The sequence below is a fragment of the Delphinapterus leucas genome, chromosome 11 (assembly GCF_059928025.1).
Source record: "Delphinapterus leucas isolate spDelLeu-1000000601 "Yukka" chromosome 11, BTC_Dleu_Yukka2, whole genome shotgun sequence".
Classification (NCBI taxonomy): Eukaryota; Metazoa; Chordata; class Mammalia; order Artiodactyla; family Monodontidae; genus Delphinapterus; species Delphinapterus leucas.
In genome coordinates this window covers 88,209,654-88,331,549 of record NC_143139.1, presented here as the reverse complement: position 1 = coordinate 88,331,549, position 121,896 = coordinate 88,209,654, and the positions used below count along the sequence as shown (strand labels likewise).

At 47.2% G+C, this 121,896-nt stretch overlaps 1 protein-coding gene across 1 annotated transcript; it reads right to left on the bottom strand.

Annotated features, from left to right (window-relative positions):
• Positions 1–1,546: 1,546 nt before the first annotated feature.
• On the bottom strand, positions 1,547–55,853 carry TIMP3 (TIMP metallopeptidase inhibitor 3). The gene is made up of 5 exons (XM_022599878.3): positions 55,363–55,853; positions 11,923–12,005; positions 4,875–4,986; positions 4,052–4,173; positions 1,547–2,943 (listed from the first exon to the last, which is right to left on the bottom strand). Exons 1-5 carry the CDS (start codon positions 55,481–55,483, stop codon positions 2,746–2,748), a joined length of 636 nt encoding a protein of 211 aa, XP_022455586.1. The 5' UTR covers positions 55,484–55,853; the 3' UTR covers positions 1,547–2,745.
• Between the last annotated feature and the right edge of the window lie 66,043 nt (positions 55,854–121,896).

Genomic DNA, 121,896 nt, shown 5'->3' with positions numbered 1-121,896 from the left:
TCCAGAAAGCCACTAGGATGCCGATAGGGAGGAGTCTGGAGGAGTCTCTAGTGCTAGTTCCTTCTAGTTTCCCCAATTCGCCAGTCTAGCTGCCTGCGCAGTAGAAGTATTTACCCTCCGTTCCACTGTAGAATTTGATTCAGGAAAATGGCGGCGTGTGGGTTTTGTTTTTTTTTCTTTTTCCTCTTAAACACAATGTACACATATTACAGCCTACACATGACATAAGATTTAGCAAAATAAAACGTTCACGATATGAATGAAATACAGAAGTGTCTCAGCTACATAAATGACTTTAAATTATACAGTAAGTGAACAGGTGAAATAAACAAAGCTATAGCTTATAGAAAGCTCAAAAACCGCCCTCTGACATCACTCTGCAAAGGACCCTTCTTTGCTCAGGACCTGCTGTTTTCCTTGCCAGGGCCTGGCAGATGGGACTGTGGTTCCACCAACTTTTCAGAGGGAAACTTCAGGTGACTCATGCTGAGGCCTCACCTCAAGCCCCTCCTTGTGTGAGTGGAGATGACCCCACCAGGGACCAAGAATAGCCAGATGCCTCATGGAGGTCACACTAATGCCCAGTTGTGGGAGGGCACTTGTGCAGGTTGGGTTAGGGGTTCCACCTTATAGGACTTTGAGGTCCAAATAAAGAAAATCTTAAAACACCAAGTCTGGGGCTCACCCCTTAAAAACCACTGGCCTGCTGACCTCAGCTTCTCCTGCTCACGTTGCCCCATTGAGAGAGCAAAGCACCCCCCCCCGCCTGCCCCCCCCACCCCCATTTCCTGTATGCCAGATGTCACAACCACAAGGTGAAAGATAGGTAATGAAATCAATCCCAAGGAAACCGGATGCCTGTACTGCCTTCCTGCACTGGGGTCCTGCCAAACACCTTGCCTGGGCATTTGCATTTGTGTGCGAGACATTACAATGTATTGTCTGCTTCTTTTTTTTTTTTTCTCCTGTTTCAGTTGGCAGCTCTGTTTCCTAAAGTGGAATGAACTGAAGATACAAATACTAATACAGGATAAATACCCATAATCTGAAAAAAGAGAGCAATCATGTTAAATGTAACCATCCTACCATCCCCAATTCTGTAAAATATACATTATCACCTACTCTTGGCATCTCACTTTCAACACTAAAACTTAAAATAATTTTATTTAATCAGAGAATTTATATTATAGTTTTACTTCAAAAAACACAACAAAAACCCTACAGCTGATTGCAGAGTAAGGCTTTCCCAATGACCACCAATTTTAACTTTATGAGCTGAGGACCTCAGGAGGTGGCATTCACCCACCAGTAAGCTGGAGGAAGAGGAGCAAGTTGTCCCCAAACCCAGGAAAGGTGGCCATCTAGCCAAGGCAGGGCACTGCAGCTTTCCTTCCTGTGCCCAGGCCCCTGACCCACATTCACTCTCATCTCCCATCTGAGCCAAGCCAGTAAGGCAGTTAAACGAAGGCCCCAAACATGAAGCAGGAGAAAAGGAGAGGGACAGAGGTCAGATGACCCCAATTAGAGGGATGCTAAGGGTGCTCAGAATTTCAAATTTTAATTAAAATGAAAAAAAAAAAAAAAAGGTCAACTTGGAATGTCCTGATTTTCTTTAAACAAGCAACAACAACAAAATAGAAGAGATTAAACTATTGGTGTATTTAACAGCATTGAACAGAATTCTGTGTCCTGTAAAAAATTAGCTTATGTCCCCATGTGGGTATATGCAAATGTGTATGCAGACACATCCCCCTAGGTGAGATAAATGCTACTTTGGAAATAGTATTCTCTACCCATATCTACTGGTCCTATATCTGTGGATAGTGTACTGTGTTTGTATCTCTCCAATTTACATAAAGGCAAGCTCCTGGCCAAATCTACTAAAGAGTTTTCCAGGAGGAAATCTTGTGGGAGGCGGGGAGAGGAAAGACATTCATCTCAGTCTTTCACCTGAGCTTTTGTCCAAGGCAGGCAAATTGCCTCCTGACCTCAGGCAGATGTTTAAGTCTTCACCAACTAAGAAAGTTCTGTTATTCTGGCCTGGCTGCTTGCTCCAGACTCAGAAACATCTGGTCAACCCAAGCATCGTTGGGCTGGGGAATTGTGTGTGTGCTGCATCATCCAGACCCTCTTGCAGTTTCTTCCTCCCCTCCCTCACTCTCACGTGCAGACACAGACAGACATAGTCTGGTGGGGACATGCAGTAGCATCTCCTTGGTGTATAAGATCTTCTGCGTACCTTGAGTCTATCTGCTTGCTGCCCTTGACTGATTTGAAACAGTTGGCTTTTCAGCAGCTTCCTTGTCTGTGTCCTTTATGTACTGGGGAAGGGGGAAGAGAAGGGCAAAGGGAGGAGGGTCTGGGAGATGGTGAGATGGGGAAGAAGAAAGAGGGGTAGGTATTACAATGCCCAAATTGGGTAGTTTTTCAATTTTTGTTTTCCTAAAAAAATATAGATTATATCATCACAAAGAAGAATATACATTCCTCATTCTTTCCGGCATGGCACCAAAAATTTCCAGGTGGAAATGGGTGATGTCAAAACCAAAAAGAAAGGGAAGGGTGGGCCAGGAGGATGGTTCCAAATAAACTCCATATGACAGCATAGATTTTCCTTTAAGTGTTCGAAGTGCTAAATTTGCAAGAAAACAGGCACTAATTTCATTGTCATCATCTGGGAAGAGTTAGTGTCCAAGGGAAGCTCAGTGGGAAGGGAGGGAAGTGAGGTGGGGCAGGGTCTGGCACTCAGGGGTCTGTGGCATTGATGATGCTTTTGTCCGGGGGGGCCCATCCTCGGTACCAGCTGCAGTAGCCACCCTTCTGCCGGATGCAGGCATAGTGTTTGGACTGGTAGCCAGGGTAGCCAAAATTGGAGAGCATGTCGGTCCAGAGACACTCGTTCTTGGAGGTCACAAAGCAAGGCAGGTAGTAGCAGGATTTGATCTGCAGTGAGATAACAACCAAAGGTTGGTGGAGCCTGCTGTGGTGGACCTAGGCCTGATGCTTGCCTGAGACTGGATTCAGAACTTGGGACCACTGCAGGTGGAGCCCAGCCACATCACTCCCTTAGTGAAAATAATATAAATAACACTCACCAATACTTATTGAGCACCTACTGTGTACCAGACATTCTGCTAAGTGCTTCTATAATATTCTCTTTAATTCTCATAACAGATTTATCTCCCTTTTACAAAGAATAGAGCCTCAGAGAGGTTAAGTAACTTGCCCCAGGTCACACAGCCAGAAAGTGGTAGAATTAGACATTTGGGAGTGTTTTCCCTCTCAAATGGTAACAGGCAAAGGCGGGAGCTCTCAGCTGTCGTTAGGGAATTGAGAAATTAGAAAGATTAAAGCATACACTGTAGAGTCCAGCTGCCCTAGGCTAGAAATCAGACGTAGTGAGCTGTGTGACTTAGGGCTAGCTACTTAAGCTCTCTAGGCCTCTGTTTCCTCCTCTGCAAAATGGGGACAATTAAAACTGTACTAGTCATAATCACTATTGTCCCATTTTGCAGAGTTGTTGTGAGAATTAACTGAGAGAATGGCCTAACTGCCTCCCTCAGCAGCAAGGCTGTGTGCCCTGACCCTGTGCTTGGGTCAAGGAGTTGGGCCAGGTTGAAGAGTGACCCTCTGCAGCAAGTGGTATCAGCAGTCCTGCGCCAGCTTGCCCACCTGGGGCGGGGGCCACCAGCGAGTCAGCTGCCTAGGTGAACCCACTTGGGGCTGCTGGGCAGGACCTGCCAACGTAAGGATCCTGTACCTGCCACAACCTTGAGCCACGAGAGGGGCCAAGGATGCTGAAGAGCCCTCATGCCCCGGCAGCTGCCAAGTGGGCAGCACATATTACAGCAGAAAGGCATTCTTTCCTCGCCTTCCTCACTGCTCAGCCTGGTGCAACATTCCTCACCACTCCTTCTTGGACCTGCCCCTCTGCTCAGGCCTGATATGCACACCCTTCCCAGCCTCACAGCCCAGTGCCCAGTACTGTAGGAGCTGATGTTTCTGGGGCTGCGAGCCAGCACCTCCCCTGCCTGCTCTCCCTGGGGCTTACCTTGCAATTACAACCCAGATGATATCGATAGTTCAACCCCTTGCGCTGGGAAAGGGTGAGCTGGTCCCACCTCTCCACGAAGTTACACAGTCCTGTGTACATCTTGCCATCATAGACACGGCCTAGAGGAGGAGAGGGACAACAAGCGGGGGTTATTTTGTCCAGAACCCAGCCAGAAGAGGAAGAATTCATACCTACTGAGTAACCCCCTTAGGCCAGGAACTGTGCTACGTACTCTTCAGTCCCATGGTTTTATTTCGTCCTCCCCAGCACCTTTTAGGATGAGTTGTATTCCCATTTTCCAAATGCAGAAAATTAAGTTCAGAGAGGTTAAGCGATTTGCAGAAGGTCCCAAACCCAGTAAGCACTGGAGCTGGGGCCAGAGACCAACTATTCTCTTCCCGTGTCAATGGCTTTTTGATCTTGCTTTTGTTTTTTCCTTTCTACGTTGACTGCCTAAAGGTGGATAAGTTTCAAAGACAGACCTAATAGGTTGTCCTAAGATGTGGAGAGCAATAGGTACTAGCAATTTCTTTTTATTTACAGTAAAGCTGAGAAATTGCAAAACCAGGCAAAACTAGGTTTCCTCCCCAGAGTCAGTGGTAGAGCGGAGACTAAAATCCAGCCTCACTGTAGGAACTTCAAGCCCCCACCACTGGTCAAGCAAGATGGACTCAACACTAGATATTCCTTATAAGTCAGTGGGCTCATCGCCAACGTCCTGAGAACACTGCTGGGTCTGCCATTCCTTCTCCATCATCTAAAGTGAAGGAACAGTGGACCTTGGCCAAACCCTCGCCTAGATGCTGCATTTGGCCGTTACCTGTCAGCAGGTACTGGTACTTGTTGACCTCTAGCTTAAGGCCACAGAGACTTTCGGAAGCTTCTGTGTGGATGTACTGCACGTGGGGCATCTTGGTGAAGCCTCGGTACATCTGTGGGCAGAAGGAATATCATGAGAGGGGGACCAGGGCTCAGAACACATGCTGTCATTTGGGCTGTGGGATCGGATTCCCCTAATAGGCCACTGTGCAGCCGGTCACTGACCTACCTACCCCAGGGTCTTCACTTCAGAGACGAGGCCACCTGCTCCTCACTTGTCTGAGCCATGGGTGGTGCCTTCCCCGAGAAACCTTCCCATCCACCCAGTCACACCTCCCATTCCATTTTACAGATGAGGAGCCTGAGGCCTAGGCAGATTAAGTGGCTTGTCTAAGGCCACACGGTTGGCGAATAGCAGAGGTAGGCATCCAAGCAGGGGAATCTGCTCTTAACCATTATCCTATGCTGTCTCCCAATGCAGCCTCACAAGTTCATGGCTAAGGGCCTCTGATGCAGGCAGATGCCATTTATAGCTATTGTGCCTCCTTTGTCAGCATGCGCTCAGAGCCACTGGTGTGAATGTAACAAAGGCTGAACCCACTTGGTTATTCCAGGTCAAGTCGACGAGCGTTATGCGGGCCCGGATCTGTTGAGACAACTGCTAACCATGTGAGCTGGTGGAGGTGGGAGGGGGCACCGAGGTGTTGCCCAATCCCATTATCCCCCAGTTCTCAGAGTACACAGGCCCTGGTTGGCTGGTGGTCTCTAGGCTTATCCCAAGGGTTTCCAATAAGACAACGTCTCTATTTTAGTTCCTGGCATGCATAAGTAATTTACTAATGGTAATAAAAAGCCAGACGTCACCTCATTGGTGTCTCATCTAAGTGCCTCCCATTCAGTCTAATGGGCTGTTTTTCTTTCTCGCCATCTTCTTTTAAGTGGCGACTGGCTGGCGGGGGTAGGTGGTCCATGAAGCCCTCTGCCATCACAAAGGGTCTCTTGGACCGACAGGGTTTGGGAGCCTCTGCCTTTTTAAGGGGAGTGCTGTTCTAATTGTGTGCAACCATCGGTGCAGGTGCTTTTAATTTACCTGGCCTCCCTTCTTAACCCTCTTTTCCTGGGAGGCTCTCCAGATGAACGAGGAAATGCAGCCAAGAGCAGCGAGAAGTGCTGTCCTCTCAGTTTTGAGCTGTGCTCTCGGGGAGCACGGGCGTGTCACATCCTACCCCCAACTTCCTCAGTGATGGATGGTGCCTCTCTGGATTTAACAGGAACCATGCTTAAGCATGCTGCTGTGTGCATGCCATCAAGTGTGGCCTCGGGAGAACGTCCCCTGCACTCATTCCCAGGCCCGACAACTTCTCACTTTGGTGTGGATGACCTTTGACTTTTTGGCAAGTGTTCCAACTCAGTACTCTCTCTAGGTCTTTCAGGCCAGCCTGTTGGAGCCTCAGTTTATTCCATGTTGGTCTGTCCCCTGTATCTCTTTTCTGCTTTATGGGTAAGAATCAAGCCCCTGCCCAGTAAGAACTCAACTTGTTGAAATCAGCTTGGCATCTCTGCTACTTTTGAACTGAAGAACCCTTTATTTTAACATGGTTTCTAGCACTTGCATGTGGAGCCAAAATCTTAACACATTATAAATGACTGAGTCTGACAAATACAGAGCTGCCTTTCAGGGTCAATTCTGAAAATAACAATATGGTAAATGTATGGTAAAGGCAGGTTTTACTCATTTTGTTGTCTTTTCTTTATGATAATCCAGCTTGATCTAAATATTGATCCTAAAGTATTATTAGGTTTGTAGTCATAGAGACCGAGAATTGGTTTGACAAACTTAGGAGGGTTATAACAGGTTTATAATGTCCTGAAATCAGAGAATCTGAGAATCTCAGAATTGGAAAGGCTGTTAATCTAATCCAGCTGATGCAATGGAAGATTAATGGTAAACTCGGGTTCTGTGGACAGACAGCCAGAGTCTGCATCTTGTCTCTGCCACTTATTTGCCTCTTGGAAAGTTACGTACCATCTTTGGGCCTCACTTTCTTCATCTGTAAATTGGGGCAAAGCAATTACTTCATATAGTGTTTTTGAGAATTAAATGCCTTAGAATAGCACTTGGCATACCTTTAGTAAAAATTAGTTTAAAGCCAGTTATACTAAAGTTCGTAATAAGCAGAGGGAAGGATTTGGTCCTCTTCTTCCTACATGTCTTGCCCAGCCTCATCACTTAAGTGCAAGTAGTTAAAGCAGGTTTCAGACGTAGACAGGTTGCTCTTTTTTCCCCCAGCTTTACTGAGGTATGACTGACAGATAAAAAGTCTATCAGTGTAAGGGGAGGTTTTGATATATGTATACATTGTGATTACCACAATGAAGCTAGTTAACACATCCATCACCTCATATAGTTACCTTTTTATGTGTGAGAACACAACATCTACTCTCTTAACAACTTTCTAGTATGTAGTACAGTGTTGGTAACCATAGTCCCCATGCTGTCCACTAGCTCCCCAGAACTTAACGCATCCTGCAGTACTGAAAATGTGTACCCTTTCACCAACACCTCCGCATTTCCCCCACCTCCTAGACCCTGGTAACCACCATTCTACTCTCTGCTTCTAAGAATTCGACTTTTTTAGATTCCACAAATATGTGAGATCATGCATTATTTTTCTTTCTGTGTCTGGCTTATACTTAGCATAATGTCCTCCAGGTTCATCTTTGTTGTCATAAATGACAGGATTTCCTTTTTTAAGGCTGAATAATATTCCATTATAATATTTAATTGCAGTATTGTATATACACCACATTGGCCCCTACAAGCCTCTGGGCGTGGCTTCGCTTTGTGATAGTATCTACACGAAGTTCTAAGAAGTTAACTTCCCTTGGGGTGAAGGGACAAATAACGTGGGAAAGAAATTTCTGAGTTTGGGGAGTTTTCCCTATTTCTTATGGAATGTCTGGTCTTTATACTTGCAGCATGAACTGTCACCACTATGTCAGATATTTCTGGCGTGCCTACAGCACTGTGCTGGATACTGCTTTATATCATAAACTCATTTAAACTTACAACTGATTCTTATAAGCAGCCGAGTTTCAGAGACATTAGGTAACCTGACTGAGGTACCAAGTGCATGGATCTCTCTCACAGAATGGGCTGTCTAGCTGGGGTGGCAGAGCGCATGAGAACAGAGTCACAGGCATTTGGGGGAGGAGAACTGTTCCCCATAGGCTGGGGCAGTCAGAGAGGCTTCCAGCTGGAGCTTCAAAGGCGAGACCCTGCTATTAATCATTTGATTAGACAAAGCCTTGAAGGAAGGAAGTCACTGGGGGCCAAGCATTCCGATTGTCCAGCAGATCTGTCCTGCCCAGAGTCAGGACATGCACAGCACATGACCAGCGGGCCTCCCCATGGGCCTTTCCCAAGACCAGCTGGGACATAATGTCCCCCACGTGCTGTCCCCTGCAGCCAGCCTGAGAGCATGTCTCCATGGCATAAACTATAGCTACAGGCAAAGCAGATGCTTTCTCATGGTCCTGATAAGAGATAAGATCCCCAAAGATTAGAACATCCAATTCTGGAAACTTCCACCTTTGTACCACAGCCCAGCGCCTCAGCCCCAGCGAATCTCCATGTTTGGGTTTGCAATAAGCTCCCTCAACATTCTAACACCCTTCCCCTGCCCCCAAACACACCTGTGGGTCACTGCACACTCAAGAGATGCCTGAGAGGAGGACCAGAGGCCCTGGAATTAGCATATGGGAGAGGGTCTGCCTGCCTTTCATCTGGTGAGAAGTTTTGGGGCGAGGGGGTGGGAACTCTGAGAGAGAAGAGAGTTCAGACAGAGCAGCTCAAATTCTCACGTTTTCCCCGTTCCTTTAGTCCTGCTCTAAGGGAGTCCTTGCTTTCCCCAGCTGACTCTCTGGGGTAGACTCTAATCCGCTAGAACAAAGCGCCCAGGGACCAGTGCCAAAACTCCTGCAGGCTCCCCTCTCTGGCCTCTTCCCCTTCCCTCCTACAAAGATATTTTTCCATACACCCTTTGCAAGTCAAGAGCTACACTGCTGGATGACAAATCCACAAACCCAAGTTAACCTCCTTTTGTTCCCTAGGGGAACTAGATACAAATGGGGTGGGGGGAGCCCCCAAAGTGGGTGGGAATGATGAATCAGCCTGCTGCTCCACTGCTCTGTAATCTCCCTGTAGGCAAAAACGCTAATTTCGCTCTAGTTTGCTACTTTCTGACTATACAATCTTGACGGTTGTTTAGCCTTTCCAAATATCACCTGTAAAATAAAGGATAATGTGTATCTATTTTACAGGGTTGTTGTGAGAATTGTTCCCCCATCATTATAACAATTATCTTTGGGGCTTCCCTGGTGGTGCAGTGGTTGAGAGTCCGCCTGCTGATGCAGGGGACACCGGTTCGTGCCCCAGTCTGGGAGGATCCCACATGCTAAGGAGCGGCTGCGCCCGTGAGCCATGGCCACTGAGCCTGTGCGTCCGGAGCCTGTGCTCCGCAGCAGGGGAGGCCACAATAGTGAGAGGCCCGTGTACCGCAAAAAAAAAAAAAATTATCTTTGCATCCTCAGATCAAAAAATCACAGTGCAAAGCACAGAAGCACCGAGAGCGTGGGGAGGAGGGAGAGAAGAAGGGACATGAGGGAGGGAGGGAGGGTGACTGAATGGCCTACTCCTACTCCTATGTCTCGCACCTTCTTGGATTAGCAGACTGGTACCTGGAAACCAGCAGAATCCAGGGGCCTGTCTGGATAGAAGGGCAATGACCAGTTCTATATGTTATCTAATATTGGGCTGGTAGCAGGGCAGAGTTAATAAAACGTACTAGATAGTGGTTGATGATCAAAGAAAGATGGCAGGGAGATTTTGGGAGTCACTGTAAAGAGCACACAGGATTGGGAAGGAACCCTGACACCTCAGCTTGGGAACCAGATCTAGCTTTAATTAAATGTGTGATTCTGGACAACTCATTTCCCTTTGAGCCTCTGTCACAAGTAAATCAAGGGATTTTATTTTCTAATGTCCAGCACTCTGATCCATGGACCTGGGTGAAAGATGGTGAATGGACAACAAAAGACCAGCATCTTGGGAGTGGGTGTGTGTCCTCTGAAGTGGATGGGTGAGCAAATGTTATTTGGCCTCTAAACACTGCTCAGAGGCTGTTCCCAGTGAGGGGGAATGGGACATTCTGCCCACAGCAAGGGCCTCTGGTCACCCTGGCATCCAGGCCTTGAAGGAAGGAGAGAAGCTAGGCAAACTTAGGAACCACTGCTCCCAGCCTCTTCCCCTCCCAGCTCTCTGCTGACCATAGTGCATCTCACAATGTGAAGGATTATTCCAGAGCAGGCAGGGAATGCATCTCCTGAACCTCTGCTTTTGTCTAACCTGCTTTTGCATTTGCTTGCCAGCTGCCAGGGGTTGCACAGTGGGTTTTTTGGGTTGTTATTGCTCTTGTTGGTCCCCTCTCCACCCACTCTTCCCTCCCCATGGCCATCTGAAGACATAAGCTGGTCCCATGACCAAGCTTGGGCAGCCAAGGGCAGCTGGCCAGGGCTGACTCTGGACATTACATAACCAGAATGCTGTGGATGTTTCCAGAATTGAATCCAAAGCAACAGGTTCCACAAACTCGGTACATCTAACCTCAGGCCTCAGGATGCAGGAATTATGAGGCCTGGAGGTCTGCCTCTGAGATGGTTGGTTACAACCCAGGGGCTGTGTCACTCCCCCTCTCAATTCTACCCATAAATTGTCTCCTCGGGAGTTTCAGGCCAGTGCGTCTCACACTCATCCCCTCATTAGATGGACAAGCATTTACCAAGTCCCTGTTGCCTGCCGGTCCCACCCTAATTGCTGGGAACTCAAATGTGGGCACTGAGTACAAGGGCTAGCAGTCCCCTGGGACCTGGGCACACCCCATCTCAGACTCCTGATTAGTCCTGCACGTGTGTCTTCTCTCCCACCTGACTATAGTTCCTAAACATAGGAACCGCATCTTCCTTGTGGCCTCCACAGCTCCTGGCACAGAGTGCTGCATGTAGGGAGGTGCTTACAAAGGTGGAGTGATGGACCAGCTGCCAAGTTGTTCAGGGTCGAGCCCCAGTCCTCTGTGCTGAGGCACCCAAACCAGCTCCTGCTTAGAAGTAACACAGCCTGTGTCCCAGGGCACTTAGAACCCTGAAATGCCTGAGCCAGGAGGGCTCTTAGGGGTACCCAGCCCAACCTCACACTGTTGACATATGGCAAAACTGAGCCCAGGAAAAGGGACAATTCTAAGGCAAGTGAGCCAAGTGAAGGAATGGAGATGAGACTAGGAGGCAGGCTCCCTAGGTTTTGAATCTGATGTGCTTTTTCTTAGGGCATACTTCCTGAATGTGCTTCATAATGTTAACATCCTCACAAATATGCTCAGTTATATGAACATGCTTTGTAAACGATGCTAACTACTGGGATGCAAGAAGACAATTAAAGCCGGGAAAATAGGGAGAGAGGGTGACGTTCCTACTTTGGCTTGAGGTTCCTGTGATCAGCACAAGTTTAATGTAAAGTTTTGAGAGGTTAAACCTAAGTTGTAACCTCAGTGACTGCATAAAACCAGTAGGCATTATTGAATCCTAAAACGTCAGACCTCGGAAGAGCCTGTAGAGACGATCTAGTCAACATCCCTCCCCCCATTTTACAGATGGGAAGACTGAGGTCCAGAGAGGGGCAGTGACTTGGCCAGTGTCTCATAGTTACTAGGTAACAGGGCTTTCTGCTGTCTGGTTCCAGAGCGCAGCTTCTTAACAGCTGCCTCTGAGGGACTCCACTGGCCCTGGCTCTGGGATGAAGCAGCCAGCACCACCACCACCACCTGTCCCTTTCTGCTGCCTCATCTATGCCCTCTCCAGCCAGGTGGAGGGGCTAGGGCTGGGGCTCAGACACTGAGCAAACCCTAAGTCCAACCCCACTTGCCTCCATTGGCCAAGACTCTGACAAAAACCCCCCAAACCCTCCTGAACCCTGGGATCAGGCTGCTGTCACTCACCTTCATCTGCTTGATGGTATAGACCAGTGTGCCAAAGGGCCCCTCCTTCACCAGCTTCTTCCCCACCACCTTGGCCCGGATCACTGTAGAAGAAGGCAAGACAGAGACAGGGAAGTTAGGGAGGCCTGAACCACTTTAGGGACCACATCTCAGGGTGGGCATCCAGCTCCCAGTATGTCTGGAATTGTTTTCTTTGTAACTCTGAAGCAACTAGAATAGATGATTGTGTTTATAAGAGCAAGCATTCAGGTAAGAGACACTGGGATGGGGGTGGGCAGGGAGGAGTGGAAGAGAAAGAGAAGACAGACATCTTTGGAGTTAATTTCCCTAAACACTCATAGTTGCAGTCTGGAAATTTCTAAGGCTGTACTCACCCCTGGAGGAGTGACTCTGTGGTTTCACCATAATCCAAAATCTACTTCTCCTGTTAGAGCCTCCCGCCCTCATTCCATTGCACCTCTGACAATCCCATGGTCTCCCAGACCTATTCTCTTTCTACCAGGACCGCTTTCTGAGATCTACCTCATTTGGGACTCTTCCTTTGCATGCATCCTGATACACCCACAGGGTTGTGATGTACCCCAGTTTGACCTCCATGCCCCAGTTGGCACTCTGATGGGGCCCTTGGTCCCCAGCACTTAGATGGCAAGGGATGCAGTAGAGAGCAGCTCAATAAGGATGTGGTAGAGGAAGAAGCAGTTGGGAGCAGAGGCTTAGGAGCCAACCAGACTCTTCCAATCCTAGCCCTGTTCTTTGCGGCTGTTATGACTGTGGGCAAGTAACTTTGTTTCTGGCCTCCAATTTCCTCTTCTACAGAACAGGATAATAATGTTACCAGTTACCTGAATTGAAGGGATTGGGCAAGATAATGCGTGTGGAAAACTCTCAGCACTATGTCTTGGACAGAGTGTATATTAATGTTATTAATATCATCATTATTATCATCATTATTGATAAAGATGGGACGGGCTGACCCATGGAAGGATTGTTACTGGAAAAAATAGCTCCCATTTATCGCACACCTACTATATGCAAGAGTACATTTTACTTATTTACTCCTCACAACTGCCTTATAAGGTCAGTATTAGCATCCACATTACACAGATGAGGAAACTGACAGAGAAGTGAAACCATTTCCTCATTTTGAGCCTCAATTTTCTTATCTGTAAAGAGGATGTACTACCTATGTCAGGGAATTGGAATGAGGATTAAGCAAAAAACCTTATGAAATTTCTTACTACAACATCTGGTAGAAGGGAGTTGCTCAGTAAATATTAGTCGACTATGTATACAAAAATAATTAGACCCAGTGTGACAAAGGCTGGAAGAAAGGCATTTACTACATGCAGTAAGAACACAGAGAAGAGAGGGATTGACTTGGAGATTATAAGAGGCTTCTTTTTCTATTGTATGTGAAGAAGCTATCTTCAAATATTTGTCAAACCAGCAAGTGGACAGATCTTGAAGACAGAACTCAGAAACTGCAAAGAAGCTGCGTTCATTGGCTCAGCCAAAGAACAAGTCATCTAATAACAAGAACTAGCAACAAAGTCAGGGGGATTGAGGCGGTGCTGTCATGGGGGCAGAGAGCCTCTCCATCAAAGGGGGCTGGATGCTCTCATGCTAGGACTTTGACCAGAATGGAGTGGATTTTGCATTTATAGCAGCCGTGTTTGAATCACAAATTGAACTCTTCCAGCTCTAGGATCTTATCACTCTTTCTTACCTCACGTTGCACTTAGCCCAAAAAAGAGCAGGTGCTCAATAAATGTTTGTTAAACAGATTACCCTTTACACACACACACACACACACACACACCCCTACACACACACCCACACACACCCCTACACACACACACCCACACACACACACACCCCTACCTGCCTATTCTGGTAGCTTCATTATCCTTCCCCGTTTTGGTTGTCCTACCATGTTTCTCAATTCCTTGTCTCTAATCTCTTAAAAATTTCCTTACTAGGAACCAACTCCCCTACCCCAGCTGAATCCTATCCTGTTTCTTCCCAGATGAGCTTGGAGCCTATTCTCCCAGTCAGACTTGAAGTCAGGATCCAGATGAATCAATGGCCCCTCCAAACCTTACTTGCCAGGGATGGCAAAACACGGAGCCCAGTGGCAAAGTTAGCAATTCAGCAGAGGCAGCTCAATTTGGGAAGAGGCAAGTGGCTGTTTCCAAGTCTGCTGTAAAAACGAGAGCTTGGCAAGATCCCAGGCCAAGTTCCCTAAAGATTCTGCCCCCACCTCTGTGTCTGACTTTGAAACAGCATCCTTGGCAGGGAGCCATCCTCCCAGAGGCCCCAGGGACTATTTCCTCTACATTAACTCCCACAGGCAGGTTGTAACAGCTTAACTGTTGGGCAGAAGGCATGTCTGCCAGGACTTTCCTATTGATTCTTCCTGAATTGATTTGGCTCCATCTTCTGCTTCTTTATTAATACAGAAGGTAAAAGAAGGAGTGAGTCTTTGCCTTGGGAGGAAAAAAAGCAAAAGGGATTCCTTTAAATAGCAACGTCTACCCTTTCCTGGCTCAAAAATGGCTTGACTTCATTTAGACATAACATGTCATAAGCAGACCTGTCCTATAAAGCTGGGTACTTCTGGAAGCTTCTGCATGCACAGTGAGTCAATTCCTTCCTTACCCCGAAATGGTCTGAGCTTGGAACCTTTTCATCTGAGAATAGTTCAGGGAAAAGAGAGTAAGTTTTTGTAATCAGGAAGCCACATTTGAGTTTGAGTTCCACCATTACCATGCAGCCTCAGGCAAACCCCTGTGTCCCCAGAGCTCCTTCCTCCTAAATATCTCTGATTGTCTTGGCCCAGTGCCCATCACGTGGCTTATAAGTGATATACTTATTACTAGTAGAGCAGCAACATGACCTAGCATTGAAGAGCCAGGTCCCTGGAGCCTGACTGCCTGGGTTTGAATCCCAGCGCTGATGCTGTGTGACCTTAGGAAAGTTACTAAGCCCCTCTGTGCCTTTGTTTCCTAATCTATGACAGTATCTCATAAAGTTGCTGTGAGGGTTAAGTAGCACAAACACTGAGGACAGTGTGTGGCCCATCCCAAACCCTATGTGTTTGCTGTCACTGTTATTAGCATTACCACCACTACCATGACTTCTGTTATGTGTCCATCCAGAGTACCTTTAGGCTTCTAACATGCACTATAAGCTAAACCTGGGGGTTCTGCTTAGGATGAGGAGAAAGGTAAGCTGATCAAAATACTTTGGTCTTGTAAAATTTCAGGGAGAGGTGGGGGAGCACACATTAACTTGTCAAAACAAACTTACAAGGTGTTATTTAGGCCTGGAGCACCCACGCCATCATAGGTACCTGTCCCATCTCATCATCCATAGTAGCCCAAGAGTGACTTGCCAGTACCAAACAAAATCCCATGGTCATGGTCCAGAAAGATTGAAGCAGAGATGACCCAGTGTAGAGGCCACACCAGTGTTCTCCTTATAAAAACAAAACTGCATTAAACTGAACTAAAATTAAATAACATTCTGCTCTCCCACATAGATTCGCAAAGTCCTTCCAAAGTAAAATCGCTGGCCAACCCCAAATCCGCCTATTTGGTCTGTGAATTAATATGTCTTTATTTGCTTCAGTTTTTCCTCTGCAATTCAAATGTGTGCTATTTTTTACATTCCTGTTTGGCAATCAGGGTGCCCCCAAGGCGTTAGCTGGCCCAGGGACCAGAGTGAACAGGGGAGGTGCAGGGAGGTCACGGTTCAGCAACAACAGAAAACGGTTCCAAACTTGGAGCTGGCAGCACGTCTGGCCGTTCCCACCATCTTGATGTGGCTGGAAGCCCACTTTACAGACGGGCTTAGCTGGACACAGGTTTTCTTTATTCTCCTCCATGCTGTGGAGCGGCGCCCACGCTGTCTCCCTAGTGTCCTCCAGCAGGTAAACCTACGTGGGCGTGAACTGGGTTGGCGTCTGGGAAAATGGGTTGGGTACTGCTAGAGGTGACGACAAGACATAGAAGTCCCATTTCCCACCTCGTACAGTCTAGCGGGAAGGCAAAGTTTAAAAGTTCATGGCTAGCACCAGTCAGAGAAGTGGGGGTGAGGTGTAGCCTGAATCTCAGTCTTGGAGCCTTTTATGCTCCTGGGCTTCTGAGTGTGGAGGTCAAAAGAAATATTTTAATTTAAAAGCATGTAAGAAGAAACTGACGAGGCTATGTATACTTATATTATTGGCACATAGATATATAAATGTATGTGGGGCCCTCTTAAATACATCATACACCTTAGGATCCAGGTACAAATGTATAGATCTATAGAATTATCTTTCCTTCCTTTCAATAATTTTTTTTTTATTGGGGGAGGAATAATAAGAGCTTGCAAAAACAAGGCACATCCCTTCCAGAAATAATTGTGTGCTGCCTGCCCCCACCCATCCATGGTAATGTAGACCACAAGCAGCATAAGTTTTGAACAAAAACCAGTTTTGATGGCAACAGGATTCTGCTTCCGGTGCAGCTTACTGGTCTGTCCAGAAATTGCACATCTGCTGTTCATCGGAATATTCAAAGAGGGATAAAACACCCATGAGCTGGCCCCTGCCGCTCACTCTCTCCTTCCACCTCCCATCCAACTAGCTTCAATCAAATCCAGACCTTTCTACTCCAAACTGATTGTTGGACTTTCCTACCAGTGGGCTGGAAGGCTGAGTTTGGCTAGGTTTGGGAGCAAGGATCCCTTAACTGGATTAATGTACACCAACTGAAGACTCCAGATTCTGCCTATCTTAGCATCCTGTCAAGAGCAGTACAGATCCTCTCCATGATGTAGGAGTTGATTCAGCCATCTAGTGGGTGAGATACTACCTCTCCCCCAACCACACACACACATTGCCCCATACCTGTCTCTCAAAGGCCCTGTAGAATGATTTTGCTGGCTTAAGGTATGTCTTTAGAAGAACAGGGAGGATAACTAAGGTACACCTGGCCAGTAGACAGAATGAATTTCTCCAAAAGCAGAAATCAGTGTTAGTGTCAACCCCAGAGAAGGTACTGTTCTGACGGCAGCAGGCAGAACCTAGGTAGGCACAAAAGCCTAGACCCTGGGCTCACCTGTTTTTCAGGCCTGGACTTAAGGAAGAGAGGGGTCTGGGAGTGTTAAAATGATGCCCATTCCCATGGAAGCACTCGAGAAATCAGGAAGGAGGGATGTCTGCAATCCAGCTTGTCTAATGGTCACCTGATGTTTATTTCCCAGTTGTCATCCTCAAAGGATGGCAAAGGAAAGTTCCTTTCTGAGGCCAGCGTACTCACAATAAAGGAGATCCCCCAGCCCACCTGGCTCAGCCACTAAGCAATTCTCACTTCCTGTGCATCGTGGACAGCCTGCATTTTAGCCTCTGCAAGGAGGGCAGAGCCAGGCTCTCTTGCTTCTCCAGCTGCTCACCCACTAATTCACCCTCAGCTCCTTGCCTTTCATTGCATCACATCAGTAAGTCTAGGGAAGAGGGGAGGAACTAGAACGCATTGGTAACAACTACCATGCATTGAACCCCTCTGATGTGCCAAGCAATGTGTACACGTTATCTCACTCTGTCCTCATGGCAACCCTATGAGGTGGCTGTTATTGTCCCCATTTTCTGCCTATGGAACAGAAGATCAGATACCCTGAGGGCAGTTTTGCATCCCAGAGGGAAAAAGAAAATTGGTGCCCCCCAAGAAAGCAGACTGCCTTAAAACCTTTCCATGAGATTTGCACTGATTGCAAGAGTTCATAATCTTTCTGCACCTCCCCACCCCCACTGTCAGTGCTACTAAGCATCAGAGAGGAGGACTGTCCCTAGGAGGCAGGGCCCCCTTATAATCCCCCACTGACCTCCACATCTCCTTGACTACCCACTTTCCTTTCCAATCACTCACACACGTCCTCTGATTAGTAGTAGGAATCCACAAGTAATCACTATTAGCAGTGTAACAGAGTATCATCTGTTTAGCATCCTGTGCTCCCCAGCAAGGTTTTTGTGGAAGGAAAACAACTTAGAAACCACAAAACCTGATGATCCATGAGGTTTCTCACAACACTATGAGTCTGAGGTTAATCAGAATGATTAATTAGATGAGACAGTGCACATGTAAAAAGGCACTTTGTAACCCTGAAGCTAAACAGATAATATACTGCCGTGTTGCTGATGGTGAGTACTTGTAGATTCTCAAATGCACTAGTCAGAGGAAGACCACCAGGGACCCAAAAGATTCTTGCGATTCAGCATTTCCTCATTTGCTGAGATCTTTAGTATCCACCTCCAGGGCCTTTTCGAGCTCCTTCTCAGTTATCTGCTGCCTCTCTGGGCACTTTGATGACACTTTGATGATGTCCATGTTTGAGGAAGGGGCCTTAGGAATTAAGGGTGGGGGGCAGAGGCCTGAGGGGCCTGCCCTAACTGAATCTTTCTGGTTGCCAGCCCATTTTGTTATCACCACCCCAAACCCCAAAAGCCCCTCTAGAAAAACTCAGAAGCTCAAAGGTCAGATCAAGAAAACCCCTATGGAAGTGGCCATGATACACTGAAATGAACATGCATGCAGCACATGGGACCTGAATGAAGTCACTGCTCTGTCACTATGTGACCTTGGGCAAGTCACTTCCCATCCCAGCTTATAAATTGGTGTGATGATTACCAAGCTCAAAAGGTTCTTATGATGACCTAATGCCCTTCCTCCACTCTACCAAAGCAGCTCTCGTCAAGGTCACCCATGACCTCCATGGTGCTCAGTCCAGTCAGCAGTGGGTTCTTTGTCCTCCTCTTATTCATATCCAGCATGTGACGTTCATACCATCTGTACAACTGACAGCTCCCACATTTTTGCAACCTCCAACCTAGAACTCCCATGACCTTTGACTCATATATCCAACAGTCTACATTTAGTCTACATCTATACCTAGAAGTCTAATAAGAGATCTCAGATTCAACCCATCTAAAACCAAGCTCCTAATAATGGCCCTCATCCACACCTAGGCCTCCCATCGGCCCCATCTCAGGAAATGGCAACTCATTCCACACCAGCACCCCATCTCCTTCCTACTTTTTCTTCACCCCAAACAACCCATCCTCTCTGGGCCTTTGCCTTTGCAACTGCTCCTGCTGGAACACTCTTTCTTCAGTAGCCACAGGGCTCCCTCCCTCACCTGGTTTCAAATATCACCTGGTCAGGGTGCCTCCCCTGATCCCCCAACATCCCTCCCCCAAGCACTCCCTATATCTGCTGGCCAGCCTTACTGTGCTCAAAGCTCAAAGCACCAGCCACCATCTGCCATATTATACAGACCTTGTTTGTTCATGGATTATCTCCCCCCACTAGAATGTAAGCCTCATGAGCGGGCAGGGTCTTTGTTCCATAACTGCTGTAGCCCAAGCAACCAGAAGAGACAGGCTCCCAATATGTATTTGATGAATACGTGAAGCTAAAATTGCCACCCACATGGAGGGCAATTTTTAAAAAATAGATAAATAAGTCCTCTGAGCAAGTTCTGGCAAATGACCATGTCTTTCTGAGCCTTATTCCATCAGAAAGGGGATAATGGCAGGTCCCAGTTCTTAGGGTCAGATAAGCATCTGTCCAATGATCGTTTACTGAGTATTGTACTAGACTCACAGGAACCTGGAGATAAATGAGGCCCTGAAGGAACTCGGGGCCAGAGTTACAAAAGACAGGAAAGGAAACAGGTGAATGGCATTCGAGTCTGGCAAACACAGCTGGTATGCCACAAAGAGGGGTGAAGCCTGTCTCAGGGAAGGGTGTCAGGGGCTCCCTGGAGATGGCAGTTGATTTGGGTCTTAGCCCATTCTGGAGAAGAGACTCAGTATGCTTTATCTGAATCCAGAGGAAGCAGAAACCTGGACCAGACTTGGTGGGGAGAGCCTAAGGAAAACAGCTGGGAGTGAGCAGAATCCCACCTTTCCAGGAAGATGGCCCTAGAAAACTTGAGGGGTGTGGGCGGGTGGGGGGGGCAGCCTGTGTGAGGAAGAATGCTCCTCAGAGAAGTCTCAGAAGTAGGCTCTTCCTGCATCCTCCTCTGGTCCCCTGAGGGCACTTCTGTCAGTTTCAAAGGCCCTTTTTGTTGATGTCAAACCCACAGTCAGACCCTTAAGATGCACTCCCAATCAAGATAGGGAGTCTCCAGTTCAAAGCCTGTCCTGACTAACTCTTTCCATTAAGTAAAAATATTAATTTTGGTTTTATTTAAGCAGGTTTTTTGGCGAGAAATGAACCCCTGCAGCTAAAAATAAACCCAAGTACACACACAGAAAAATCTGGAGAGCTGCAAATTATTTCAACCCAAGTTTCCATCTCAGAGAAAGCTATTAAAACCCAGAGGATATTAAAACTTCTTTCTGCACAGAGACTCTTGTTTCTCAGTCCCTGCCTGTGTGCTGGGGTCCCCCAGGCAAGACTGTCCTAGGGATGCCCTGTCCTGGGGCTCCTGGCAAAGGGGAGGAGGGGCCTGGCAGCGTCCTAGCTCTCCTCACCTTGTAGGCACTGGATTTCTGCTTGAGCAGGCCAGGAAACACACAAGGGCCCCCTCTGACATCTGTTGTATGTAAAACGAAGGGGCCAGAGAAGGGAGGAAAGGGAACACAGGCCCAGAAAGGTCAAGTTGCCTGGGACTTTGAAATGATTTAAAAGGGAACACAAACAAAATCTACATCTCACTCCTGCATTCATGTTTTAAGTGGTGACCTCAATTTTAAACTTTTAAAAGACAAAATTTAAGAGTCACTACCTGGGCACATGCCTAGACTTGGGATTAATACATTTCGTTTCTAACTCGACTACTTGTAAAGTCAGCTACTCTCAATTTCTTCCAGTGGGCACAGCCAATTTGGGGGAAGGATAAGGATCATTTGGCCTAGGACAGGGCAAAGTCCCAGGGCTGACTGGTTCTTGGATTCAGGTCTGACTCACCTGGGGCCGATGACCAACTTTGAAGAGATATGGTGTTTGTGTGCTCTGGGTTTCTAGGAGGCCAGTAAGGCAACTGCCCCAAAGTATTCACCAAGCATGGTTAGAGTCACAGAGGCTTTTGCTCTGCAAACTATGGTCAGCAGGGGAGTGTCAATATCCCAGAGTACAGAAAGTGGGAAAGGTGGACCTTCTCCCATAACCCCCCACATTCTCCCAAGAACAGATAGGAGCAACAATCCACATACATCCCCACCTAAGCCTCCCTGGTTTCCCAACATCAAAAGGATTATTCTGAAGAGCTCAGCGACATATATCCTGCTGTCCTGAGCTGGGACCCCACCTCAAGTCCTACCCTCCACAGCCTCCATCACCCCCACTGCATCCCCCCACTACACTGACCTTCCTGTGATGGCCCTCGTCTCTGTGAGGATGACTTTCTCCTCGTGCCTCTGTTGACACATCTGTCTTCCTGCAAGACCCACCCAGCTGAAATGCCACCTCCTCCTGGAAGCTTTCTGTCCATCCCAGGCCATACTAATTTCTTAATGATCAGTTCCTTGGTGCTCACTAGCCTGAGATACTAGACAGTAGGGGCTGCATCTGGGACTCCAGCACCTAGTGCAGTGCCTAGAATGTGGCAGGGGTCCCCCAAGAATGTTTGTTGAATGAAGGAATGATTAAAGGAATTAATGATGCTGCAGGAGAGAATCAAAGGTAATAAAATAAAGGGAGACAGGGATGGTTTCATGTTTAGGCTCTTGGAGTGGGAGTCAGGAGCCCTAACTCCTAAGGGTCACCCAGAAAAGAAGAGGGAGGCAGGGAAAAGCATGAGAAGCCGAAATGGGACCCTGATCCCCAAATACTGAAGATTCATATCCAAAGAGGTGAGTCACGGGGTCCTATTACAGGAGACCCCAGTTAACATGTCTCTGCAGAGGGTCAGTACCCAAACTCCGCCCACAGATGAGAAACCCAAGGCTCAGCATCCTAAAGGAGGTCAGTGGTACCCACCCCTTCTCCTTCCTCCTCCTTCTCTCCCTCCTCCTTCTCCTCCTCCTCCTCTATCATGAGTACTTGGAATTAATTCATTCACTAGTGCTATTCATTCAGAAGTGTTTGAGGGACTACATGCCTCAGGTCCTGTGCTATGCCTTGGGGTTCAGCAGCCAGCAGGTAGAGGGAGTCCCTACCTCAAGGAAGCTTATTTCTATCTTGTGAGATGAGAAGCCAGGTGGTCCTAGTCAGAGAGCCACAGGGGCATGCAGCAGACACACCCTGCCAAGCTAGGCACACTCTGTGTTTGGGGCGCTGACACTCCCCTCCTGACCACGCTTTGCAGAGCAAAAGCGATTCTGATTATGCTCGGTGAACACTGTGGGGCCGTCACCTTAGGGGCCTCCTAGAAACCCAGATCACACAAACACCATCCCTCTTCAAAGATGGTGCTCACTCCCCAGGTGAGTCAGCCTTGAATCCAGCCCTGGTGGTACTGTGGACATGTCTGGGGGAGACGTCCTGCCTGAGCTGGGATCTGAGAAATCACCATAAGTTAGCCAAGAAAAAGAGAAGCAAAAGGCCTTCAGGTAGAAGAGGGACCAGAGGCAAAGGCCTGGAGGTGGGAGAGCCTAACCCGTCGTTACAGTGACAGAAAGCAGAGTGTGCGACAAGGGGCAGGGGACGGTGGAAGCCAAAAGGTAGGCAGGGATGCTTGGCTTCTGTGTGTGGGGGTCTTGCTCCAACGTGTGACAATGTTATTTCTCAGGGGGGTTTCCACTCTTTGAGGGCAGTGATGAAGACTTATCACTTTGTCCCTGCCAGCAGCCCTGAGGATAACATGTGCCCAAATGGGTAGGTGCCCAGGGCCTCAAGAAACCCTTAGAAACAAGACCAGGCCTTGTTTGCCCCACTTGGCATCAGACTCACCAGTGAACCCATTCCAGTTCACATCCCATTTATGATCTTCAAAGTTAGGATTTAATGAATCAGTCTCCCCCACACCCTCCTCTCAAGCCCATTAACCTCTTCCAGCAGTTTTCCTTGGGTGTTTTGTCTGGCTCAGCTCCAGTGTGTCCCAGAATCCAGAGTGCATGCCAGCCTCTGGAAGGTTCCACCCCACTCAGTTCAAGAGGTCCACTGTCATGCAGGCATATGGGTGAGGGGTGCCCAGAACACCTCCCTCTGAGAGTTCCAGCCCTCCCCGGGGGCCCATGGGAAACTTTATCCCACACAAGAGGCCACCAGAATAGCATCCTGGTCTTCAACCACGGCCCCTTTGAAGCAGTGCCCAGAAAAATACCACGCCGACGAATGGTTCTCAGAACTTGGAGCTTTCAGGTCAGGTCATTTTGTGAGACCAGAACAGCTGGCAACATCTCAGGAGTCGTCTATAGCATTTATTTTACTTTTCTGCTAATTGGGATTTGTTTGCTAGGAGAGCTGAGGGCCTCCAGGATAGGTCCAGGAACACAAAGCCAAGGGACCATTAAGCCAAGGGACTTCCCTTGTTTGCACACCAGACCTGCAGATGGGTCTTTGCAGACAGACAGTGAATCTGTTCCCAAAATGCAGCAAGGACGGGTGGGAGACTTTGTTGTGTTTTGAACAAGCAGCAGTGTCTGCTCTCTGCTCCGTCTCTGGGGATTATACAGTACAGATACCAAGAAGACCCTGGTACATTTATAACTTACCCTTTGGGTAGCCTGTAAAACAGTCAAGGCTTCTCCCTCCTCTCTTTAACTTCAGCCAGAAAGACTGTGGACACCAAATGGACGTAGCTTGGAGGGTCCCATTGAAAGCAGGTGCTTTCCCATCACAGCTTACTCAGAACCTCCCCGCCAGCTCACAACCACGGTACCCAGGTAGTGGGCACTCAGACCAAGACAGGTATGAAAAAAAACAGGGCCAGACTACAGGTTTTCAAGCTCTAAGCCAGTTGTCAGGGATAGCTAGCCCTGAGGGTGTGGAGGAATGGCTGGAGATAAGATCTAAGTGCCTTTTAAGGAGGCCAATCTCCGTTTTCAAGAAAATAAGTAAGTAAAGAATGCTAACTGCTGCCCTCTTTGATCAAAGTGAGTAATGGCAGAATTTTATAAAGTCAGTCCTTGGTATTTTTGAACCTACCCTGGCCTAACAGCGTGATTGGGTGATGGTGTCAGTAGTAAAGACCACCTACCCCTTGAACACCTTCTGAATACAATCCATAGTGCCTGAGCCTCTTGTTCATTCAGTAAGTAACTCTTGAGTGACTACCACGTGCCAGGCACTGTGTCAGGTGGTGGAAACACGTAGGAAACAAAACCTTACAAATGTTATATCTAATCCTTAAAACTAACTTGCAAGATATGTAGCATGATTTCCATTGGGTCAATAAAGAAAACATGACTCAGGAGAGAGAAGAAACATGTCAGAGGTTATACGGCTAGGAATTAAATCCACATACACCTGACAGCAAAGCTCACTCATCTTCCTACAACTTGACATTGCACAAACCTGGACATTCAGCCAGGAAGTCGAATGCATCAGAAATTCAGAGAAAAGGAAAATTCTTAAGGCTGAATTATCAGAGAAGGACTCATATAAACCAAGATGCTGAGAACTTCAAGGTGGGGTTAACTTCCCAAAACAGAGAAGTCCAGTAATCAGCCTAAAGCTTCGTGGTTTGGGGAGGGGAGCACCAGCCTGAGGACCGCGGAGAACCGGGGGGGGGGGGGGGAGGGGGGGTGAGGAACAAGCAAACTTTTCTGGACAACTTATCCGCAGCCCTGGTCTAATCCTGCTCAGCTGCAAGGCCTCGGGGGCCTTTGTACATGTCATTCCCTCCGCATAAAACCTTCTGCTTCCCTTTACCTAGGACTCCTATCCATCTTTTATATTTCAACTCAAAGGACACTTCCTTGGAGGAAGCTTTCCTTGACCCCTCCCCCGACATCAGACTAGAACAGGACTCCTGTTATACCCTATCATAGTCCCTGGTTTGTGAGTATATGTTTGTGCATTCATTTGAATAATGTATCATTCCCCTCCTCCCACACACACACACACACACACACACACACACTAAACTGTGCTGGGATCATGCCTTGTTTTCCTCACCATTCTATCCCCAACATCTCACACAGTACCTGGAACATAGTAGGTGCTCAGTAAATAGTTGCTGGGTGAATAGGCACTTGCATCTATTCCCGGCTCCCTGACAGTCTCCCATTAACCTTCCTCTACTGTGCAGCCATTCCACCTGTGTAACTAGCTGTAACTTTCCAAAGCCAATTCCTCTGCCAGGAGCTGACCAAGCATACGTTGGTTTTGATCATGGAAAAAGAAGAAGGAGGGTGTTCCAGGCAGGGGGAACAGCATGGGCAAGGGCACAGAGGTGAAACTGAGCCTGGAGTGTCAGAGTCACATGGCTCAGGGACCATGAAGACCCTGGAGAGGCTTTAGAGAAGCCTGGAGGGAAGGCTGAAGAGAAGCAGAGGAGGCCCGTTAGCTCATTCCAGCCCAAGCAAATGTCAGGTTCTCTGGGTGACAGGAGCTTGAATGCGGGCCTTCTCAGGACTGCCCACAAACTGGGTCTATAGACAATGAAGTTGCTTCTCTGGGCCCAGGTCCTCAGCCCCCTGACCACCCCCGCCCCCCAGTCCTGTCTTCATACCCTTGCACTTGCCACACGCAGGCTTAAGGGTATCCTGGAGAAGGGACTTCTGAACCCTGCCCACTGGCTCTTCCCAGCTGGGCAAGAGATGTAACTCTTCAAGCCTTGCTTTCCTCATTCTGAAGAAAGGTGAATAGCATATTTGTGAGGGTGGAAAATAATAAAGACAGAAGCCACCTGGCAAACGTTTTCCAGAATAAACCCAAATCCCCCTCTTCCTACCCTCCCCCACCCCCATCACTTCCCAACATGCAGGCTCATTCCCTCCCAGCAGAGTTGCCTATGGACCAAATGGTATCAGTGAGTGTTAGGAACATGGATAACTCCACAAGCATTTTCCAGATCTTGTGCAGGTCCCTATCCAGCCGCCGGAATGGCACCCTGCACCGGACCAGACGCAGTCATGTTTTCTGGTTCTGTGGACCACCCAGAGTGCACCTCTCCTGACAGATCATCTGTCTGGCTGCATTCTCTGAAGGAGGGCTGGCCCGATAAGCAGTGCATGTGCTAGGTCACAGCTAGCACTGTTGCTGGATGCTGGGTGGCCACGGAGCACCCCCGGTACAAGTGACCTCCCACCACCTCTACTGCACATCTGGCAGTGCTTTGCAGTCATGACATGACGCCCAGAGCTGCTTACTCTGTCTGTCCGTGGGCAGCTCATACTAAAAGGTTGGCTGAGATAGTCTCTAAAGCACATCTCCAACAAATGTCCATAGATGTTGCTGACTAGAATGACACAGAGCAAATAGGGACACGTTTTCCTTGATATGCCAGCGCTTTTGGAGAATAAGTAATGGGAGTATCAGAGATGAAGACGTTTGGCCAGACACTGCCATAAAAAGCAGAAGAATAGTCAACTTTCCCTATTGATAAGAATCCTGCTGTCATCCATTATAACACTAATTATAGTACCATCTTAATTATAATAGGTGCCATCATCCATCAAGCACTTACTGTACACATTCCGTGCTCAATGCTTGGATTATCCCATTTGAGCTTCATTAAGACCCTGTAAAGTAAGTGCTGTCATTAGCCCTATCTTGTAGAAACTGAGGCTTGTAGTGAGTAAGTGACTTTCCCAAGGTCATCTGAATAGGAAGCGGTGGACCCAGCATGCCAGTCCAGGCAGCCTGACTCTGGAGCCGCTGCTCTCCACCACTGGGTCATACCTCCCTTCCAAAAGCACATGTGTGACCACAGTGTAGGGGGACAGGCACATTTCTCAGGCCACAAACTCTAGGTTGGGTGGAACCTTCACAGTCACTCAATGGAACCTCCTTCGAATTTCTTCTACAGTCCTATCATCCCAGGGTTAGTCTGGTAACTATGTAACATCTCTGACCTAGGTCATCCTGTTCCATGTTGAGCCATTTCTTGACTGTTCTAAAATTCTTCTTTATACTGCCTCCCTGTGGCTTCCTCCAACTAGCTGACATCTTAGGCTTACAAAAAACAAGATATATGAAGAACATGGTCATGTGCCCAACATCGTCTCCAAGATAAGGATTTTCATAGATTTTGATGGCCTTTCTCCACATGATTCCAAGTCTCCTTCTCTGTCTCACTTAGGGCCTTTAGCTCCCTACTTGTGTTGGTGGAGGGTGGATGCAGATTTCCCAAGGGCTGCTGATCAGTGTACAAAGTTGAGAGAGACTTCACCCTCCCCACTCTGGATGCTTTTACTGCTGGTAATGAAGTCTAAAACTTCACCACCATCCGTTAAAAACTCCTAGTGTTTTCAAAATAGATTCTGTCTCCGAACTTTGACATGATTTAATAAGTAACTCTACCTATTCCACTAAATAACTGTACTTTTTTGGTTGTGGAAGTAAAGAAATTTGGGGTGGAGGGAGTCTTATTACATAGAAAGTATTGAGTAGTAGAAAGAGCCCTGGGCCAAGAGTTGGGAGCCAGATTCTCTTTCTGGTTCTTCCACTAATTTGCTATGCGAGTTTGACAAATCACTTTCTTCTCAGAGCCCTACTAGTTTTCTATTCTGCAAAATAAAGGGGTTGGACTGGATGTATTCTAGGGTTCCTCACAGCCTAAGGGGCTAAGGTTATTTTACCATCACCTTAATATCTCTAATTTATACATTTCCCCTGGGTCCTACTCTCTCCATTGGTAATGAGCCAGGACATCACATATTCTCCCTATTTACTGGGTCTAGAATCACATTTCTGAAGAGTTGATCAAACTTGAGTAAGTAATTAGGATGCTTCAGGTGACTCTTCTGGCCTTGTCTGAAAAGTCCTTCTTGGCCTGTTATCTGTCTGGATGATCTGAAGTTGCCAAAACTGGGGATAGCAGCATGGACAGAACTGGCTCCTAAGTCACCCACTTGGCCCATCAACTGCACAATTTGAGTCACCCTCACCAATCTGTTTTCTTTATGAGCCATTGTCTTATTTTTTGTAGTAACATACTATTTTCCAGGCTGACAGTCCAGCAAAGAGTTTATTTCCAAGAATGTAAACAAACCTGGGATAACTTCAGCGGTTAAAGTCATTATGGGAGCACTGTGCATTAATGCCAGGTAGGGCCTCCTGCTCTGAATGTGCCCATGTCTTTCCTGCAGAGGATTCTAAAAAATGCTGAGAAGAAGTCTTCTGCCTTTAATCTCCCAATTGTATATTAACATACAAGGTAATGAAAATGTCTCCAGGATGGCATCTCCATGGGGAATATGCTCTAATGACCTCACGTGTACTAACTGAGGATAATGCCACATCCATGAAGATAAAATCCAGCCACCCTTGCCCTGCTGATTTAGTTTGACAAGAGCTAAGACAGTGATCTAATAGACATGCAGATTCTCCAGCCCACTCCAATGTTCTAAGTAACTTTAACTCCCCTCTCCTATAGAGTAGGATGGGGCACTATCCACCCCCATCCTCCCTGGATAGCTTATTTCAGATCCTCCTTGAGCTGTTCAGAAAAGCTGTTCTTCAAATAAGAGGGAGCCTCTCTTCTACCCAACCTGGGACCCCCACCCCTCCCTGAAGGGCGTATTTTGAGGCATAAAGCCCAAACTGCCACCTTGATCTCAACTTCAACCTCAGTCCAACCTGAACCCAGCCAAGCTGCATCCCAGTCCCAGAGGTTTTCTACTTTTGAAACAGAAGGAATATTCAGTATTTTTCACTCTGTCAATATTTTTACCTTCATCTCCATCCTCCTCCCTTCTGCTCTCATGCCCCTGGTTGAGGCAGGGGACAAGGAGGGTTTTTTTTTTTTTTAAGACCAAACAAAAACAAAGCCCGGCCCAGGCTGAGGCCAACAGATCATGATGTTCTGGGTGGATTTTGCGTGCCAGCAAAGACCGTCAGCAAGATCTACAGGAAACACCTTGCAGAATCCACTCGGAGAAGCAGAGGCCACCAAGAAGTGCAAGGCAGATACACTCCGCTCCATGTCACTGGCACTTGAGGCTGGGGTACAGGAAATGGCTGTGGGATTCCAGGCCCTCTGGAGGGCAAACACACAACTGGCGGGAGGCGGGGGGGGGGGGGGGGGCGGGCTTGCAGATCCCTCTGGTATTTTCCATTGGGAGTTTCTTCAATTTGTATATCTGTTCCAAACTGCGAACTGCCTGTGCGTGATCGCTGCAGAGGGGACCCAATAAGAAAGGTCAAAGGCAGCTTCCCAAGGGTCTGTTCCAGGGTTTAGCAGAAGCTACATTTTCTGTGAAAGAAGGACACGTCATGCAGTGGTCAAGAATGTGAGGACTTGGGCACCAAAGAACCTAAGGTTGAATCTCAGCTCCAACTTCTACAAGCTGCAGACTCTTGGGCAAATCATTTAACCCTTCTCAGCCTTGTCCGGTTGTCAGGATGAAGTGAGACACTGAACGTAAGGAACTTTGCACAGTGCTTGGCAAGCAGCAACCTCAATAAACAGTGGTGGTGATTATTATTTCATGAGAGGCCCCCTTTCCCAAGGTGGTGAAGAGGCTGGAGGACGGTAGGAGAAAGAATGAAACAGTTGCAAGAAGAGAGAAAAAAATGCAGAATACTAGCTGGGACCCATATGGGGCGTTGCAATCCCACAGCCTAGCTGCCAACCTTTCCCTTGTGAAACGTCGGCTGCCCCACTTACTCTTGTTTGGGGCATTGTGATTTCAGGTCAGGTTGAAGCAAGGGACATTAACTGGTATCAGTCCAAGTGGAATGAACAGCCCAGAGCAGTGCAGAGAGGCCCAGCAGGAGGCAGGGAGAGGAAGCATCACTCGAAATGCTAATGAGTAATTAAGTCCTTCAGGGTCACATCCTAGTCCCTTTCTACCCGAGGGCTGGAGGAGTTTGGATGGGCCCAAAGTGGTCTGTTAGAGTGTGTGGGTAGCCCCCAAACCTTCCTTCCACAGAAACTGTGCGTGTGGGAAGCCAGCCTTGCTGTGCAAAGTGAGGACTGAGAGCCATGAAATTGGCAGGCCTGCTTAGGCCAAGGTCAGCGGCCAGAGCCCAGCATTGTTCTGGCCGGACGAGGGACCGGCCAGCAGCCAGCATTCTGTGGGGAGGCCATGGTAGAGGAAAGGCCAGATGCAGTCCAATTAGGGTCTGATGGAAACCAGACCCATTTTTCACGAAACAGGAGGTGGGTGGCCCTGCTGTGGAGGGGACACTGGCTAGATGGAGCATCTAGCACCCATCAATCCCCAGGTCAAGCGGCATGCCTGGATGTGGGTACAAGAAATGCGAAGGGTGCCCCTGACCCCTGTCTCTGCTGTAATGAAGTGCCAGTTGGGAGCCAGCTGGGCAAAGGGAACATGTCTCCACACTCCATCCGCTGTTTGGTAACAATTACTGGTATTCTTTCAGCACCACCAGGAATAGTATGCTGGGGGCAGTTCTTTGAACCACCAGGCATGATCAAGAAAGGAAGGTCCAGATCGAAGAGGGCACCAGTTTTAATGTTCAGCACAAGTCCTGCGTCTCTGGCTTGGGACTGGAGTTAGCAGTGGTGGGCACGGGGCCTGCTGAGGAGTGCTGAGCTGAATTTCACGGTTCCTTTTTTATCCCTGCCCCTACTGAGCAGTACGCTCTGGCAGGTGGAAATGGTGCCAGTTTCAGCTGGTCCCTTGTGCCAAGTTCAAGTCTACTATAGAGAGCAAGCCAGTGGTCTCTACTTACCCCCCAAGGCTACCTCTGGGGTAGTGGGGAGGTAAGGAATGATTGGTCCCCCAAGACCCTTGTTTTTGTCCTGCTCTCCCCCTTCATGGGAATCCTAATAAGATAGGAAGAGTGTGCATTTCCTCATGTGACTATCTCCCACAGCTTGGCCAGTCGACTCTTTGGCCCTCATACCACTCCCCTCTGCTGGCCCCAGCAGTGAATCTGGAAAGGCTCAATGCAGCATGCTAGTGAGCCAAACACATGGAAGCAATGCGTGTGGGAGGGTGATGCAGTGTGTCTCCCAGGACCAGGCTGGTGAGTCTGTGGTGGGTAGACAAGAAGTCCCAGCTGAGCTGCGAAACCACGATGCCAGCCACCTGGACCACTAACCACAGAGTAGCCACGGGCAAGTCAATCCCATCCCTGGGCCTGTTTCCCCAACTGGGAAGCAAAGATATTGCATAATGGCCCTTAAAAATCTGTGAGTCCATACGGCCCTGCCTGTGGTCTGGAAAGTTCATCTAAACAGACAGGAGAGCCTTCTTTAAACTCTGGTCCTTCCTTCCTGGGTGCACACCAGTCGGCAAGTGACTGGATTGCTGACCTTCTTCTGAGGCTCTAACGCAGCAGCCAACAGATGGCAGAATCTCCCAGAGGCTTATATCTCTGAAAGATTTGCTGCCTCACATCAACATAAAAGAATGTTGTCCTGAGAGGCTGTCTGTTCCTAAGTGGCCCCGTAAGAACTCTCTTTTGAGTTTCACCCACTCTAGGCTGGAGCACAGGAGTTAAGTTGGAGTCCGGCCTTGCCCCTTGCTAGCTGTGTAAACTGGGGCAAGACTCTTCACTGGTCTGAGCCTCAACTTCCTTGTCTATCAAAAGGCCATTCATTCCTGCATTTAACAAATATCAGGGTTGCAAGTATGTTCCCAGCAGTGAACTGGACAAATGAGGTCTCTGCTGTCTTGGTGCTTAAATAAGTGTAGGAGACAGACAGAACAATAAACAAATACCCAGTAAGATGTCAGGTGCTAGGAGAAAGGGAGATAGAGAATAGGGATGGTGGGTATTATAAGATAAGGCAGGCAGGCAAGGCCTCTCTGGGAAGGTGACATCCACGTTGACACCTTCATGATGAGAAGAAGCCAGCCAGTGAAAATCTGTGGACACTGTATTCCAGGAAGAGGGGACAGCAAGTTCAAAGGCCATGAGACAGGGACAAATTTGGAGCCCAGAGCATTCAGGGAACAGCCAGAAGACCAACATAGCCACAGCAAGGCAAGGGGAGATAGAGGCCAGATCCCATAGAGCCTTCTAGAACTCATTAAGGAGTTGGGAAGCCAATGGAAGCCTTTAAGCAGGGCATTAACAAGATCTGAATGACATTTTAAAAAGGTCACTCTGGCTGCTTTATGGAGAATGGAGTGGAGAGAGGGCTGGAGTGAAAGCAAGGGAATTAATTGTAATCGTCACTGACCCTTCCCTGCCCACCTCTCAGGGTCACTTTAGGCTCCCATGAGATTCATGCTGACACCTAGAGAAGTCCAGAAGCATGAGAGGAGGCATGTATCTGCACGTGTTTTAAAGTCCATTTTTTACAAGTGGGAGCTTGCAGGGCCTGGCACCAGCTACTTGGAACTGTGTCCCTGTATGGATTTCAAGGAAATAGGGCAGGGCGGTAGATTCTGCCCTGCCTGAGCTGTGCAGCTGTCCAGCCCCAGATGAATTCACGTGTTTAAACCCGGAGCTTTGCTCTCAGCCATGCCTTACTCTGCTTTCACTGCTGGTGCCGGACGGGGGTAAGCTAACACCTAGCAATGTGGAGAAGCTGGCACTCCATGCAAACTCACTTGCTGAATTCCTGGCAAAAGCTCATCTCTCCTGGCCTCACTTTCAGGACTGGGAAGGAAAGAGCAGGAAATCTGGAGGTTTATTCACTTAGGGATTTTTAATTTCAGAGTGGGCCCTTGTAAGGATCCTTGCAAGGGTCATGATCAGCAAAGCCCCTGCATCCCGAGAGAATGTCCCAATGCTTAGAGGAGGAGAGCTTGGAAGCATCCTGGGTTCCAGCCCTCTACCTTCTGCTGGGGTTGGGAACACTGCCTTGGTAGCCAGAGCTCTGCATTCAAATCCCATCTCCACCTCTAGGTTTCCTCAAGTTGAGTAAGAGGGGCCTTCATAGGGACGAGTTGGAGAGCAGACGTGAAGAGACTGGGCTCCGTGCCTGCCTTCATTCACTCACTCATTCACGGGCCTTCTGGGTGACAAGCTTGGGGCTGAATGGTGGACACCCTGGTGCTTAGTACATGTTTGGGGAATCTGAAGATGCACAGTAAATTGTATTCCAGCTAAAATGTACTATCTAAAATGCCAGGGAGTTCAGAGAAGAGAGTAATTAATAAGATGATGTGTACTGAGTATACAGTTTAAAAAAAATTACATGTAAACATCTCAGGACCTCAATTGCCTGTCATCTGTACAGTAGGGACACTGAAATTGCCGAAGACCTCATAGCTGGAATTTGACAAAATGAGATCAAGGTATCTGTTTTTCCTCTGTAGCTCCTGGTCTACACACTACCTGCAAGTTTTCTGGGGCTTTCTCCATGCTTTTTATTTTCTTGTATTATTTCTTTCTTACATAAGTAATACAACTTTACTGAAGAAAATTTGGGGAAAAAATGAGGTAAACAGAAAGAAAACTATAAGATAATTTTTAAAATAACCTGAACTCCCACTACCCAGTTATAACTATGCTTCATACTTAGATGTTACCTTCAGGCTTTTTCCTCATATAAGCCTGTGGATAGAGGTTTCCTCCCCCCCCCCCCCGCCCCGCCAATGATACAATCATATAGAACACACTTGCTGGTCATCTGGGGTTTTTTTCAGTCCTGATATATCAGTCCATCTGGCTCTGTCTTATCCCTTTGAAGAGCTGTATTGTTTTCAGTTTTGTAGATACAGCACTTTTATAAACAATCCTGTGATAAACATCCTTGTGTGTTTACATTTGTGTATATATACACATATATACATATAAATGTTTATATACATATATAAACACATATTCATATACATACACACATCTAGCATACTTACCTGATTATTTCCTCTGGATCTAGATGTTCTCACCACTTTTTAAACCCATCTTAATATTAATTGAATCCAAGTCAGCAGACCCTTCCTACTCATAAGCTGGGTACTCTACAGACACTTAAGCCTCACACTGAGCATAACTAAGGAGCATCGGGCACAGTTTCTCAGGTCCTACAACTCAGTCCTACCTCCCCCCATCCTCCCACCCACAGCCCCTGTCCCTACCCGACCTAAGCCAGCCAGTAATCAAGTCTGAAAGATATCATACTGCCTGAGTCCCCTGCCTCTTCTGCCTTGTTGGACCCAGCCTGCTATTTCAAAGTTTTTACAAGGTTTGAGTAAACATCCCAGGACAGGCAAGGCCAAGAGGAACCCAGTCTTTTCTGTTACAAAGTCAGTGGTTAAGGCCACCACCCCAAACAAGGTTCCTTCCTGCCCCTGCCTTCCCCTTTCTACTTATAAAAGCTCTCTGCTTGCTATGGGCAGTTTTAGTATGCTGCACAGGTTGGCAGCATCCCTTTGGGTCAGAGTGAATGCAGACTGCCTTCCCCATCTCTTTGCTCAGTGTCAAAGGCATTTGCCTGAAACACTGGTCTTAAAGCAAAAGAATGACATCGAAAGGAGAGGAAACAGACCAGAAGGTTTCTTGTGAAGAGGGCCATAATAATAACCTATTCAACTACTAAAAGTAACCTCCTTCTATAATATGTGTACAGGGAACTTGCACTATACACATACACCTCTAAGCAAGCTGAACTTGGTGATGATTCTGTTTGGCATAAACCGATGTATATTTTACTACAAATATATATATTTTTCCTCAATTTTAAAAGGTCTGGCCAGTTTCTCCCACCTCTGATTCCCAAGTAAGCTTCAGCCAGGGATCTGCTGTCTCAGTCCCTGTATGACTATGGGGTTCAAAGATATGGCATGTGACTGTCTTAGGTTGTGCCCTCCCCTCCTCTCCAAAGACAACCCAGCTGCTCCACCTGGGGCTGCCCAATGAAGAAACGGTGATCTGTCCCAGTGCTAAAGGAAGACCTGGCTAAGATGGAGTTATTGAGAGATGGCATTTAAGGGCTCTCTGACTTTCTAAATGTGATTTTTTGCTTTTCTGTATGCTGAATTCCTAAGATGCCAGTCCATTACCTTTATATCCATAGTTGTCATACACTCTTACCCTACAATCATCATGTGGCAAGGGATTGTAGGAACACCCAGTTTCATAGGTTTGAAGATGTGGGCTCTGAGGTCATCTGACTTGCCTAAGACAGCATGGATGACTGAGGATTCCACTCAGGTCTTTTCACTCTGGATGCAGAGGTTCTTCCCCGCCCCCATGAGAGGCCACCAAGTCTCTTCTGGCCTCAGCCAATCACTGGGCGGTGTCCAGAGCCCAGCATTCAGGGCCCAAGTTTCTCTTGGCAACACTTTTCCTTCCCTTCAATTGCTATTCCCACTGGTGTTGACTAACCCAGTTCCAGACCGTATCCCTCCAAGCCTGGCCAGCTCTATGCCGATCCACAGCACCCTAGTTATTTCTGGGCTGGGACAGGGTCCACTGCATCCTGGTTTCTCAGAGGTTACTCTTTTTGGCAACCCCCCAGGTGCAAATCTGTCTCATCTATTTAGAAGAGAAGCAGAGGAAACCCACCCTACCCACAGCCCATAATGAGAACACCCCCTCCTACATCCCCTGTGGCAAGTCAGCAGGTCCCACCCAGAGTAGGTCCCCCAGAGACATAGGAAATCCAGCTCAGGTCCTCAGGAGCAGGACAGATGGGCAATAGGGGCTCCCAGGGAGCCCACCACAGGACACAAGAGTTCCCCTGCTTGACCAGGAGCCAAAGATGAGCCAAAGAAGGCAGTCTACTGCTGCCTTCCCACAATGCTGCACACCCAAATCCAGGGGATCCTCTGAGTCCTTACTTTCCCACCATTGTTCTGTTATCTGATTGTAAAACTAATGTGTCACCATTGTGAAATTTCATTTTCCAGAATATACTGGTCAAAATTAAAATCACCTAAAGTCTCACAAACCAGAGATGTTTTGGTATATAGGTATTAAAACTGTCCTCTAAGCATCCATATAAATATTCATATCATTTTTTTTTAAAACAAACTGGTTTCTGCTACTCAGAAGTGCATCATGGGAACCTCTCCATATCATTAAATAGAGGCTACCTCAAGCCATTATATGGCCACTCAGTAGTTCACTGTATGAATACACCATAAATTTAAGCAATCTATTCATGATAGACATTTAGATTGATCCTCTTTGTGTGTGTAATTATAAACAATGCAGCCGTGGACCCCATTGCTTAAGTATTTCTTTGGACTAGATTTCTAGAAGTAAGATTGCTGGTTATGGTGTATTTTGAGGGTCTTGGTTCTTGGTGCCAGACTGTGCTCCAAAGAGGCCACACCAGTCGCCTTTCCCATCAGCAGACCATGAAGGTGAGAGACCAAACTCCATGAGGATGGGAATGCAAGTGCAAGGATTCTCTGCACGGCTCCGCCCAGACCAGGGACATTATCTGGAAATCCCCAAAGGCATCAGCACAGGAAACAAACTAGTTGCTGGCAGCGGGGAAAGGACAGATGGGAGGGCTCCAGCTTCTCTCAGAGAAATCAGAAGCAGGCAGCATGGGGTAGTGAGTGCCAGGGTGACTTTTGTCTTTCCAAAGTGTCCCCCCCACTGAGGGGGCATAGGGTGACAAAACACAGGGCAATGATAAATACCTGGCCCAGAAGTGCAGTCACTGGACACTGCCTCTCCTATTCCCCAACGAGCTGGGTGACCCTGGGAAAGGGCTTCCCCTCTCTTGACCTCTGTTTTTCCATCTGATCTGATATTCATCATTCTTTGATCCCAGAACCAGCCTTAAGACCAGAGTAGACAGATCTCCAGCCATCCTTCCTCCATTCAAAGTCATTTACCTTTCTTTGGTCTCTCCAATATATTCATTTTTATATAAACTCTACTTCCATGAAGAGCCATACCAACGTTTTCTTGGCTTCTGTTTTTATTATCATAGCACTGATGACATCTTAGTTGTTAGCAAGAGACAGAGAGAGAGCAGATCTTCATTGGAAAGTAAAAGACTTTGGTTCATTGGTTTTCAATCCAGCTTCAGTTCAACATTCGTTGAGAGCCCCTAGCATATCTCACCCATCTTCCCATCAGCCCTGCATTACAAATGAGATCTTTCCCATCTGCAGGTGGGGAAACAGGCTCAGAATTTACAACATTTTAGTCAGACTTACCCCATGAGTAAAAGACAGAGCTGAGATTCAACCTCAAGTCTGTTTTACTCTGAGCTCCATCTCTTTCTAACACCCTCCACTGTCTCTCCAATCAGACCTAGAGAAGGATTCTTCAGGCCCAGAAATATTCTCTAGTGCAGGTCTGAGAGATGGAAAAGCGTGAAGTCACCTGGATTTCTCAGATTGGTCATGTTTGGCTCAGGGGCCTCGAAGCTGATTAACACATCTCTCCCTAACTTTTAGCATCTATAAAATAAGCAGTGAGAGAACTAATTGGCAATATCTGGCAAAACCTGCTCAGCCTCTTTATCATTCACACAGTACTTCTTGTCCAGTAAGTCTCCTTTCTTCCTTCCAAGAACCAACATCTATAGACTTGGATTACAAATAGATATGAGTGAGCTTCTGTGATTCTCTACCCCAGAATGTATCCCAGATCCCCAACCCCTCCCCGCCTCCCTATGGTGCTTCCTGGCATCTGGAAGTAACCAGGTCCTGGTGATGCCAGGACTTGAATTCTCCAGGGTCTGTGCCCATCTCTGCAAGCATGTTGCAGAATCAAGATGTTCCATTGAAACATGAGTCAGGAAAAATATCAGTCTGACTCTGAAAACTGCCCCTCACCCTAAATGAGGTTTAAAAAAATGCCAATGAGATGGGTGCCTATTCGTTCCTGATTCCAGGCCTTGTCCCCAGGCTTAGCTTTTCCAGGTCCCCAGGTGGTGCCAGGAGCTGCAGTAGAATGGGTAGAAGGCAGAGCAGGGACAACACACACACACACACACACACACACACACACACACAGACACACACACACACCCCATGGTAGAAAAAGAAGGGAATGCTGGGAATGACCCATGGTCATGTCCAGAAGGAATGAGGATGGTCTTGGATACAGAGCTAGCCTCAGAGAGGGCCTGGCCAAGCAAGAGGTCTGACTCACTGCCATTGCCAAACCAGGAGTGATACCTATATTGGCCTTCATGTGAATCAGAAAAAGGCACCCCCTCTAGATGTTGACAGCCTAAGCCACACATCACACAGAAAAAGGTCCCAATGCTCTTGGGCTCCAGAAAAAAATGAAAAATGGGTTTCCAAGGAAGCCATGTGGTAGGATGGGTACTACAGAAAACCATCACATCATGATTGTAAGAACTTCTGTGGGCCCGTGGGCAGAAGAGGAAGTCAGGCAATGAATGGGCTGCAAGGAATTTAATACACTGGCCACTTCAGGATCCCCCTATTCTGTTTTCTGAACCTTTGAAAACAAAAGATGAGGTGTGAAAGGGGGCCCTTGAGTGTGCTTCCTGTATGTATTCATCTGTCCAAGCTGGAATTATGGAGGAGGGAGGGCAGAGCCACAGCCAAAAGAGGGCCAGGCTGAGCCGTGGCCTTGAGGGTAGGGGCCATGGCCAGTGGCCTCAGCACCTTGTCCGGTGCCTGGAACACAGACGCTCAATAAATCTTTGCTCAAGGAATGAATGTGTCCATAGCAGACATACTTGTGGGACCTTTACAGTCGTGGAAGCCATGTACTCAGCTGGGCCGAGGCAGCCAGATTGGGAGGTGATGGTGATTGAGACCCATGTCTGATGGTCTTAATGAATGACATGGCTGGCAGTCAAAGAAGAAGGAGATTGACACACAGCCTTTTGCCTGTGCAGCCTCCCACACGGAACCAGGCGGGGCTTGGGAAGGAAGCCACAGGTCCTGCCGACATGGCGCCCACCCTCTGAGTATTCTGAGATGCCTTCTCTCTAGGCCTCTCAGCCCCATGGCCCTGGGATCTGCAGGCAGCAGAGCGGCAGCTCCTTGCAGGCATAAAACCCAGCACTGTCCCAAGGGAGGCCAAGCCTCCTCAAGCCAGCACAGATTATTTCCTCTTTCACTGCCTCACTTCCTAGTGGAAAAAACAAGGAAACAAAATTCTCCTGAGCAACCTGAAACCCTGTGACCCCCTGGGCAAGTGCAGGACGCAGCTCCACCTTTGTGCCCTCCACTTTCCTCCAGCCCACCTATGCTTAAACCCAGAGGCCAGCCTCAGAGGTTATTTATAACATGTCAGAGGAGAAGGGGGCAGGAAATAGGAAATTATGAAGGAGGGGGCAAGGAGGAGTGGCAGGGGCCAAGTGACCCCACTGGCTGGGAATCCACTGCCTGCCTGGCCTGTGGCATCAGAGCCCCAGGACAGGGAATTCCTCCCCAGCCCACATTCCTCCTGGCCCCAGAGCCCTATCTGCTGCTCTCTTGCCAGCCCTGTCCCCTTCCCCAGGCCCAGGTGGAAACTGAGTCATCCTCGGGCTTTTCCTCAGTCTGGCCACAGTCATGTGGGCTTTGTGACAGGAGCTAATGGTGCAAGAGCTGGGGGCCCAGCCCTGGGGACGGGGTGAGCAAACACCCAGTCTTTTACCTCTGCTAGCCCCATCCTGCTCTTTCCTCTCCCATTTAAATACTTGGAAAGCTGGGGTCGGAATGCTCAATGCTTAGGGCCCAAGACTTCTTCTCATTAACTTTATCAAGGGCGCCCAAAGGGGAGGTGACTCACCTAGAATCACACAGCCAGAGGGAAGAGAGTCAGGCCTGGGGCCCTATCATTTGGGGGCACTGGCCCATTTTTCTACACCCCATGCTGCCCCCAGGACCTTGGCTAGTTAAGACTCTTTGGGTACCAGTGTGAACATACTGGATTCACTGTAAAGGCTGGAAGAGTCCGTCCTTGCTTTGCCCAGAGCCACAAACCATGAAATGGAATCCCTAGTTGACCACCTCAAATCCTGTGTGGACTGAGGCAAAATATCCAATCCATTCATTCACCAAAACATTCTAAGCAACCACTGAATGTACAGAGCCACTAACTTTCAGACAATTTCACATTGTTAGGTTATTCTTTTTGTTGTTTTAACACACCATCACCAACTCAGTGATTCTCTAGACAAGTGTTCTGAATTGGGCGAATGGAGGGATGATTATAGATGGTCTTCAGCAAGGTCTCTTCTGAACCTCTAGAAATGTGTATGTATAGCTTTAATCAGAATGTCAAAGAGGCTGCTGTCTGTAAAATGGTTAGATGCTCATCTAAGAGAAGTATAGATCAGAGAGGTGAGAGCTCAGGCTAAGACCACCTGGGGACCAGGCGTGGGGACACACAGGTATGTCTCCCCTGCTGCTCATGACCTCTCCACAGTACTTGTGCCCCAGACCTTCAAGTCATAAATATCTCACGTGGCCACGTTTTCCTTCCATCAAGCCCCTAATGGTAAAGCAAGATACTAGGGTTTACAAATCTGATGCATGTCCAGAACTGGGCCAACTAAAGTTATAAAACAAGTCAGGGGCAGAGGATGAACATTAAATCTGGCCAGTGTTTGGCCTTGAGGGTCACTCCTCCTTTCTCTTCCAGCCCCTATAAGGTGCCCACTCACACTGATGCAGCCATTTCTGTTTGGCAAGCCTAGATGAGCAACTTCCCTATGCAACGTAGATGATATTTCTTACTATCTCCTTCCCTACTCCGCAATCACAGGGCAGGCAAGTGGGCGAAAGTGGTTTTCAGAATCCTCAGCTGGGCAGTGTCTCGCCAATGGGGTTCATAGGTGCTTCTTGGGAAAAATTGGTTCCTGGATTAGATATGTTTAGGAAACACTGGATTAAGCAGAGCTAAACAGGTTACCATGCAGCAGGACTTCTCAGAACCTTTACCCTGCTTATGGTCACTGTGCATCTCCAAGGGAGAATACAGTAAACAGCTTTCCTAAACGTGCTGGCTGAAAGAACATTTCTTATGACGGTGTGTGGAGAACCACGCCCTGGGAAACACTGCTTTAGGCTTTCCCAGCATCCAAGGAAATCTTCCCTGCCCCTATCCTCACAGCTCACCTGATAAATTATAAGAGGTGGTAGTGATGAATTTCTGCCAGGAAGGCAGCCTCAATTCTTTGGAGCCAGACAATGAGGGAACCTTCAGTAAGGACCCAGGAGTTCCGTGTTAAAGGATAGATCCAGGTCTGATGGCAAATTTGGAGGTTCCCACCTTGAGGCTCCAAGGGACTGGAATCTGCAAAGTACTCTAGGGAAAAATCTTGATAATAGGACAAAAGGAAGTAATGCCCATCTTTCCAGCCTGGTGGGATAGCAGGCAACAAGCCAGAAATAAGGGGAAAACTTGTCTTTCCTTGGCATTCTAACCACCTGCTGTTTTCCTGGCCAAAATGACATTGGCCCCAAGACTACAAAAGTAGACAAGTAAAGGTAACAGAGGTCTCCAGACTGCAGGAAGACTCAACCTCAGTCTAAATTTCTTTTTATACAGAGCACAGAGTCTTACTGGCTAAGGGCTCTCCCAATGACCCATTTTCAGTATTTGTTTATTCCTGTAGTTCACCGCATTTATTGAGCACCTACTAAGTGGGATGGCCTGTGGTCAGGAATACCCATCAATTTCCAGGCAGCAAAGTTATTCTTAGTTTCCTGATGTCTATTTAAAGAGTGTTAATCCTCTCATTCTCCTCCCTGCAGTTAGGCACATACCACTTTCCAACCTGGTACACTGACCTCGCCCAACTGGGAAGGCAGAAAGGACAAGTGTTGTTCCCACCCTCCTCCACTGGGCCAGGAATTTGGCCTTCGTGGGCTAGAGCAGCCTGGGATCAGCCAAGCCAGAGGAGATGTGCATATTTTGCCTGGACCCTTCAATCAGTGCTGGAGTCCAGAGCCTTCCTGTTCTGGTCATTACGGGCAGCAGAGCGAGGCAGAAAGTGCTAGGAATCAACAGGGTTGCGATCCAGGCAGTACAGTGGGATGGTAAAGAAAGACCATGAACCAGGGAACAGACATCCCAACTCAAATACTAGCTGTGCCATTGCGTGGCTGGGTGACCTTGGGCATAAGTTGTGATTAAGAGCTCAGACTCTGGAGTCAGGCAGGCTGGGCTCAAATCTTGACCCCACCATACTAGCGGCATTTTAGGCAAGTTACGTAGCCTCTCTCAGCCTCAGTTTTCCCATCTGTAAAGTGGAATGATGGTGATCATGATAATAATAATAATTCCTAATATGAAAGTTTATATTAAATAGTAGAATTAATATAATATGTATATAAAGTTCTTAGAACAGCTGTCAATAAATATTAGCCACTTTAATATTTAATTCCTCTAAACCGAGATCGTTTCATCTGCAAAACGGAAATAACACTGCCTTCTCATTGGGTGGTTATGAGAGTTTAAGGAGATAATGCATGAAAAGGTCTTAGAATATAAAAATGATTTAATAAATGTTAGATATCATCAAATAGTACTGTTTTTTCTATTTCCAGCTCTATCTCTTAGGCCAACCTCCTCTACCTTTCTGGATCTCAGTTCCCCATTTGTCAAGTGAGAGTAGGAGTCAGATGGCTTCTACAGTATCACAACACAGGGACCTGTGGCCTGAAAGTCACTTGTAGCAAAGCTGAGTCAGTAGCCCCAGTGTACCTCCAGTTTCCCCATATCTCTGTGCACAGCTCATAAAAAAAGGAGAGAAAAAAGATGGCTTGCATTCACATATCCTGTCTTGACTTGCACTGTCCTATTAATCAGGTGGCCATTAACCACAGGTGGATATTAAGCACTTGAAATGTGACTAGTCCAATCTGAGATGTGCTATGAGTGTAAAATACATATTGGACTTCAAAAACTTAAAAAATTGAAACCCCATTAATAATGTTTTAAATTGATGACATGTTGGAAAGATAATGTTTTGGAATATCGGATTAAGAACAGTATTAAAATTAACGTCATGGGTTTTTTTTTCCCTTTTTTCAAAAGCGGCTACAAGAAAATTTAAAATTACATACATGGCCCACGTTTGAGGCACGCAGTATTATTTCTCCCAGAAGGTGCGGGTCTAGCCTTACCCTTTCCACATCCCTGCTTGTGCGTTGCCCAGTAAGAAACTCTTCTCTCAGGAATACCAAAGGAATTTGAACTATTTGGAGTTAACTTTTTTAAACAAAATAAAACACAGATGTTAACTATCCAGGTGGGGCATTAAATTTTAAGAGCCTCTAGGAATCTCCTCTGGCTTAAAGGGGCCCTGAATAAATAAAATCCGTCAAGCTGCCAGAGCTCCCATGATGTAAGCACCCAAGGTTCAACATCTGCACTTTGGTTCCCCAGACGTCTCATCCCTTCTCTGTTTGGAAAAGGATGGGCAATAGCTTCGGTTGTATTTCCCAAGACAGCCGCCGCTGCTCAGCACACTAGCTGCTATCTTAGCAGCTTAGAGCAGCATTTTTTCATTGAGCTAGTCGTGCCCAGCATGTCAAAATTGGTTTTCCTTTTGTCTCTCTCTCTCTTTGACACACACGCAAGCTAAGTGCACCATTGCCTGGAAAGGCTGGAAGGCTCTCTTCCTCGAATGCCCTCATTTATTCAAGATACTTTTTTTTTTTAATTTATTTTTTTGACTGCTTTGGGTCTTTATTGCTGTGCACGGGCATTCTCTAGTTGTGGCGAGAGGGGGCTGCTCTTCGTTGCGGTGCGCGGGCTTCTCATTGTGGTGGCCTCTCTTGTTGCGGGGCATGGGTCTAGGCGCGCGGGCTTCAGTAGTTGTGGCACACAGGCTTCAGTAGTTGTGGCGCACAGGCTCAGTAGTTGTGGCTCGTGGGCGCTAGAGCGCAGGCTCAGTAGTTGTGGTGCACGGGCTTAGTTGCTCCACGGCATGTGGGATCTTCCCGGACCAGGGCTCAAACCCGTGTCCCCTGCATTGGCAGGTGGATTCTTAACCACTGAGCTACCAGGGAAGCCCATCATTCAAGATACTTTTATTGCATGCCTACTATGCACTGGGCAATGGATGGAGAGTAGTGTGTGACTCCCTGTACTCCAGCTGGCTCACCATCTAGGGGGAGGCACCAAGTGGTAATAATATGGTGGCTAATGTTTATCAAGCTCTCACTACATGCCAGGCAGTGGGCCAAGCCGGTGACTCCCATCATCTCAATGAACTCTCCTACCACCCTAGGAGCCTAAGAGTCCTATTATGGCATCCTCCATTTTACAGATAAGCAAAAGGAGCCTGAGAAGGATTGACTTGTCCAGGATCATAAAGCTATCAATTAATGGAGCCAAGGTTTGAACCAGGCAGTCTAACTCTAGGACCTGTGCTCTTAACCACCTTAGAAAGCACAGAAAGTGTGATAACAAGTGCATGAGCAGTGTTCTCTGGGGACACAGAGGACAGGTACATCATTTTGCCTGAGAAAGCAGTTGGTCTTATTCACTCAGAGATCCTACAACCCAAAGGAAATTCAAGAGATTATCTGGACTCAAGGTCACAAAGTTGGTGATCCATAGGGCTGCAGCTGGCCCAGGGACATGTTTTGTTTGGCTCACGCGTTTGTACGTGTGTGTGTTTCTTTTTAATTGTGCCAGCATTTAAAAATCAGATTTCACGTTAAAATCTTGGATTTCTAGCTTGTCCTACGAGACTGGAAATCTGGCAGCACTGGACTCACATTCTGATAGATTGGAGCTGGACAGCAGCTGTGCCCTTCTGAAGGGACATGAACTATTCAGTTCTCCATAGTCGTCACCATTCTCTATCGCTCCCCCCAATTCCAAAGCCAAAGATAATTCACTAATTTCATCATATTTGCCCACTGTTTTGTTGTTTGTCTTATAATAAAGAAATAATTTTTAGTACCCATTCATTACTCCAAAGTGGGAAAAAAAGAGAGTGGGGAAACATATGTTTTTTGGTAGACGTGAGTAATAATTCAATATGTTTAACATGCAGACATGCAGCTTCCAATGACTGGCCTCTGTAGGCATTTGGTTTATGATCTGACCTAGATGAGAGCTGAGGAAACCCACGCCAAACGAGAAGCAATCAGGAAGGAACTGGAATCCACACCCATACCCATTTGTTCAGAACTGCATCCCAGAGAACAACCTGGATGTTGTTAGGGTTCTCTCACATCTCTCAGTCCTTCTGCTGGGTATTTCTATCAGGAAGCCACAGTCGCAAGATCTTTGGGGGTCCCGGTCCTATTGTTGGAGAAGGGAGTGCACTGCAGTTGCTCAATAGGGTACATGTTTGATCTGGGTCTTCCAAACCCCCTCCTCATCCATTTAAACAAAGGTTCCATCAGATGACACACATCTTAATCACAGGTCTTTATATGAGCCAGTCTTCCATGAGGGGAGTTTTCTCAGATAGGGATGTTTGAGCCAAGCTGTGAATCAAATTTTCTGGAGCAAGGGGCTGCTCCGGTAGACCATGGATCAGGAAGGCCTTGTTCCCATGAGCACTGAGTCTCAATCCCACCTCTTCTCTGTCAGCTTCAGTAGTGGTGTTAATGGGGTTCAAAAGAATTTTTACCAAGCCCTCCAGTGATGAATGACAGACACTGAAGTGACCTTGATTTTTAATTCTAGCCATCAGTTCGGTCTGCAAGTTTGCTATGTGTTTGGCACATCAGCTCTGCTTCAACAGGAAGTCTGGTGGTCAAATATGTCATCTGATAAAGTACATCAGCTCATTAGTGGTTTTGTTCAGACGAAGCCCTCATCTGCTTTCATAACCACAGAGATCCTAGCTCTTGTCTTTATAGACCACATTTCTAAAGAACTTACCTCCTATAAGGTGTTGTTGATGGATTTAGGTGCTCGATTATTCAGATAGAGAGCCCCTTCCAAAGAAACTTAGAGCCAGAAATACTTGACGCATAGTAGGCATTCAGGAAAATATCAGTCACCATAAATACAGGTGGGGAGCAAGTGCACACACGCCACATAGGCTAGTCCTGCTGTGTCACAGATGGGAGCCTTAAATCCAGGGAGGCTGACATCACCAAGGTGATCCTAGAATCAGGAGGAGACCTAGAGCTAGACCCCAGGTGTCCTGACTCCCAGCCAGTGCTCGCTCCTGGACACTGCACATCTCCCAACCCTGGGTTAGATGGGGAGGGGGCTATGGACTTGATATTCAAGTTCAATGTCACCATTTCCCAGGCCCTCCCATTGACTACCCCAGCATCTTCCCCCTGTGACTACCAGAGGCAAACGTGCTGAAGCAGTCTGAAGAGGGATGGGAGGCACCTGACCGTGGAAAAGAGTGAAGGACTTGGCCTTGAAAGAAGTTGGTTCCAATCCCAATTCCATGTATCAGCTGTGTGGCCGAGCTCCTGAACCACATTAATTCTCACTGTCCACCCCTGTTAAATGGGAACGATGACCCCTCACTGTCCTGGTTTCCTCAGTGGGAATGTTGTGATAATCAAATAAGATCAAGTAGACTTAAGACTCTAAAATGTGGAGAATCGTGAAAATATAGAGCGGGAACTTCACTTTTCTGTCCTGTGGGAGGCAGTGGGACAAAGTGGAAAAGCATTAGACTTGGGTGGGAGGGAGTCTCAAGCTGTGATTTTGAAACGCAGCTCTCTGTATGTGACCCTGGAAAACATCCTGTCTCCTCTCAGAGCCCCATTTTCCTCACCAGTAATAAAGTGAGAATGCCGCCTTTGCCACATAATATAACAACACTACTACTAAAAGCTAACATCTGCTGAGCTTTTGGTATGTGGCAGATTCTGTACTAAACATTTTCCCTGAATTTTTTCACTTAATCACCAACCCAGTGTGGTACATACTATTATTCCCCCTATTTTGCCGATGAGGAAACTGAGGCCAGAGAACTTAACCAGACTAGGTGAGCAGCAGAGCTCACAACAGGTACTGTGTTTCCAAATCTCAAAGGCTATGAGTCCATTCATGATGATCAGGTCTAAATCAAAAGGAGATCCATCCTAATTCATGAACTGCAAGCACCTTAGCCAAACACCATGAGCCTTCGTGTCACGAAACCACATCCTCATGAAGCCTGACCCAGGTTACAAGGCTCACCTTCCCCACGCTCTAACCTGGGGATTGCAAGAGCTCTGAGATTTCTGAATGAACAGTGCTTCTCTGCAGGCAACTGAGCTACCTGGTGCCCGGCGCCCTTATTCTGAGAGGGATCAAAGATGGCCTGGGGGGGGGTAATAAATAACTGCCAACTAATATTCAAAGTCTCTGGTTCTGGAATGGAAACTGGTCTGCTCTGGATTTCCCCTCTCCCCGCCCTCCCCACCCTCTGTCATCCAAGGACTCTATTTTTCCACCCGCTAAACTTTCCCTTGGGCTCTCTGAAGCCAACCTTTCCGCTTTCCTTCCCCTCCCCACCCCCACAAAAAGCAGGTGGCTGCAGGCCTGGGAATACTTAAGGTCTCTACTCCCTGCACCGTGGATGCCACCATTAGGTGACAGGCTTTACGTGAACATAAATCATAACTGGGTGTTGGGCAGCATGGACCGTCACTTCTGTGGCAGCTGGACCACTCCAGCCTCGCAGATGGCTTCTAAAGGCATCAGGAAAAGTTGTCCTGGCCCCCTCCCCTCCTCTAGACACTAGTTTTCTAGCAACCAAGTAAAAAGGCCTCTTAGTTCCACTGCGGCTGGGATAGACACCTTGTGACCTCCTGTCAAATGCTATTTAGTGCGTTCCTTTAGCTAGAGTCAGTACTCATCGGCTCCAGCCTGTCAGGGATTAACACAGAAAAACAGATAAACAGGAGGAGCCCATGTCACCCCCTCTGAATGGCTAGGCAACTCAAGCAGGACACATCGGCTACCCCCACCTCCACCAGCCCTGTTCTCAGCGCTGTGGGCAACCTAGAAATCGGCAAGGGTGGGAGATGTGTGGACCTGCCCACAGGAGGAGAGGTGGCAAACTGGTGTGAAAGAAAAGAGCCATTCCCAGAGGGTGAAGAACAGCAGTCTACAAGGGGTCCGTGAGCTCTTTTCAGCACCTCAGTGAACCAGCCCAAATCATACGCTGCCATCATCCAGTAACCCATGAGAATGCTTCCCAGGCTTAGGCAAACACCAGGTTTCTTTGCTTTGGGCTGCAGTTAACTGTATTAGCTGATTATATCAGAATAATGACTGGCTATGGTCAGCAGTGACACACATAGTTTAACTGGTTTTTGTAGTGGAAAAATAATCAACACCCAAGACATGAAGTTGTGATTTTCCAAACATGAAATCCATTGAAGGAAAATTAATAAAAATAGTCCGTGGTGTTGAAAAGGCTGTGAACTGCTGATTAAGTGGAAAGAGTACTTGGTTAGGAATTCGACATAGGGTGCGAGGCTTGGTTTTGTTAGGGCTGTACTGTAATAAACCCGGGGGTGGCAGGGGAGGGAGGGGCTGCAGAGGCTGGCTATGGAAGAAAATCAAAGAGAAGCATATGGAGGAGAACCCCAACAGCAGGGAATCAGAAAACCAATGTGGGGAAGTTACAAAAGGAGTAGCATCTTCTCAAATCCAAAGAGTCCTAGCTCTTAGTCTGTCTGATTTGGACACAGATTTGGAGGTAGACTAAGCAAATGTAGGTTCTGGTTCATCTGTTTCTTAGTGGTGTGATCTTGGGCGAGTGATTTCACCTCTCTGGCCTCACCAGGCAGCTGGGGTGGGCAGTCTCCACCTGGTAGGATTACTGGTAGGATATGCCAAAAAGGAGATTTTTCTTTGGGAGGGTGGTGGCGTATTATGTCCAGAAGGTGGGGCTGGACTTATCAAGTAATGCAGAGAACATAGCAGATGCCTCCTCTCTTAGGAGGGTTAGATGCATCCCTCTGGGTAGTACACAGCCCTTAGGTCAACCCAAGAATAACCCCCTCTGGGAATTTCCCAAGCAGGTCTGAAGAATTGTGTTTGCCTAAAGGTGGTGTTTCTCAACATGTTTAAAATTTGGTCAAGGTGTGATTATTCTGCACCAGTGCCAGGAAGTGGGCAGGGAAAAGGGACCAAGTGAGATGTGGAGAATAAGAAGTTAACAAGGGGTATTCAAAATTGAGGGGAGGGCATGGGCCAAGACCCAGAGAGAGAATGGGAACAGCTGGAGCTAGAAGGGCCAGTGATGATGACAAAGGTAGGCAGGGGCCAGACTGGCCATTGTTGGAGCCATTTTATGACACTTTATCCCAAGAGTCCACTGAAAGATTTTAATCACAACAGTGACATTCTCTCTTAAACTGGCCCTTCTAGCTCCCATCAAGATGAGACTCCAGCATCTTTTCTTGGCCAGGACCCACCCTGCCCTCTCCACTGTCCATCTCCATCCTATGGCCATCCCACCACTCTCATCCAAGCGCCATCCAAATTGAATGACAAGGGGAGAAGGGGGACAAAGGGATGAGTCCCCTTGCTGCCACCATGAGCCTGGCCAGGCCTATTCAACTAGGGGACATCTTTGAGCCAGCAAATAAGACCCTGTGCACGGCACAGATGTCTTCAAAACACGAACCTGGGTTCATGTCAAATCCTGAAGTCAAGCAGCTTAGTGTAATGAAAGGCCCATTGCTTCGTATTAGAGCAAAATAAAAATAAAACCATCTGCAACTGAATTAATACAAAACTGCAACAAGTCAAAGGCCATGGCTTTCCTGGCACGTAAGTAAGCCCCATTCTCCCTACAAAAATACTCCCATCAACTTGGTCTAAGTAGCCTTAATATTGCTCCCTGTCAAAGGGAAAAAGGGACAAGCAAAAAGGGAAAAAAAACTCAGAACGTCAATAAAATTCATAAATTGTTTTCCCATTTGAAAGAAGCATGAAAGTATCTCCAGCACAGGGCTGTAGTAGTTCCTCCATCTCTGCATGTTGCATATCTGAAAAGAACTGTGTTACACAGCCATTCTGGACGGCAAATTGTCAGGAACTGTTCACACATACTTTATGTCCAATAATTCCAAATTGTATGTTTGCCATAGAGAAATATCCATGCATACGAACAAGAGGATTGTACGATGACTACTTGTTGTAGTGCTCTTTGTGAGGATGAAAAGCTGTTAGAAACCTAAATATCTATCAGTAGGGGAATGGCTAAATAAATATATACCTATACCTATAGGGCTATTATATTATTATAGTAATAAAATAGTATATAACAATATATAATATGATACATAATGTAATGTAATATATAGTATAGTAGTTGATTATATTTTAGAGCCAGGCTGCAGGGGTTTAAATACAGCCTCTGCAGCAACCTTGAACAAGTTACCTAATTTTTCTAAGCCTCAATTTCCTCATCTGTAAAATGGAGACAACAGTAGCATACCTGCCTCATATGACTTTTGAGAGAATTAAATGAGTTAATTCATGTTAATTATTTAGAATGGTGCCTGGCACGTAGTAATCACTCCATAATTAGTTTTTAAAATGTATAACCCTATGGAATTCTATACATTAAAAAAAATGTAGTAGATCTATATGTATATTAACTGAGAACAACCTAACACATTGTTCATTGAAAAACAATAGAATGCTATATCGGTATTCCACTATTTATAGTGTTCTACCACTCATGTTTCCAAGGGAAAAAACTACTATAAATTTTCTATGAGGGGCTTCCCTGGTGGCGCAGTGGTTGAGAGTCCGCCTGCCGCTGCAGGGGACATGGGTTCGTGCCTCAGTCCAGGAGGATCCCACATGCCGCAGAGCAGCTGGGCCCGTGAGCCATGGCCGGAGCCTGCGCGTCCGGAGCCTGTGCTCCGCAACGGGAGAGGCCACAACAGTGAGAGGCCCGTGTACCGCAAAAAAAAAAAAAAAATTTCTATGAGTACCTATGTATGTAAATGCATAGGGAAGTGACTAGAATTAGAGGAAGTGATCAAAAAGGACTTCATTCACCCTTATCTGATTTTAGATAGATGATAGATAGATAGATAGATAGATATGGATGGATGGATGATGGGTGGATGGATAGATGGATGGATATCGATGTACACACAGATACATACACACATAGTCATAGAATGTATCCATACTATCCTTGTAATTTTTAAAATGTGGATAAAAATTAAAGGTCTGAGGACGTACAGATTATTATTCCCCTTTTATAAATGAAGAGACTAAAGCTTAAAAATGCCCAGTAACATGCTTAAGTGCATACAGCCAACAAGCCCCAGAGGAAGGATTTAAGCCCAGCTCTGCCCATGCCACAGCCTTTCTACCACCGCACACTGCCTCTCCAGGCCACCCAGGAGTTGACTATGACAAAGGCTAGAAGAAAGGGCCTCCTTGTCCATACTGGCTGGAATGGTAAAAGCTAAATGCAATGGAGAATTGTGTTGTTGTTTTTGTTTTTAATTAATGAACCTTTTGGAATGTGCCATTCAGCAGTGGAGCTGAATGGTCCCTGCTGTTCCTGCAAAACAAACAAAAGTCCCTCCACCCAAGCCACTTTTGTGGCCACTTTTCTAGCCTTATCTATCCAGGGACTGTGAAAGGGACACAACTGTGGGAGGGGCACCTTCTCCAGCCAGCCCAGCACCCAGTCTCCTGACTGTCTCTGGTTTTCCTCCCATCATACTAGGAGTCTGCATAGACTGGGCACCTCACCCTGGGAGGCCCCCATTCATCCCCACCCGGAAGGGTAAGAGTATTGAAGGCCAAGATCTCTTGTCCCCATTAGCTTTGCTTTTTCCTGGGCCTCAGTGAGACAAATCAAGTCTTTTTTTTACTTTGTCTTGGTGGTTTTGAGGGTCTCTTCCAGTTCTAATAGCCAAAGAACATTAGAAATTTTCCTTTAATTTTCTGTATTTATACCCTAATATGATGAGGACGATGGTAATTAGTTCTCAGTCCCATAAGATGATGTTTAACTAAAACCTCTGGCCATTTTGGCTGTCTTCGTATTTCTAAGGAAAACTCCCAAATAGATAAGTAAGGCATTCTTCAAATGTTAACTGTCCATTTCATCCTGGTCCTAGGAAGCGTCGTCTGCCTTAGAATATCAAGGGTAATTGAAAGTTGAAAAGTTTTGGAAGAATGGCGTAACTAAGAATGGCTTTAGCCTTACCATACAGTAACTGGGTGACCTTGAGCAAGCACAGTCTCTCTCAGACTCAGTGTTTTCCTTTGAAAAAAATAGGTGTAATACCTACTCTTGAAGATGCTGGGTGGATGAAAGACATGGGATCTGAGAAGTGCTTGAACCTAGTGGGAGTCTGCGAGATGTCCCTTCCCTCCTTCTACAAACAGCAGCTCTCCTCTTTCCAGAGTTACTAAGATGTCGACAGCCTGGGTCCGCTCCCCAAGTGACTGGCTCCTCTCTGAAGTCTGATCCTTTTTATTTTCCTTAAGTCACAAAGCCCAGTGTAAAGTGTAATTGCGTGTTTGTGAGTGAGAGAGAATAGATCAGGCTTCTTTGAAAATGGCTTCTTTGCTAAAACCACAACCTCAGATCTGATACCAAAAGAATCTGCTGGCACTGGTCCCTGTCAAAACAATTCAGAGACATCCAGAGACCATCCTCCAGAGCTGGCAGTGGGCCCCCAAGCTGAGCCTCACTCTCGAATTCCCAACAGGCTCAGGCTCAGGGGGCAGGCCCCCAGCACTCTATCGCACAGCCCCATGCTTCTGTGCAAAGGAGAGCTTGGCATTCTGAAGCAAAGTTCTCTCTCTCTACTGCTCCCGCCCCCTGCAGAAACCACACAGACACAAAGACACACGCACGCACGCAGGCACGGGCACACACACCCCAATTTTCAGAAGGCTCTTGGCACTGCCCACCCCTTCCTTAGCTGGACAGAGCTGTGGAGCAGAAAGCAGGCCAAGGCTGCCTTCTTCATTCCTAGTCCCCCCCACCTCCCTCCTCCAGAGTCAAGGTTTTGTCAAGAGTTTCAGGGGCAACGACTGGTGGGGAGGGGGCTGCAGACATCGTAGCTGCTGCCAAGTCCTTTTCTTTCTGTCACAGTATGTTTTATAAGCCCGCATGTAGTTTATTCTTCTAAACACTTCGCTAGGGTGCAGGGCCTGGAGTTGCCATAGCAACACCTTTTAACTCCTCCTCATCCAGAAGGCAATGCCAATCCCCAGGGCTTTGGGGGAGAAAGGCAAAAAGAGACACCTGTGGATGAGGAGAAAGAAGAGGGAAGGCCATAGGGGATTCCTTAGAGAGGGCCTTCACCCAGCAACATGGCACCCGGCCACGAAGAGAAAAGAGCCAGGAAGGTCCTGGAAGAGGAAGCTGGTGGGCTGGCGTAAGCATTTTTCATGGACTACAGTATTGATTGGTGGGGTCATAGGGGTCAAGGGGAATGGAAACGTCTACACATTTCCTTCAGGGAGAGAACAGGCCGGCATCAACCCAGACAGACTGGAAACCAGAAGGGCTGTGAGCTAGGAGTACTGGGAGCCACCTACTGGACGCCAGCAGGGGACTGTAAGGCAGCAGAGGTCAACAAGCCGGCAGCCCACATCCACACCTCCCATTTTTAAAAGCATTATCTCATCCCTGCCACTAGTGCAGTGCACCGAACTGAGGCAGAACAGTTTTGGATTGGTGCCAGCAGTATCGAAGTTTTTTTGTTTCTTTTTTATTTTTGCTACCATAATGTTCTTGTCTTTGGGTACTTCCTGGTAACTTTGCTTTTCTCTGGGCAGTCTACTGAGGAGGGGGATGTGGGAGAATTTCTTAAATAAATCCAGAGAAATTACAAGAAACTTTCCGTATTAGCCCAGACACACAGCAGGAAACCTAAGCAGTGAACGGAGTCAGGCAGTGGCCCCCCTGGAAGCGGTCCCCTTGCTCCTGTTTCCTCTCTTCCCTGGTGAACTTCCAGGGTGGAAACCCAAAAGCCAAGAGCAAGGGGGAGGCATGAGGTCTCCCTCTCCCCACACACCAAAATCCAAGGGAACACACCCAAGCCATTGTCAAGCGGGGATGACGCCCTGACCCCAGCTGGCTCGGGGCCCCAACTATGTGCTCTTCCCTGAGCAAGACCAGAGCCCGCTGCCACCACCAGCAGTTCCCAGCGTTACTCAGGCGGGAGTGACACCCACGGGGTGAGGGCTGTCAGAGGAGGAGAAAGAAAAGCTTCCAGGCCTCAGGCAGCCCCAGAGAATCCTTCCAGGCAATCCACAAACCCAGGGGCCAGTCAGGTTCCCCAGGGAGAGGGAAAGGTGCACAACACAGGCCCCAGGAAACCGCTAACACGAGTGACCCCAGGCCACACAAACGCCCATGCCTGCCGACTGGATTGACCTGCTCAGCACAGCTACCTCCCTTGCTTCTCCTAGGCCCGCCAGGCCCACCAGCGGTGCCTCTCCCCGCCAGGCCCCTGCCTCCCCGCCCTCCTCCCCTGCAAGCACATTTGTGGAGGCCCACACCAGGACCCAGTGGAAAATTTCTTTCCCCTTTATGACTGTCCTTAAAACACACACGCTCCATTCTTCACCTCTGAATCTGCACAGGCAGAGGGTGGCTAGACTGTGTCTTACCGCATCCCCCAGCCCATGTACACACACACACACACACACACACAGAGCAAGGGCCACTGGACTTGCATGCCTTATGAGCTGGAAAGGAGACGAGAGATGTTTTCCAGCTGCTACTCCACCTCTAGCCAACCATGCACAAGTGTCCCGAACACTCCCAAACAAGTTCTCCCAAGGGCACACTCTCAAGGCCGTTGATATGGTTCTACTTCTTACTGAGTCTCTAATCAAGACACTAAGTCCGATTTGGAATAGTCACCATGATGTGACCCTTGGCATCTTTTTTCTTTTGGTGACAAATCTGTTTTCCACTGCTCAGTCTCCCCCTCCCCACACACATTCAAGGAAAAGAAACAGCCTTCCTGTGAATTCTCACAGCTATGTGATAAGTGATCCCTCACACACGCCACCTCCTGCTTGCTATCAACACTCTCAAATACAGTTCCTCCGGGGAGGGTCAACCCCACCGCTTTCTTCTCATTTTTCCCCTTAAATCCACCCAAACTTGGCAGTCCAAGAAGCTCAGTTAGCACTTGCTTAGGGAGTGTGAGGCGGGGTTAGGTCTCAGTGAAAAGAATGAACTTAGTGGGGAGATGGTGAAAACTCAGAAAACTTCAAGTTTCTCTCTCCTGCAACTTTCCCTGCACATGGCTGGCAACTTTCTTTCTTTCTTTTTTTAACTATTCATCATCCCAGCACTTTAGTTGGCATTCCAAGTTTTAGAAACACTCTCCCCACCTTTCTCCCTCAGCCTGTCCTGTGATAGTGAAAAGGGAAAATTTCCAGATGTCAAAAGGACCGGTAAGGACCTCACGCCCTAAAAGAGCATGGCTGCAAGGGGTTCACGCAGCCTCTGTGGGTTTCTCTGCAGGGCATCTCCCCCCTCGGTCATGCCGGAACCCCTGCCCCAGGAACCTGAGTATCCCCACCTCGTCCCAAGCCCAGGCAGAGAAAAGGAGCGGGGCTCGCTATGCCACCCGGAGCAGCGCCCAAGTCCGGGCTGCAGCGCGCGAGCTGGCACCGCGGGGGCTCTGGAGGGGACACCGGGAGCGCTTACCGATGTCAGAGTTGCAGAAGGCGTCCTGGGGGTGGCTGGGCGAGCATGTGCACGCCTCGGCGCCCCAGTCCCCCAGACTCCAGCTGCCCAGGAGCACGACGAGCCCGAGCCAGGGAGTCATTGCCGCTGCCGCTGCTGGCCTCTCCAAAGTTGCCTTGCGCGCCGCCGGCGGGGTCGCCGCAGCCTGAGCTCACCCGCCCTCCCTTGCGGGCAACTTTGGCTTCGGACGCGCCGCCCTCCGAGTGCCCAGCGGGACGGGATAGGGTGCGGCGAGGCTGCCTCGGCGCTGGCGCACGACTGGGCGGGTGGGCAATCCCTCCGGGCGAAGCAGCGGGAGCTGGAGCAGGAGCCGGAGGAGCAGGAGGAGGAGAAGCTGTCCGAGCGTCCGCCCGCTGCCTGCTCTACGCGGTAGCCCGGCGGCAGAGTGATATAGCGCGGGTCCCCCGGGCACCCCCTCTCGGGCGCGCGAGGCCCGCCGTCTCGGACCAATGGCAGAGCCGCATTACCTCATCGGCCCTCCAAAAAAGGGGCGGGGCCGGGGGCGCGGGGCGACGGGGCGGGGCCGCCCGTACCGTTCAGATCCTTATAGGGAATAATGCAGCTGTGGGCACGCGAGTGGGTGGGCTGGACGCGCCTCCGAGACGCACTGGCAGAGGGGCCCTCCGAGCGGCGCCCCCGTGCCCTTCCCGCCTGCACCCTAGCCACACGCCCACCCCGCCCTCTGGACGCCTCTGACCCAAACCGGAATCAACTACCACCAACCCCTTGGCAGGTCAGAGGTGGCCCTGTCCCGGAGGCCTCGATTGTGCCTGGTGGAAAGGATAGGCAAAGACTAACTCTCTACCTTCTCTGGAGAGAGCAGGGTCAGAAGGGAAAGAAGCAGGTTGATGACCATCCCCCATACACTCCCACCCCTTGTCGCCTCCCCTGACATTCCTGTCCACGAGGAAGCCATCTGCCTTTTGGAGCTGGCTGTAATAAAAAGTTGTTTCCTGGGCTCAGGCAGAGTAAATTGTGAAGTCATTCAACAAACACTGTTCTGGATGCTGGGATGAGCAAAACAAACTCTTTGCTCCCTTGGAACTTGAAGGCAATACATCAGTAAATACACGAGTACATAGGGTGATTTTCTAAGGTAATAGTGCCATGAAGAAAACAAAACAGAGTAATGGGTTAGAAATGACTGGGGAGGGTGCTGCTGTCTATGGGATAGTAAGGAAAAGTCTGTCTGAGGAGGTGACATCCTGGCTGAGATGTGAACAAGAAGCCTCAGCCATGTGTCAGCCTGGAAGGAGAGAACAGCAAGTGCTAAGTCCCTGAGCCTATTTGAAAAACAATAAGTAGAAAGGGTGGGCAGAAATGGTAACTCCACCTAGGGCAGACAGGTCTCCATCCTTCAGCAAGGAACTTGAGGGTGAACTGATCCAAAACTGGGATAAAACCAGATCCTGGAGAACTATCCAGGATCTGAGACTATGAGCTATAATAGATAACTGCTAATAACTAATACTGTGACTATTCTTATTATTCAGTAACATCTTGATTCTGCCTTATATTTTCCGTATCTCACCTCATTACATCTCACAGTAATCCTTTTAGATAGGAAAAACACCAAGTATTACACACACTTTCCAGATGAGGAAACTGGCACAGAAAAGTGACATTACTTGGCAACCAGCCAGGAACTCAGTTCACTCACTCCCACCTTAAGAGAGGCTTTTATTTTCTTGGACTTTAGCAGCAGTTTGCTTTAACTGTGCAAATGCCCTTTTGCAGCTGGAGCCTTCTATCGTTCTATTCTTGGGTCGCTCTCACTTTCGCTCCCAACCCATCCCATTTGGAAAGAGACTTAAATGATTTGGCAATAGAAATGCTAGAAGTTTGGAACAAAATAAGGACTAGGAAGTACTGCTCAGAAATGCAAGTTCAACCTCTTTCTCAGAAACTCCTCTGTTTACACCTCAGAGAAGTGACATTGGAATGGGAGAATCAGAAAATTTCACTGGAAATGGTATTTCCAAGAACATTTTTTAAGCTCCTTTTTTCCTCTTAAAAATTTTAGTTATAAGGAAGGGAATCTAGTTTCCACATTTTTCTGTCTTGTCCCCTTCCCAACTTATAAGACCCATCCCACCTTAACTAACTATAGCTCGACCTAGAGGGAGCTTTCCTTCTCTCGGTGTTTACTTTAGAACTTTGCTCCTTGTTTCGTGGGATCTAGTTGTACTATTTCCCCAACCACACTAGAAAGACTTGGGGGCCTGAGATATTTGGCCACACTGCTTTTTAGCCCTCAGAGTGCAAAATTGGGTCCCTGGAGACATGGATATGGGTGTGGCCAGCAACCCATTGAGTCTTGAGCAGTGGATGCTCTGTATGCCACTCCAAGGATCCAGGTTGAATGAGGGCATACTTGGTCGGATTTTAGAGTTTCGTTTATCCCTGCACGGTGCCAGTCATGTGGAAGGTTTTATAAGCCTTTCCAGACCAAATCCACTTTGGATAAGCATCTTACGTGTAGAGGTCCCCTCTTCTCTCTTTTCTTCTCACTTTAATGTTTTGTCCAAATTACCAGTAGTTTTTCCAAGGGAAGGCTTGCCGAGAATATGAGTATCAGAAATAACTTTTGCTGAACTTCAAGCAGCAGGTTCTGTATAGAAAACATCTGAAGCTTTTGATTATGGCAGCTCCTTAATTACGTAAGTGTGAGAGCAAACAGATTGTTTTCCAAGCTGAAAGGTAATAAAATTGCCTTTTGGTTTATTTCCTCTCTCTCCCTATCCTAAGCTGGGCCAGTGTCTTTGGAGTTCAGCTTCCCTTTCGGTTGGGAAATTCTCCCTAATGTCTAACCTGAGGGGACTTCCTTTGCCCATCCATGTGAGGTCAGCTCAGTCCTCACGTTGAGGAAAAGAGAAAGCAAGTTTCGTGAATCCTTGTAGAGGGGAGCCTTACTGCTGGGGTCAGGCCCTCCAGCAAGCAGACCTCACAGCCATCAATCTGGATGTCATGGTGTCCATGGACCTATAATATGTAAGAATTGATTTTTCAAGGCCACTTCAGAAGCTAGATGGAGTGGGCCTGGGGCTAATGGTAAGAATGAAGATATCGGCTCCCCACTTTCTCTTGACAGCTAAGGACAATGATAGATTTATAAACCCCAGAAGAACTGAAGAAATTTCTAAATCTGTCTTGTCCACCCCCCTTCCTTTCGAGTTCCAGGATGCTAGAATCTATGGAAGTCTCTTATATTAGAGGTCCTGAAAAATGACCTCAAAGACTACCCATCCTCATTTTATAGTTGGGGAAAATAAGGTTCAGCCAGGGGAAGGAATTTGCCCAGAGTCTCACGGTTAGCTCGTGGCAGAGCCAAGATTTTGCTGCGGCTGCCTGATTCCTTACCTGGGCTCTCTCCCACCCACTCATGGGCCTCAGTTCCCCCCAGCTGCAGCACGTGACCTAACGTTTATACTCTTCTGCAGCCACTCGCAGTCCTGAATCTGCATTTCAGATCTATAGATGAGTTTCGGAGTCCCTTTGCACAGTGCCCAAGAAGTAGAGAATTCTGCCTGCACTGACTAAATCGTTCTCTGTTATGATAATAATCACCTCTGAGCCAATCATAATGAATACAGCTCTGTACTCCTCAGAGGTTTATCTCTTTTGTGTTTACTTTTCCCTTTCTAAATTATCTAATACCTTGTGAAAACATTTCAAACATATTGCTGCAAAGAGACACATGAAAATTTTCTTTCTGGGGGACAAAAAGAGACTGGGGTGAAAAAAAAAAAAAAGCAGAAGACCTGAGATTTGTTCCAAAGGTTGCTGCAGAGCAGTTGTGTGTGTGGGCAAGTCACCTCACCTGTCTGGACTCAGTTTTCCTGTTTGTTGGATGAAAGATGTAACTCAGTGATCTCCAAGATCCCCCCTGGCTGGAAAGTCTCAGAATCCATGGAAAAGTCTCAAGCGCAAGGTGAATGTCTCTGAAGGGAAGATAGATCTTGCCATTTAAACAGGTTTGAGACAAATCAAACCTGACCAAGACTGAAGCATGTCCATCAATCTGTCAATCAACAATGAATTTCTATTCTGCTTTCTGCTCTCTCCTCCAAGACTCAGGCTGAAAACAAAGATTGTGATGGCAAAGGCATAGGAGAGATTGAGGGTGTTGTCCCTGATAGAGCCCCACTGTAATTACTTGTTTATCTGTCTTTTTGCCTCTTGGGTCATAAGCACTAAAAGGTCAGGAAATATGCCTTTTGTTATCTCCATACCTTATTTCCAAAATTCATTGAACTTCTCTACTGCCTTAAGACCACAGCTTAAATGTCACCTCCTCCAGAAAGCCTTCTACGATTCCCATCCCCAGTCTTTGTCAACCCCCTTCCATGTTATCCTGTGCTTCTTTCTTTCACACCACTTGTCTGATTATAAAGTGATTGTTTACCTTCCTGGATTGTAAGACCTTTGAAGACAGTGTTAGTAATAAAGATCGAGTGTTGGTAACAAAGAAGTCAATAAGTATCGGTTGAATGAATGGAATTGATTCGGCCCCACTGGCCCCTTTCCAGTATTCAGATAGGCAGGTGGTAGCTCCTTGGAGAGCTCACAGAGCCCTATCCCTCTGGCCAGTGCTAGGGGGCACTGTAAGCCAGAGAACACCCATTCCCTCAGCCTGCATCCTCAGCCAGTCTCACTGAGAAGGTGGGAGAAGCACAATTCCATGCTAGTCAGTGGGGTGTGGGTGCCTTTGAGTGGGTGAAGCTAACCTCTCCCATCTGCAGTGGCCACAAAGCTCTCAGTCAGCATCCCGTCTGGGTCCTCAGCTGCCCAGCTTCTCCACCCCCAGGCTGGCCACATGTCAACCCAAGGGGAGCTGTGCTCTCAGGAAGCTACATACTTGTGAATCATGGGTTTGTGGGGATTGGGGAGATCTGGGAACACAACAGAGGATGCCACGGTCCTACCCTTCCAGGGCAGAGCTGGCCTCTGGAAATTAAACCTGGTGAAGGTACTGACAAGATGTGAGACATTTCTGCTGCTGTGTAGGGAAACACCTCTTTTCTTTCCCGCCCCTTCTCTTCCAGACCCCAGCCTCAGTGGCTTTCCCCAAACCCACAGTCCATCTGAAAGTCATTACATTCAAAATAGCCTTTTCCAAGCAACAGACAGCCCTGGTCCACACATCACCATGAGCCCTGGCCAGACCCTCAGCAGGGTTGCTGCCCAGCACTGGGGAATTATGGACCTAAGGTGGTAGGTACTTCAGGTTCTCTCTGTGTCTGGCACCAGCAGGGAGTAAACACCTTTCCTCACTTCCATCTGGAGCCAATTTCATGGCAGTAAAATTGCAGGGCGTCTCTTGCCCCAGCTCTCCCCCAGCCCTGCCAGGGAGTGAAGACCCCTTAGTGTGAGTCTCTGGCTGAATTCACCTGAATCCTGGGGTTTTCGCATTTCTTTCCACAGAGAACTACTCCCAGAGATTTTAAGCCAGAAAACACATGTGCACAGTGGAGACATTTTGTGCCCCGCTTTCTGGGGTGGTGGGAGATGGGAAACAGAGCTAATATTCCAGCACTTGCTCTTTTTTTTTTTAAAGTGACTGTGTGCTCAGTTGGTCGATTATTTCTGTGAAGGGTAATATGCAGTAGAGGCAGAACTTCTCCTCCTCGACCCTGTCTTAATGTCTTCCTTATGCCCATGGAGTTCGTGTTTTTTTTCCTTTAAAAATGAGTAGCTCCTTTGTGGTTTCTTTGAAGGTTGCATGCTCAGCTTTGCACAGAAGACACACATGAGCGTCTCTGCCTGGTGCTGTGTGGCTTTGGAGGGAATGGGGTGGACAGACAGACATAGGGTTGCTCTGCTATCAGACTGGGCTGCAAATCCTGCTTCCTGCCAAGGTGCTTGAGCTCTCTTCGCTTGAACCTGCTGGAATTGAAATTGACTTATCCTGTGCAATGGGGATGTCCAGAGAGCAGGTGATGCTGTCGATCACATCCTTCTCTAAACTCGGCTGCTGAGACTCCAGTCTCTCTGGGTTTTTGCTTTCTGCCTCCAACGGTACCTTCTCAGTCTTCTTGGCAGGCTCTTTAGGCTCTTCCTGCCACTAAAATGTAGGTGTTTCCAAATTTTCGGTCCTTGGCTCCCTTCTCATCCCTTCCTTTCCTTTCCTTTTCCTTCCTTCCCCTTCCCTTCCCTCCTAGCCTCCACACTCTCCCTGGCTAATCCCACCCTCTCCCCTGGATCCACCTACCACTCTGTTCTGTGCCCTAGAATGGACACTGTGAGCAGCAGTACCCCTCTGAGCTCTTGTCTAGATCCAGCTTCCCCCCGGACAGTTTCACCTGGAGGGCCCATGGCCTCCTCAGTCCCTAAGGGTCCAAACTCATTGTCTTTTCCTCTCAGCTCTTTCTGGTGTTACCCATCCCCGCCACTGGCACCATCATTCACCAAGTCCAGTAGAATCTCACTCCACACACCTCTTCTAACCATCCCTTTCTCCCTGTTTCCACCATGTCTGCCTTGGATCAGGCCCGGGTAGTCTTTCCCGACTATTTCAATAGGCACATAATTGCTCACTCTGTCCAGAGTCTTTCTGTATCAAATTCAACTTTTGCACTGCTGCTGGTGTAAAGTTTTTCAAATATAAGTCTGAAATCATGCTGTCCTTTGCTTAAAAATGATTCATTTGTTCTCCATGGCTTTCTGAACAGTCTTAAACTCCAAAGCAAAGCATACAAGGCTCTCTGTGATCTGGCTCTTCTCAGGGCCCCACAGAGGGGGGCCATTCGAGCAGAATACAGTGGGATTGCTACCGCTCTAGTCACACAACAGCATGTCCTGTCCTTGCTTATCTCTTCCAACCTATGCCCTCGTTCCCATCTTCCAACCTTTTAGGTTCTGGCTATCAGTTTCCTGCCTCTGAGGCTTGTTCACACTGCACTTTTTGCCTGGAATCCACCTTCCATCTTTATGTCCCTGATCCTCATCTGTCAGGATCTTTATCTTTCCGGATTCAACTTGAATCAGCTCATGGATGTTTTCCTGACCCTCTCTCTGCCTCAGCGGAGCTGACGACTCCCCCGAGGTCTCTCCTTCTTCACTCCCTTCCCACCCACACAGTATCCCCCAGATTTCCACGGTGCCTCCCACACTCTGTTGCCCCTAGTGGTTAATACGTCTTTCTCTCCCTTAGACAGCAAGCAAATACAGGGGCGTTTTCAGTCTCTAGCTCAGCGTCTGCACATCGTAGGCACTTACCAAATACTGAGAGAATAAACTAACCAATGAATGGCAGAGAAAATAGGGGGAGGGACAGCCAGTGTATAAGCTTCACAAATTCACCATAATAGAGTTTCTGGAATCCAGCTTCTTGGGTCCAGAAAGTCAACTAGATTCAGCTCCCAGAATTAATCAGTCCCAGGGACACTAAGATTCAAAAGAGACCAGCAAATTCCATTTTCTTTGGTTCCAATGAGAGATTTAATTGTCATGTCATGTCATGTCAACACGACCCTCATAGTTTTCCTGATAATCATAGGGAGCTTCGTATGAAGCTAGTTTCTCATCAGAAAGTTGCTTTGGTGTGTATGGAGTCTGAACACAGGGAATGAGGTCACAAGTTTATTTCAGCTGAGATACTGTGGAATTCTCCTTCTTGCTGAGGGGAGTCCTTGGCCAAGGGCATGACAATGCCCACACCTGCTGGCAAGAGTCCCTCTCCCTGGTCAGTGACAAGACCAGACACATATTGCTGACTTTAACCCCTTTGGTCTTTCTGTTTTTCTGCTCCAAACTTGCCACTCCTCCCTTCTTTTGCCCAGACTTTTTCTGCACCAGGAATATCATGATCCATTTGGTTTCTATATTTTAGATTACAGTCACCTTCCAATAATGACCCTCAGGTCAACAAGTTTGGGTTTTGAACTCTCCCCTTACCGTGTCTTGATTTACTACCACAGATGGCTAAGCGCATGCATGGTGTGTGAATTTATAGCTTCAGTGTTCAGAAGACAGAAAGCCTTCTTTCCATTGCTCCACTGACAGTCTCTATTTGCATCACAACTTGCATGTCACACTGTGTTCATCAGCTCTGGAGAGAAAGTACAGGGTTCCCTCCTTCCTGCCTTCCTTCCGTCCAGTTTCCTTAGACATTGACTGGTTGTCCACTGGTACACAATAAGCACTGAGGGTCTAACAGTGAACAAGGCACAGACCTACCCTCAAGGAGTTCCCAGTCTAGTGGGAGAGAAAGATGTGAAAACAATAGTGGGTGGTGTGAACTATAACAGGAGGGTCAAGTGTGCCATGAGATGTTGGGCCACCCTACCAGGAAATGGGGAGGTATTTGGAAACCCATATTATGGTGAAATAGAGAGCCAGAGGTGGGAGAGAACTGTGGGTCATCAAATCCAACCCCCTCATTTTACCGATATAGGAAAAGGTCCAGAGATGTGGGCTTCTTTATGGTCACACAGGATTACTGGCAAAGGCGAGACAAGAAATTAGACCCCTTAGTATCTCATCATCTTCCCATCACTCCAGACTCCTCTAATTCAGTGCTGGGCCCGTGAGAATTAGATTAGTATTAGATTAGAATTAGATGAGATTAATTCATAAATAATTATTTTCCTGTCCTGTAACATTCATCAACCTTGGGATGATAAGCTGAAAAGATTTCTAAGACAAGAGAAAGGAAAGGGAACTTGCATTAGTGGAGTACCTGCTATGTACAGGCACTTTCAATACAGTGTTTGCTCCAATCCTCACAACCCTAAAAAGGAGATATTATTTTATGCCCATTTTACAGCCAAGAAAACAGAGGCTCAAAAATTAAATTTCTTACAAGGAAGGAGTGGCAGAGCTGTGATTCATACCTAGAGGTCTCTTTCCAAACCAGCAGTCCTTCTGGAGACCGCAAAGTCACTGTACCCATAGGTTCATGAAGTGCTGGTGACTTCCTCTTCATCTTTTGGGTTCCCATTGAGTACTCAGAGCTCTTGATCACTGTATGATGCAACCAAGCAGAAGGAGACATGGCACCTCCACAAGGAGGGCCAGGGAGGGAGCTTTTATTAGCAGGCAAGTGAAATGCATCATCTCTTGTTTGACCTGATGTGCAGTGGAGAAAAGGCAGGAGAAATCATAGGGCAGGCAATATTTGGGGGTAAGGTTAGGTCCTTCATTACTCTGAATGTGAACAGATGCCACCAGAAAATTACATTTGTATGACCAGAAAAGGGCCCAGAATCTAGAGGCAAACTGATGGAATAGTGATCAGTATTTTTTAACAGCTTTTGAATATGGCTTCATTTCCTCCTGAAATTTTAAGCATACGATTGAGGAAATATACCAAGTTTTTGTCTCAGTTCTGCCACACACAATAGCTGAGTGACCATGAGTAAATCAATAAACCCCCTTTCTTTAAATGTAAAACCAGGGGTTTAGATTTTATGATCTCTCAAAACTTCCCAATGGAATATTCTGGAAGGCAGACTGACAAGGGGGTTAGGGACCAAGGCTTGTGATGTCAATAAACCTGAGTTTTGATCCTTCTTCGCTTTTTCACTGTGACATTGAACAAGTTCCTTAACCTCTCTGAGCCTCAGATATCTAATGGAAGAGAAATTCATAGGATCTTCATGAGGATCAAACAAGGTATAGTGAATAAGGCACTGGTACAGTCCTGACACATAGTAAATTCTCACTGAGAACCTGTATGGACCAGAGTGTGGCCCTACAGCTACAGAGAAGAATGAGACCCCTGCCATCAAGTAGCCTATTGTCTATCAATCTGTGTTTATGAAGGAAGAGCATATTCCCATATCCTGTCCCCTTTGACCATGTACATAATATCCAAAGAAGGGATGGGGGGAAGGAGGCAGCAAAGGAAACCAAAACTTGATAGTAATAGCTAATTCTTACAGAGTGCCTACTGAGTGCAGGGTGTTCTTCTAGGCAGTTTGTGTATGTTAATTCATACTAATCTTTATAATGAAAGCTGTGAGGTAGACGAGATTATCCTCACCATCCCTTTTTCTTCAGGTATAGAAACAAAGGTACAGAGAGATTATGTAACTTGCTCAGGATTACATGGGCAGGATGCTGCAGTGCTGGGATTTAAATCCAGAGCAGTCTGGCCCAAGAGTCCATGCTCTTAACCACCCTTCCAGCCTGCCTCTTCAGGGTGAAGGTGAACATGCAGAAAATAGCAAGGATACAAGGGGCCAATGCCCAATGTCTGTCGCTGGGTGGGTCTTCCTTCCCAGAATGCCTTGCACCCATCAATCAAGGTGTGTAGGAACATGAATCAGCTATGGTCTCTATCAGAAGGACACTTAGTAGGGCAGAGAGTACATCAGCAGGCCCTACTGAAGAATAATATTCATGGGGTCAAGGTGATTTCTGCCTTGGGATGAGCACAGAAGCTAGAATCAGAACACGTATTCAAGTCCCATCTCCTCCATCTACTGAGTTTCTCTCTAAACTTATATTTACTCTCCATAAAGTGAGGACAAACATTTAATTAACAGAGGTAGTTTTAAGGATCAAATAATAAATAACATTGACTGAGGATTTATTATGTACCAGGTCCTGTTTTTGTACTTTACAGGTACAAATGTATTTAATTCTCAAAACTCTTAAGATGTAGGGGCTGTTATTATCATACCCATTTTATAGAAAAGAAAGTTGAGGCATAGAGAGGTTCAGTAATTTGGTCGAGATCACACAGTTAATAAGTCGTGGAACCAGAATTGGAAGTTCAGCGTCCAGTTCTGTGCTCCTTACCACCTCTCTGCACTCCAGTGATGGGTTGAAAACATGTTGCAAACACTAAATGTCATTGTTGTTTATTCTCTTACTTCCATGTCTTAAGTCTTTGTTCATGCTGTTCCCTTGGCCTGTAGTGCCTTTCCTCCTCTTACCTGACTACCTCTTACTTGTCTAGAGGGGTGAAAAGTGAGGTTCTGGAGCCCCCAGTGGTGTGTTGGAGCTGCCTCACCCTGGCTTATGAGAACTGATGGTTAAATTTTCTGGAATTTTCCCAGTCAGCTGTTAAACACGGCTATTATTAAATATGTAATTATATAAACTTACAATCAAATTATATTAAAAACACAGGTAATGAACACTTAAAACTCATCACTTCATTATTTTATTATGTTATACTCTAATCTATGCTCTTGAGGTTATTTCCAGCTATTAAATCTGTATGGCAGAAATAGTCTTCCCAACTCTGCATTCTGTGACATCACACTGGTAACTTAAAATTGGCCATGATGGGAGTATTTATACCATAGTAATTGGCAGGTGCTACAAACCAAGCTTTTTGTCCTGGAGAGCTATTTGTTAAGTATTTACCAGCACACCACTGCCATTTATTAACTGTGTGATCTTGGACAAGTAACCTTTCTGTACCTCAGTTTTCTCATCTGTAAAATAGGGACAGCATTAGTGCCTACTTCACAGAGTTGTGAGGAATAAACATCATGCACTGGAAGGACTTAGCAGAACTCCTGGTACAGAGTCAGCCATCAGTGAGTGGCCACTGTCAATATTATTATTAAGGCAATCGTATTATTATCATTAGTCATCATCTCATACAAGCAGCCTCTCCTTCCACCCAAGCTGGGTTCCACCATCAGAGATTATCTGTGACTTGATATTCATCACAGTGCACTGGGATTGTCATTTTCTGTGTCATTTTCCCTCTTTAGGAGGCGAGCTAGTTGACAAAATCTAATTGAGTTTTCTGAGCACTTAGCCCAATGCCTGACACACAGTAGGTCCTCAACAAACTGTTAGATTAGATTGTTAGTGAGGAAAGTGTTTCGAAGCTACTGAAAAACCAGAATTAGGGAACTTGGAGATTTCTCTAATCACATTACAAACTTTTAAGAAATTCTTCTCCACATCCAAGCACTGCTGGAATACTGTGTTTAGGGTTCATGCCTTGGGAGTACCTTATAATGTGGTCATTTTGGAATTTCAGGAACTAAAAGCCCCCTGACTTGGTGCCCAGACAGACCCACCACACACTGAACTCTTTTATAACAAAGTTCTCAGCGTGTATAATATGGAGCCCCTGTGATAGTCTTAGCATGTCAAGAATATGACCAGTAACTTTCCAAACCGCTTGAAGGTAGCTGGAACTGCCTCTGCCTCAAGTATTTAGAGAAAAAAGATTTTGATGTCATGTCAACAAACTCTTAAAGAGACTGCACATACCTGGAGTGCTTTTCAAGGCCTAGGAGCCAGTGATTGGAGGCTGATTTCAGGGAGAAAGGAGGGGAGAGGCCAAAGGCATGTTGAAAAATCATTTTTTGTCTGTTGTTCCTTTGTATGAACTGGTTGCTGGCTTCTGCAACACCCAGTAATTAAAATGGCTGGAATGCTTTGCATTTTTACAGCACTGTGAAGGCGGCTCAGAGGCCTAGAGCTGGAGCCAGCTGGAGGCCCAGGGATCCTACCCCTTGGCCTGGCAGAGGCGGCTGGCATCTGCCTTAGGTGGTGGTGGCGGGGAGAGTTGGCGGCAGGAGGGAGGGAGGAAGTCAAAGGTCAGCAATAGTTCCCACTGCTCTTCTCCTTCCTTAGTCAGGTGCATCCAGGTGCACCACCTCTAGAAGGAAGGTCCACATGGGCCACCCACCTTCTGGAAGTCTGTAGTGATTAGTGGTGCTGCCTAGGAATGGTAAACAATGATATAGCTCTCCTTTATTAACTATCTACCCTGTGCCAGGTCCTGTACCAATAACGTTATGTATGTTATCTTTTTTCAAGAAAAAATCTCAGACCGTATCACTCCCCTGCTCAAAACTCTCTCTGGATCCCTCATGCGTTTAAAATGAATTCTAAATGCCTCCCGCTTCCATCCCCCACATGATATAGTCCCCGCCAGCACTGTCCTTCCCCCACTCTCCCTTCAGCTCACCATGTTCCCCACCATGCTGGCCTCCTTTCCATGTTTCACCAAGCCCAGTCTGGTTCCTGCTCCAGGACTGCCCCATCTCCTCCCTTGACCGTCCCAGGTCCAGCCATGTCCGGTTCCTTCTTGTGATTCAGCTTCCAGCTCAGATGTCACCTTCTCAGAGACATCTGCCCTGGCTGAAGTAAGACAACCATCCCCAGTCACTTGTGCCTCCCATTGCCCTGTGTTTCAAGTTTATTTCCTTTTCAGTACTTATTGCTGTCTGGAAAAAAAAACTTACTTGTTTATTTTTTATTCATTGTCTTTTCTATCTAAAATAGAAGCTCCTTGAGGTCAGGGTCCTTGTCTATCTTTTCTCTGGTGTATCCACAGCACCTAGATCAATAGTCAATAAATATGTCGAGATAATGAATCTTCACAACAACCCAACAATCTGGACATCCTTGTTCTGATCTGCCAGGTGAGGAAGGGCGGTTAAATAGCTTGCCCAAGGTCACCCCATAGGAAGCGATGTTCCCAGGTCTGTCTGACTACTAAGCCCATGCTTTGGGATGAGTATGCATAACTTTCCCCCATGCACAGCTACTTTAGAAAATAATGGAAAGATGGTGTCTGCACTTCAAGGGAAGGAGTCAGGACTCAAGGCTAACTATGAGTGCTTTAGTAATGTAACGGTGGTGGTACCAAGAAAGAAGAATGTAAACATATGATGGGAACCCACCACCCTGGTGGTCTAATCCAAGTTCTGCCACGTGTGCTACCTTGGATGAGTTAATTACCCTCTCTGGGCATTTTTTTTAAATGTGCAGAGGCTGTCTGCTTCCACCTCCCCAGGGACAATTATGTGACAGTGTGTGAAGCCCCAGCATTCTAATGACCCTCTCCTGTCCTGAGATGGAGAGGCTGGAATGTTGCATGGATCACTAGGGTGGGAACCACACCATAGGGAAACAATGCTCTCCTGACTATGTGGGTATCTATGGCAATAAGCAGCTAGATTTAGAAGTTGGCTTATAAAGCCTTTTGGGAGGGCAGACTTAATTAACTTAGTTAAATGAACATCATCACTGCTCCTTTCCGTGCCTATGCATTGCCTCCCTGGTAGAGCCTGGCTGCTCAGCCTGACCTTCTGGCCCCAGAGTCTGTCCCAGCCTCTCACCCCCATCTCTAGGCTTCATCCTAGCCAAGCAGGATCTGTGCCCTTCCTCACCATGACGCGAGCTGTATCTTCTCCCCACCACTGGCTTTTTAAAAAGTGTTTTATTTTGATGTAATTCCTATTTATAGAAAAGTTGAAAGAATAGTTCACAGAATTACCAGATACTTTTTGCCCTAAAGGTTAAAAAGGTTAACATATTACTACATTTTCTCTCTTCCCTCCTTTTCTCTCTCTCTCTCTCTCTCTCTCTCTCACACACACACACACACACACACACACACACACACACACATACACACACACAACTGAACTGTTTAGGAGTCAGCTGCAGACATGATGCCTCTTTACCCCTAAATATTTCCATGTTTATTTCCCAAACACAGGCCACCATCAGCTTCTGCAGTGTGAAGCAGCTCAGGCCCTGGGGTTTGCATTCTAAACCCCAGCTCTACCTCTTAACTAACCGTGTGCTTTTATGCAGAAGGTTTCCTCTGGACCTTAGCTTCCTCATCTATAAATTGGGGGCACTAAGAACACCTACCTCATAGGGCCAGCGTGAGAATTAAATGAGATACTCCATGCTGAGGGCTTGGCACTGTGCCTGGGATATGAAAAGTGCATAAGTAAATGGGAGTGTTTTGCTAGAATGCTGTGGTTTTTTCTTCTTTGAAATGGTTTGATTTCTTGGATTTCCCCTTATTCTTCTTTAGGCCAATTCTCGTAGGAAAAAAACAAGACAGGTTCTTTCATTCATTCCCTCCTTATTTATTGAGCACTGATGCCAGGTCTGACCCTTTTCTGAGTACTGAGATAGAGCAGCAAACAAGATAGACATAGTCCCTGTCCTTAGAGTTTATGTTGCATGGTGGAGACAGACAGTAGACATGGAAGCAAATAGATGGGCCATTTCAGTGGGTCATAAGTGCAATGAAGAAGAGGAAACCAAGGGACTCTGGAGCCAGGGAGTGTGCAGGGGCCTCCTTTGATTAGGGTAACCAGACAAGACTTCTCAGATGAGATCAAAGTTCTACTAGATTCTTTCAGTCTTAGAAAATGCCTTCTGGGAACATGTCAGGCACAATTTGATTGCTCAATAAATGTTTTTCTCATGATTGTGTGCACAGTGGGATGCATGAGAGTTTAAATCCTCCCAAAAGAACGTAATCACGGGAGCAAGCACTTCTCTACCACTTGCTTGGAGCCATGCACTTTACATATATTATCCTGTCAGCCTTCCTGGACTCCCTGTGAAGTAGATATCATTCTCCTCATTTTATAGATGAGGAGACTGAGGTTCAGAGAAGCAGCTTCATTTGCCCAAGAACAAAGAGAAAGTCAAAGATTCTCTGACTGCATCTGGCACCAAAAATCCACCTGGAATTACAGTGTCAGCCTCTTACTACTCACAAGGACAAAACGGCAGGTTTTCATTTGAAGAAAGGGCGTTGTGCTAGATGTCAGAGGTGCTTTTCTAACCCCGGCTCTGCTGCTTATGAGCCGTGAGTCTCAGTATGACCCTCCTTGACACTGGATGGTCCCTTGCATCCCCTCCAGCTGAAACAGGTGAGTTCACCTGTATTTTTTTTAACTTCCTCTGCCTCCTCTTTGATGGAGAAAAGTAATGCAAAGCGGGAAGAGAATTAGGAGGACAGATGAGCTGTGGGTATCACCTGCACCAAGTGATCACACCACGAGCCAAAGAGTGGGTCTGCCTGGGAGGGGCAAGAAGGGGAGAAATGCCTCCCCTGCCTCACAGCATCCAGCCTAGTGCCCTGTGCACAGTAGGAGCTCAAGCCTGCTCTCATATGGACAAGTGCAGCTATTCTCTTATGCCAATTAGAAAAGCAATGACATTGCTTATGGCCACACCACATGCATTGTGCCAATATTGCCAGCTGTGATATGCTATTCTATTCCAGGACTCCTGTTTGAAGCAGGCCACTGACATTAGAGCGTTTTCAAAGTAGGGTGAATGGGGGAGAGTTACCATTGTGGTTAATTGACTATATTAGTTATCTATTCCTACATTACAATATTACCATACACTTAGTGGCTTAAAACAACACACATTTATTATCTCATGGTTTCTATGGGTCAGGAGTCCAGGCCTGGCTTAGCTGGGTCCTCTGCAAGGCCACAATCAAGATGTTGACTAGGGCTGCGGCTTCATCTTCCTTGCTCACGTGATTGTGGCAATGTTCTGTTTCCTGTGGACTCAGTTTCTCACTCGCTGTGGGCTGGGGTTCACCCTCAGCTCCTTGCCATGTGACTCTCTCCATAGGCAGCTCACTATATGGCAACTTGCTTCTCCAGAGTCAGCAGGGAAGAGCATCTTCTCCCCAGATGGGCATCGTAGTCCTATGTAATGCGATCACATACACATAATCATATACATCCCACTGCTTTTGCTGTATTCTACTGGTGGAAAGTATGTCATAGGTCCTGCCCACACTCAGGAAAGGAATTATACAAGGATGTAAATACCAAGAGGAGCGGATAAAAGGGACCACATTGGCTTACCTTCTAAACAGAGTGAACAGAGCGATCAGAATGTTGAAAGCCCCAGAAAGCATGGAGTATGGAGAACAGTTGAAAGCACTTGAAAAATTTAACCTGGGTAAGAGGAAAATGATAATAATAAACACTTATATTGCTTTAACTGAGGACTTTTCATATCTTAGGTCACTTAACTGTCATACAGCCCTGTAAGGTAGATACTATTATCGTCCTCGTTTTCCAGATAAGGAAACTGGATCACAGATAGCTCAAGTAATATGCCAAGGTGACACAGCTATTGAGCAGTACTGCTGGGAGTTGAACCCAGGCAGTCTGCCTCCAGGGTTCATGTCTGGCAAAGACCGTCAGTCATTAGAAGACAAGGTTGAGTTTCCCCTAAAAGATACAAGGACCAAAGGGTAAAAGCTACCAGGCGGTAGATGTGAGGCTTACCAGAAGCTCTGAGTCTACATTGCCAGGGCATAATTAGCAAGTGCTGAGGAGCAGCTGTCCAGGTGAGACTGGGAAGTGTGCTCCTGCACACCGCCGTCTCCACAACTCCCTGTTGTCTCTTCGACTGAGGCCATAGGTAGGTTATTTCCCACACTGCTCTTGCAAGGCCCCAGACTGCACCATGAACTCCTGGGCCAGGCATTCAGGCAGTATAAACCTGTGGTCACGGGAGGAAGCAGAGGAGGAGCTGGGCCTTAGTGACCACGTGAGAGGCTCAGCAATTGTAGCAAGGGAGTTATAGACAAGGATGCAAGTATCAAGTAGGTCAGCCTCCACTATGAATTGAGACCAAGGCCCTCGCGTCCCTGGGTCTTTAGCTCCCTTGGCTGTATAATGGCAATGACAGATTCTGGTTCCCCTGGTCCTTGGGAGGATCCAATGAGATCCTGGAGAATGAACTAACTACTTTGAGGCCCAGATCCATAGTCTAAGCAAGGCCAGATTCCTTGTATTAGAACTACAAGACATGAAAACCCATTTGTTTTCCTTCTTACTGTGGAATTTTTGTTCAGAAATAGTTTTGAAGGGGGAAAAAAATCCCAGCCCTTTGAGAAAATAGGATGGGGAGGACTCATGGAGGGAAAGCTTCATTGTGAGGTAAGGAGTTCTTTGTGGATACTTTTTTGTTCTATTTTTTAAAAGAAAGCTATTCTTCAAGATAATGAAAAGAAAAAGTAAGGAGAAAGGCATATTCGTCTGTGGATGTGCTTTGCCTAAGAATCCCAAAGCAGCCCCTGGAGAAAGGAAAATACATCAAAACATGATCTGGGAAACCCTTAAACAGCAATTGTGCCTTGGCCCTGCCTCAGCCAATCATCATCAACAATAATAATAGTTAACACTTAAGTAGCATTTTCTATGCACCAGGCACTGGTATAAGTACTTTATTATTAATTCCTTTAAACCTCAGCTCAGCCCTGTGGGGCGAACACATTATCATAATCCCATTTAATAGGTGGGAGCTGAACCCCAGAGAGGTTAAGTGACTTAGCCAAGGTCACACAGCCCATCAGAGGCAGAACCAGGATTCAAACCCTTCTAGTCTTAAGGGTACTCTTGGTACCCTTGACCACTACCTACTCAGACCCTCAAGGATTGATTGAACAGGTACATGGATAAGGCACCATTCTGGGTACCAGTGGGGTGAGAGGGAGGAGGTGGGAGGCATAAGGAAAGAGCAAGACCCTAAAAGTTGAATCTCCCCAGGCTAGGCTAAGTCCACTTTCTGGCCGTGGGACCTCGGGCAGGATTGTGAGCAACTGGGTCTTTCAGGTCTTGGTAGTTCTGGTGCCTTATACAATTAAGAAGCAGTTGACAGAAAGAGGGAGAAAAGGAGAGACAGAGGGACAGAGAGAGACAGTGAGGAAGGAAGAAAAGAAATAGAAGCAATAATAACTAATTTTAATAGCAGCTAGCTCTTAACAAGTGTTTATCTTGCCAGGTACTGCTAAGTGCTTTACCCACATTATATTATTTAATCCTCATAGTAACGACCCTATGACATGGTTAATATTACTACTTCCATTTGAAGGATAAAGAAACTGAGGCATGAGAAGGTCATTAGCTTGTTCAAGGTCACATAGCTGGTGAGTTGGGGAGCCAGGATTCCGACCAGGCAGTGCTATTTTAGTACCCAGACCCTTAGTAACAAAAACAGTAAATGTTTGAGGTCAAGGTGTAATCCCTCCCATATGCAGAGTACTTGGCAGATTACAAAACTCTTTGTGGTGAGGTTTCCAAGGGTGGAGATGGGGACAGAAATTTCCGGGGTTCTCAGCCAGTGATTCTCAGCTAACACTTAGGTGAAAAATGCCAAGGCAAGCGGAGATGTGAAACAGAAACCAGGGCAGCCGCCGATGGTGCACTGCTCAGAGGCCCTTTGGTGGCCTGGTCCACTCAGGCGCGGCTCAATCTTGAGCAGCTATACCCTGGTCATCTGTAATTTTACTCCCCAGGACACACTCCTGAGATCCCCATCTCATTTACTTCCTCGTCCCCCCAGGGCCAGCTGCAGGCATGAAATCCCAACGCAGTTCAGCAAAACACAAACCAGATGCAGTGTCCCACACCCATGAGCTGGAAGCTGTTTAATTTGTGTCCAGGCAGGTAGGCAAAGGAACACAGAAATCAAGGCAGCGAGCATCAGGGGGCTCAGTCAGGGCACAGGGTTCCTTCATGGACTTGGAGGCAGAACACAGCAGCTCAGCCTTACCAAAAGAGCGAGCTCTTTGTTCTAGCTACCTCTGCCACGTTTTGCTTTTCTGCCCTGGTTATCCCATTGCAGAATGCAGCCACCAGTACCTGCCCAACCTATATCGTAGCTGGTACTGAGGATTAAAGGAGTTGATAGAGATTGCATCACAGTTGTAATCTGCAAAGTGCGTACAGCTGCTAATCACGTTTTTCCTATTAATGCATTTCCTGGGGAGACAGTATGTCTTGAGGGGAAAAGCAGTGTGAGAATCACACAGACCTGGGTTTGATTCCCAGCTCTGCCACTAGCCAGCTGTGTGCACTTGGGTAAGTCATTACACTTCTCTGCACTAGCGTTTCCTCTCCTGTGAAGTAGGAGTAATGATGCCCACTTCAGAGAGTCTCGGTGAAGATGAAATGAGACGGCACCTGACTCATGGAAGAAACTTAATGAGGAGGGACAAGTAATTCAGTGTCTTACAGCCACAGTTCTCCACCATTGTCATTCCCTCAGGACAGCCTTCTCTGACCTCTGGGACCAGATAAGAATCCATTGTTGCAAGCCGGCACATGCAGCAGTTCTTTGCAGCATACGTCACATTTTACGTTTATTCGGATGATAATTTGATTACTGTCAGCCTCCCTCACTAGCCATATATGGAGAGAGGAACTATGTCTGTCTTGGGCCATCACTGGAACCCCAGTGCCTAAGACGAGCCTGGCCCACAATAGGTGCTCAGTGAATATGTGTGGAGTAAATTACTGAAGGAAATGAGCAGTATCCCAGTACGCTGATGTATTCCGTATTCCGCTTATTTGGGAGATAGTGTTACAATAGGTTTTTGTTATTGGTAGTGAAAGTCCTGGAGTTTATTTTGTTTTTGAGAAACAATTAAAGCATGTTCAAGATTATCTTTAAAATAGTGTCATCCTCATTAACAGGTTTGCCGGAAGCAATGATGCAGGTGATGGGGACCTTGTTGTATTCAGATTCACTTGACGAACAGAGCCAGGCAGCCAGACGCCTGCTTTGAGCCCCATAGCTGACACCACACCTGGGAAAGGATAAGGAGAGGGAGGTATTGGGTCAGCCGGGGTCAAGGCCACCAAGAATGGAACTTCCAGGCATGTGGAGATGCCCTGGCATTGTCAGGTGGCTCAGATGTCCTTCCTGGTGTCCCTTCCCAGCCAACGCACGCTCCAAAGGCCAGCTCTTTGCTCTGGTCCCCCCCTGCTGTCTGCCCCTACCTCCTCCCCGTGCTTTTGCCCCAAAGCCCAGCCTCAAGAGCTGCCCCTGGGAACAGGGTTGGAGCCTCGCCTTCCTAAGTGAGCAGAAAGGCCTGGAATCCCACCCAAGTGGGCCAGACAGGACCAAACGGTCCAGTGAGGTACACCTGCCTGGAGGCTGGAGTTTACCCCAGCCAGAGCTGAACATTACTCACTGTCAGAAACATCCCCTAAACCTTTCACGAATCATCTGGGCCCTGCTAAGTGCCAAGGTCAACGTTTAGCCTTTCCTGTTTTCTCTGCCTCTTGGCTGCGGTCTCTTTCCTGAGACAGTGGAGACAGAAGTAGTTTGCAGGAGCGGGGCACAGCCAGACAAATGAAAGGATTTCTTTCCCTTTCTGAGTTTGATTTTGGTTGGGGAGGGCCCAGAGGGGCCCGACTGCACTCTAGCAAGAGTTGACTCCCCTCCTGAAAGCCCAGGTCCTGACCAAGGGAAAACAGAATGATCTAAGGTCCAACATTGTATGGCACAATAATTCTTAAAACTTTAGGAAACTTGGATGTTTAAAAAAAAGAAGAAACACTGAAAAAAATAAAAATGAAACGAAATTATGTCATCCTCTCTTGCCTGCTTTTCAATAGGCTCTCTTGGGTGAGGCTACAGCTCAATGCAAGCCCTGAGGTTTACTCTCCGCCCATCATAATCCCATGAGAATGTCTCCCGTGGGAATGTCATTCAGTGATTGGGTCTTGATGGAAACAGAAGGTTGAAAAATGTGGTCTTAAACATCATAGATCCTTTTTGCCTGTAGCATCTGGTCTAGAAAATTGGAAATGAGAATGTCCTTGTCTTTCTCTCAGATGACATGAACACTGAAAAGTTAACGCTTCTAAGCACAGAATTATCTGCTTCCTGCCATAAAACTTCCTGCCTTGAGACACTGTTTATCAATCCTTTAACCCTAACGTGTCTTGACCAGCCAGGACCTGATAGGAGAAAAGCATTTTCTTCTTGGTGTGGCAGCCTTCACACTGCTATTACAGCAATAATTTGGTGTTTTTCACAGGTTTTAGGTGGTATCCCCATCAACATTTTATCTAATAGTTAACTTTTTAGTACAATAAAAATTTTATTTAAAAAAATTTTTAAAATATAACTAGCAAATCAAATCCATGAATTCATGGATATTATAGCTTAGATAAACCCAAAGCTGACACTTCAGTAAGAAGAAAAAAAAGAGTCAATCCAAAGAAAATACTTAGTAAGTATTGATAGTAAACTGTTAGGAGAAAATGGCAAAAATAAATGTGGAAAACTAATGTGTGAGCTTTAGGAATGCTGCAATTATTTATTTTCTTCTCTCTCTTCGCATTAATTTGTGAGTTCCTTTAGGACAGAGACTGCCTTTGTATTCTTTATATCCCAAGCACTAGCACAGTACCTGACACAAAGGAGCTCCACACATAGGAGCTCAATATTCAGTGAATGTGGGATACAAAAATGATGAATGGATGAGTGAATGGAGAGACAGGCTTGGCATCTTGTGCTGTGACAAATCCACTGAGGTTGAGGTCTTCCCAGAAGTGTCTTGGGAACAACAGTGTACCGAAGGAGGACCTTCCCTCCTAAACAGGTTTCTGTATGATGATAATTGGTAAAAGGAGGGGTGGGCTGGCTAATGCGTCTAAAAGCTAGCTTCCCCCTTCTCAGATTCTTCCCACCAGACAGAATTTCCAGCTGCCTGGAATAAAGGAGGAGCCGAGAATACTGAAATCCACAGCTAGGGCTCTTCATACAGGACACACTAGCTGTGTAGCCTCGGATATGTCACTTAATGTCTCCTTCTCTGAGGGGTGAAGAAGTCATTACAGTCAAAGAAATTCTGTGATTCTGGGAGGGGTTGGTTCTGAATTTGAAACCTACAGGAAAGGCAGTGGGGAGGAGGTACTGATGAGCTGGTGCAAGGCCTGATTCAGGCTTGAAGAACTGACGCCTTGGCGTTCAGTGATCATCTGTGCGGTGAGCATCGTGGGTCATTCTGGGTAGTGACATCTCTGAGGTCACCTGGGGCCACTTCCAGCTTTAGGAACTTTTCCTGTGTGTGCCTGGTGGGGGAGAGGGTGGCTTCTGCTGCTGGGGCCCCCACTACATGAGAGCAATGAGGGCAGCCTCTCCATGCCTGCCATGGAAAGGCAAGCAGGTTTGCTTCCACTTGGAATTCTTATGTGTCCCCCTAGGACTGCACTTTACAGTTTACTGATCACTGTTCATGTCCTCTGTCCCATCTGATCCTCATGGGATTCCAGAGGGGGCCACTTAGGGTAGTGCAGAGGGAGGTGGTAACTAAGTGCTCCAGGCCATGTGTTCAGAAGTAAGAATACTTGCTGTGGAGCAGAACTCACCGCAGGGTGGCCCAGGGCCTGGGACTTGGATCCAGACCCCTGTGTTCAAAGTCCAGCTCAACCAGGTGCCAGCTATGTAACCTCAGGAAAGCCAGAGCTCTTCTGTGGGCAGCAGTTTTCTCATCTGTAAAATGGGACAATAAGAGTATCTATCTCATATTGTTGTTATGAATATTGAATGAACATTATCTGGCACAGAGTAAGTGATCATATTTTATTATCTCATAGGTTATTTTGAGGATTTGGTGGGATAGCAGATATATTCGTTTCCCAGGGCTGCCTTAACAAAGTACCACAATTTGGGTGGCTTTAAACAACAGAAATTTATTCTCTCACATTTCTGGAGGCCAGAAGTCCAAAATCAGTATCACTGGGCTAAAATCAAGGTGTCAGCAGGGCTGTGCGTTCTCTGGAGACTCTAGTGGAGAATCCCTTCCTTTCCTCTTCCAGTTTCTGGTGGCAGCCAGCATTCCTCGCCTTGTGGCTACATCTTTCTGACCTTTTCTTTCATCTTCACATGGCCTTCTCCTGTGTGTGTCTGAGAGTGTGTGTGTGTGAAATCTCCCTCTGCCTACAAGGATACATGTGATGACATTTAGGGCCCACCTAAATAATCCAGATTAATTTTTCCATCTCAAAATCCTTAACTTAATCATATCTGCAAAGATCCTTTTTCCAATTAAGATAACATTTATAGGTTTCAGGAATTAGGATGTGGATATCTTTTGGGAGCCATTTTTTAAGCCTGTCACATGAATGGCCTTTTACAAAGTTTGCTGACCCCTGTTCTAGAAGGATAGGGAAGCCACTCCCAGACTGGCCAGCTCCCACCCTCTGAATCTGCCTTCTGGAGGCCCCTCATCTCACTCTACATCCACATCTGGCCCATACCAGGGTTCTCCATTTTGTTAAACACTTCCTAGGACTGCGTATAGTTTTCCTCACCCCTGCCCACCTTCCCCCTGCAAAAAGAAAGTAGTAAAATAACACCAACATCTGCAACATTTCTTGACCTTCTGGTCCCACTTTTTTTTTTTTTTTTTTGCGGTACGCGGGCCTCTCACTGTTGTGGCCTCTCCCGTTGAGGAGCACAGGCTCCGGACGCACAGGCTCAGCGGCCATGGCTCACGGGCCCAGCCGCTCCGCGGCATGTGGGATCTTCCCGGACCGGGGCACGAACCCGTGTCCCCTGCATCAGCAGGTGGACTCTCAACCACTGCACCACCAGGGAAGCCCTGGTCACACTTTTGTCTCCCCCATGGCCCAGCACTGTCCTCAGGGACAAAAAGAATGAGAGATTTTTAGCAGACAAATTCTGTTTTCCAGAGTAGGACCCTTTCTTCACCTTATTTTGTGTGGTGGATGGCTTTTCCTGATGTCCTAAGAGGGTTTTACCCCATCCTCTCTGGGCTAAAACTGCTCTCCTGACATCCTATTCCAGTCTCATGCAGGGACCATCCTTCCCAGGGTGAACTGTTCTGCTCCCCAAGCCTTGTACAAACCTGGCCCCAAGCAGCTCACTAAGAAATGTACTCTTCCTCCCCTTTCCAAGTTTGATCATGGAAATGGAGCTATGTTAGTTTCCACGTTGGTAAAACTAGCACAAACATGATGATAAATGAACATTTGCCGTGGGAATGAATGAAACCACACAAACTCGCAGGTAATCCACTCCATGTAGAGTGTGCATCTTTTTGCACAGTCCACAGCTTGAAAATGAACAGGGATATTGTTCATATTTTGATGGGGTATTCAGAATGGCCAAGCGTGTACACTGAGTATGGACATCGAAGTTCTGGGGATCATTATGTCATGTGATCCTCCCCTGTGAGGGAGGCAGACTAGTGTTACTATCTCCATTTTAAAGAAGGGAAACTGGAATTCCCTGGCAGTCTAGTGGTTAGGACTCTGTTCTCTCATTGCCGAGGGCCTGGGTTCAATCCCTGGTCAGGGAACTAAGATTCCACAAGATGCGTAGGGTGGGCAAAAATAAAATAAAATAAAATAAAGGAGGGAAACTGGGGTTCAGAAAGGTCAGGTAGGTAACTGGCCTGTTGTTAGAAAGATAGTACGTGGCAGACTTGGTCCTGGAACCCATTCCCCACCTAGTGTTTCCACTGGCCTGGGCGAGGTCCACTATGTAACAGAGGCAGAGCGGAGGGTGCAAGAGCCTGGCCTGGGAGTTAGGAAACTGTTTGGTGTCTTTGTCACTAAATCTGTTGGTGAACTTTTTCTCTCTGGTATTCAGTTTTCAGAATTTTATCTTATCATCTGTGTCGTGGACAACTTCAGGGGGCCAGGCTGGTTACATAAAATAATTTTTAAAAAATAATACTAATGGCTACCATTTAATTGAGCACTTATTATGAGCCAGGCACTATTTGATGTACTTTACATGGATTGATTAATTTAATCCTCACAGCATCCTTATGAGTCTTCTTATTATAGCCACTTTACAGAGGGAAAACTGAGACACAGAACAGTTAAGTACCTTGATTCAGGGCCACACACCTATTAGTTGGGGAAAATGGAGTGCCAGGAATAGGGAAGTTCCTATAGTATACAGATGGCTGAGGGCCTCTCAACAGTGAGAGGCCTGCGTACCGCAAAAAAAAAAAAAAGTGGGACCAGAAGGTCAAGAAATGTTGCAGATGTTGGTGTTATTTTACTATATTCTCCAATGAGGTGGACACATGAATAAAGGCAAAGAGAGAGAGAGCCATGTGGATATCTAGGAGAAGAGTTTTTAGACTAAGGGAATATCGAGTGGAAAGGCCCTGAGATGGGAGCATCCTTGATGTATCCAGGATGGGAGCAGCCATTGAGCAGCGGGGGAAGGCAGGAGATGAGGTCAGAGCTGGGATAGGTGGGGAGGGGCAGACTGTGTAGGACTTTGTGGTTCATGGAATTTGGCTTTTGTTCAGAGTGACATGGGAAGTCATTGCAGGACTCTGAGCAGAAGAGTGCCACTTGACTTAACATTTGAAAGAATTACTTTGTCTGCCATGAGGAAAAGAAGGAAAGGAGGCTGATGGGGGCAAGGGCAGAAACCACGAGCAGATGGAGGAGATTGCAGTGATCCAGAAGAGAAATGGTGGTAACTTGGACCAAGGTGGGTAGCAATAGACATGGTAAAATGTGGTCAGTTCTGATTTTATTATGAAGGTGTGGGTGACAGAATTTGGCAGTGGACTGAATGTGGAGTATAAGAGAAAGAGGAAAGTCAAGGGTGACACCAAGAATTTGGGGTTGATCAAATAAAAGGAGTTGCCATTAATTAAGATGGGGAAGTTGGCAGATCAAGCAGTGAGAGTTTGGCTGTCAGCCTACTTAACTAGCAGTGCCTATTAGGCATCCAAGGGGAGATGTTGAAGAGGCCATTGAATCTGGGGTAGAGGGAGAGGATTGTCTGGGTATATAAATTTGCGAGTCATCAGTACATAGATGTTGTTTAAAGTCATGAGACTGAGATCATCATGAGAGGGAGTGTGACAGAGAAGAGCAGAGACCAGAGTGCTTCAAAGTTTAAAGGTCGGGACATTGAAGAGGAATCAGTAAAGGTGACTGAGAGCAAGCAGTTGGTGAGAATCAAGAGTAGTGTCCCAGGGCTTCCCTGGTGGCACAGTGGTTGAGAGTCCGCCTGCCGATGCAGGGGACACGGGTTCGTGCCCTGGCCCGGAAAGATCCCACATCCCGCGGAGTGGCTAGGCCTGTGAGCCATGGCCGCTGAGCCTGCGCGTCCGGAACCTGTGCTCCACAACGGGAGAGGCCACAACAGTGAGAGGTCTGCGTACCGCAAAAAAATAAATAAATAAAGAGTAGTGTCCCAGATGCCAAATGAGGAAAGTTTTTCAAGGAGGTGGCATGATCAGCTATGTCAAATGCAGCTGTTTGGTAAAGTACAACGAGAGCTGAAATTTGATCATTATATTTAGCAACATGGAGGTCAGGCAAGACCTTGACAAATGGAGGGGTGGGAGCGAATTCAAGAGAGAATGGAAGAGAAGCAGAGCTCAGAAGTGTAGACTTTTTGGTATAAAGATGATTAGAAAAATTGAGTGGTAATTGGAGGATAATATAGAGTCAAGAAAGTGCTTTTTTAAGGGAGGTATTGCAATAACATGTTTGAATGATGATGGGAATGATCCAATAGTAAAAGAGAAGTTGATACAGGAGAGAGAGGAAAATTTGGTAGAGCAGTATCCTAAAATTGGTGAAAAAAAGTGATATCTACAGTACAGTGGAAGGGTTCTCATGGTTAGGAGCAGAGTTCATCCAAAGGAACAAGAGGGAAAGCACAGTGTATGGCAATAGATACTGGAAGGTGGGTAAATGTGGTGGTGGGAGCTTGGGCACATCTCTTTTGATTGCTTCTGATGTTTTCAATAAAATATGAAGCAAGGTCATTATCACTGAGAATCTAGAGGAGGAGGACATATCAAAAGTGTTAGAATAAAGGATAAAATGTTAAATATTTGCCTAAAAGAATGGGAGAGTGAATGGATTAAGGAAGTGTAATAGGATAACAGAGCTTCAGATGAGTCCTGAAAATAATGGTCATATTTTTCTCCAGCCATATCCAGATGTGGTACATTTTGATCACCTTTGCAGCTGAGGGCAAAAAAAGGTGAAACAGAATGACATTTGTAGTGGGAAGGCACGATCAGTTCTGAACATGTGTTTGAGTGCCTGTGGGATTAAATGGCCAGGAGGCAGTTGATCACACACACACACACATCTATGTATATATGTGTATATATATACACACACATTAGATTAGATGGCCAAGAGCCAGTTGATTTTATATATATATATATCTGATGACAATTCTGAGCTCTAGAGTAAAAAGAAAAACCTGAAAAGGTTTCAGAGAAAGAGATTACAGGCTACTTATGAAGAAAAGAAAAGAGAAAGAGACTGGCAGCAGGCCACTCATCTGAAGCGCTGGAAGTTCGAAGACAGTGGAACAATTTTCTCAGACTAATGAGAGAAATGTATGTAATCCAGGATTCCCTTACACAGCCGTGCATATTAGAGGGGCTGTAATATAAAAGGACTCAAAGTAAACCATCCATATACTCTTTCTGTGGGAATTACTTAAGGATCTACTCTAGTCAAATGAAAAATTGATCGGAACAAAGATCTCAAAATGAGGGAAGACAAAGCATACAAGTAAATTGTGTGTGTGTGTGTGTGTGTGTGTGTGTTTAAAGTCACCAGCAATCCTTTGTGGGAACTATCCTAGGAAAGTAATGGGAGCAGAAAGTGTATTGCAGGAGATACGAAAGCAGTAGCCAGAGAATGCTCCTTCAAGAAATATGGAGGTAAAACAAGAAGGGAAGGTCACTTAAGGGATCAAAAGAAGAGCTGACTTTTACTCATAAAAAGCAAAACCCAAGCACGTTTGTAAACCAAGAAAAAGGAGTTGTAAATGTGGAAGGTGTACAAGTATGTGTGGCAGCCCACATACAGTAGGGATGTCTTCTATTCCAGAAGGCATGGACCTTTGACTAGCTTGGATTTGGGAGGGAGGGAAACATATTGGGTTGGTTAGAAGGAGAGAAGGAAGAAAGGGTGGGGAAGGGTAGAGAAGTGAAGAAAATAGTTGCTACAGATACCCAAAAATCGGTCAGAATCACATACCTAAAGCATGTACTTTAGTGTAAGTATATTTAATTCTGTGATCTGGGAACATAGCCCAGTCAGCACATCATTTGGCTGGGAGCTGTCTATTTTTCCCCATTGTCACGTAACTAGAGCAGACCTCTGAAGGAAGGGGTCTGCTAAGACTGATAATTTTTTTGAGGAAGAATGAATTAAAGCATATCTGGAAGTCCTAGACGGGCACCTGGAGGAAAGCATCATGACAAAAGTGGGAAAGCCCCATGGAGGCAGGGATAGAAACCCAAGACAAATTCAGATTACTTTACAAAACAGCATTACGTAAGGGTGGGACCGGCTGCATGACACAATGGGCATGGCCTTCTGAGCTGCAGAGATCTCGGCTCAAATCTTGGTTCTCGTTCACTGTGAGACCTGAGAAAGTGATTCTACTCCTCGAAGCATCAGCTTCCTGTAGGTGAGAATGATAACACAGCCCTTGCAGAGCTTCTGTGAATATCACATGCATTCGGCAGGTTGTTGTGGAGGGTCCACTGGGTACCAGGCTTTGTTCCCAGGGCTGGGGGTTCCTTGGTAAAGAAAATGTTCGTGTTTCTCCCTCCTGGAGCTTCCACTCTAGATGACGGTGAGAAGTTAAGCAAGAAAAGCTGCAAGCACAGAGCCTGGGGCATGAAGAGCACAAGAAGTGCTCACTAGGTGTCACTTCCACCCTATCCTTTCCCAAAGTGGCTGCCACCAAGGCTCCTCACCTAGCCCGCTTTCCCAGCCTTCCTCCCCATGGCTGGCAGAACTGTGTGGCTCTGGGCAGCTCCCCGCACACCCCCAATAGCCTCCGTACCACAAAGGCACGGCCTTCCTCAGTTTTCAGCAAAAATCCCTGAAAACCAAGCTCTCCCATCTGGATACGAAGCTGAAGGAGGAAGCCTAGTGCTTGGAGCCCCCGGGGCTCCAGGACCTGAATCAGGCCCAGCTCGTAAGGGAGCATCACTTCCTACAGGTCCCCTGCCTCAGGCTTGGCTCCCCGCCCCTCCAAGACATTCTTCCCAGGCCTGTGTTTGATGCGTTGAGCTCCAGTCACTTCGATATACAAGGTCATACACTCAGTAGTGTGTGATTTTTTTTTTTTATACCCGGTCTTTGTATCTGTGCAAAGGGGTGCACGACCCCCAGGTTACCCCCTCCCATTCCCCAAACCCTTTCCCAGGTGTTGCCCTTCATCAGCAAGTCTGTGCTCCCTCCCACGTGTCGGCACTCTCAGGGGGCCTTCCCCGCCTCCCTCCTCACCATGTGACCCTCCTCCACTGTCACCCTTTTGCCTGGATAGGCCTGTCATTTCTCATTATTGTCACCACCCCAGACCCAAATTTGTCCTCTGCTTTCCTGTTTCCAATTAAACCGCGTACTATCAGGAATCCTAGGTAGCAGTGTTCTGCGGTCGCCAGAGAGGAAAATGACAGCATTGGGGGAGAGGGGGGATTCCCACTGACCAGCCTTGTGGATTTAGCCAGAGATATTCTGGGGGTTGGTTGAAAGCTGTGGAGACCCTGGGGCAGATGGTGTGGGCGGGCAAAGTTTGTGGCGGGTGCATTCTCCTTCCTTGTCTTGTGCTTTACTTTCACAGCTGTGGTTCCTTGGAGCCCTAACATTCCAGAGCTAATTTTAGGTTCTTGGGACTGGCTTGTTCTAAGTGACCCCGACCCCCACCTTTTCCCTCCGCCCAGCATATTCATTCCAGCCTCTGGCTCACACAGTCCACACGCGCGCGCGCTCTCTGGCTCTCGCTCAAATCAGAGGAGTAGTTGTAACCCAGGTCCCCCCACCAGCTCAGAGACCCTCAGGAAGCAGGAAACTGAATAGAGGGGGCGTGGGGTGGGAATCCTGGAAGGACAAAAGAGGGTGGGGTGGGGAGCGACTTCCTGCCTCCCAAGTAAGGAGATGGTGTTTATGGCATCAGTGATGAGCTCACAGCCTTCTCAGAGCCTTTGAGGGAGGATGAAGGAGGAGGAATGTGAATGAAGACAGATTGGTGGGTGCCTGCCATCCCTCCCACCCCGCGCCCCCAATATTTGTACAGCACGTGAACCTGAGCATACCTACAGGAGCGGCCGAGTTCAGAGTCTCATTAGGTTCTCCAATCACGAAGTAGAGCTTTAAAGTGGAAGAGACAGATGCCATCTTTGTGCCTCTGACTCCACAGTGGGGAGAGCCAAGGCCCAGAGACAGAAATGACTCCCCCAAAGTCTGGTCTGAGTGCGAAGTTATGTGAAGCCAGAGCTGGACCGAGCCTAGACTGGAACCTGGGCCTCCTGGCCTCCAGATCAGAGCTCCTTCGGACATCAAGCTGCCTTCAGCTGTGGTTCTGGTCCATTTCTTGTCATTTGAGAGCAGGTTGCCGAGTCCTCTATCACCATCAGCAGTGGGGCCATCGGGTGCCTTCCTCCCAAACTTGCTTCCTCAGCACAGTCCTTGCCTGCTCTTTACAGAGGTGAAGGAGAAACCCTGAGAGGAAGTGAGGTCCATGGGGAAATGATCCAGCCGCCTGCCGTGGGCCCAGACGGGACGCAGTGAGCACTTACAGGGAAAGGGGAAATTCTGTTTCTGTGCTCAATCCTTGTCTCTGCCAGTTCATCAGGAAAGTTGATTAAGAGCTGGGTCTTCTAAAAGGTTCCCCTGAGGCAGAGCCTTCCGTTGGCTTCATGGAGACCTCCCAGTCTCCCAGCCACTGATGACCCAAGTCATTTCTCCTGATGTGCTGGATCCCCAAGGTAGTACCGCCGTGTGGCTAACAGCATTCGGACAGACTGTCTGGATCTGAGTCCCTGCTCTTCCTCAGTTTCCATGTCTGTAAAGTGGGAGTAAAGAGTATAGGGCTCTTTTGAAAATCAAATGAGTTCACATGATCTATACAATGTAAAAATTAATCAAACAGTACTCATAAGGTTAGAGTACTTTATTTACTGTATGTCTGTTATACATAAAAAGGATTAAATGAATTCATACATTTAAATTAGTACATACATTTAAAACTCTCAGTGTCTAGCACATGGTAAGTGCTCAGTAATGACACTTATGGTTGTTATTGTAGCTATTGTTATTTAACTTTGGTCCCTCTGAGGACTAACCCTGCTCAGGTTCTGTTCCAGACCACGGCAATAAAGTGACTTGCAATAAAGCAAGTCACATGAATTTTTTGGTTTTCCAGTGCATATAAAAGTTATGTTTATAGTATACTGTAGTCTATTAGCTGTGCAATAATAGCATTACTTACCTTAATTTAAAAAATACTTTATTACTGAATACTTACCTTAATTTAAAAAATACTTTATTAGTGAAAAATGCTAACCGTTATCTCAACCTTCAGCGAGTCATAATCTTTTTGCTGGTGGAGGGTCTTGCCTCCATGTTGATGGCTGCTGACTATCAGGGTGGTGGATGCTGAAGGTTGGAGTGGCTGCAGCAGCTTCGTAAAATAAGACCACACGATGTTTGCCCCGTCAATTGACTCTTCTTTCACTTGAACACTTAAGAGGCCATTGTAGGGTTATTAATTGGCCTAATTTCAATATTGTTGTGTCTCAGGGAATAAGGAGGTTCAAGGGGAGGGATAGAGATGGGGGAATGACCAGTCAGTGGAGCAGTCAGAGCACACACAACATTTATTGATTAAGTTCACCATCTTATATGGTTGCAGTTTGCAGTGTTCCAAAACAGTTATAATAATAACATCAAAGCTCACTGATCACAGATCACTATTACAAGTATAATAATAATGAAAAAGTATGAATATTGTGAGAATTACCAAAATGTGACACAGAAATACAAAGTGAGCAAATGGAAAAATGGGGCTGATAGACTTGCTCAACCCAGGGTTGCCACAAACCTTCAATTTGTAAAAGACACAATATCTCGAAGCGCAATAAACAAGGTGTGCCTATAATGATAATCTCTCCTATTTAACTCATGCTTTCCATTTTACCAGGGACTTTCCCATGCATTCTCTCCATTTCGGTTATCACAACAGCTCTTTAAGATGGCTGTTATTCTCCTCCACTTTACAGATGGGGAAGCTGAGGCTCCAGAGATGGAGTTGACCTGCCCTAGGTCAGCCAGTAAGTGCAGAACTGGGACATGCCCCATGTGACTCTCAGGCAAGGGCTTCTACCTTACCTTGCTCTGCCCATCAGCAACTCTTCTCAGATCCTACCCGACTTCCTGGTTAGACACGGGGTCCCTGACCCTGGTGCTCTCTCTGTCCTTAGGGAAGTGACCTATGCAAGGTCCCACGGCTTAACACGCCAAAGCTGAAATAGAACCCACGACTCCTGCATTTCCAGTCTGGCACTATTTCCTCCACAACCTTTTATCTTGTTGGCCTGTTTCCAATTTAGATGCATTATTACAAAGGGAAAGACTTTGTTGTTTGTTTTTCCGGCTGAATTAAAGGAACCAAAGCCATTGCACCAGGAATTGGAATATATCACAGCCTGAGTGAAGAACATGTGGACACGGGGCATGAAGGTTCAATCTGTATATTCCACAGCTACAGTCAGAGAACCTGTCGCTCCAGTCACTTCTCTTGCACCATGGAGTTCAGACCCCTGGCTCATTCCTTCCTCAGGAAGGTGGCACCCCATGCTGACGTGGGGGGAACAGATGCTAAGACACCCATTCAGGCCCTTGCTGTGGAGAAAAGGCACTGGGGCAGCTGCTGAGTCCTCATTTCAGTTATGTGTGTCCTTCAGAAGCCCCGCAGGCCTCTGCTTCCAGGTCCTCCTCTCCCCCCACCCCCATCCTGACAATCTCCTGATGCAGTTATTTTAAGGAAAGTTCCACAAGGCAAAACCTCACAGGGACGCTGATGTTTGAGGGTTTGGTTCTTCCTGCCTCCCGCTGGAGACTGGTTTTGAGGTTGTTTTGCTGAATCACTTGGCAAAAAGTAAATAAATAACTGGAGGAAGGAAATTTTGCTTAAAAGGAATTCTGTTGCCTCCCCATAAAACAAAGCAGCTGTCATCACCAGAGGAACCTGCGGGACCTGACCTCCCTGCGACTCTGTTTCAGTTCATCCTGAGGCACCCCACCAGAGAAGAACCCATCCAGCCCTCTGCAAGGTGCTCAAAACTGGGCTGCCCACCCTCATGGGCAAGTTAGCTGTGTACTCCGGGCTCTGGGTGGCCCAACCTTGTTGTTGTTCTCCCCTCCCCCAAGGTAGGAGAAGAACCAGGAATGACCTGCCCTGGGGCCTGACATCTTGTGAAGGTACTGGGCTTCCTTTGGGGGTCACCACCCCCTTTAGTGACTTGTGCACATGGCTTCCACCAGCTACCCCTTGCCTCTCATTCACGTCCCATTACTTTTCTGGGCTCCTGCCCTCCATAAAAATAAAAAGACACGGAACTCTAGACAATCAACTAGCCCAATCCTCTCATCTTGCCGATGTGGAGACTGAGGCCAGGATAGCAGCAGCGGCTGATCCTGGGTCACATGGCGCCTTTGTACAGAGTCCAGGCTAGCATTGAAGACAGAGATTCTGTGGACCCCGAATTCCAAAGGCTGGCAGCAGCCACCATCCTCTGGATGGGAGAGCTGGCTGAGCCTCATGTGGCTGAGCCTCCATGTGCCCCGGGAGCTACCCCTGCTAGAGTGAAAGGGCAGGGAAATGAGAGATTGGGAGAAACATTCAAGGAGACCCCTTGCAGCCGCCTGACCCATTTGAAGTCAGGTCCATCACTGTGGGTAGAGTCTTCTAAAAGCATCTCACAGGGCTTCTCTTCTGTCCTGTCTCAAATCCTTCCATCACCTCAGGCCCAGTCCATGCCCAGTATCCCAGGCATTCGAGGCCTCCGACATTTTCCCCATCTTCTCTGCCAGTCCGTCTTAGCCCTACCCCTCTGAACCTGTGTTGGGGAGCAGAGGAACCACACTCTGTGCCTGGTGACTCCCAGGAGCCTGGTTGTGGGGCCGTGGGCTGTGGTGGACACGCCCACGGGTGCCCAGCCCGTGCCTGTGTCAGCCTCCCCTGCTGTGGTGGAAGGAAGGCCAGCTGGGGGAGGCACAGTTCCACACTTCCTCTGAGATCCTGCAAGGCGCTCGCCGTCTCTGAGCCCCATTTCCTCACCTCACCTGGCATAGTTTAGGGAAAAGTAAAGCTCCTGGCACGTAGGAGGTGTTCAGTAAACGTTCACACACTTCTCCTTCACCTGAACAGCAGGGCAGAGGAGCAGCATGCAGGAGAGCTCTCCTGGGATGTGGAGACTCTAGTGTAAGACTCGCTCAGGGCTGTGCAAGGCGCTGGCACGCGGCGGGCAGGTGAGCAGGCACGCGTGGCGGGAGCATCGCTCCTCACCACCAGCTGTGTCTAGACAAGGGCCTCAGACTTGCCGAGTCTCAAGGTTGGAAGGAACCACCTTTCTGAAAGGTCAAGTAGTCTAGTCAGAGGCTGATTTCAAGACATTCTTCTGTTAGCTTTTCCACGATACAGAATTTCATCCCAGCCAGATCACCTGGGATCGCAATTTCCATTGTCGGCTCTGTTGGTTGAGTTCATTCTACGTGTTCCAGGCTTTTCCATAGTTAGTCTCATTTAATCCTCTCGAGAGCCCCATGATATGACCATCATTTTGCTGTGAGGGAATTGCGGGTTGAGAAGGTTAAATCACTTTCCCAAGGCCACACTAATAATTTCATTTCACAGCTATTTGTTGAGCACCTAGTATATGCCAGGTAGGCCTGGAAATACAGCAGTAAGCAAGGTAGCGTGGATTCCCAACTGATTCTAGAGCTCTCTGCCTCCTCTTCTTGCTGCCTCTTCCATCTAGATGCCACAAATAAATATAGGGCTTGAATAATTTAGATACTGAGAGGTTGAAATACACTCTTTCTGAGTAAAGCTTAAAATTCCGACCACTGCCTCTTCACGGGAGCAGTACTGTCCCTTGGGATGCAGTTTGGAAACTGATGGGAAGACTTTTGGTTGTTATCACAAGCACTGGGTGCTGTAAGCACCTAGTGTGGGACCCAGGGATGTGCACGGGAGAATTCTGCACGGCTGAGAGCTTTCCCCCCCACCAGACACTAGAGAGGTGAAAACCCATTTTTAATTATCCAAACCTAGAACCTAATGCCACATTCAATTCACACACAATGCATTTGAATGGGGAGCAGTTTTAATACACACTTCCCTTCCAAAAGGGAATCGCCATATAAATTAAGGGAAGGCTGCACTTTATTTTGTTTGAACCTTACCAAGAGTAGTTTCAGGAAATCATGTCACGCATGGCAACCCCACTCCTGACCTTTGAGTTGCTAATGAAACATCTGAATTAGTCCACATTTATGACTTAAGTTCATGGCGATTCTGTGCATAAGTGCAAGCATCAGACTATTTCACTACATCGTCCCGTGTAGTCATGAGCGAGTACTTATAAATGGAAAAACAGTATTTTATTATAAAGTATTTTTATTTACTCTTTATTATAAATGATTTGATTTTTTCTTTAATATTACATGTAGGGCACCCTGTTAATTTTTTAGAATTGTGTGTGTAGGTTAATTATGAATTTTATTTCAACATAGTAAAAGGGGCACTACTACAGGATATGTGTTACGGAAGGGAGCGCTGCGTGTGAGCGGGTGGGGGTGGGGTCGCTGCCGTAGGGGAAAGGTCACCAGCAGCAGAAGGGCAATGAGCTGCTGAGAACAGAATGGAAGCTGTGCTTATGGGACTTGGAGTAGACTTGGGGTGTGATTTCCTGGCCAAAAGAGTGGTTTGTCAACGTAGATAACTGATTGGAAAAAGCGCTGAGGTTGGCATCAAAAGATGTGAATTCGAATCTTGGTTCCACCACTTCCTGACACTGAAAGCAGGCAAAACTTCCCTGGCCTTTGTTGCTACATGGTAAACAGAGCACCTTGACTCAGAACGAGGTGATCTTGAGGTGTGATATCCCATGATTCTAGGAACAGTCTGCAAGTGTTCTGAAGATTCCTTGTGCTTCTAGACCAGCCAGTGCGGTGAGTCTGGAGGCAAGAGGGTGGAAGCGATAAGAACATCCATCGGTTTGAACCTGGGTGTGCCACCTTGGACAGGTCATTTTCTTTCTCTGAGCCTTAGTTTTAGCCTCAGCAAAATGGGAATTAGAACAGTCCTACCTTGATAGGGTTAGGATAGCATTTGGGGTTTAACAAGGCAGCATCTGCAAGAAGTGCTGGAATTCAGTAATTCCCATAAACATCAGAGGTTAAGTTCTTCTTCCTCCAACCTCCCCCGCCTCCCCCAAACTCCCCACACCAGTTCCCGACCTCTGTCCCTTGATCCCAGAGCCAGGCTGGGGAGGGAGGGAAGTGGAACTTCCTTGGGAAGTTGGGAACAAGTCCAACTTGTCCTGGGACAGAGAGCAGAGGTTAGACGTCCACCTACGCTGGGGAGTTTCCACCTCCTTCTCTGGCCAGCTGTGGGATCTGTGGGGAGCAAAGTGACTAAGATAGGGAGAATTTCTGGAGTCCTCTCTGGCCCTGGCCTCAGGACTCACGCACTGGGAAAAGCAGAGAAAAGCAGTTTCTCAGCCTGGAGATTCTGCACAAGGGCTTGACCCATGGCAGATGGAGACTCACCTTCCCTTTCAGCATTAAGGTGTAAAACTGTGTGGTATGTTCAGGAGCATTTGAGAACTCACTGGAATTCATAACGAGGATCTCAGTGAGGGTCAGGGGGAGCCAATGGAAAAGCCTGTTTGCCTTGCTTGGCCCAAATCTTCAGGTAGCAGGAGGCCCACAGCAGCATAGGGTGGCCTGAGTGGCTGTGGGAATGTTCAGTAGTCGAGGACCAGGTAGACGACCACGGTATGGGGAACGAGGAGGAAGCACAGGCACCTGCCACAGGACAGCTTCTCCCGCAGCACCCCGTACAGGGAGCCTTTGGCAGCAAGGCTATGGAACCCAAGCTCCTCGGTATCCAAGCCAGCTCTGGAAGCCTCGTTCCCACCAAGGTGCGAGTGATTCAGGCTCTTCCAGAAGTCATCTTGTTTCAACAGGCATCAAAACTTTCTTGTAGAGGGGTGGTTTGCCAGCCATGCCCACTGAGCATCTTAGGACAAGGGGAGGTTGAGCAGACAGGCTGTGGGCCACCCTGAGCAGTACTGTGCTGGGCACTGGCGACTCAGACCTGAGGAGACACAGTCCTTCTCGCAAGGACCCACCTCCCAGTGAAGACCAATAGTCATAGAGGAGCATGAGCCACTCCACCCGTAGACATGAACCTGAGGTGTCTGGGAGTGAAAGGGGGGAGCAGGAAAGTCTTCCTAGAGGCGGTGAGGCTTGAGAAGAATCTTGAAGATAGAAAGGGGATGAGCTGATTGGAGAAGAGGTGAGAGGGCATTCCAGGCTGAGGGAGCAGCTCATGCAAAGCCCCAGAGGTGTGGACCACCACCATGGTCTGGGAGCTTCAAGTGGTTGTGGGAAAGTAGAGGGATGAAAAGAACTGCTTTGGAGTCAGACACGCCTATGTTCAAATCACTGCTCTGCCACCTGCAGCCCATCACCCTCTCTGAGCCTCAGTTTCTCATCTGTAAAATGGGGGTAATTCCTCACAAGAGCATAAGCTTTGTGAGGGCAGGCACCCTATGTCTCTTACTTGCTTCTGTAAGCCCAAGGCTGGAACAATGCGAGGCCCAGGTGATCCCTCGGTCTGGGTTTGCTGATTGGATGATTGGATGAAGGACAGCGCATGCGAAGTGTCTGGCACAAAGCAGATGCTCATGAATAAAGATGCTTTAGAAGCAGGGGGTTCTATAGATGAGAAAGGTAAGGTGGTGGAGACTTGGATGCCGGAAATTCAGACGTTTTCTGTAAGCAGTGCAGGGCAGTGAAGGTCTCCGATGAGCCCCTGGATCACTATATGTAAACCCCTCCTGGTGAGTCAGATTGTGCCTGGGCCCCTCCTGTGCTGGAGCCAGCCATCTCTGAGACCCTTTCCCCGGGAAGCTCCCTGCGTGTTATTGTCACAAGGCAGTCAGAGGTCTTTCAGAGGCCCCTCTGGAGACAGCCTGAGCCAGAAATCGGGAATTTCCGGAGATGACTGGATGTCAACCCCTTGGGTTGGTCCTGGGACTGGGAAATAGCACCTGCCTGACTTGAAGTCACAGGGTCAGCATCCACAGTACCACAGGACCCATGACCTTTGACTCTTCCACACAGTCAGGCCTCTTGACCCAGCCAGCCTCTAGTATTTGGTTCACTGTGAGGAGAGGAGCGCTCAGGCTGAGATGGGGTGGGGCAGTGCTCCATCACCTGGGTCTCACTCAGGGGCCCTGAGGCTCAGTGTGGCCTTGGCTGGAGGTTCTTGGGATGGGCTCACTGCCAGGAGGAAATCCATGTTGTTCGGGCCAAACCCTGACCCTTCTCATGCCTTATGCGGTTCTAGTTCTGGGGGAGGCCAGGGCTTTCCCCAGAATCCTAGGCTTCCCTGAAAGGTCCTAGGGCTCCGGCTTGCCTCCTTCCATCTCTCTGCTCCCACACCCCTTCTGTCAGAGAAGCTGCTTGTGGCTCCCACAGCAAATCCCTGGGGCATTCACCACTCCCTGCACTTCAGCCTTGCGCCACACGGCCATCTCTATGTCAGAGCCTCTCCCGGATGCAGGAGAGACTGACAACGGAATCCGGACTGCAGAGGGGTATAAATCAGTGGGCAACAGCATGGACAAGTTGGTTGTCCGTAGGACAGAAATATTAGGGCACTTCTTAAGATTGCTGTGAGGAGTCGATGAGATGAGACTTGGAAAGGGATAGCAGTGTCCTGGCACGTGGCCAGTGCTCAGTAAAAAGGCAGGGGTAGTAATAGTAGTAGTAGTAGCGGTAGTGGTGGTAGCAGTAGTAGTAGTAGTTGCAGTGGTGGTAGTTAATAGTAGTAGTAGTAGTACTGGCAATAACAGCAGCAATATTAGTAGTAGAGCTTTTTGTAACTTACTGAGGTAGAGACACTAGAGGAAGAAAAATGTTGGAACACACAGAAAAAACCTAAGGAACTGCAGTCCAGCAATTCAGACCTGCACCCTTGTCCTGAAGAGACCAGAGGGAGGCTGGGGCCAGAGACAGCAAGCTCAATCAAAAGCTGCTCCAAGGAGGAGGTGAGCTCGTAGGGGAGCGAGGCTTTGGTGGTGAGGACAACTGCATGTGAGGTGGAGGGAAAAGGATGTTAAAAGAGCAGTCCCAGGGTGCCTGGGGGACATGGACCCGAATTTAGAGAGCATAGGCCTGGTACTTGGTATACAGGCAGTGCATAATAAAGGCTTACTGATGCTCCGGGAGTTCCCCTCAGTAAAGATTCGTCAAGTCCAATACCTGGGGACCTGCATTCATGTACTCATTCAACAAGTATTTATTGAGCACCTACTAATCTTTCTAAATTAAAGACTTTATTATTTTTTTAGAGCCATTTTAGGTTGACAACAGAGTTGGGAGGAAGGTACAGAGATTTTCCATATAACTCCTGCCCCCACATGACACCCGCCCCCATTATCAACATCCCCCGCCAGAGTGGGACATGTATTACCAAGGATGAATCTACATTGACACATCATAATCACCCACCCAAAGTCCGTACCTTACATTAAGGTTCACTCTTGGTGGTGTACATTCTGTGGGTTTGGACAAATGTATAGTGGCATATATCCACCATTATAATATCATACAGAGTATTTTCATCGCTTTACAAATCCTCTATGCTTTGCCTATTCATCTTCGCCCCACCACTACATTCCCACCCTCACCCCGCAACCACTGATCTATCTATTGTCTCCATAGTTTTTCTTTTTCCAGAATGTCACATAGTTGGAATCATACAGTATGTAGCCTTTTTAGACTGACTTCTTTCACTTACTAACATACATTTAAAGTTCCTCCACTTTGGGACTATATGTATATGTATAGCTAAATCACTTTGCTGTAACAGTAGAAACTAACACAATATTGCAAAGCAACTCTACTCTAATAAAAATTGGAAAAATATAAAGTTCCTCCACTTCTTTTCATGCGCTGTTAGCTCATCTCTTTCTAGCACTGAATAATATTCCATTGTCTGGATGTACCACAATTTGCTTATCCATTCGCCTACTGACAGACATCTTAGTTGCTTCCAAGTTTTGGCAGTTATAAATAAACATTGCTGTGTAGGTTTTTGGGTGTACATACATTTTCAGCTTTGGGTAGAAACCAAGGAGCACAGTTGCTGGATTGTATGGTAAGAGTATGTTTAATTTTGTAAAATACTGCCAAACTGTCTTCCAAAGTGGCTGCACCATTTTGCATTCCCAGCAGCAGTGAATCAGAGTTCTTGTTGCGCCACATCCTCGCCAGCATTTGGTGTTGTCATTGTTCCAAATTTGACCATTCTGATAGGTATGTAGTTGTAACTCATTGTCATTTTAATTTGCATTTTCCTGATGACAGGTGATGTGGAGCATCTTTTCATATGTCTGTTTGCCATCTGTTTATCTTTTTTGATGAGTTGTCTGTAAAGGTCTTTGGCCCATCTTTTAATCAGGTTGCTTGTTGCTTCTAATTGTTGAGTTCTAAGGGTTCTTTGTATGTTTTGGGTAGTCCTTTTTCAGATGTATCTTTTGCAAATATTTTCTCCCAGTCTGTGGCTTGTCTTATTCTTTTGACAGTCTTTCACAGAAGAGAAGTGTTTAATTTTAATGAAGACCAGCTTATTGGTTATTTCTTTTATGGATTGTGCCTTTGGTGGTATATCTAGAAAGTCATCACTATACTTAAGATCATCTAGGTTTTCTCCTATGGTATTCTTCTAGGATTTTATAGTTCTGCATTTTACATCTAGGTCTGTGATCCATTTTGTGTTCATTTTTGAGAAGGGTGTAAGGTCTGTGTCTAAATTCGTTTTTTTCCATGTGGGTGTCCAGTTTTTCTAGCACCATTTGTTGAAGAGACTAACTTTGCTCCACTGTATTGACTTTGCTCCTTTGTCAAAGATCAATTGACTATGTATGTTGGGGGGAAGCTATTTCTGGGCTCTCTATTCTGTTCCAGTGATCTGTTTGTCTATTCTTTCACCAATATCACACTGCCTTGATTACCTTAGCTTTGGAGTAAGTCTTGAACTCAAGTAGCATCAGTCCTCCAACATTGTTCTTCTCCTTCAATATTGTGTTGGCTATTTCGGGTCCTTTTCCTCTCCATATAAACTTTAGAATCAGTTTGTCAATATCCAAAAAATAACTTGCGGAGATTTTGATTGGGATTGCCTTGAATCTGTAAGTCAAGTTGGGAAGAGCTGGCATCTTGACCACATTGAGTCTTCCTGTCCATGAATGGGATAGCTCTCCATTTACTCAACTCTTTACAGAACCTACTAAATTTCAAACACTGTTCTAGAGTAGGGGATACAACTGTAAACACATTTTGTCCTCAAGGAGCTTACCATCTGTTGGAAGAGAGAGCTGATAAAGAAACAACCTAAAGAATATGTAGAATGCATTGTTTTTCCTTGGGGAAGGACTATTTATACTTTAAAAAAATCAGAACATACATAAAGCACTTAGGCAGTGCCTGTCTGGAACATGGTAAGCGCTCAATAAGTGTTTTCTATTATTTTAGCTTGCTCTAGCCATACCAGTCTGGGACTAAATAATCACTGTGGACGCCAGAGCAGGATTTCCCTGGCTTGGCTTTCACTGTTTAAGTATTTTGGCCCCCGTCTGGGAGGACTTGTCACATGGGCTCCCAGAATTTGTTCTCTTGGCAAACAAGTGCTGTTATTCCTCCTGTTCTCACTCTTCAGCTCTGATTCATTGTGGTGATATCCCGCTGCTGTTAATATCCTCTGTCAAGGTCACCACCAGAAACTGCCCCCAGGCCATTTCTGCTGGGTGCCCACTTGAGGCCCATGTGCTGGCTGACAATGGCTAAGTCAAGGGGGCAGAGCCTGACAGCGTGCTGTCCCCCCTCCCACAACTGCCAGCATCTGCACTCCCCCAATCCCAGGGGGACATTGGAGAAGCACATCTTGGGTTTTCTTCTTCTCTTTCCCCTCCTTTATTAAAAAATATACCTTCTCTGTGAAACTCTGAGTTAAATTCTCAGGACCAGGACAGAGGGTATCCTGAATGGCCCCCACCAGGTTCTGGTCATTCACCACTCTGCTGCAGCTGCTTCTCTCAAGGTCACAGTGGCCTCCAGGGGCTGCTGCTCAGTCTTATCTCATTTGACCTGCAGTTGGTCCATTCTCCTCCTTGAAACCCTTTCTTCACTGGGCTCCTGGGATACCATACTCGCCATGTCCTCCCCTTGCCTCCCTGGCTGTGCTTTCTCCATCTCCTCTTCTTGTCCCTGATCATCTCTCTAGCTCTTCACACTGGCTGTGGTCTGGGGTCAGGCTCAGTGCTGTCCTTTTCTCTTCCCTACCTATACCCACACCTTTGCTCGTGTGTTGATCTCACCCAGTGTCATGGTTTTAAAAGCCAGAACTCCAGACTCACGTATCCAAGATGGCTAGGCAGTGTCTCCTGAGGACGTCTAATAGACGTTCAAGCTCATATGTCTAAAACATCAGAACTCTCGATCTTTGCCCCCCAAACTCGCTTCTCTCTCAGCCTTGCCACCTAAGTTAACTTCAGCAACTCTGTCTTCCACCCCAAACCTTAGAATCTCCCTAGAGAGCTCCTTCTTGAACTCTCCCTCCTCACCCCCAATCTAATCCACCAGCAAATCTATAATCCTTACTGACAAAATCTATCTAGAATCTGACTAGCTCTCGCCTGGCTATGGCAGTCACCTTTTAAATGGTTTTCCAGCTCCTGCCCCTGCCCACTCTCAGTATATTCTCACAGAGCAGAATGAGACTGAAACACATGCGTCCCCCCTTCCACTGCTCTAAACCCTCCAGGGACTCCCATCTCAGAGTCAAAGTCACTGCCAGGCCCTACCACTACATGAAAGGTATTTAGAGCAAAGAAGTCCAGATACTGGCTGCAGTTTAACACAGCAGATGTGCTGTAACTTCAGGGCCATTGCCTTCACTCTCCCCTGCCTGGAATGATCTCCTCCCACGTATCCACATGGCTCTGTCTCTTACCTAGTGCAGATTTTTTACTCAAATGGCACTTTCTCAAGGCCTTTGGGGCCACACTATTTAAATTTGAACCCATCCCAATCCATGGCATTCTCTGTCCCCTTCTGCCTTTTTTTCCCTGTAGCTCACATCCCAGTTAAGACACTGTGTATGACATATTTGTATGTCTATTGTCTGTCTCCTACCTCATCTACCTTATTCACCACTGTACCTCCAGCACCTAGAACAGGGCCAGCACACAGCAGGTGTTTAAAAAATGAATTTGTGAAAGATACACCTAGGATATTGACACCACCCTCACCTCTTCCAAGCCTGGCTCATTGCCCTTGAACTCCACGTGTGAGTATTGATTCTCACTGCGCTTGGGAAAGTTCTCACACACTCTCGTCCAAATTCTGGTGTTCCCTCTGAGTTGATGGATGTGCTTGCCCATGACTGCTGTTCCCAGCTTGGCAAGGGCACTTTGCATACAGCTCAGTCTTAGCACCTTCCAATTTGCATCATGATTATCTGCATGGCAGTCAGTCTCCTCCCCAAAGACAGTGAGCCCCAGGCCCTCATCTTGGTACTCTCAGGAAAAAGCCCAGGGCCTGTAATTTAGACGGCATTCCTAAATGTTGGATGAATGAATGAATGAATTACTCCCATTCCCTCCTCCAAGGAAAGAGGGGGAATCAACTTTATTACTGTTGGTGCAGATACTCTTCTCTGAACCCTGATCATACCCCCATCTGTTCTTGTTTTTACAATCCTCCCTCAGGTAATTGTTGTCAGCCTTATTTTATTGATGAGAAAACTGAAGCTCAGAAAGGATGTCATCTGCCCAAGGTTATACAGTTTATAGCTGGCAGAACCAGCATTTGAAACCAGATCTTCCTAACCCCAAATCCCATGCTCTTCCTCCTGGGCCATGCGCTCTTGAGTGAAAAATGATTGAGTATCTATTAAGTGCAGGCTACTGCACTAAGACACCTCAGGTGGGTTGTTCTGTTGAATCCCCATATTATGAGACCCATATTATCCTTTTCTACAAATGGGGAACCAAGGATCAGTAAGGTTACCTACCTTGCTCAAGGTCAGCCAGCTGTTAAGTTTCAGAACTGGATTGAAACCAGGCTTAGTTTTACCCCAACCTGAAGCTCTTTCCGCTGTGTTACAGTGCCCAGGATCCGAGGCAGTGTCCAGGCTGGTTGACTCCGGGGATGGGCACAGGCTGTTAGAGCAAGGCCTCAATTTGTGTCTCCCTTGCACCTATTAGCTTTTTGCTATCCCAGCTCTGCAAACAGAGGTCAGTGCACCCTCACCCAGGCCAGGCCCGGGGAAGAATCACAGGAATCAGTGGCCAGTGCAGGCCAGTACAGGTCAACCTCCATGTCTCGAGAAACAAGGCCAACAACATGCCTCTCCTCTGACAGTGGCTCACGGGCTCATCTCTGGTCACTGGAGGCTACTCACTGCATGATTCCTGCTTTGGTGCCGAGGAGTAAATCTTAGCAGTGTGGTGGCTGGTCAAGAGCTCAGACTCTAGAATCTGAGCTTTGGTTCAAATCGAGGCTCCTCACTGTCTGTATGATTAGTTGTTTCCTCATTTCTTCTGAGCCTCACTTTCCTCATCTGGGGTTAATGATAGAATAATATGATCTCATAAAGTCACAGATCAAATTAAATGAGATAATATTGATCATGTGCTTGGAATAACACACTTACCAGTGTTCAATCGATGGCAGCCCTAATTGTAATCATTTTATAATACACATGGGTTAAGAAAGATTGATCAATTCATTAAGCCACCAATGAACGGGGAAAATAATTCAGACCTCGTGGACACCACCTCCCACCTTTTTCTTATTCTTGGAAGAAAAGCACTGGACCTGGAGTCCAAAGATCCAAGTTCGGTGTGGCTGTGTCCTACTCATCTAAAAAAGAAAACTGGTGATATTGGAACCTGCCCTAGTTAGCCCCCAGGATTCCCATGAGGCTTGGACAAAATTGTAGATGGAGAAATATTTTGTAAAGCATAAAATGCTGGAGAAATGTTAGCTATCGTGTTAAGATGTTTTCCCTTTCTTGTCCCCCACCCCACCCAGGCTCTCCCTAGTCAGCAAGTCTACCTCCCACCTTTTTTGGCTCTCAGCTACCCTGGAATCAGCTCCCAGAAAGGATTCGGAGCACAGCACAAATTGTCCAAAGGTTGCTTCCAAAGCCTCCGGCATCTCAGCCTGGCCCCAGCCCTTCCTCCTTGAAAACGTCTGGCCTAATGGGAAAGAATGCGGGCTGGCAGTTTTAGTCCCATTCAAGTGCACCAGCATCGGTTGAGCCTCTGCTCTGTGCCAGGCGCTGGGCACTGAGGATGTGGGGATGAGCTAGATGGTCTCTGCCCTCAGAAGCTCATAGTCTAGTGAGGAAACAGTCACATCATAGACCAAGACAACATAATACAATACGATAGGGTAGCACTGTGACTGGGAGCCCAGAGGAAGGCACTGTACACAGCATGGGAGAATCAGAGGAGGCTGCCTGGAGGAGGGCATGTCTGAAAGGAGCCAACCCTTACCCAGTCTTATCCAAATCTGAAAGCCTTCAACCCCATGATGAAGCCTTCATCACGCTAGCACCTCTTTATGCCGGTGGTCATAGATTTGTCCACACTCCAAGCTAGTGGAGGCTTTAAATTATTATTTCAACCAGCCGTCATTTCAGGCTCAGAGAGCTGAAGTGACTTTCTCAGGTCATCCAGCTAGGTCTGCTGGAAACATCGGGCAACTTTTATGTGAAGATCAGTGTTTCTTCTTGGGCATCCATTTCCAATCCGAGCATCTCCCTGGGAAAGGACACCAACTGGTCTTAAAGCTCGAGGGGGATTCTTAAAGCTCCCTTTTCTAGATATGCCCACTGTTCTTGCACAGCCCTTTACAGTTTACACAGGCTATCACATCCCTCTCAGTCCTCCCAGCAACCTGTGAAGTCACTATCATTTAACATATCTTACAGATAAGAAAACTGAGCCTGGACAAAATCTTCAAGATGTGATTATGAAATTGAGAAATTGATTTCAGAACTTAGGGAGCCCTGAGTCAACATCATGATTCAACTTCAAACTGGAAAGTCAGTTTTATTACTTGGGAATATGTAGCTGTTTCCTAGCCCTCTGCTCTTTTCTCCTTCTTTCTTATTCTTTTATAAAATTGCCTTCTAAGAAGCAGGAATTACTGGTTGGCATGTGGCTGGAGTGTGGCCTCTTGGACTGGCTCTGCCTTTTCTACCCTTTGGTTCTGCCTGTCATCCTTCTTGCCCCTCTTTTCACAGCTCGCTGTCCCTCTTTCTCTCTGTGTTTCTGTCTCTGTCTGCCTCTCTGTCTCTGTCTGTCTCCCTCCCCTTTTCTCTCCTCCATCCATTCTCTGTTGCTCTGGCTCTTTCTGTCTCTGTCTCTCCGTCCCTTTCTCTCTGTCTCTTCTCTCCCTCTCCCTCTTCCTCCCTCCCTGCCTGTCTCTCTCCTTCTCTGTCTTTCTCTGCCCTGTGCGTATCTGTCTGTATATGTCTGTCTTCTCTCTGCTCTCTGTCCCTCCCCCTCCCAGGAAGGCTGTGCAGGTACTCAGAGGTGCTACATAGCTTTGCTGTGACCAGCTCAGGGGTGCTCAGTGGCTGCCTTCTGCACACTCTCTGGGTTCCCAGCCTCCAGTTCCTGGGCAGTGGGAGGGGGGAGCTGCCAAGATCTCTGACCAGGCCCCTGCCCAAAGCTATACATTCCCTGGGCAAGAAAGGAAAGAGGTGTTGAAGAGACAAACAGGAGACATTGGTCAGTGACAGTCCCCCTCCCAGCACTCCACCCCCGAACATCTGGTCTGAAGAAGGGTGGAGTCCCCCCTCCAGATGTGTGGCCTGAAGCTGGAGCACTTGTGGGAGAGACAGGCAGTGACTTCACAGCCGGCCTAAGCAGGGGGAGCAGAGGGCATGGATGGGGACACAGGAGTCAGCATTAGTGAAAAGCAAGTCCACGCTCTGCATCTGCTCTGGACGGGGACCTGGTGGCTGCGAGCTCGGGCTCTAGAGGGAGAGGAGTAGAAATGCAACGTGCCCCTCGTCCCCACTGGCTGGGTTCCAGTCCTGGCTCCAACTGTTCATAGCAGTGTGCCTCTGGACCACTGGATTTCCTTCCCTGGCCCCTAATTCCTTACCGGTCAGATGGGAACCATGATTCTTCCCTCACAGAGTGACTGTAATAGTTACTTCTCTCAAGTGCCTGGCACAGAGGTTAGCAATGCACATTGATCCCTTCCTCCACCTTCCAGAAAGTCTTCCTGGGCAAGCCCAACTCCCGTGGCTTTCCCAGCCTCTGCTCCTTACAGCCCTTTATTGGTCTTTACCCACCCATCGGTCCTCCCTCCAGGCGACCTTACCGCATGGGTGACACAGCTGCACCATTATTGTTACTGCTATTGCCATTGCTGTTGTGGTTAGTTCTCAGACTGCTTTCTGCTGACCCCTGGCTCCCAGCTGACACGGCAAGCCACTGGTTCTTGCTGACGGTGTCTCAGACTAATAAAAGGGAGGCATTCACCACTGAGTATCAGGTGAAAGCGTGGACTTTAGGGTCCGTTTGACTCAGCCTGGGATTTGACCTTTTCTACTTATTAGGTGTGTTCCTGGGCAATGACTTAACCTATAAAGTGGGGATAATAAGAATAGGACTGGATTCTGAAGATTAAATACGATGAGCTTTGCACACTGTGAAGCCCTCCGTGAATCAGAGGTCTGACTTCTAGCTGCTATGACACGGCATCTTAGTGCCCTCAGCACCTAGCACAGGACTGGAGGGAAAATGCTAGGCATTCAATAAATCGAGATGTTATAGAATGGAACAACTGTCACAGATCAGTTGTTTCCACTGGTGACTTTCTGTTACAGTTCAGCTTGGGCAGGGACTCCTGGGGATGTCAAGCCTCTCAGACTCAGAAGGATTTCAGGTATCATAGGTCTGCCACCTATTTCCACATTTAGAGGGAAAAGATGAATCCCCAAAGAAGGAAAGAGATCTGCTTAAACTTCTCATAAACATGTTCAGAATTGTTTGTTCTCTAGCTAGACAAAGAGGAGATAGCATCTGGGTTTTATTGATCCCTAACTCCTGAGGGTAGGGTAGTGATGTACAAGTCGCTCTCAGACAGCAGGTCTGTACCGTGGAGAGCGAGTGAGAGCAAGGAGTGGCCTGGGAGAACATGAAATGGGTTGCCTCGTTAATAATCCCTTCACCAAGCTGGCATAGTACATCCTGTGTTCTCCAAGAAGTTCACGTGTTACAGATTACACGATTAGGGGTGCTCAGAGTTGGGATTCCAACCTAGGTCTGTCCGACCCCAGAGCTGGGCTGCCTCTGAATGACACCAAGTAGAAAAGGTGCCCCAAAGAGGAGGCTTGAACCCGGAAAGCCACCTCCCTGCCTCCCCAGGGTGTCCAGCCTCCAAGAGGGAAGGGATGGCACCGGCAGGAGAGGTTAATAGCCCAGGTGGACCTGGGCTCACCTGTGCTAATGAGAGCCTATAGTGAGGAAGAGCTGAAGACTTTTATCACCTTAGCCCCAGGGATACCGACAGCATACTCTGTCTGCCTGGTGTGGGAAAGTGGCTTATCTCTGCTGCTTTCATTTTCAGACATGCAGCCACTTTGGTGAAATTCATGGAAACCATGAGGCTTACATCTTCCCAAGCAGGTTGGCACAGCCAGCCGTGAAAGCTGGCTCAGCCATCCACCTCGCTCCTCTGTCCCTCTCTTCCCCTGATGCTCCCTCCCTCTCCTCTGCTTTCAATCTGCCCCTGTGCACTGCACCTCTGCTTAGGAGGAGATGCAGGTTACTAGCTGGCTCAGGGCACCAGGATGGCTCAGAGTAGTCTGCAGAGGCCAACCAAGGATTATTCCTTAAGTCCTGTTCGGCTGGTGAGGCATTGTATGGTCAGAATCAGAGCTGGAGTATACTTGGCCTTCGACCACTGTGACTTCCAACTGGGGCCCACCCCCTCCACCAGCCCTTAGGAATCCATTAGTAATTTTCTATGTTTCCCAAAGCGACTTGTGAATCATACCTTTATACTCATGTAAGGGGTTACTGAAAGAGCCAGCATTAGAAATGCTGGTTATGTTATATTGATCAACTGATTGATAACTGTAGAAGTCTTTGATTAGTCCAAAGGGTCTGACTTATTTATAATTAATTCATTATTATTTAATAGACAATTCGTTGTGCTATTTTGTGTGAGTTTCTTAGCGTCTCTGTTTCCTCCTCTATAAATGGACGTTCTCACACTTCACAGGGTCCTGGTGAGGATTAAATGAGCTAATACGTATAAAATGCTTAGAAGAGTTCCAGGGACCTGGTTATTTGTCACTGTTAGCTGTTTCTGCTGTTACTGTTTCTGTTAATCTCATGAGTAGATGTGCTATCTTAAAGCACACGATGCATTGTAGGAGAGCTGGCAATAAGACAGACGGCTCATTTTGCAGATGAGAAAATCAGCCCAAGGAGGGGAAATGGGCTTTGCACTCAGGCAGAGCTGCATTCAAATCCCAGCTCACCCGCTTCCACATTGGGTGGTTTTGAGTAAATTGCTTTTCTCCTCTGAGCCTCTGTTTCCTCGTCTCTAAACTGACTTAGAACATGCCTCTCTTGGCCCAGAGTAGGCATTTAGACAACAGCTTCCACGGTGGTGATGATCACGTTACTCCCTGTCCCTCTAGACCTTTCTGCTCTTCCCTCGGCTACCAAGTCAGCAAGTATCAAACCTTTGATCTGAGCCAGGTCTTCTGCCCTTCTGTCCTCTGCTTTTCCAGAAGTTTCTGCAAGACCCCGTGAAAGCCCAAGCCAAGGCCAGGAACCATTCTGGGCTGTGTGGCCAAGTGCCTGGTTCTTTAATTTCCTGTCTGGCAAAATGGAAAGTTCTGAATTAGAAGGGTAGATATCTGGGTTTAAAAAATTAGTTTCCTACGTGTTTTATCTCATTTATCAGTACAGGTCTGGAGCACTTTGGCTTAGGACACTTGCTATAATCTGGTCAATAACAGACCTTGGGGACACCCTGTGAGAAATCCACCCATAAAGTGAATTCTGTCTCTGCTAATTTATCTGTTGGCAAATAAAGGTTTGTACTGATGCTCAGAGTTCTGTTGAATAATTTTTTTAAAGCCTGTACCACAAGGGAATGGCACACATTTATACAGTATAATGGTCAAGAACCGGGCTCAAGAGTCAGAATCCTCAGGTTTGAATCCCAGCTCTAGCACTTTCGGCAAATTGCATAACCTCTCTGTGCCTCAGTTTTCTCATCTGGAAAATAGGGACAGTGATATCACTGCATATGGTTGTGTGGGGACTGAATGAGTAACCAGTGCAAAAGTGCTCAGAGCAGTTCCTGTGTAAGAACCAGCCTGTGAGCATCACCTCTGCATCGCTCCTCTCCACCCCTGTGCTTAGGTGGAAGACATTTAGAACCTATCCTTGTTGCCCAGGATAAAGAGCCAGGGTCTCCCTTGCTCTCAGACACCTGGAAATAAAATTATCTGAAGCCCAAATGGGAACACTTTAACGGTCCCAAACCTCCTTCCATCCCTTTGCCTACGGCCCTCTTCTCACCTCTGACATGGGACTGTTATGTTTAGCTCTCAGAAAAGCCCAAGGTTGCAATGGACCATCAAGGTCATCTCATCTGACCACACTTTGGATACTGGGGTCTGTTTGCTAACATCTCTTCAAACTGTCCTCCCACCTGCCCTCGAGTGCCTCCCGCGATAAACGCTCATCACATCTTGCTCTTTCCTCATTGGCCCTAGGCTTATGTGCAGACTTTTAAGACCCCCTCACACCCAAAAGCCCTCACGTCACCTCCAGCTGCACCTCTACCCCACAAGCCTTCTCTTCCAGCCACACTCCAGGTACCTGTTTTTAGATGTTGTACACCCTTTTACAACTCCATTATTTTGCATATTCTGTTCCCACTCTCTTCCCTTCTCTGACTGACAATCTCCTACCCATTCTTTAAGACTCTGATCAAAACCCATCTCCTCCAGGAACCTCCCCAAAGGGTTTCAGGGTTTCAGTGTTCTATTTTCCAAACTTCTCCAGCACTTCTCATTTTGCACGGTAATCATGTGTTTATGTGTCTCTCTCCTCCACTAGTGGTGGCCCCTTAATGTCCACATTGTGCCCCCCCAGGCCTAGTTTAACACCTGCAAAGGGTAGGTGTCCAGAAAGTATCTACCCAGTGAACACATGAGGACTAAAGTGGCTAGTAATTCCACCCATTGATACAAATTCCATCCCTCTTCACACAACTGCCCCTCAGATATGTGAAGACAGTCTTCACGTTTCCTGAAAAATCTCTCTTCTCCAAGTTAACATCCCCAGCTCTGCCAACCTCTCCTTACACGATGTGGTTTCAAGTGCCCCTTCAGCCCCATCATTCTCCTCTGGACAAATTCCAGGTCTTTTGTCCTTCTCAGTGTATGTCTTCCAAAGCTGCAGCTTGAGCCCCTGTGGTGGCCTGGCATGTGCAGGGGGCAAGAAGATCATGCCCACTTGTTCTGGGCATGAAGTGGCTCATAACTTGGACAGAACACTGGCATTAAGGCCAGCTGGACGTGGGTTCAAACTCTAAGTCGTATCCATCAGCCATGTAACCAGGGGTGACACTCAAAAATATTTTACAACTGGCCTGGCCCAGGAGTTGACTTGTCAACTATAGCTTTACAGCAGGTTCAGAAAGCTCCTGCTCTGCCTAGGGTTATCCCTTTAGTTTCAGGGTCACTGGCATGGGAGTGGAGAGGAGGTAGTCAGGACAGTCGCTAATTAGCAACCAGTACAGAAATGTCTGATTATTTTAACAGCTGGCCCAGCCATACCTGTGTGTACCAGGTGGCTATGAGCGCTGCATTTAACCAGATTCGAGTGACTTCAGTGCTCTAAGCTTCTGATATGGAGTTGAAATTAGTACCTACTGTGAGAGTCTTTGAAGGGATGCCAAAAGGAGCACCCCTCTTCCCTGACAAAATTCCGAACTAATGAAGGAATAAGGAAAAAGAAAGAGCAGGTTGGGATGAAAATATCACCTGTACTACCTGAGAAAGGTTAGGTTGGAAGGTTTGGCTTGTATCTGCAGGGGAGTGGGCTCCTAATTGAACCCAGGATTCCACTCACCTTCAAAGTCAAGGCTGTACCCGGCCAGGATTGGCCTCCCCTACAGTGCAGTCATCACCGAAGTGTCCAGCCTCGCCTCTGTCACACCTTGCGTTCCAGCCACACTGAGCTTTCTGTCAGCTTCTAAACACCAAGCCCTCAGATAACCCCTGCCTCGCTGCTGTTCTTTTTCCCTGGAATACTCTGTCTTTCCTTCTCTGGCTAACAAACTCCTTCCCATTTACTAATACTGGCTCACATTCCCCTCCTCCAAAGCCTAACCCCATCTGTGAACTTAATTGGGGGCTCTGGATGTCACGCTTAATACTGAAGGCAAGAGGGAGGCAGCTATTCAGAATAACCTGATAGGATTCATTTTTACAGGAAATCAGACATCAGGGGGAAGTTTATTTTATTCAGCGTCATGCACAGAGAGCTTCATTTTGGCACTCTGCATCTACCAGAGTGCAGGGGGAGAAGGAGTCCACCTATGATGTGCTTTTCTTTCCCATCCAGTATATTCAAAAGCCGTTCAATTTCTGTTTCCCGTTTAAGCCCTGTGTTTCTTCCCCTTGATGAAATAAGTGTGAATTCTATTTAGTGACATAGCGTCCACAGTCGCGGGAGCAGGCATTTTTCAGGCTTGTGCAACTGTTTGCACTATCGCTGGTAATGGAGTTGCTTAGGCCAGAGAATTCTGCCTCCCAGGGAAGGTCTTTCCTTCATAGATCGTTGACAAATCCAGAGCCCATTGGAGGCCACATATCTCTTAAGTCTGTAGGTAAGCTGGAAAGGTAAGAAGAAATTCAAGGAATTGACAGATGTAGAGTGCTTAGCACACGGTGGCTGGTACAGGGTAAACATTTGATAAGAGGTAATAACTGTGGTTATTATTAGTGTAGTAGTCAGGATAGTTAATGCTCAGCTGCTGTCACACACAAACCCTTGAAATCGCGGTGGCTTACCACAGTAAATACTAATTTCTTGCTCATGTGACATCTGATGTGGGTCAGGCAGTCCTCCGCCTTCTGATAACTACACCATCTAAATCACGTAGCCTCCAGGGTCACCACAGGAAAGATGAAAGAGAAAGATCAGCTCTTAACTGCCGCTTCCTGGAAGTGACGCCCCAACCCCTGCACTGGCCCACAAGCCCAAGCCTGACTCCAGGGGAGGATGGGAAAGTAGGGGTAGTTGGTCGTTAATACCATCTCTGCCACAAATACTAGGTGGGTAGGAATAGATTTGCTCCCTCACTTCAGTTCAGAAAAGATTTGGGAACAATGAGACCGTGTATAGAAAAGATGCATAAGAATGATTCAGTGACATTACATAGCCCCACTGATCCTAAGTTTCCTCTTTGGCAAAATGGAGATACTGAGAGTACCTACCTCACAGTGTTGTTTTGAGCTTTGGGTGATGAATATGACAGTACATAGGGCAGGCTTACCTATTTGGACCATTCTATAAAAATATTATTTGGGTCAGGAGTGCAAGTCAAATTGACTCATTGGGTCTTATAACATCATTGAACATATTGAATTTAACATGCTCAAAACCCTGAACTGTTGTTTGCAGTTCTTCCCTTTTTATGCTTCTATGGCTGGGTTTTTGGACTTTTTTTTTTCTTTCTTTCTTTCAGAGAGCTGTGTCTGCTTGTTTACTAGTGTGACCAGGGCCTTGCACATTGCCTGGACCTGTCATGTCAGTACATGTTTGGTGAATAAACAACGGGGTAGGATTTGAGTTTGATATGGAGGGATACATAGGCTTCAAACAAGTAAAGAAGGGGCCGGCAGGGTATTTGAGACCCCTTTAAAGGAAGCTGCATGATACTTTGGGAATCTGGGCTCCTGGATTCTCAACATACTAAATATTCTTCTTCTGACTTACAGTATAATGCTGATCAGATTGCGTCCATTCGTGCCTCTGGTTCTCCCTCTGTAAAGTGGGAAACAGTAGAGCATGATTCTTAAGGATATAGATTCTCGAGTCAGACTGCCTTGGTTCAAATACTGGTTCTAATTTTTATCCATCGTGTATTTTGGGACAATTACATTATCTCCCTTGAGCCTTTCCCTTTTCCATGAAAAGGGTACACTTATAGTACCTACCTAATGAGATTGTTGTGGGAACTCAGGGAGAAAATCTGTACAAAACATTAGCACTGTGTTTGTCTGACATGAATCCAATAATTTTGGGTAATATTATTAAAATAAAAGTGGGTATTCTATACTATGGAATACTATTCCGTAACCAAAGAGAATAAACTATTGATACAAGCAACAATAGAAGTGAATCTCAAAAACTATGCTGAGCAAAAGAAGCGAGATGCAAAAGTACATTCTATATAATTGAAACTATAATGGAACTATATAATGAAACTCTAGAAAAAACTAAAATATAGTGATCAACAGATAAGTGGTTGCCTGTGGCCTGGCGTGAAAGGGTCTGTGATGATTAATTTTTTTTTTATTATTATTGAAGTATAGTTGATTTACACTGTTTCAGGTAAATGTGGTGGTTAATTTTACGTGTCAACTTGACTGGGCTGGAGATGCCCAGATAGCTGGTAAAACATTCTTTCTGCATGTGTCTGTGAGGGTATTTCCAGAAGAGATTAGCATTTGAATCTGTAGACTGAGGAGAGAAGGTCGCCCTGACCGTTGCAGTGGGCACCATCGTCCAATCCACTGAGGGCCTGAAGAGCACAAAAAGGCAGAGGAAGGACAAATTTACTCTCTTCTCCTGCCCTGGGACATCAGTGCTCCCGGTTCTTGGACTTTTGGACTCAGATTGGGACTCACACCATTAACTCCCCTGGTTCTCAGGCCTTTGGACTCAGAATGAATTACATCACTGGCTTTCCTGAGTCTCTGGCTTACAGATGGAAGAATGTGGGAGTGCTTGCCTCCCTAAGTATGTGAGTCAATTCCGATAATGAATCTCCTCATATATATCCTCTTGGTTCTGTTTCTCTAGAGACCCCTGACTAGTACAGGGTCTTACTGTAAAAAGGGCACAGTGGAAATTTGGGGGTGATGGAAATGTTCTCTACCTTGATCATGAGAATGGTCACGAGTGTATCCATTTGTCAGCATTCATGGGCCTGAACACTTCAATTCAATGCTTTTATCACATGTAAATTATACTACAGTAAAGTAGATTTTAAAAATTACCAAAACGACAAAAAAATTAGAGGGATAGACTAGATGAGTTCTAACTCTGATTCTAGGAGACCCTAGCAGGTCTGGCCGCCTGCTCGGTCCACCAAATAGGACTTGGTGGCCAGGAGTCCTCCTTCCCCAGCCCTCCGCCCGGGCCTCTGCCTCATCACCTGTGCTCATCCTGGTCCCTTTCTCTGCCCTCAGGCCCGCCAGCTATAGCTCTCTTCTTTGTCAGTGAACCAAGATAAGGGTGCAGGCTGGAGCGGTATGAGGTCCCAGACACAAGTGGGAGCCCCAGTTAAAAGCTCATGATGAGATGAAAATGTTGGCGGCCCCCCACCCCCCGCTGGGCGGGGGGATACAGTGACCCCTGGACCGCTAGAGTCTGCTGACCATGACTCACAGGCCAGCATGGGAGTCAGCTGACGGTGATGCTTCAGGGTCTGGCCTTTTTCTAGTTACTAGCAACTATGTCAGGGATAACTCAGACATGCCCCCTCCTTTTAGGTAATCAGAACTCCCAGAGCCACCAAATTCCAGGGTTACTTATGGAGAGAAGCTGGAAAGGGGACAGATGATGTTTTAGCTTGTGCTAAGTGATTTACACAGATTCATTTACTTCCCACTGCAACATTATGGGTTTGAATCGCTAATAATAGTAATAGTGATAATAGCAGCTAGCATTAACTGAGAATTTACTATGGGTACTATCCCTAAGTACTTTACATTCATTACCTCTGCTAGCCCTTATTCGTACTCTGTGACACAGATACCATCATTATCCTCATTTTGTTGATTAGGAGATCAAGGTGCAGAGAGGTTAAGTAACTTGCCCAAGGTCTTACAGCTTGCAGTGGCAGAGCTGGGGCTAGAACCCGGTGCATCTGATGCCAGAGCCTGCAGAGATCAGATGCCTCACGTCCTGCCCCTCAACACACACAAAGCAAATGGCCAGAAGCCGGGGCCTCTGTCAACACTTGTGTGTAAGAACTCAGTGGCAGAAGCAGAGCAGAGGCAGCAGGAGTGTGCCCTTCCCATGCACACCCTCCCAGATCCTGCACAGGTGTACCTGGTCAGGGACACCTATACTGCACCTGGAGCCCTAGCTCCAGCGACATCTAGGAATGAAGTCATTTTAGCTTTTCCTGACTCTTTCAGAGCCAGGTAGACACATTAGAAGGAAAGGGGAGTGTATGCTGAGCATCGTGTCGATGCTGAGAAGCAGCTGTGGGCTGGAGGAGTCAAAGGCCACGGAGTGGGTGCTCGGGTCATTAGGCGGGACTCTTGGATAAGAAGTAGCAGCAGTTAATGCAAGTAACATGCATAATCAGGGATTTAGCCTAGACATATGGGAACTGTCTCATGGACTCCAAAGGCAACAATGAGTTAGGAATGGTCTGGAGCCAGGAAATACTGTCAAGCTTCCTCTTCATCACTGGCCTCAACCTCACTCTGCATTTGCGTCATCCCTCTCCTCCCTGGAAGTTGGGGTCCCTCTGCTTCTCAGATCCACACAGCAGGAAGTATGGCTGCCCTTCCAGGGCCAGCCTCCTAGAGTAACTTTCTGTCTGCCTGCCTGCCTTTCCATCTCTCTCTTTTCCTTCACCACTTCCAAGCGCCCAGGTAGAGACATGGTTAAGCTTGGTCAGGTGCTCACCTCTGGTCACCTGCATGAAGGCCTGGACAGCCTGGGATATGTTGTACAAAACAGCAGCTGCCCATCCTCTTTCCCCACTCATCTCCACCACTGGAGATAAAGGTGGGCAGTTAAGATGGTGGGGAGTAGGGAGTTGGTCCATAGACTAAGAACACTTCCCAAGATATATCCTATATACGTCTGTCTACTACACACCATCACTGGCCTAATCAGGGCTCAGGGATTTTTCAGATTCCCCCCACGTGCAGAGATGCCTCCAAGCTGTTGACACTTAGACACCAGATGAGGGATTGCATCTGTTCACCCAGCCCAGCCCTCTAAGGCAGCAGATTCGGCCACTCTCTATATACCCACGGACCACCAGCCCTAGACAGCCTTCATTTATTTCTGGACCTTTTCTCACTCAGATGCCATCTCCTCTACAGTCCTGGCTCTTGGCTTGGTGCAGTCCTGTCTGCTGGCCCTTTAGTTTAATTGTCAGTTCTTGGTTTCCACACTGTAAGTCTCTGTTCTCTCAACCAGGCTTTGACTAGGTGTGGCCCTGTGACCCTCTAGTATCCCTCCTTGTCCAGAGTATCATCAGGAAGACCATTGCCCCCTGGCTTAAAACTCAACCTCCTGCTCTTGTTGGCCCAGCCTGGCTGGGCCAATCTGAGATGCTCATGTTGAAGACTTCAAGAACATCACATGGGCTTTAGTCATTTGTCCTTGGCCAAACTCTTGGGCTTTGGTTCAGCATTCCGTGAGTTTGGACTCTACACTGAGTCCTATGCCAGACAATGGGATAAAGAGGCGAAGAAAATAAGGCCGTTGCCTTCAAGGCGACCATAGATAAGGCCAAGGTGGAGCTCAGGCAGGCGCTGGCCATATTAAATATTGGGTCGCAACCAAGAGCCAGCTACAAGGAATGGCTCTCCTGGGCCCAGACAACCAAAAGGGAACTCACGACAGCCTAGAATGTCAGAGATAATTCTGATCCTTACATAGGAAGCTGGAAGATAAGAAGTCTTTGTTAGTTCCTCCTCCATGGGTACAATGAGGTATTCATGCTATTCCCCTCGGGACTTGGGAAGCATTTTAGGCCCAAGAAAGGTCTGTGCGTCATCATAATTGTGTAATATGGCTACCCTCATTCCGCCCCACCCCTTGACATATCCTGGTTGGGCAAGATAAAGTTCTGTTGATGCTTTAGCTGCTGTGGCTACCATCAATCAAGCTTCCTTCAGGGATCTTGATTTGGCCTCCCAAGGGGCTAGAAATCTGGGGGCCACTTCTTTCCATCAATCTCACCCCCTGTTTTCGGCCACCGTGTGTGTAAGAGGATCAACCAGTTCACCAAGTGAATTGGTACAGACTTTATCAAACGGCATTGTGGTATGAGGAGACGGCATAGCCTCTGAAGTTTAACTGACCTGAGCTTGAATCACTTACCAGCTGTGAGGGCTTGGACAATTTTCTTAAGCTCTCTGAACCTCAGGTTTTTGTTTTGTTTTGTTTTTGTCCAATGTGTAAACAAAGGCTTACGGAAAGCTGTAGAGTTGATGTCAGGATTAAATGAAACAACATATGTAAAACCCCTAACACTTTGCCTGACACCTACTAGATAGATGCTCAATAAATATGGTTCTCATCTGTAGGTTCTAAGCAAATTTGGTGAAGTAAATGGATATGGTCCCCACATGCAAGAAAGTTATGAACTTTATCATAAATATAGGGACTTCTTTATTATAAAGGTGAGTGATTAGACCCACATGTGCAAAACAGCCCCATCTTTAAATGGAGCATAAGATCTACCCCATAGGATGTGTAGGCACTGTTAATCCCCACTTCACTGACAAAAAAAAGGAAGCACAGAGAGACTGAGTGATTCATCCATGGCCACAGAGCTGGGAAGTAGTACAGTTGGGATTTGAACCTGCCCTTTTTGCTCCAGAGCCTGTGCTCTGGCCACTTCACTCTGCTGCCTGCACCATCTTGCTGAGCTGAGTGTAAGGAGACACTAGGAAGCAGAAGGTGGTGGAAAGAGGGTTAGATTTGGAGTCAGGTATGTTGGAATCTGACTTCACAGTGATGGTGACTGCGGGTAGATCACTCTGTTTCCTCATTTGCAAAATGATACCAATAAATAACCTCTGCCTCAAGAGTTCTCTTTAGATCCCTTTAGATCCATTGGTTCAGCAAATGGCTGTTGGAAGCCTGCAGTGTGCCAGGCACTGTCCTAGGTACTGGGGATGGGGCCTCGAGCAAGAGACATCAGCTGCTCTCGGAGTGCCCTGCCTTATGTCTAATGAGAGAATAAGGTCACGTACTTAGAAGTACCCCCCAGAGGTTTGTCATTAGTATCAAGCAAGTGAAAGTGCTTTCTGCTCTACAGGGACTTAATAAAAACAACAAAACAACAATAATAATAACAATAACAGTTAACATGTGTTAAGCATTTTCTCTGTGCCAGGAACTATGTTAAGCTCTTTGCATGAATTCTCTTGTAATCCCCTCAAAACATTGCAGGTAGGCATCATAATTCATCTCCATTTTACACATGAGAAAACTGAAGCCTGGAGAAAACTGGATGTTAATTAACAGCCAGTTGAACGGTGGAGCTGGTTTTCAAACCTAGGTAGTCTGCCTTCAGAGCCTCCAGTCCTAAATATCATACCATATGGCTTCTACTGCATCTTACTACTGCCTCTGGTTACTTGTATCTCAGGAACATATTTAGAAACATCTGGAAGTCTTGTAAAGGCTTTATCGTTAAGTGTGGGGAATTTAGCCCAGAAGCCTCCGTCATCTAGTCAAGCCTGGTCTTGATTCTGCACCTAGTTTAGATGTAAAGACAGACGCTCGCTGCAGGCCTGGGGAGCAGAGCACCATGGCATTGACTAGCGAGGCCTCCCAGCCTTGGCAGTTACCTCACCACTAGCCTTTACATCACTGCTGGCCAAGCCAAGAGCCTGGGTTGTGTCCTGAATCTAAAAGCCTGACCATAGGCTTTTATGAAGCTGTATCTTTCTGAGAACTTCCTGGGCATTACCTCACTTGTCCTCTATCAACTCCCCCAGAAACCATGGCTGGCAGCCTCATCCCAGATTTATAGATTGTGGAGCGGGAGGCTCCAGAAAGAGGAAGTGACCTTTTCAAGGTTGCCCAGGATAGTTGGGTGCAGAGATGCCTCCAACACCCAGTTTCCTGAATCCCACTTCCAAGATGTCATCTGAAGTGCTAAAGGCCAGAGACCTCAAGTCAACAGCTAGGGGTTGCAAAGGTCAGAGAGAAAGTCTGTGTTTTTGATTCTTGTTCTAAGAGCCTTTCCACTGCATGGCACTGCATTCATTCTTCCACTGAACAGATATTGATCGATCACGTACTGTGTGCCTCAGTAGGCCGTAGGGATACCAAAATGGATGAGACAGGTGTGGTTGCTGCCACTACACAGCTCCCAGGTCAGCAGGGACGATAGCTGGTTAACAAGTCATCACAACTGTGATGAATGTTATAAAGGGAAAAGCACAGGGGGCTCTGGGACCATGACACACCTTGTCTAGGAGACCAGAAAAGGCCATCCTAGAAAGTAATGGTTATAGTGACACAAAAATGAGGGAGAGTTTTTCAGGTGAAGGGAAGAAAGGGGTGCTCCAGGCAGAGGTGCTGCATGTGCGACAGGAGAGAGGCTTGTTCGAGAGTGAAAGGGAGAGTGGAAAAGATGTGGCTGGTGGGTAAGCAAAGGCAAGGGTCAGGAAGGCTTTGAGTTCTGTATTCGTTTTCTGTGCTGCATAACAAATTACCACAAATTTATCAGCTTAAGACAACACCCAGTTGTTACATCACAGTTCTGTGGGTCAGGAGGCGCCAAAACCCAGATTTGTCAGCAAATCCTGAGCAAATACATCATTCAGTGGTGGATACATGTAAACCAGACTCACAAGATTATTGTACAATATAAAAGTGAAATGAGAAGTATAGTTAATTAATACTTGGACCAGAACTCTCTTGAAGACGCTGCCAGTTCATCTTCTCCCATCAAGATCTGTAGGAAACTGAATTGAGATCAGAATGCCCAACCATTAATTCATGACAAGAAAATGAGCTGAAATGCGAAAATCCTGGGATCTGCATGTCCATCCCATTCTCTCTCTGAAAGCGGAAACACACAGGAAGCACAGCATACTCAGGTGGCCGTTTAGCAAGTGTCTTACAAGTATCAGGGCGAAGGAAATCCATTGACTGGAATGTTTAACAGTAGTACCAGACTAAGACATCCTGATGCAGCCACCTTGCAATAGGTACAGCTGGGCTACTGGGATGGAAAAGAATTGACATATGCACTCAGTAAATGGTAGCCACTATTAGAATGACTTCTTTGTTTTAGACACTGTCACTCTCTAAGGGTACTCGACTAGGTAACTTCCAAGTTCTCTTACGGTGCTGATGTGCTGCGATTCCCAGGGCAACTGTTGCTTGTCCTGGAGTATACTCCGGAGCCTGGGCGCACTGCCCACGGCGTCAGCGTCATCATTAGCAGCAGTATGATGGAAAGCAGTGATTTTCTGTGGGCTGCTGCCTACATTTAGGACACGCTGTTAGGCACTGCTGACATTATCTTATTAAATCCTCACAGTAACCCTACTGGATAGTTGCTCTCACTCTCAACTTGCAGATGAATGAAGGAGAAACGAGACTCAAAGAGGCAGTGTAACTTGCCCAAGGTCACTCACCAAGTGAGTGGAAAAGAAGGGATTCCAATTACATTCAGCACACTGGCCCTCTGCAGCACAGATTAGATGGATCATGCTTTGCATGCCTACTGAGGAAGTGCATGCTATAAATTCAACCCCTTCTCTCCCACCCAAGAAAGTAGGTTGGACTGCGAGTCAGTGAGAATGATGTCATTATAGGGGTAACCTTGAACCTACTTTAATTTATTGAAAGAGGAAGTGTTTTTACACTTACTAACTTTTGTTCTTACTAATAGAATGACTGCTGGCTTGAAAGTTTCCAAACACGTGGCCTTAAGACCTCAGCCCCCATCGGTGTAGTCCCCCACTATTTTTCAGGGTCCCACAAAGGTGCCTCACATCTGCCCATGAGGCAGCCTATCAGCTGTAATCGTTTGTGGGTATCAGCCATCTTTTTCTCTCTCACTGTCTCTGTCTTCCACTTGTTTATGCGCATTATCCACATGCTGCCTGGAGTCTATGCCCCACAAAATTGGGGCCAGGCTTTTGTACCCGGGTCATGAAGCAGAACATTCATTCAACTAATATTTATCGATGGTCTACTTTGTACCAGACACTGTTCTCAGGCCTGGGGAGAGAATGGTGAACAAGACTGATAGGTCCTTCTTGCTCTTATAGCTGATGTTCTAGTCAGACGTGAAGACTCGAAAATTAACAGTTGGTCTCTGAATAAATAAATAAGAAAATTTCAGATGGAGATGAGAAATATAAAGAAAAGAAATAAGCCTACCTGGCTGAAGAAGCTCTAGATAGGATGGTGCAGTAGACACTGTTGCTGCCCCATCCCACATCTCCTTGGCCCACCTTAGAGTTCCCTGGTACCTGCATTGGTCAGTTCCCAGGCACATAGACATCATCCCACCTGCCTCTCTCCACCTTTCTTTCTGAGGGCTTTCTCAGGTGCCACAGGAGTGTGCTCTGGCCACATTCTGAGATTGACCACCCCCAGGTCAACCTTCCACTTAGGAGGGCAAGAGCCAGTGGATAAATACTACAACTTCTCCATCTGTGGTGGGACAGTCCTGAGGCATGTTCTACGTGACACCTCCGAGGTCCCCAGCAGGACTGAACAGCTTCCTGCAGATGTGACCAACTCAGGAACATGCCCTGCTCACACCCCCACCTCTCTTAACACTTTCCCAGCTCCCTCGCTTGTGCTTCCTGGGGGATTACCTTGCAAATAAGCCACCTACACCAGGTGTCTTTCAGTGTCTGGCTGGAGGAAACCCAAACTGAGATATATGGTCGAGGACGGCCCCGCTGAGAAAGTGATGCTTGAGCTGAGACCCAAATTATGTGAAGCCACCAAGATGCAGACATTTGGAGGGGAGGACTTTGCAGGTGAAGGGAGGAGCAGGAGCCAATCCCTAGAGCATGAAGGAGCTGGCGCGCTCCGGGGACAGAGAGCTGTGCGGCCAGAGCAGCGGGACACAGACGAGTTAGCGGGATGTAGTCAGAGAGGTAGGCGAGGGCAGGCCAGGAGAGGGAGCTTGGATTTCATTCCAAGTTTAACAGAAGCATTGGAGGGAGGTAAACAGGGGAGGGACCTCATCTGATTTACATTTTTAGAAGATCCCTCTGAGTGCTTTGTTGAGACGAGGCTGTGGGATGCTGGGGAACCACTTAAGACACTAGTTCTGCTGTGACCCAAGTCTCAGAGTCGCCCTTAAACAGTTAAATCAAGTTTTGTCTCTAACGCCCCCTCTCCTTTGAGGATCTAGTCCAGACAGAGACCAGACAACTCCAGATGCCATTCTGTAGTCTTGCCATCTTCTGTTCTAAGCATGCCCTCCCCCCAACACCCTCCACCCTGAAAAGCATAAGCTCCCATATGTGGAAGTGCAGACTGATACAGGCGTATATGGTGGGGGAGGGAAATATGAGCTCTTCAACAACAGTCAAACCACAATGCCGTGTCATATTGTCAACCGGGGTGTCACCTACCTTTCCTCCAAGTTCTGTGTCACACACACTCTGCTTTCACGGCTGCCCATACGTGGCCATGTGACAGCAAAGGCCACATCTTGTAGGCATGACATAGAGAATTCAGAACCCCTCCAAGTACCCTCAAAAGAATCCACACTGGGTTTTTTGTGGGAAATCCAGACTTTATTGTAGATCTCATGTTTTCACCAAGATCCTGTCCTAGGACAAGAGAGAGGTGAAAAGGAGGCTAGTGCCAGGAAGGAGCCAGATCAAGCAGAGCCTTTTAAGTCATGCTCAGGAGCACTTGTTCCTGTTTGGGAGCTGTGCTAGTAAGACCCAGGCTACCCATAACCAAGGCCAGGGCTGAGGTGGTCATGGTCAGATTAAAGCAGAGTTGGGCCAAACGTTGACTGTATGTGTGAGCTTCCCATGGCTGCTGTAACAAATGATAGCAAACTTGGTGGCTTAACACAGTTTAAGCCACTCTTGCAGTTTTGGAGGTGAGAAGTCTAAAATGGGTCAGCAGGGTGGTTCCTTCTGAAAGCTCCAGGGGAGAATCCCTTCCTTGTCTTTTCCAGCTTCTGGAGGCCACCTGCATTCCTTGGCTTCTTCCAATTGCTCCAACCTCTGCTTCCATCATCACATCTCCTTCTCTGTCCCTGCATCCCTCTCACGAGGACTCTTATTACATTGGGCTCACCAACATAATCCGAGATAATCTCCCCATCTCAAGAACTTTAACTTAAGCACATCTGCACAATCGCTGTTCGCATGTAACAATGTGTTGGGGATGTGGACGTCTTTGGAGGGAGCCACTGTTCTGTCCACCACACTAACTAAGTGGGTTTTCACATACAGAGATTAGAAGCTAAATTGTATGTTGAGCTTTATAATAAATAGTTAGATTGTCTTTTATGGCCTCAAATGGCATCTCAGCACTAGCCAGACAGTCCAGGTGGCAGGCAAAAGAGTGGAGATGGCTCTGTGCAGTGTGTCCCCCCTCCTAGGAAACCAAGGAATGTTCTACTGGTGTCAGTCCTCGAAAGCAACAAAAACCCTGAAGCAGTGGAAGGAACCCCTTGGACCTGGGTTCTAACCTCCACACCTAATAGGTGTTTGACGCACCCAGTCTTCTCAGTGTCTGTCTCCTCACCAGGGTTAAGTCCTTCACCTGGGTTAGGGCATCTTTACTTCCCACTATCAGAGCATTTTTAGCACTATATCAAATTTCACTTTTTTGTCTCCCCCACTTGACTGAGCTCTTTGGGGGCAAAGTGGCTGGCATTTACTGGGCATTTAATACATTAAAAAATAAAAACTTTATTGAGCTCTTACTATTTGTCAAGCACCATACAAAGAGCTTTACATGGATTATCACTTTGAATCCTAATAGCAATCCTATTAGGTAAATAGTCTTATTATCCTCCATTTTATTAAAAGCAAAAACAAACAAAGAAACGAAAAAACCACTGAGGCACAGAGAGGTTGAGTAACTTGCCTAATATCATCCAGCTAGAAAAAGGCAGAGCCTAGGATGAACTCTGGTCTTCTGACCTAGAGTTCATGCTCTGGGACAGTTTCTGTCCTGGAAGGGGTGAGTGAATATTGTTAAAGAGCATTGGATTAGGTACTAGAAGATGTACGTTTTCTCCCTGCTTCACCACTCTGTGCTGGGTAACTTAGGAAAGTTGGTTCCCCTCTCTGGGCTTCCATTTCAACCAATCACAATATCAGGGGCTTGCACAGAAAAGAGCAAGTTTGCTCTGACACTAGCCTTCTGTGTTTCTAACACTGGTAACCTATCTGGCCACGTCACCTTGCTTTGACCTGAAAATATCATGCCCACGTGACGTGGCATTTGCCATCACATGGCTGTGGGTGGTCAGCAGCACCAGGGCCAGGCTCCTGAGGCCCCTTCACGTGCTGCGGCCAACAGCTCCCCATCCCCGGGGCCTCCGGTAGGGATACAGGCAGCAGCCGGCAGCCACAAGCATATGCTGTTTCCGTGGTTTCTACTTAGAACAGTTTCCTATTTCAACCTGCCAGTTCCTTAAAAGCATTAGGTTGAGGTTTCGCCAAATGACTCCACTCTATTTTCATAAAGGGGTGGAGGGGCTCCTCCTGGGAGCCAAGCTCAGAGAAGAAATTCCATATGAATTAAGGGTATAGAGAGCTTGGAAGTCTGTCTCCTGGAGAAATAATAGTCTGGCAGGTGGTGACTTTCAGGGAGTAGAGAGTTTCTCCACCAGCCAGATTCAGGGGCCCAAC

Excerpts from the sequence above, each read along its gene's own strand:
- TIMP3 (XM_022599878.3), bottom strand. The coding sequence starts at position 55,483 with ATGACTCCCTGGCTCGGGCTCGTCGTGCTCCTGGGCAGCTGGAGTCTG. Across the intron at positions 4,987-11,922 it reads ATACCATCAAGCAGATGAAG|ATGTACCGAGGCTTCACCAA; the intron begins GTGAGTGACAGC and ends TTCTGCCCACAG. Across the intron at positions 4,174-4,874 it reads GTACCAGTACCTGCTGACAG|GCCGTGTCTATGATGGCAAG; the intron begins GTAACGGCCAAA and ends CTCCTCCTCTAG.